The sequence below is a fragment of the Tursiops truncatus genome, chromosome 4, assembly GCF_011762595.2.
Source record: "Tursiops truncatus isolate mTurTru1 chromosome 4, mTurTru1.mat.Y, whole genome shotgun sequence".
NCBI lineage: Eukaryota > Metazoa > Chordata > Mammalia > Artiodactyla > Delphinidae > Tursiops > Tursiops truncatus.
Window position 1 is genome coordinate 140000909 of NC_047037.1, and position 143783 is coordinate 140144691.

At 50.5% G+C, this 143783-nt stretch overlaps 1 protein-coding gene, 1 long non-coding RNA gene and 1 pseudogene across 2 annotated transcripts; 1 reads left to right on the forward strand and 2 right to left on the reverse strand.

Moving 5' to 3' along the window:
• Nucleotides 1-3432: 3432 nt before the first annotated feature.
• Nucleotides 3433-66937, reverse strand: TMPRSS2 (transmembrane serine protease 2). Its single transcript, XM_033856384.2, has 14 exons — nucleotides 66920-66937; nucleotides 54876-54950; nucleotides 24125-24347; nucleotides 20546-20632; nucleotides 19754-19867; nucleotides 15948-16074; nucleotides 14670-14780; nucleotides 10953-10996; nucleotides 9765-9936; nucleotides 8062-8237; nucleotides 7284-7379; nucleotides 5150-5292; nucleotides 4577-4729; nucleotides 3433-3459 (listed from the first exon to the last, which is right to left on the reverse strand). Exons 1-14 carry the CDS (start codon nucleotides 66935-66937, stop codon nucleotides 3433-3435), a joined length of 1566 nt encoding a protein of 521 aa, XP_033712275.2.
• A 26460-nt stretch (nucleotides 66938-93397) lies between these two features.
• On the forward strand, nucleotides 93398-102803 carry LOC117312111 (uncharacterized; annotated as a pseudogene).
• Nucleotides 102804-105781: 2978 nt separating this feature from the next.
• Nucleotides 105782-107129, reverse strand: LOC141278504 (uncharacterized). Its single transcript, XR_012331267.1, has 3 exons — nucleotides 106781-107129; nucleotides 106365-106538; nucleotides 105782-105915 (listed from the first exon to the last, which is right to left on the reverse strand). It is a non-coding gene; the product is annotated as an uncharacterized lncRNA (long non-coding RNA).
• Between the last annotated feature and the right edge of the window lie 36654 nt (nucleotides 107130-143783).

The window sequence follows — 143783 nt, forward strand, 5'->3', positions numbered from 1 at the left end:
TTTAATTAGTATTTTGGGTTCATTTATATTGAGCAAATCGAACCTATGTCTTTTATAAGTACAAACATATCAATGTTTTCAGTGTTCTGGCTGGACTTTTTAGGTGAAATCAGCCTCATCCCGAAGTAAAACCATTCACGTGGGGACTCCAAAATGAAAAGTGTGACTGGAAAGCATGTCAGCTGCTTTGCCCACATGGACGTTTTCAGGTATACAATCTTTATTATTTGCAGATCCCTTATGGGTGGATTCACCAACTTGCTTTTAAAATGTATTGGTTCCCCGCAAAATCAACACTTGCGGACAGGGGCAGGGGGGCAAGACATTTGAGTTGCTGAATGCGTTTCAGCTCAGACTGTAAAGAAGTATCATTTTCAGTCTATTTAATGCGGTGTTTTTTTAGCATTTTTGTACTTTTGGCTGGTGATTTCACTGTTGAAATGGCCCCAAGCAGAGTGGGAAAGAGCTGTCTAGTGTGCTAAGTGCAGGCAGGCTGGGCTGTGCCCTACGGAGAAGCGGCCTTCAGGAGTGAGTGTTTTAGGGTTGTGGGCCGTAAGTTCAATGTTAACGAACGAACAATATTTACCCATAAGGTGTCTTTAAATAAACACATACCGAACAAGGTTATGCAGTGATGGGTTGACAAAGACAGGTGGCTGGCAGGCATCTGCCCCTATTTGTCCCTTAGGAGCCATGATTCAATATTCACTAATTCAAGGTTCGCGATGACTTTGTACAACATAATTGCCACGAGTAACAAGAATCAACTGTATTTTTTTTTTTTTTTTTTTTTTTGCGGTACGCAGGCCTCTCACTGCTGTGGCCTCTCCCGTTGCGGAGTACAGGCTCCGGACGCGCAGGTTTAGCGGCCATGGCTCACGGGCCCACCCGCTCCGCGGCATGTGGGATCTTCCCGGACCGGGGCACGAACCCATGTCCCCTGCATCGGCAGGCGGACTCTCAACCACTGCGCCACCAGGGAAGCCCTCAACTGTATTTTTGAACGTTATCTATCAAAAACATGTGCTTTCTTTTCTTTTTCAATTACAAGTTTTTCCATAATTTTAACGCAAATTGACATGATGAAGACAACGGCCAGTTGTTTTCTCCAATCACCTGTTACCTGTTGGGACCTGCTGGATTTGGGGAATTTGAAGAATGAGAATGGATTTTTGTTCCAGGCAGGAAAACATTTACCCAAGCTCCGTCTCCCACCTGTGGCCACAACTCCAGGGACGGAGATGCTTGTTAGTTAAGGAAGCAGTTCTGCCACCGTGAGCTCGTGGGGATTTTAGGAAGACAGCTTTAGGGGAAGAGACGCTAGCCTCATGTTTGAGGAGGCAGGTTCTGAAAACTCTTGGGACACTGGGCAGAGAGTTCTAGAAGAGAGTTGGGTCTCGGGGTCTGAATCTGGGAGAAGTGGGAGGTACAAGTGATTCCCCCCCCCCCCCACACCGCCTCAGACCCACCCCACCACGCAGCAGCTGCTCCAACATCCCGGCCCTACAAAGTAACGCCAGATTGGCTCGCGGTGGCCACACAGATCTCCAGAGCCTCAACACGTTTGGAAAAAGAATGTATAATTTATTTGTACAATTTTTCACACTTGAATTTTACAATTTAAAAAAGATACAAAACAGAAGACAAACAGTGATCACATAAATTAAGAGAAGCACTAAAGAAGGAACGCCTTCTCACCATGACAATGCTTTTTAAAATCCGCCTGGGGGAGCAGGCGCGTCCGGATGGTCCCTGCGGTTGCTGCCGGCCAAGCATCCTGCGAGCGGATGGTACAGCCTTCCGTCCCAAGGTTAAGTCCTAGCACAGAATCACTCAATTTGTTCTTGGAAACACCAGCGTGTCTGAGAGGGTGCAGAACCTCACGGCCCTGCGTTTACGCTTCACACTTGGCAACTGAAACGTGACCTTCCCTCCAGGGACACGTTAGGGGCTGGAAGGGGTCACAGGGAGTCCAACACACACCTCTCTCTTCTTTGTCACAAGCACAGGTGCTGTGCGTGTCACTTACAGAGCATTCAATTCGGAGCCAGCAACTCAAGTCCGCTGCCGTTCACACAGGCAAAGGCAACAGTAGTTTCAGAGTCAGGTGTAGGACTACTTAGAGGATCACGGCCCAGATTCCACGAGCACTGAGGTAGTAACATGTAGAAAGTTTACAGGAAACAGTGTATCTTTAATCAGCATCCCTGATTGCCCTGGGTCACCTCAATTTCCACGTGATTAGCAGACCTTAAGAGGGTCAGCAGACACCCCACTCGGGGTGGGACCACGGTAGGGGGTGGGGCGTAGCACAGTCTCCAAGGAGAGGGACAGGGAGAAGACGTGGAGTAAGGCTGGTCTCCCTGGACAGCGCCCCACCCAACAGGCAGGGGCCCCCTGCCCCGGCAGTGCTCAGCACTGAACACATCTGCTCCGTCTACACCCTCACTACCGCCCAAGAAGGAAAAAAGGTTTCAGTGCCCTGACAAGTGGCTATCAAGTCATCACCCAGGAAGGGCTGGTCCCTTTATTTCCAGCCACCTTCCAGGGCTGCTAAAAAGGCACTAAAAAATGATCAGCAAAAATCCCTCGTGGGGAGACAGGCCCCGGGGCTGCCCCAAGTGGCCCGCACTGGTGATGGCCCCAGAGGGTGGCCCCTGCAGTTTCTACCTGGCTCCCTCCCTTCCCATCTCAAGCCGTCCAGCAGCTGAGAAGTCACCAGCCCCATGTGCATACAAGAGGGGCCCCTGGAACGGGGCTTGGAAGGGAGGTCCCCGTGGGACAGACCCCAGCCCTCTGCCTGCACTAGCCCTGCATGCCCACACCCAGCTGGGCCTCCCCTGTCGGACGAGGGGCGCGGCAGTGTACACCCGGGGTGGGGGAGGCCGTGTGGCCTGCAGAGAACTGTGGAGCGTGCCAAAGACAGACAGGTTCACTATTTAATAAAAACGAAAGGACCTGGGAATCATTTCTAAAAATACATCATGCACAGGGATTAAAAATCAGCCCCTTCGGGCTTCCCTGGTGGCGCAGTGGTTGAGAGTCCGCCTGCCGATGCAGGGGACACGGGTTCGTGCCCCGGTCCGGGAAGATCCCACATGCCGCAGAGCGGATGGGCCCGTGAGCCATGGCCGCTGAGCCTGCGCGTCCGGAGCCTGTGCTCCGCAACGGGAGAGGCCACAGCAGTGAGAGGCCCGCGTACCGCAAAAAAAAAAAAAAAAAAAAAAAAAAATCAGCCCCTTCATTTTCTTGTGAAATGGTGTCAAGGACCCAGGCTGTATGGATTAGCTGTTTGCCTGTTCAAAAAGGAAAAAGAAACGATGTTATTTTCTTGAGACAAACAAAGGTAGAAAATTATTTTTTCCCCTAAATGAACGTGAGGCCCTTATACACCAATGAGTAAGCTTAATAAGACAAAGGGATATTGTTTTTCTACAGCATGAAGGTCAAGGGGTTAGGCTGACAGTGGAGGACAGCATGTGCAAAGGCCCTGAGGCATAAGGGGGAACGGGGTGTGTAGGGATCCAATCATTCAGCACAGCTGGGACACAGGCCTCTGTGGGCAAACCGAGTGTGACCTTAGCCACTGAAAGACGTCAAGTGTCTAATTGTCCTGCTTTCTACCACTTTCTCTGCTGCCACCCAGCCCTCTCACTCCCCGCTCTGGCCGTGCTGAGCCACCGGCGGTACCTTAACACACCTTGCCCGTTTGCTCTCTCATCCTGGACGGACAGTCTCCCCCTGGCCTGGCTCACCTCCCTCAACGTGTCCGGGCTGCCTTCTCCTCCCAGCCCCACCGCAGCCCCCCCAGCTTCCCTCTACCACATAGCCCCCGGCGGGCCAGAGGGAGTCATCTATTTCCAGCACTCGGCCCTTTCTGGGGCGGGGACTAGATGGGCCCCGTGGCCACTTGAAGGTGTTAGGTCCTACGGTTTCAATCTGGGGAGATGCAGGCCGGACCTCATTGGGCAATGCCCTCTGGTTCTGCACCTGGGTACCTTTGGAGACTTGAGAGGGGACAGAATAGAACTTTTTCTTCCACCAGGAGCCAACCCCTAGAAGAAGCCGAAATCTGTGGGCTCTGCCAGTCCCGAGGCCCGTGAGGTGGACCCAGGATCCAGGCAGAGCACAAGGACTGGGCTCCGTTATGCACCACAGGCCAGGTCGGGAGCCCCTGGGATCTTTCCCCACCTTATCACCTCTCCTTGTACCAGAGAACCCCAGCTGCTCCCCGGCCCCAGGGCATACTCGATAGCCCGGAAAAGGACAGGGCAGAGGCACGGCTGGCTGACCTGCCTCTCCCTGCTCTCTGCCCATCCACCAGAAGTTTGACTCAACGACGTCTGGGTGGGTAAACAGAACCACCTGAGCCAGAACCGAGCGTGGTCAGAGCACAAGGAAGCCCATCACAGTCAGCTCTGGACCCTACAAAGCTGAGCCCCAGACGTTTTCACCCAAACACCAGTGGTGGGCCCTGGACAGTGGGGGAGGGGATGCCACCTGGCACGGGGACCACACCTCCTAGGCTTTGACACAGCGAAGCCAGAGAACCCAACGAGGAGGACGGGAAAGTTACCCTCATTTGTCGATAAATCCAGTCTGTAAACACGGTCACGTTTCCGTACACTCCCGGTCGGTAAGCCTTAGCGCAGCCAGACCCCCAGCTCGTGTCCCCAATCAGCCACCAGACGCTGCTCTTCAGAGTGACCAGAGGGCCTCCGCTGTCACCCTGGGGGACACAGCAGGTTACAGAGCAGAAGTGAAACCCCAGGCCGTACATCACAGAGGGCAAGGAGGTGGGGGTAATGGGAGGGGCTGCAGGTCTCCTCCAACGAGGTGACAGTAATATAGTGCCCCAAAGAGACTGCACCAGCGACGAATTGGCGTCTGCATCAGTTAATAGTTGCCAAATCAATGGCTGTCCATATTTTTAAATAGTCAAAAGACTTATTTCTGTGACACTTCGACCACATAGCGCCTTCCGGAGGAAGCAGCGGCGTGCATCGTTGGGGGTACCAGGGCTTTCGCACTGTCCATGGCCGTCACTTCCCACGGCCGCCCCCGGGCCCCAGGTGGGGGAGGAGGCGCTCCTCACGGGCCCCCTGGGAGCCGGCCAAGGCCCAGAGGCCGAACGCAAGCTGGTCATCACCTGGCAGGAGTCGACGGTTCCCTGCAGGTACCCCGCGCAGATCATGGCCGGCGTGATGAGGTCACTGTACACCTGCTTGCTGTCGCACCGCCAGGGCTCGATGAGCTGCACCATCGCCGCGTTCAGCCTATCCGAGGTTTTCCCTGCAACAGAGGATGGCCTGGCTTTCCCAGGAAGCCTGGACTCCCTCCCGGGGGGTGTGGAGAGACAGCCACGCCCTTCCTCCCATACTGGCTCCTGGAACACCGGGGTATCTTCCAGCTGCTGGGGTCTGTGTGTAAAGCGGCTCCAGATTGGGTTTGGTAGCAGACTGCCTGCCTCTGGGGCTGGGGAGCTCCGCCTGTGTCCTAGACTCATCCTCTCCCATCACCTGTGTCCTAGAATCATCCTCTCCCATCACCTGTGTCCTAGAATCATCCTCTCCCATCACCCAGCCACTTGGTTCCCTGGGGTCAGCTTTCCTCCTTCCTTGCTCCCTCTTCTCTGGACCGTTCCCAGGGCCACCGGAGGAGCCCTGTGTTTCCACCTCAAACACCCGACTGTCCTCAACCCCACACGACCCTTCACTCTCTGACCATCTGCCCTCGGCTGCCAGCAGGTGGAAACTTCCTAGACGCTCGCTGGGACTTGCACTCTATGTCTCCCAGTTGCTACCTGGATGTCTTCTGGGCCCTCTCCTAGAGGGCTCCTCCACCCAAAGCCATACCGCACCCCGCCCCCCGTCCTCCGGACTCGGGAAATGGTCCCACCACCCACCGGGGGGCTCGCGTCACAGCTGGAAGCCGCCTTCCTGTGACTCTCTGCTCTTTCTCTGCTGACACTCCATCCATCAGCAGCTCTGAAGGCTCTGTCCCAAACGTGCTCCCACCCCCACCCCACCCCCACCCCCCGTCTGAGCCGCCTTCTTGTCTCGGAGGACACAGCACTGGTCCCCTCACCGTGCTGTTCCGTCTGCCCTCACCCCCAACCCTGCCGTGACTCCCTACACAGCTCTCAGATCAAGTCACTCCAATATCCTCATTATAGCCTACAAGGCCCTATGCGACCTGGCCCCAGGCTGCCCCCTCACCCCGGCTCATCGTGCCCTGGCCACACTGGCCCTTCTGTTCGTAAGACACTCTAGTCATGCAGATCTTAGCTCAAATGTCGCCTTCCCTGACCACCGCTCGCTGTCGCAAACCTCCGCTGTTTGAAAGCACCTAGTTCAGTTATTCCTTTCCTGTCTGAGCACATCCTGCCCCGAGACATCCATAGGAGAATGTGAAGCTCCTGTGGGTAGAGATTTCTGTCCCATTTTGTTCACTGCTGCATTCCCAGCTCTTGGCCGGTGCTCCACAAACTGTGGCTGACTTTCCCTTTTGTCTTGGATGCTGGGAAACCTTGCTCACACCTGGAAGGCTCAATCCAGGAGCTTTCTTTAGACCAGATGCCAGGACACCCAGGGCCACCGACATCTCCCCTACCCCTCCCAACCACCCCGCCCTTGAGCTATTCACCCACCGTGCTTTAAAAGATCCTTGGAGGTGTGCCCTAAACACTTTTGGAAGGATGTAAACAATATATAAATGCACGACTAAGCCCATCCAGTGCTCCCTAAGAATGCAACAGCAAGGATCCCTTCATTTGAAAAACGTTATCTGAGATGAAAGCAAATTATAACTGAAGGCAGCTGGGCCAGCCTGCGTCAGGAGGGTCTAGTGCCTCTTCCCACTCTGTGGTGTCAGGGCAGGAGGACAAAGCCTCTGGCGCCTGCAGCTGGCATTGCCGGTCACACAAGCCCATCCTCACCGAGTCCGTTATCACTCAGCCATCAAAGGCAGGCAGACTTCCGGGCGGCCTGTTAGCGACCATGGGGTACAAACATGGGGGCCGTGTGCCCCTCACACGGTGGCCTTCACCCTTCAAAAACCAGTTTCCACACATTGTTCCATTTGGTCTTAATAAGGGCATGGGGTAGGTAGGGCAGCTAGGATTTTCCCATCTAGCACGTGGGGAAACAGGCAAAAAGACTGGGCGAACTGCCCAAAGTCGTCAAATCACTTAGTGGTAGAACCAGGATCAAAACCTAGACCTCCCGCTTCAGAACCCAGTGATCTGCTCCTGAGACCCGCAGATCCCCTGCTGGGAGCCTCACCTTTCTCGTAGGTGGACCCCCACCCGGAAATCCAGCAGGCCTGTGTCGGTTCCAGCATCATGCCCGGGTTGGGCAGACACACTGGTTTCACTCTGTCTGTTCCAAGAAGGGAAAACAGCGTGAGCGGGTCTGGTCTAACTGAAGGCCTCCGGCGACGGTGTCCACCTGGATCTTCCCTGGGCCTGGGACCACCAGCCTCCTGCCCAGGGAGACTTCTGGGTTCCAGTGTGTCCTGGCATGCCCTTTCCTGCCCCTGCCAGGACCCTCCTTCTAACAGGCAAGACGCCCCCCTCTGAAAGTTAGGGTTTCGGAGGATTGAAGATCGACAGTCCTGTGACGCAAAGAGTTGACACTGGACGTGGTAGGGCTGCATCGGACTCAATTGATAAGGATGGAGGTAAGTGATTAGCAATTTATAATTAAACTCACAACAGGTGCAATTGCAAACCAGCACCAAGTGAAGTCTGACCCACCAGATGCTGACTAGGAAACAACTTTTCTAGACGTTCACGTGTGCTGATTAAGTCGCCACCGTGCCGAGGAGGAAAAGTGCCGCAGTGAACGCATCCCTCAGTGGCCAAAGGCACATTTTGGGGTGACTCGGCCTCTACTGAGCCCTCTTCTAGCAGCCAACCCCTCCCCTGGCTCCACACGCTACAACTCAGTGCAACTTCCTTCCTTCTGGACATCACAGCACATTTTATTTCCAGTCAACCTCTCCTTAAGATGCGGTCAAAACCGTTCACGTACCCCGGGCTGCAGGAACGCCGCTACGCACCGTTAAAAGTCAGAGGCGTCTGCAGCTTCATAAGAGCGATGTCGTTGTTCTTGGTCTTGGAATCGTAATTCGGGTGGGAAATCACTTTTGCTACTCGGTATCCGTTTCCATAGAACATGAAAGATTGTCTCAAAATTCCTGCAAAGGCCGTCCAAATCTTGGGATTGTTAAGAGGTCTGGAAGACAGACGTGAACACCGCTCAGCGTGTCAGAACCACAAACACGAAACGCTCATTCGACGGCCTTCAAAAGCCATCCGCCCGAGCCAAGGTCTCCAAGGTGACGTGATTTGTCAAAAGCCGCGGGACAAGGCTGGCCAGGTGGTCTCAGGCCCCTCCCCCTCCGCACCCCACACAGCCCCCACTCCCCTCCTTTACCTCGTCAGTGAATCCGATTCCTTCCGTGCTTCCCCGCCAGCCTGCAAACCCTCGCGATTCCAAGAACGCTTATTCTTGAGCCTAAGTGCCTTCCTGAGGTTTGAAACCCCATTTCCAGCATGGCTGGGTCTAACTGACTTTTCTATGTTAGAGCATTTCCTGGCACACAGTAGGTGCTTAATAAGTGTGTACTGATGAACAGACTCTGAGTCTAATAGCCGTCCCGGCATTACCTTGATCTGGGTATTTCCCTTCTAAGAAAATCCTACAGCCCATGGAATACGGTGGATGGAAGGAAAGGAATGCTCTTGGGTAATAAACACTGCTTTCTTCAACCATACAACAGCCCGTGGAGCAGCACACCTGTCTTACAGGTGCAGATGCTACAGGCAGCCACCTCGAGGGGGCTGTCTGAAGCCACTGAGCCAGAGAACGGGCAAGCCAGGCCCGGCCTCACTCTAAAGAAAAATAACTCTGATGAGTGAGGCTTTTTCAAAATAGCCATGTGACCAAAACACACACAAAAACACAAAAAAACCCTCCACGTTTAAGAAAAAAGGAGGGGGAATAGTATCTTCTACAAAAGCTAACACCGTAAATGATGGCTACCCTTGCCCCTCTCCACCCCCCTGTATGGGCAATGCTGTGGCCCAGGGTGTTTAATGGACCACAGAGGACCTTCCTGCATGGCAGTGTGAGGTCTGAGTGTCTTTGAGTGCATCCTCTCTGGGGATGAGCACCCAGGGGACACCAGGCCTCCCAAGAGGGCGGGGGCCTCAGGAAAAGTGGGACAGAGCTGAGAAGACTGTGGGCTAGAAGGAGTTCTTTTTTTTTTTTTTTATAAATTTATTTATTTTTGGCTGAGTTGGGTCTTTGTTGCTGTGCACGGGCTTTCTCTAGTTGTGGCGCACGGGCTCTAGAGCGCAGGCTCAGTAGTTGTGGCGCACGGGCTTAGCTGCTCCGCGGCATGTGGGATCTTCCCAGACCAGGGCTCGAACCTGTGCCCCCTGCATTGGCAGCCGGATTCTTAGCCACTGCGCCACCAGGGAAGCCCCTAGAAGGAGTTCTGATCACAGCATCACCCCAGCCCCACACTGCATCCCTGCGCCAGACCCCACGAGTAATGGACGCACGCTTAAGGGATGGGCTTGGCCACGCGCTGCACGAGTCATTTGACCCTCCCAGCGAGGCAACGACCTGGGCGCCCTTAGAATCCCCGCGTGTCCACAAGGAAACCGGAACTCGAAGGACTCCGAGACTTCACTCCAGGCCGCAGGGCCCAGAGCCTCCGCCTCCCAACCCGGGACCCGCCCCCGCGGGACTTACTCCTCCACGCAGTGGGCGGCGGTCACGATCCACTCGGGGGTGATGATGGAGCCTCCGCAGACGTGGGTGCCCTGCACGTGCAGGCTGACCTGCCAGGGCCAGTCCCCCGGGGCAGCGCTCGATCCGCCCACGATCCGGCTCTGGCGTCTCGTCTTCCCGGAGACCCCGCACTCTGAGGGCGACAAGCACAGCGCGGCCGGCCGGTGAGCGAAGCAGGGCCGCCCGCTCCCAGCCACCTGACGCCTGTCACACCCGGTGCCCAGACGGCCCCCAGCCCGAGGGTCCTGTCTGGCCGGAGGGTGACTGTTGTCTGTTCTTGTTCCTGTTTGTTTGGGGTCCGACTTTCCGAGAATGTGTCCTGGTCTCTTTGCGTTGGGGGGTGGGGTGAGAGGAGGTGCTTCCTCCCCCTCCCCCCAGGAAGCACCACTTCTGCTGGCACTGGGTGCCCCTGTTCCTTGGCACTTGTGCGATTCCATCGGCGTCTCCCGTACACCAGGTGGGGGGCCTGGATAACAAAGGCCCTGGCACCCCCTCGAATGCTCAGAGGCCCCAAGATTCCCGAACAGAGCTAAAGAGGCTTTTCTCACGTGTGCTGCCCTCAAGCTGCCAGGAGGTGGATGGCGGCGCGTGCGCGGGAAGGCAGGGCAGGCACCTGCTTTCTCTGGACCTAAAGAAGCTTGAGCCAGCCTGGGTGGGAAGGTACCAGCGGGACCACTGGGGCATGCGTCCACCTAGGGGCATCTGCTAGCTTCAGCTGTTCAGACTGAAAAGCCAAGCTTCAGGCCTGAGACCCAAATGGGAACAGGATGGGGCTGTCCCAGAGAAGGGGGCGCAGGGACAGTGTCCTCCATACCAGTAGAAGGTTTGGAAACTATAATCCAAACACAGGGGCGGGGACACGCACAGGCGTCCAGCTCCAGCGCGCGGATGCCCTAGAGTGTGGCCCCGGCAGTTTCTTGAGCTCTCCCGTCCCCATGGGACAGCTGCTTCTTGGACTTGAGGCTGAAGGCGTCTCAAGTGCATCAGAATTCAAGAAAGGAGCCCCTTGGGCAGAGTGCTGGGCACGTCCTGACCTGTTACCCCACCTTATCTCTCCACATCCCCCAGAGACACAGGGAGATACATTTCTGTAAGTACCAAATGTTTCTTATTTTAGAAACACAAAAAGGAAAACCAAGAATCACTTACCTATACAGCGTAAAGAAACCACTGTTTTTGAAGAACAGACATCACTACAAAAGAAGAGGGGAAAATTCTGGTCACTCTAACAAACGAGACACTTGATTCTCAAAATGCTTAGAAATAAATATTTTCTTCTACTGTTCTCACTCTCTGCCTCCCCAGACATAGAAGAGTCCACAGTTGAAGACTTGAATAAGGAAAGTAAATCTATATACATAGGGGACGGTAGTAAAGAGCAGACACTGAATCAAAGTGCAGGGGTCAAATCCAAGCTGTGTGACCTTGGACAAGCTTCCTAACCTCTCTGTGCCTCAATTTCCCCATCTGCAGAATGGGCTAATATAGTACCAACTCATAGGGTGGTTGTGAAGATAAGCACACATCATATCAGCTGTTATTAGTTTTCCTTGGGATTTAAAACGATCCTGTAATTTTGTCAGGAAGACGTTCGTAAACTTCCAGATTCCTATAACTGCTTTACGTTTACTGCACAGGAAACTATACAGTCAATCATTTGCCTGGAACAGAAGAAAAGTTACTCCTTTGGGGGGCAGACATTCAGGTTACCTGTGAAAAAGAAACAACCAATGCGTTCCACCGTGTACGGAATTTTCCCCCAAGAGGCTGAGGAGAAGAGAAACAGCCCTGACACCCTCATGTTCGAACCTAGCCACATTCTGTTGAACGTAAACAGCTCCCAGGGCATCCACATGGGGCCAGACCACTGTTACATGATGGATCAGGACGCGGGCGCGCCCACTGCACGATCCCATGAGCCTGGTCCAAGCCACACGGTGACCAACAGGCCCCTATGCTGGCTGACACGAGTAGCCGCACTTCCCAGCCAATCCCAGCCATAGCCTGGCTTCATGCCTGCCACCCACCTTCTAAAAAAAAACAACCATTAAGGTACCAACTACAGAATCACCCTCACTTCCGGACAGCATCCAATGCAGGGCAAAGCCCTGCTTCCTGGAACCTTCCCCAAAAGGACTCAACACAAGCCCACACCCTGTAATAAGTCCCTTCTCACCCGCTTCCGTGGAGACACCCACAGTTCCAGGACAAGGCATGTCCCGGCGGTCTCTGGCTGGGGGGCATTGGATGCCGAGAGAAGACATGTTCCCATTAAGAGAAGATGCTGTCTAAGGATCATAAGGGCATTCTCCTCTGCACACTGTGTAGCCACCGGCATCAGGGCGCAAAGGAGGCACTCAGACAAACCCTGCGAGGACTCAGGTACCAAAGAGCAACTTCTGAAAGCAAAGAGGAAAGCAGTTCTCCCACCTCACACCATGCATGCCGGGGACACCACATCCCAGGCAATGACCTTCTCTTCTTTCCTCCAAACCCAGCAGCCACCTTGTGAGTTACCAAGAGGTGGCAGCCTTTCCTCCCCTGCTCAGCCCTGATTCCATGTAACCAAAGACGATGACGAGACAGTCGGGGGCATTTACAAAGAGCCCAGGCAGCTGTGTTTAGTTCCTCGGGAGGGCAAACCACGGCCTGCTGTTTTGATGGGCACACCTGGCCGTGTGCACCCCTTCTCCTGGGCTCACCCTCTCACATTCCTGGGGACAGCCAGACCAGGTGCCCCAGGCAGAAGTCAGCCCCCCGGGCCACCAGGAATGCAAACCTGCTCCCAGCCTCCCACTCACACGGAAGGAGGGGAAGTGTGACCCGTCCATCCTCCCGTCAAGGCAGCATCTGGCACCTGGCCAGCAGGGAGGTGACGGCCTGCCTGGCCACCTGGGGATGGGAGATAGGGACCTGGGAGCTGAGGAGGACTTAAGCAAGAAGGACACCGTGTATCTTTCACGTTAAGGAACATTCGGATAGTAATGATCCTAGGAGGACCGCAACCATTTTCAACGTATGCAACACAAAGTGAGTAGCTCAAGTCCAGCCGTCTCCCCCACCCTCCGAAACAGCTAAACCATCAACCAGGGGACCAGCTCAGGTTCATTTCCACCCACCAGACGCACTGCGACCTGCCCAGCGCTGCGAGTATCCCTCCAGGTACAGGAAACATTGGTGCCCCAGACCAGCCGCTCGCTCCCAGGCCCACCCCTTGCACAGCATCCTCTGACACGATTGCTTGGGCTGGGGGACCAACCACCCCCGCTGCCTGGGGCTGAGGGGCTTCTTGGGAAGCAGGATTTCCAGTGTGAAACCGGCAGAGTCCTGGGCAAACCAGGATGAGTTGATCACCCCAGTGGGGACCCTGAGACATTCTTTTGGACTCCTAGACACACACCCTGACACACAGTAAGGTACATGTCTAATGTCCGGAGAGAGAAAAAAATCAGGAAAAAGGAATTTCAATTGTGCGATGTTACCCAATACCATGGAGGGCAGAGGGCAGAGGGCAGAGGGCAGAGGGCAGAGGGCACAAACAAGATGACAAATAGACCTTAGCCGCTTCCCTGGAATAAACCCAGAGCTGCTCAGAGGGACGGGTTCTACGTAAAGTCCAATCTCCTCCCCATGAGAAACTCAGACAAACCCGCAGGTGCAGCAGAGAAATCAAACTCTGGACAGTGATTCTCCCTGACGCCTCCTACTCATTCCCATTACACAATTCTTGAAAGGAAAGAGGAAATCACCGTGGCCAACAGGCACATGGAAAGATGCTCAACATCGCTAATTATTAGAGAAATGCAAATCAAAACTACAATGAGGTATCACCTCACACCAGTCAGAATGGCCATCATCAAAAAGTCTACAAATAAGGGCTTCCCTGGTGGCGCAGTGGTTGAGAGTCCGCCTGTCGATGCAGGGGACGCGGGTGCGTGCCCCGGTCCGGGAAGATACCACATTCCGCAGAGCGGCTGGGCCCGTGAGCCATGGCCGCTGAGCCTGCGCGTCCAGAGCCTGTGCTCCACAATGGGAGAGGCCACAGCAGGGAGAGGCCCGCATACCGCAAAAAAACAAAGTCTATAAATAACAAATGCTGGAGAGGTTGTGGAGATAAGGAAACCCTCCTACACTGTTGGTGGGAATGTAAGTTGGTGCAGCCACTATGGAGAACGGTATGGAGGTTCCTTAAGAAACTAAAAATAGAGCTACCATACGATCCAGCAATCTCACTCCTGGACATATTTCTGGACAAAACTACAATTCAATAACATACATGCACCCCAATGTGCATTGCAGCACTATTTACAGTAGTCAAGACATGGAAGCAACCTAAATGTCCATTGACAGAGGAATGGATGAAGAAGATGTGGTCCATACATACAAGGGAATATTACTCAGCCCTAATAAAGAATGAAATAATGCCACTTACAGTAACATGGATGGACCTAGAGATTATCGTACTAAGCAAAGTAAATCAGAAAGAGAAAGACAAATACCATATATCACTTATATGTGGAATCTAAAATATGACACAAATGACCTTATCTAAGAAACAAACTCACAGACATAGAGAATAGACCTGTGGTTGCCAAGCGGCAAGGGAGGTGGGGGAAGGATGGATTGGGAGTTTGGGATTAGCAGATGCAAACTAGTGTATATAGGATGGATAGGCAATAAGGACCTCCTGTATAGCACAGGGAACTATATTCAATATCCTGTAATAAACCATAATGGGAAAAGAATATGAAAAAGAATGTATATATAACTGAATCACTTTGCTATACAGTAGAAATTAACATAACATTGTAAATCAACTATATTCAATGAAATACATTTTTAAAAAGAAATCACCAAATTAAATACCTGTGGTAGAGTTTTTTATAGAGATCGATATTGTTGGCACTGACATTCAGCTTCATGAAGCTTGTGGCCCCGCTGTCATCCACTATTCCTTGGCTAGAAAAAAAACTATTCCTGAAAAAGACAGAAAATCTTATGTAAAATAATGGGTTTTGTTGTGAGCATTCGTAAATCCTATGTTATAGCTACATCAGAATATGACATTCTGGTTACGAGGAACAGCATAGCATTTGGGAAAACAAAAACACAACTTCCAGTCAAGTGACGCTGCGTTATAACTATCTTTCCACCCGATAAGCCTGAAGTGTCAGGGAAATGTCCTCCATCAGTCGTGTTTCTAATCTAATCTGGATTAGGATAAAGAAGCAGTAAGAATAAGGGTGTGTGAGTACCTATAATGTAACAAAATTACACCTGTTCAAATGCTCCCAGTGATAAAATACAGACCCTGAACCGTGATGGGGCCTCACCTACGTCATTCCCAGTGACGTACGCTGCAATTGGGGGCTGGCATTTTGAAGTATTTCACTAGCTAAGATGCCAGCTTTCTTATCAAGTGGTAATTCACTTTGAAAACTGGCATAAAGGCAACACACTAGAATTGCACAGAATTTACACGGTGACACCCCCAAGGAAGAGACGGTGGCAATGAAATCGCACAGCCTTTCCCTGAGAGGCCAGACGGCTGCCACGCATTGACAAGGATGGTCTGGCGTGTCCCTGGCTGGAATCCTGAGGAGGGGGCACTCCCACCCCCCTCTCCCACCTCCTCTGGTGGCTGCATGAGGAATGAATTCTCTAACGGATAAATCTGTTGATCAGCTCTCTTCTCTTCAAAGGCCTCCAGCGCCTTCCGCACTCACGCAGTGAAGGTTATGCAGATCTGTTCTCTCCAGACCTTCCCTGCAGCCCTCCCCTCTCGCTACCACCCAGGAGGTGAGTGGAGTCAAGGCTTCGACCCTGCCTGGGGGCTCCTTAGGAAATGAGTCACCCAAGGCCCTTGGCCAGCACCCTGGACCCTGGTGACCGCAGAACTGGACAGCCTCGAGGAACCAGGAGCTGATGGAGGCCCCAGAGGCAGGGCTGGGGATGCCGTGGAGGGGGATGGGGCAGTGTGTTGCCCACGGTCCCCTGCCGGCTTCCTGGAGCGGCTTTAGAAAGGAGACAAAGGCTCGCGGTGCCCCTGTGTTGGCGCTTCCAGGGAGGGACAGAGAGAAGCACTGATCTTATGTCTCTGCGCCTGTCACCATCATCACGGAGGCCACGGGGCTCGGAACTCACGGGTAGCCCATGTCCTGGCACGCTGCTCTCCCGTAGTTGTCACTCCAGTCATCCTGGCACACGGGGTGCCAGGACTTCCTCTGAGCTGAGTACACCTGAAGGATGAAGTTGGGTCCGTAGAGGCGAACTGCAGGAAGGGAGATTCTGGTGAGTCTCAAACCATCGTCCTGTCCGCCACATAAGCCCCACCTTCCCTGGGACACAGAGGCCCTGGGACCCAGAGGCAGGGCTGGGCTCCCTCTTCCCAAGGCACCAGCTACACATGAGAGGTGCCGAGAATCCAGCCTTTCCCCGCAAAATATGCCCTTCACCCACAAGAACTGAAAACAGGTATTCAGACAAAAGGGAACACTGTACACAAATGTTCGTGAAAGCATTATCCACAAGAGCCGAAAGGTGGAAACAACCCAAATGTCCATCTACCGATGAATGCTCAAAATGTGGTCCATTCGCATAATGCAGTATTATTTGTTCATGAAAGGGGATGAAACACTGACACAATACAGCACCCACGACATTCTGCTGAGTGAAAGAGGCCAGACACAAAGGCTCACACACTGTATGATCCCATTTCTGTGAAACGTCTAGAGAAGGACATCTATAGAGACTGAAAGTAGATTAGTGGTTGCTCAGGGCCTGGCATCTGGGGCTCATTCTGCTGTGGAATGACCCGCCTTGGTCTGATCACTTCCTACTGCTTCTGTGATGAGTGATTCCACACACCATGTGAGTGGATAAGCCAACTGGAGGACATCTAGACAATGCATTACGATTCAACACTAGAAAGAACTGAGCTCTCAGGCCACGAAGAGACGTGGAGGAAGCTTAAAGGCACATCATTCAGTGAAAGAAGCATCTGAAAGGGTTCCAATTCTAAGATACTTGGGGAAAGGCGAAACCATGGAGACGGTAGGCAGATCAGTGGTTACTCGGGGCTGGGGAGTAAGGGATGAACAAGTAGGGCACAGAGGATTTTTAGGGCAGTGAAACTACTCTGTATGACACTGTCATGGTGGACACATGTTAGACATCTGTCCAAACCTACTGTCCAGATGTATACATTGTACATTTATCTGCAATACCGAGTAAACCTTAATGTAAACTAAGGACTTTAGTCAATAACAATGTATCAATATCGACTTATCACTTACAGTGCAGGTACCACCCCAATGCAAGATGTTACAAGCAGGGGCGACTGTATGTGAGGGCGGGGGGGGGGGGATGGGAACTCTGTTCGTTCTGTACACGTGAAACTGCTCAGGATTCCATGCAAAGGAACGCTGCGAGTGCAGCGGAGCGAAAGGGGAGGCTCACGTCCCAGCAGAAAAGTGACTTCCAGGATGTGTCATCAAGCCCTGTGGAGTCAGCTGGATGGCAGCCATAGGGAAACGGGCACATTAACGATGCAAACACACATGTACATTTTCGTGCAAAAACTCTGTGCAAGGAGAAACAAGATACTCTTATTCGTTGCCCCTAAGGAAAAAACATGATTGGCTGATGAACAGGCTTGTGTGTGTCTGTGTGTGAGTGTGTGTGTGTCTGTGTGTGTGTGTCTGTGTGTGAGCGTGTCTATGTGTGTGTGTGTCTGTGTGTGTGTGTTAGAAAAACTACCCTGTTCTTTCCTCTTCCTCACATCCTTGTTTCACGTGTGTCTTCTTTACTGCTCACACAGAACATATCACTCCTGACACTTCTGATCACCAAATGCATGTGGGTTTTACCCCATAACAAGCAGTTCTCTGGGACACCAGCTGGATGTCCAACAGTTTAACTCAGTTCTGATACTCTTTTACCTGGAGATGGCATCAGATCCCACAGGTTGAGGGCTCAGTCCCACAAGACTGCCCTCCTCCCCCTTCCCCTGCCCCCCCACTTCAGATGCCAGCCCCAAGTCCAGGTTGTCACCTGTGCTTCTGAACGACCAGCTAGAACTCAGAGGTTCCCACGACCCCCTCCTCAGCTTCGATTAATTTGCTAGAGCAGCTCACAGAACTCAGGAAAACCATTTACTTGCTGTTTACCAGTTCATGATAAAGGATGGGATAAAGGACACAGAGGCACATCCAGAGGAAGAGAAGCACAGGGCAAGGTGTGTGGGGAGGGGCGGGAGATTCCGTGCCCTCTGGGCACACCGGTCTCCCCAGATCTTCATGGGGTCACCAACCCGGAAGCTCCCCAACCCTGTACTTTTGGGATTTTATGGAGGCTGCATCACGTAGGCATGTTCGATCATTAACTCCATTTTCAGCCTCTCCCCCTCTCTAGACAGTGGGGTGCGGAGCTACCGTCTAAGCTTCTAACCAAGACCAGCCCCATCCAGGAGCCATTCAGGAGCCCGCCAAGAGTCGCGTTCTTAGGACAAAAGACACTCCTATCACCCAGGAAATGACAAGGGTTTTAGGAGCTCCGTGTCAGGAACTGGGGTCAAGGATGAAATACTAGAACCAAAGATGCACCTGGTGGTCTTTTCACTTCGGAATCACTAGAGTTTCAGGAGCCCTGTGCCGGGAACGGGGGGCAGAGACCAATACATACACTCTGTTATCTCACAGTGTGTGAGTATATACTCTGTGTGAGTATGTGAGTGTGTGTGTGTGTGTGTGTGTGAGTGTGCATGAGCGTAAGTGAAATGGGGGAGATGAGATTTTTCACTGCATACCCTTAGGGACTTCCCGAATTATGATCTATTTGAGTACACTAACTCTTAAAGTATTTAAGTAAATACAACTTCAGTATTAAGAAGAGAGAGAGAAAGTCTCTCCAGGTAACATGAGTTTGTCTTGCTAGAGTTTATCAACACATGCACATGCACAGGTAGGGAAACATCAAATGTCATCCCGCCTGAGAGCTTAACCACATCTTCTCAACCTCAAAAACTCCCTGCTTTACTTAAGAAAATGGTGACAAATATATTATCACCAAAATAAAGGCAAGTCACTACGTCAACAGTTTACAGAGTGAGTCACTGCCCAGTGCAAACCCCCTCCGGGAAGGAACTGCAGGAGGTCGGAACTTAGAGGCCAAGGCACCAGCGTGGACGCAGGTCCATGCAGATGGTGCAGAGACTGAGCTCTGGCCTAACCCCCAACCCTGAGGATTCCACGGCCAAGTCCGCACTGCATCTCACACAGGTGCCCTGACCTGGAAATGGGATGTACGGGAAATCCATCCTCCCCCAGGATGGCTGCAGAAGGAAGATAGCGGTGGCGTAGAGCCCGGCCTTTGACTGGCATCACCTGCGTTCAGAGTTAACACAGCTCCCAGAGGACGCAGCAGGCTTTAGGCTCTGGGTATGGCCCTCAGTGGGTATTAGCACAAGCCTCGTCCTCAACGCCAGGGTCATCATTTTCCCTGGCATGACCACTTTACCACCCATGAAATAATTCATTGAAAATAATAAAAGCAGAAAAGGTGCCCACCCCGTGACAACATAGATCACTTGAAAGGCAGCTTGTTTAGAAAACGCAGAGCCCACTCCCAACTTTATGTCTTAAACAGTTTGCCTGTTTTAGTGACGTCGTGGCAGCTGGGGCAGGCACGTTGGCCTGGCCCTGGGCTGTGGTCTCCCTTCCCCCATGCTGCGCGATGCTGGTGGAGGGCTGGCGCTCGCCCACTCTGAGCCTGTCCCGTCATCTGAAAACCGGGCTTAGACGCGAGGCTCAGCCTTCAGGAAGGGATTCAGTTGTGGAACGCTCGGCGTTCGGGACACGGGCCTGACACCGTCACGCTTGCCCTGCTGTGGCCTCTGTGGTGGGGCAGAGCGGTCCCCCCTCCGAGGCAGCCGGCACGGCCCCGCCACTCACCGCACCGGCTCTCGTCCTCGCCGCTGGGGCAGTGCAGGATGCCGTCGCACCAGTGAGAGGGGCTGACGCAGGTCCCCGAGGAGCTGCATTCCATCCCCAAGCACTCGTCCTCCACTGGCAGAGAAATGGAAGGGAGATGTCCATCGGGCTGAGAAACCGAGAAAACCTCCCAGCACCCAGGTGACAAGAGGGAGTGAGCTTTTCCTCCTTTACTGTTAAAGGAGGGGATGAGTCCTTGCCGACAACGTACGTCACAGGGAGCGGCCGCAGGGATCCTGACCCCCTCGGGTCTGTCCCTTTGCTCAGGGGAGGACCCCTAGCCTCGGATCTGGACAGCACCCGCCCTCTCTGCCACACAGGTGAGTCCTGTGATCCACAAACCCTGCCCCGGGCTGATGGAGGAGACGTGGCTGTGGGTACAGGAGGGGCCTGTGGCAGCCACCGCTGTACACTGAGACACAGGGACCAGGTGTGGCCCCGAGGTGCTGCACCCACTGTGCTCACGAGTGCCAGGTGCCACCTAGTGCCTGAAGCACGGGGTAAACTCAACGTGCTTCTCCCATGTGTATGAATATCACACACAAAGGGCACGGGACCTTGACAGCCCACGGATTAGGAGGAAGCATGCAAACGAGATTGGCCGCTTCCGAGAAAGGGTATTCGTGCATCACGTAACCAAACAGGAGGAAAGAGATGAGAAATTTCCCGAGGGGCTGTGGGTGAGCCCCCAGCCCAGAGAGTAGGGCCACTAAAGGGCCGGCGCACCACGACTTGGCCCCGTCCTGCACTTACTGAGCTTCCACAGCAGCATGGCGGCCAGGACTGCTCCAGCCAGAAGGGCCCCCAGGGAGAAGGTGACACACAGGACTTTCTTAGTCCCTGGAAGAAAAGAGTCAAGTGAACAACTAGTCGCCAAGTTTCTTAGAAGTTAGACTCTCAAATATATATGGTGTATCCTATCAAGGAATAATAGTTTCTTATACATTTAAAAATGTGAGTTTTCTCTTTACGAACGTATCCTGGGAGGTCTTACTTCTTCCATAGCACTGAACTTTAGGCTTTTTTTGAGAACCGAAGCAGGAAGCCGTGATATGAAGCAACATACATTAAAATTAAGCTCTTTCACAAGTATGGCCTGAAGGTAGTCAAATAAATGATGAATAAAAAAATGGCTGAAAAAAGGAAACATACCTTGTTCCGGTGATTATAAGGCATAAGCAAAATAATAATAATGCTCCTCAGACTATCATCTCCGTGTCAGTGGTACCCAAGGCAGTGGGAAAAAAGCCTCTTCCTCAAGGTGGTTTAGGGAGGGATGGGACAGAGCCACACTGACTCATTTAAACAGTCACTGGCCACATGTGGCTATCTGCGCTTCAGTTAATTACCGTTAAATGATATTAAATCATTCGGTAAATTCAACTACTCAGTAATCCCATGTGACCAGTGGCTACTGCGCTGGACTGTGAAGAGGCAGGACATTCCGTCACTGCAGGAAGTTCTACTGGGCAGCGCTGGCATCGCTCCCGGGTCTGGGGGCAGGAACTCTGGGCTTACGTTTCAGCTAAGAATACAAGTCTTTGGAGAAGGTCACCAGCGCTCTCTAGTCAAAACAAACCAACACGCCATTGTCGGTCAGACTGTAAGCCGAACGTCATGCCAACGTTCAGAGGAAGGCCCCCCCCCACCGCCGCCCTCAGCAGGTCCTGTGCAGAGAGCAGCTCCTGGCCCAGTGATCCCTTGGGATAGGCGGAGAGGCAGAGGGCAGTGTCCGGGCGAAGGCGCTCACACAGACACTCCAACCGCTTAGTTCATACAGGAGGACACCCAGGCTGCAGAGGTGCAGTGTGGGGGGGCCTTGCACCCCACCTGTGCACATTCTTGCTTCGAGAAGTCCACCAGACCAAGACGTTCAGCTTCTGGGGTTGAGAGACCAGGGCTGACCCATCTGATCGGGGCTCAAAGCCTCGCCTCTCATTTCGTTACCATGTCCTGCCAATCCCACAGTCTGTGCTCAAACCGGCTTAGAAATCACTGGGGAGCCTGTTACCCAGAGATTCTGACTCAGCTCGGGGAGAGGAGGCGCGAGTCTGCAGTGCCACAGGCTCACGGGTGAGGTCACAGCCGCCGGCCTGAGGAGCTCCATGTACCGCCAGCCACATTATCAGGACTTGGCACTGTGCCTGCATCTTGCCGCTAGCAGGGCAGGGTCCCCAAGGAAGCTCAGGGGAAATTCCAAGTGGCCAATTTGACCCATTCGTCAATGATGATGTCTTCCTTTAGGAGAATTCCCTATGTGTTATCTTATCCAAGATAAAATAGCGTGCCTGGTGAGTTGAGGGCTATTAAACTAGGCATCTTGAACCTCTCGTTGAGAAGGTGGCAACCTGCCCAGCCCTCACTAGGAACTCGGGCAGCGGGAGTCCCGGATCTCACCTCTGGGGGACAGGCATTTCGGAATCATTGTCTGGTCGATCAGACATGACTGGGTGCTGGTTTGCAACTGTACAGATTGTGAGTGTAATTATAACTGACTATTATTTACCTTCATTGTTGTCAATTGTTGGTGCAAAAGCCCTATCGTGTCCAGTGTCAACTATTAGTAGCACAGGATTGTTGACCTTCAGTCCTCCAAAACCCAAACATTCACATGTGTATGCCTTGTGGTTCAATGTGAAACACCTACAACTCTTGATAAAACAAATAGAGCCATTAAGATAAAAATGTCCCTTGTATTCCTGCTGGGGTTCTCTTGAGTTTGTGCTGTTTAAGTAACTTGCAAAATACTGTCAAGACTCTGCCAGGCTACATGCTGCATGGTTCCAACTCTACATTCTGAAAAGGCAAAACTGTGGAGACAGTTAGATCAGTGTTTGCCAAGTGTCGGGGAAGAGAGGGAAGGATGAGCTAAGAGCATGACAGGCTAAGACTAGGGGTCCTCAGCCTGGGTACCACGGACATCTGGGCTGGGTCATTCTTGGTGGGGGAGTGGTCACCCTACGCCCTGGAGGATGTTTAGCAGCGTCACTGGCACCTACCCAGGAGATGCCAGTGGCACCCCCAGCCCAGTTATAACAACCAAAACTGTCTCCAGACATTGCCAGATGTCCCTGGGGGTCGAAATCACCCCGAGTAGCAGCCACTGGCCTCATTCTACCAACCACCACCAGAAAGACATCAGTGCAGAGGCAAGTGTTTCCTTGATCCAAGACAAATGAATGGAGGGAAAGAGAACCACACAGGAAAGGGGCAGGGGCAGAAAACACAGGAATGGAAGAGAGTAGCGGTGCGGAGAAGGAAGGATGGACGAGCCACCTATGAAGCGCGAAGGAGGCAGAGGCAAGGACCGAGGCAGAAATCCAAGGGTGACGGCACCTGTGAAGAGCTGGAGTGGTCTGCGGAGGGGCGTCTTCAAAGGGTACGGGTCTTATTCACTATTCCTTACTGTCATTATTTATGGCATGGTGGCGGCACGTGGAAATTCACTCTGTCACTAATCTTTAACTGTGCAAGTGGTGTACGTAGGTAGGCATATCTCACGAATTAAAATTAAAACATTATCAGTGAAAATGTTCCTTGGTCCAGCCACTGTACTGGCTCTGTGCTCATACTAGCAATGGCAGTACTTGTCCTGCCTGGGCAGTTCTCACCACATCAACTAGCCTGCATCAAAAGCCTGGGGAGGGGTGTGACGGGAAGGGGTCTGGAGGGAGAAGAGACAAAATGCAATGCAAAGAAAGGAGATGAATGAGAGGATAAGAAAGGTATGGGATTAAGGGGATGGGCAGAGGACACACCACCTTCAGCCCCTCAACCCTCCTCCGTGGCCCAGTCAGGTCTGGCTACAAGACCCTTCAAGGCAAGAGAAATGTTGCAGATGCTTCTGTACAACAGTTCCACCGGCCACTTCATTCACCAAACACAAAATACACAAGCTACTCTTCGAGCACCTTGAACGTGACTTGCAGTGCCCAGGGAATGGTACACAGAGAAAGGTTAAATCGTTTCTCCCTGCATTGGGGGTTTACCATCGGCTCAAGATGATTCAGCAACAAAACACGCAGACAAGAAGCAGTTCAGAGAAGCCCAGCTAGAAAGACCACCCTGGGTGGTACAGGCCAAGCCATTACCAGAGCATTAGTGGGAGATGAAGGTCTTAGCAGCCGGGAGGCCCCCAGAGGCCCACAGGAGGCGAGACCCAGGCCCACAGCTTTGACACAGAGTGGGGGAGGAGAGAGGTATGCAGAGCCAGACCAGCCCGGCAGACAGAGGAGAGCTGGCACCAGAGCCGGTGGGGCAGACGGGCCACCGGAGAAGGCAGACCAAAAACTCAGGCTCCATTAGAGGAAATAAATGCAAAAAGGGTCCTACTTGAGGTGCATGCTGGCCCCGACGGGGGTTTGGGCTGCATGAGGATGACGGGTGTCGAGGTGTGCGTCTGAACCCTCGGGGCGTACTGGGGCACCGCGGGCGGGTAGTACTGAGCCGGGTACCCCGCGTAGGCACGGTGCGCCATGGGCGGCTGCGGCGGGTAGAGGCTTTCGGGTTGGAATCCATGGTTCTCATAGTAAGGCCCGACATCTGGTGGTGACCCCTGAATGATTAAAAAGAAGATGAATGACACAGTATTGTAAAGCAGCTATACCCCACTAAACATTTTTTTTAAAAATTAAAAAAGAAGATGAATGATACAAAACCCTAATTATCCTAAAGGTTAAACATACACCCCATCACACTCAGACAAGACACTGGGACAGCGCTGCAGATTCTTCTTTTTTTAACATCTTTATTGGAGTATAATTGCTTTACATTGTTGTGTTAGTTTCTGCTTTATAACAAAGTGAATCAGCTATACGTATATATATGTCCCCATATCCCCTCCCTCTTGCATCTCCCTCCCACCCTCCCTATCCCACCCCTCTAGGTGGTCACAAAGCACCGAGATGGTCTCCCCGTGCCATGCGGCTGCTTCCCACTATCTATCTTACGCTTGGTAGTGTAGATATGTCCATGCCACTCTCACTTCATCCCAGCTTACCCTTCCCCCTCCCCATGGCCTCAAGTCCACTCTCTATGTCTGCGTCTTTATTCCTGTCCTGCCCCTAGGTTCTTCAGAACCTTTTTTTTCTTAGATTCCATATATATGTGTTAGCATACGGTATTTATTTTTCTCTTTCTAACTTACTTCACTCTGTATGACAGACTCTAGGTCCATCCACCTGACTACAGATAACTCAATTTCGTTTCCTTTTATGGCTGAGTAATATTCCACTGTATATATGTGCCACATCTTCTTTGTCCATTCATCTGTCGATGGACACTTAGGTGGCTTCCATGACCTGCTTATTGTAAATAGAGCTGCAATGAACATTGTGGTACATGACTCTTGGAATTATGGTTTTCTCAGGGTATATGCCCAGTAGTGGGATTGCTGGGTCAGTGCTGCAGATTCCTTTAGGGCATCTTTAATTATGCCAATAACTGAACTCACACAGAATGAAAGCTCACCAGCGTTTCCAATTAATTGGCAATAGTTTTTGGGTTTGTTTGTCTGTTTACTATTCATCTTTTGAAATAAAGAAAAAAAACCAAATGGCTGACATTGAGTAAAAAAACGTGTAGAAGTCTGGGAACGAGACAATACCCCATCCCCTGAGAGTGGGCTACAAAGTTATGGACTAGCAATGCCAGAATTAGAATGAGAATAATAAGAGCTGACATTCGAGAACTCGCCTGCTTCGGGCATCTGTATTCGTGCCCTCCTTGAAGCGTGACCGTAACCCCCTAAGATGGTACAGCTGAGATGGATAGACCCATTTTGCAGACAGGAACGTGAGTGACAGAGGTTAAGAAATCTACCTAAAAGGTTTACAACTGGGGGGGTGGCCAGCAGATCTGCTCCCACAAGCATCTTTCTAGGACGCATGCGTTTATGTTGAGAGTGTGCGGAGTTCCGCGGCTCCGTCCCTGTCAGTGGAATTTCTGGGACACAGTGTGTACACACACAAACGTGGAAGGGGGGGCCCAGCTACTCCATTTCCCTCTCAGTTCCATCCTTTGGCTGGTTTCCATCTTCTTAGAATGCCCTCCCCTCCCCCTCTGCCTACTTAAAAATGGCCCTCTCCAGGCGCTGCCCCCCCACTGGACACTCCGGACCCCAGCAGCCTGCCGCCTTGTCCTGCGTCAGCCCCCCTGAACCACCCACTGGCTGGGCCACTCTGGGAGCCACACTTGCCCTCTTATCTGAGTGTCCACATGCAACACTCCTGCCCACTCAGTAATTTGTCCCCTTGCTCCTTGTTGACCGAGAGTTCAGAGAGGACCAGTATTCTGAGCAGAGGCGACTAGATGCTGAGAATTTTAAACAGGGCCTCCAGGGCAGCGTGATTAGAAAGCAATGGGCCGAATGCGAGTTTAATGACTCACCAACGGGCTCCTTCCAAAGTCCAAAGATTACACTCGAAAACAGAGCAGTAACAGAAAGGGATACGAAGTGTAATCTCTCATCTAAATGGGGGAACCAGAGGCCAAAAAGCGGCACAGGCGTTTGGCCTCTATCTGAAGCATGTAAGAACGTGCCGTCCTTCCCAGGAAAGGTGGGAGCGGTTCGGCCCAGTGAATTCCTGTGCTGTGGATTTAAAATTTAAAAAGGCTCTAGTATAAATAAATACATAATACTAAATAAAGGGGCAGGGGAAGCAAACGTCTGTTTTCCAGATAGAAGAGAGAGAAGAATTTTGTCATTAACCAGTAGAATAACTACTAAATGCACTTATTCCCAGGTATAAGACCATGAGTGAGATGCGATGGGGAATAAAGATAGTGCATTTGTCTCCAAAGTGTGTGTGTTGTGGGGGGAGAGGGTCTCAGGGAGAGGGGCAGCCAGCCCAGTGTCCCACACAGCCATAGCCTGTCCCAGGCTACCAGGAAGCAAGGCGACTCTGTGCTCTGCTGGCTGGCGGTATCCCAAGCGCGCTTTTCTCCCCAGGACTCACTCCCTCTCACCACTGTCCTGCCTCTATCTGTCCCCACACCCTCACCCCTGTCCCCTTGCCCCACCCCAACCTGAGCAGGAAGAGAAGAGGCCCAGGGGAGAATCACACATCCACACCCCCTCCGAGAGCTCTGAGACTTCCCGCTGCGCAGCTGTCACGTGGCTCCCCCCGCCCAGCCCCTGCTCACCCCTCACCCCAAGAACGCCTTCACAGCATTCGGGGAGCAAAGGCAGTGCTGCAAGCAGCTTTTAAAATGCCGACTCACACACATAGCTGGAAATAACAGAAGGAACCGGGAACAGAGGAAAGGCCAGGAAGGTAATGATTAACCACTTACTGAGTTTAAAGCCATCCTGATTTTATCAGCTGCATCAGGTAAAGGGAGGTATTTGGAACGTCCAAGCTGACCTAGAAGAAACAACGACAAGACTGTGCTGTTTCCGTACCGGTGAGTTTGCACACGATGAATCGAGAATGCAGTAGAAGGGTCACCTCTCGCCAGAGCCATGGCGGTTCTGCCCGCTCACCTTTGCCTTCAGCTCACCACCTCCTCCTGCAGCTGCTCATCCTGAAGAAGACGGGGACCCACTTGCTTGTTAAGTTCAGGGCCTGCGGCACTCACCCAGCTCCCACCCGGAAGCCCAGACTTCCCCGACGTCACCTCCACCAAAAGGAGAATCCAGGAAGAGAGAAACGTGCACAGGGACTTATAGACCGTTGAGTCGGGTGGTGGTGAAGGAAGGCAAAAATCTGGGTCAACTCCTGGCAGTGCCACACCGTGAGGTGTCCTTGGGCGACTGACCTCTCTGAGTCTCGGACAGAAGCGGACGCAGCCATCGTGCTGGATTGCTCACGTGAGGATTTAACGCGAGGGCACAGGCAGACACCTCACGTGCCCAGGCCACGGCAGGGGTGATAAGACTCTGCAGAGCACCCACTGGGACAGTGGAGCAACCACCGACCCCAGCGTGGAGCAGGCGGTCTAGAGCTTAGACCCACATGGAGGCCACACCGGACTTTTCAAATAATCCATACGGAACCGCCCCAACCTTAATAAACAAATACATTTAGAAATTCCATAAAGCACATCCCTCCTGGGCTTCCCTGGTGGCGCAGTGGTTGAGAGTCCGCCTGCCGATGCAGGGGACGCGGGTTCGTGCCCCGGTCCGGGAAGATCCCACATGTCACAGAGCGGCTGGGCCCGTGAGCCATGGCCGCTGAGCCTGCGCGTCCGGAGCCTGTGCTCCGCAACGGGAGAGGCAACAGTGAGAGGCCCGCGTACCACAAAGAAAAACAAAAAAACAAACAAACAAAAAACACATCCATCCCTGCCTGCTACTCCACTCACTATCCCAAATCCAGAAAAGAAAGAAGTTTAGAATTAACCATTTGGGTGGTTTCTAAGGACATCGGTCATGAAAAGAAAGCCCTGGGTCGCCTTGTTTTCTGACATTTGTGAACAGTAGTTATCTAGAAAGACCATCAACATAAAAAATTTTATAGTAAAGGCTTATCTGACGTCACTCTTCCCATCATAAGCAAATAATGGCCTTTGTCCACCACCCCTGGCTGCCCTGAATTGACCAAACAATACTCCAAGAAACGGCCTTCACAGTCACGCCTCCACAGGACCCCATCCACAGTGAGAAAGCTCTGGGTTTCAGAGCTGGCCAGATCAGGTCTGATCATTTCTCATCTGTAAAGTGCCCGGCACACAGCAGATGCAGACAGCACGATGACTAGACTCTGGATCCAAACCCCAGCTCAGTCACTCACTACCTGTGACCTGGGGCCACTCAGTTAAGGTTTCTGGGCCTTGGTTTCCTTGTCTGCAAAAGGGGTTAATAGTAGCACCCACTACAGGGTTGTTAGGGGAGTAAAGTGAGTTGATAAAGAAGCTCTTAGTGCCTGGAACACAGGAAGTGCTACACACGCTTCCCTGGGGGCGCAGGGGTTAAGAATCCGCCTGCCAATGCAGGAGACACGGGTTCAAGCCTTGGTCCAGGAAGATCCCACATGCCACAGAGCAACTAAGCGCGCGAGCCACAACTCCTGAGCCCGTACTCTAGAGCCCGTGAGCCACAACTACTGAGCCCGTGCTCCGCAACAAGAAAAGCCACCGCAGTGAGCAGCCCACGCACCGCAATGAAGTAGCCCCCGTTCGCTGCAACTAGAGAAAGCTGCTGATAAACGTTGAACAGGCCACAGAGGCAGGATGGGCCTGATCGGTCGCAGTTGCAGATTTACATCTGGAAAGGGTGCTCAAGATACCAACTCCACCGGCTCTGAAAATCCAATGGAGCCAAAGGCAACAGAGCCAGCTCCTGCCCGGCACTGCGTGACTCCAGAGCGAAATTATTCTCTGACTCATTACATTAGAAAAAGAAAACCCTGGGGACACATGTAAATGTATAGCTGATTCACTATGTTATGAAGCAGAAGCTAACACACCATTGTAAAGCAATTACGCTCCAATAAAGATGTTAAAAAAACCCAACATTAACTTGCTATAAATAAAAATATAAGTATGGCTGCTTAATCTCAGGAAAGCTCGTTGAACAAGTCACAAGAAAGATGCCGCAGCTCATTTATTTACTCTTCATGCAAAGATAAAATAAAAGAACCAGTTTGTACTGATAGCTTTAAGATTTTTTTGAGATTTAAAAAAAGAGTCAACACTTTTCCGAGCATGAGGAAATGAATCTGAGCGATATACAGGAGGCAGAGATCACCATTCAGAATATATATGACGTTTAAGACTTTAAGTGGGTGTGATTATCACATATTAATAACCTTTCCTACATCGTCTGCTCTGTAAAGAGAGAGGGTTCTGAGACTTGACAGCAACACAATATCCTCTAGTCTAAGCGGGAAAAGCTCGCACCTTCCTCGGATTAGTTTCAGGTGAGTCCTGCCCCAGAGAACATTCGCACCCCTGGTTTCTCTGCCCTCGGTGGCTGTCACTCCCTGTGCCTCTGAGCTATCTCGCCAGTTATAGGGTTGGTTGAAGTTTCAGGAAATGAAAATTCGATCCCACTGGCGGCTTTCCCAGTTTAAGAGCCCTCTGAAAGGAGTGATGAATCAATGCCCGAAATCCACGCTCCCTATTCATTCAATATCCCTAACGGCGAGAGACTAGGAAGCCAGGAGCTCCAGGGGCACCGGGAGCCGCGGCCGGGAATTGTCCCATAAAAGCCCAGGACCCAGAAGTAACCGCAGTACAATCCTATCTCACCCAGCGATCCCACGGCCCACAAACCCTTAGGACCCAGAACACCAAGTGTGCCCAGATCGGCTGCATGGACTTTGGAAGGAAAGACGAGAGTCGCGCCACCTCTAACTCTCTGTGGCCAAAAACAAAGGAAGGGGGAAATGTCTCCCTCGGGAACTGGACCTGACAGGAGACGCACTGCTGTCTAAAAGGACCGGGAGATCACGTTCCGCGTGGTTCGTCTTCGAAACAGGCAATTCCACGCCCACACGAGATAGTAAATCTCTTTAACTGGTTTCTGAAAGGAGCAAGACAGCCCAGACGGTGAGAGGCAACACCGCTGCTCCAGTGTTCTTTCCTGTCAGCTAAAGGACACAGCTGATTGCCCTGGATTCCAGAAAGCCAGCCTCAATGAAGCACTTTTCCTTGAAGCGCCAAAGGGCACGTGTGTCAAAGCTTGGTCCCCTTCTTTGTTCCCGGTGAGGTCCCGCTCCAACTTCCCCCACTTGAGTCACACAACAGCGCACGGCTGTCCCGGGCCACCCCGGGCTCTCCTTTCAGAGGGCTGACTCATGCCTCGAGTCACCTGCCCGGCCACCACTCAACAGGATGGTGCCGTGGAATTCCACCAGCTTCCCATGAAGTAATGAAGCTTATACTGTAGTGTCTTTCCTCTGGACCTCAGAACGCACTTGCTGGAGGTTTATTCTGAAAACTACCAAACCAACGCAAATGAGGTCAGCCTCATAGATACTGACCCCCATCTGGGGGTCAGGGGTTTTCCCTATAATGAAGGCTCCACTGACTTTCCCCCGACACACCGTTCACATAGGGGCTCCTGCATGGGCCCCGCCAGGTACCTTCGAGATGCTGGTGGTGTGATGAGGTGTGATGGGTGAAAGACGCTCCACCTCCCTTGACCTCAGATTCAGTATCCCTTCTGCAAACTCCAAAGCAAGCAACACCAACAGACACTCCCTATCTGCTGATCCATGACCAGTGGAACCCCTTATGCCTCAACCACTGCACAAAATCACCTTACGTGTAAAGATGTTTGCGTGTCCTGTTGGAGACAAGATGCACTGTTAGAGGGAAGGTAACAGACTGTGGTGGATTTAACGAACAGTTCAGCATACACAAGTATAAGACCATCAGTAGAATGGCAGAAAGAGGGAGAGGGAGAGAGACAGCAGTTCGGAAGTACTGCCTGCATCACCAAGTTTCTTTTTCTATGAATGCCTCATGGTCCAAACGAGGTTACAAACTTTTCAGGGCAGGAATTGGGTCTGGTCCTTTTTTTTTTTTTTTTTTTTTATCAAATCTAGCTTTGTACCATACAAAGAAAACATTCCAAAGGCCAAATGAGTAAGATGAAATTTAAGAGAGGGAGTGCCGGAAAGCCGGCACCTGGACAGAAACAGCCTCCAAATTGAGGATGTGGGTGACCTCACACGTCCAGGTGTACAGAGCTGACTGCATGCCGAGTACGACAGACAGGCCAGAGAGGTGTCCCAATCCCTCTAGGAGGGAGGAGGCCTCGACAAAGTGCAAAAGCCACTGTCTAAGGTTTGAAGAACTTGCCCGAGTCAATCTGTGAAATGGGCATAACACGTCAATGGGGGTTTTGCCAGGATTAAGTGTGCACGTGTCCTAGCACCGTGCCCTTCACATGATGAGCCCTCAGGAATAACACAATGATAGCAGCTAAGGGACTGCTGTGCGGAAAGGGGACTCAATATTTTTCTGTGAAAATCCAAAGGGAGAATCCGGAATCAAAATGGTCAGAAACATCAGGAAGGCAGATCTAACGCAATCCAGGGAAACCAAGTTTCCCACAGCGAGAAAGTTTCAATATCGACTGGATTGCCTTGGAAGAAAAGAGTTCCTCAAACCAAAAAATAAAGTTTGATCCAACACTGGAAGGTCGTTTCCCCAGCACGTTCTAGAACCAAATCAGGCTTCAGTTGCGAGGCCAGACATGACGATCTTTTATTCTTTTTGATGGGAAATGCAAAGGATAAACTCCAAACGCATCCCTAGAAAACACAGGCTCATGTGCCCCATGTACAGATCAAGTCTCCAGGGAGCCCTGCCAGGAGGGCCCCTCGGGAATCATGGACCTTAAAGGGATTCTGACATGGGGTCACATACAAACAAGTCATCACAAAGCCTGGGCTTAGTCTCGTCTTCCAGATCAGAGCTCACTAGAAAATATTTGTCTAACCAACGTCCACTGGAAGGCCACGGTTTCTCTTCCCAGGCCTACTTGGTTGAGCTCCCAATGATTCTGTCCACTCTGCCCTTGCATGAATTTCTAGACTTCAGCTGGTGCCTTTCAAACATTTCCTTCTTTCATATCACACTTCTGTACGCTCACCCCTCCCGCACCCTACCCCGCCCCACTGATGCCATATCGCACTTCTGTACCCTCGCCCCTCCCGCACCCTACCCCGCCCCGCTGATGCCTGATGGTTCACACGAACTAAAGGCCAGCAGTTTCCCCCCACGGCAAGTCCTTCCCTCCTTCTCCTTGACTTGCCTCTAACAGGAGCAAAAAGCCTGTCCTTGGGTCACCTTCCCTCTTCAAAATCCAGTTTACAGTCCAAGGAACTGCCCGCACCCTCACCAGAATTTCAGCACCTGCCGTTCTCCCTGGATGACTCTAAGGCTGCCCGTGACATTTTGCACGCTCCCAGTTCCTCTTCTCCCAACGGCTGTCCAGTGGCCAGGGCAAACCAAGTCCTAGGTCACCTGCCCTTCCTCCTGACCTCAAGCTCTGTCTCTGGCTTGTTCCCTGGAACTGCCTGTGCGATTGGCCGAGCCCTTTGCTACTCCGTGTGCTGTTGGGACCAGGATGGTCAATGGCACAGGGGGCGCCCGGAGTCCCCTCCCACACACCCAGGCCTACAGCCCCTGGGGGCTTGCAAGCCAGGGTTCCCCAAGATGGCCTACATATAGGGCTCGCCATCCCCGAGCTAGGAAGGGACTCACCAAGCCTGGCCCAATTCACATCTCAGCACTCAGGTGTGTGACAGCCTTGCTCCCTATACCCAGAGGCCACTTAGCTTGTCCTGGGGCTGGCCCAGTGGCAGGGGTCCCCTGGCAGGTGCCCTGGAAACTAAAGAGGGACCAGGAAGGGCAGCAGAGGCTCAGCAATCTTGGGAAAAGCAGTGGCACCCCAGGAGACCCAGAGCTGTGAGAGCGGCAGAGGGCAGATGAGTACGTGGGACTTGAGTGCCCCTTCTCCGTCCCCCACTCAAGCAGGGCCAGCTTCCCCTCCTTAGGTAAGCGAGGCTGACCAGACACTATGTTGAGCCAGTCGCCTTTCCTTTCTACTTCCCTGCCTGAGGCTCAGGCATGACCCCTGGTTCCCAAGCCTGGAACTTTCTGGGGGGCTTAGAGAAAATAGATTTCCTGCTCCTTCCGAGTCTGATGCAGCAGTTGAAACCAAGGCGATGACCCCAAATGGTTACAAAGCCCCCAGGACTCCTGCCCCAGGCTTAGGTGGAAAAGAGTGACAGACACCAGCCCGGAGCCCTGGCTTGCACATCCTGATAGACCCCCGTGCCCCCAGGCCAGGCCCAGAGTCGCAGTCAGTATGCTTACAGGAGGATGACGATGACAATCGTGTGTCTAGGCTTCATTGCCTGCAAGACATTTTCACCCTTGGCCCCATCACTCGGGGAAGTCAACCCGCTGCACTGCCCCAGGCTCTCCTGCCCAGGTCACCCCGGAAGCGGGCAGCACGGAGCCCAGGTGGGGCTCTGCTCCTGGATTATGGTGAAGCCAGTCTGGCTGGCGAGCAAGCCCCTCTCCCACGAGGGGTCCGGGCATCGCTCAGCTCCCCTGGAGCCAGGTGGCCTGCCTGCATCCCCAGTTCTCCCTACAGGACCTGGGGCCTGGAGCAAGTTATGCCACCCCTCTGCCTCAGTTTCCTCTCACCTGAGTTAAATACATCATAAGGAGCTTGGAATGATGCCTGGCTGGAAGAAAACGCCACATCCACATTTGCTGTTATCATGACAACACCAGTGCGGCCCAACTTTCTCCTACAATTAAGGCAACTGAGCCCAGGGTGCGAGGGGGCCAAGCTCCACGCCATCTCCTGGGCTCTGTAGGCTCCCGGCAGCTACACAAACTTGCTAGAAGACCGACCTTGGAGGCGTCAATAAGAAAGATGTTGCTGGGGACCAAACAGACTGGGAGTCATGAGAAAGCCCCCTGCTGCTCACCAGGTCATATTTTTCAAAGCAGAGAGGGAGGTGTGTCCGCGGCCAATCTCCAGGCAGAGGCCGCCACCGCAACTCCCGGACTCCTGTGTTGAGTGCTTGCTGGTGCCCCCTGGCCTTTCAACCTTGACCCAGGGGTCCAGTAAGCTTGGCCGGGGTGGGGAGACGCAGGCCTGCCCCGCCTCTGGTGAAGCTGAGAAAGGGGAGCATCCCTTCAGTGATCCCCCGGGCCCACCCCAACCCCTCCACCTCACCCAGCAGCAGCAGCGCCTGGCCCCCAGGTCCCCTGGTTGTGCAAGCCCTGTGCACACTCCCAGCCCCCATTCTCCTCCGGGTGCGGTGGGATGTTAGCTCCATCCTCACTTCCTGGAGAGCCTTCTCCGACCTCCCAGGCTAAGTCAACAGCCCTCCCCTCACGGCAGGTTTTCTAAACACCTTGAAACTCTCCTTAGCAGCTTTTGTAATTTTCCGTCATTTGTTTGGCTCTCTGCAGCCGTGAGCGCCAGCAGTGCCTGGACGCACTGGCGCCCTGGGTGGGCCCCCTACCGTACTTGGCCCGGGGACTACCGCGCGGGCTTCAATCCGGGTGGGCTTCGCAGGCTGGAGGCAGAGCCCTGGGACACCCCAGCCCTATAGGCAGACCTCGGGTCGCAATCTTTTCCCTCCCAAACGATCCACTGGGATTCCACCTGACAGGCCCTCCTCCTCCTGGGCGTCCGAAACGGAATTGAAACGGATTCGGGATTCGGGATCACGGCGCTGTGCCCTTCAGCGGGGCGGGCCCTTCGCAAAAGCCCGGGCTCAAGCCACTGGCGGCGGCCACCTACAACCAGGCCCTCTGGGGCCTGGAAGCACGCAATTTGGGGCCATAAGGCAATTCTTCCGCAGGGCCCACGAAGCCTCGATAAGGGCGCCCACTATCTGGCTGGCGCTCTCGGCCTCCTGGCCCCGGTCCGGGGTCCTGCCGTGGACCGAAGCGCCCGGGTGCCTGGCCTTGTTCCTGGCAGGGAGCGTGCGCCTAGAGACCAGGACCACTCCTCGCGGGGCAGGGGTGCCCGGTGTCCGGGCGGCCCAGCCCTGATCGTCGCCTCCGGGTCGCCGCCGTGGGGCTCGGGCTGTGGACAGTGCCTTCCCGGGGCTACCGAGCCGTTAGCACCTCGCCCGGGGGCCCTGCGGGCCTGTCCCCGCCGCGCCGGCCGTATCGCTCCCGGCATCTCAGAGAGTTTCCAGTTTCTCCCTACTCCGGGAGGCAACCAAGAAGCAGGAGTTCAGGTAACACTACGGGGCTGCAGAGATTTTCCCAAAACAAAGAAGAGGAGGGACAAGTCTCCCTCTTCCTCGTCCCCAAAGGGAAAAGGCGCACCGCTCGTCCCCAGCTCGGGGCCCAGAGAACAGGGCAGCGGGAGCCGACTTCAGCCGATGGGACGCACCCCGAGGGACTCCGCGGTACGCCTGTCTCCTACCAATTGGCTAAGGACCCGCAGGGCGACCTGTCCCGGGCGACTGATGCCAACGGGGCAGCCGGGGGCCTCTGACCCGCACGCCAAGGCGTCCCAGGCGCGCGCAGCCCTCCTGACCTCACGCAGGTCACTTTGCTCGGCTCAGCCCCGTGCGTCCCGCGGGCGGGAGGACGCACCTGCCGGGCAGGAGCTGCTCACACCTGGCTTCACCTCCCGCTGCTCCCACCCAGCGCGGGGGGCGCCCAGGGCCTCCCTCGCGCCCTGGACCCCCAGCCCCCGCCCCCGCCCCCGCCCAGAGAGCCCACCGCGCGCGCCGCTCACCTGCGGTGCTCGGGGCCCGGCGCTCCCCGCCCCTCTGCCTTCCTCCCCTCTTCCGCCTCCTCCGGAGTCCCCGATCCTCCCCGGCTCTCGCTTTAATCCGGGAGGCGGTGTCCGAGTGGCCAGGGTGACACCCCCAAGCGCCGGTCCCGGGTCACCTCGGGCAGGGGGAGGGGACGGACCGGAACGGCAGTCCCGGGCGAGGCTGGTCCGGGCGGGGCGGCAGGAGGAGGGGTTTCTTCCTGGGAAAGCCCGGGACGCGCTCTCGGCGGGACCCAGAGGGAGCCCGGGGACGCTTCCGTCCCCAGCCGGCCTTTTAGGGTTGGGGAGGAGCGCATCTCCCTCCCCACTTCCCCTGGACCGAGCCGGTGGCCGGCGCTTCGCGCCCGAACACTCAAGTCGGGATTCAGGAGGGAGATTCTGGGCAGTGCTGACCGAGTCTCGCACGACCCGGCCAAGCCCTGGCGCTGGGGACCCGCTTGACCTCTGTGCCCTCGGAGAGGACCCAGGAGTCTGCTCCCAAGGGCCGCTGGCCCGGACACTAGAGCCCAAGACGCAGCCCTCTGCGCCGAGCACCCTCCCCAGTCTTCTTGGGCGGCTCTTCTCTGCCTTCAGGTCCCAAGTCCCTCCCCCTCCCTCAGTACGTCCCCAAGAGTGGCTTGAGGTCTTCCCGCCCACCTAACGCAAGAGACAGGGGGTGAGGAAAGAGGGTAAGATAAATCTTGCCTCTCTTTAAGAGGCTCTTTTCAATGCTGTTTGCAATACACAGATTAACGTGGATTGCTTTAGAATCAGGTAGAAGCAGAAGAAAGCCCAATTCATTCCAAGTCACATGCTGCGTTGGCTCAGCACTCCTTCCTGAGCAGGTGACCTGGGACTGGACTTTCCTAGTAAGTTCTTTCCACCCTCTCCTTTGGCTCCCATCCTTATATCCACAACAGGAGACCATCCTGCATATGCCCCAGCCCTTCCCATCTCTCTCCCATCACTGGTGTCCGGGTTGTCCAAGTAGAAGACCCTTGCGTACCGTCTCCAGCAGATAGGTCAGGTCAGGTGGTCTTCTGGTGGCGACGCACATATTTCTGTTTTAAATAGCATAATTGGAGCCCTCTGGGAATGGCACCATTGTTCCTGCAAAACCCAATGTCCACCTACACACCAGGCGGTATGTGTGTCTGTACCTTCATCCCTCTTGTGATTGTTTTCTCACTATTCATTTTCCCTTCTTTGGGCAACTTTCCCGAACTTTTGTTGGAGTTTACACATCTCCCAGGAGCAGATCACCGGCTTGGGGAGCCAACTCCACCCCACTGCTAGAGGGGAGCACGTGACCAGTGTCTGGCTCAGCAGCTGAATCCCATCCCTGCCCGAATTCGTGCTTCAGGGAGAACACACAACCCACTTTTGGCCAGTGAGACTTGGAAGAGAGGGTTTCGGAGGTTTGGGGTCAGGGTGGGGAAGCTGGTATTTTTTTACTCTTCTGCTGGAGCTTCCAGAGACCCTCTTCCTTGTGCTTGGAGGAAGAAGAAGAAGTAGTCACAGGAAATGTTGATAGCCATCTTTCCATCACCAGGGAGCTAGTACCAGGATGAAGATAGCTTCTCCCCCAAAAAGCACAGCATACACCTCACACCAGTCAGAATGGCCATCATTAAAAAGTCTACAAATAACAAACGCTGGAGAGGGTGTAGAGAAAAAGGGAACCCTCCTACACTGTTGGTGGGAATGTAAATTGATACAGCCACTATGGAGAAAAGTACGGAGGTTCCTTAAAAAACTAAAAATAGAGTTACTATATGATCCTGCAATCCTACTCCTGGGCATATCTCTGGAGAAAACTCTAATTTGAAAAGATATATGCTCCCCAATGTTCATTGCAGCACTATTTACAGTAGCCAAGACATGGAAACAACCAAAATGTCCATTGACAGATGACTAGCTAAAGAAGATGTGGTACATATGTACAATGGAATATTACTCAGCCATAAAAAAGAATGAAATAATGCCATTTGCAGCAACATGGATGGACCTACAGATTATCATATTAAGTGAAGTAAGTCAGAGAGAGAAAGACAGATATCACATGATATCACTTATATGCAGAATCTAAAAAAATGGCACAAATGAACTTATTTTACAAAACAGAAATAGATTCACAGACATAGAAAACAAACTAAAGGGGGTAGTGGGGTGAGGGAGATATAAATTAAGAGTTTGGGATTAACATATATAGACTACTATATATAAAATAGATAAACAGCAAGGACCTACTGTATAGCACAATACTCAATATCCTATAATGGAAAACTATATATATATATATTTGCTGTACACTTGGAACTAACAGAACTTTGTAAATTAGCTATACTTCAATTTTAAAAAAACCCACAGGGCTTCCCTGGTGGCGCAGTGGTTGAGAATCTGCCTGCCAATGCAGGGGACACAGGTTCAAGCCCTGGTCTGGGAAGATCCCACATGCCGCGGATCAACTAGGCCCGTGAGCCACAACTACTGAGCCTGCGCGTCTGGAGCCTGTGCTCCGCAACGCAAGGCCGCGATAGTGAGAGGCCCGCGCACCGTGATGAAGTGTGGCCCCCGCTTGCCACAACTAGAGAGAGTCCTCGCACAGAAACGAAGACCCAGCACAGCCAGAAGTAAATGAATAAATTTTAAAAAAAAAGAAAGAAAAGAACAACCCACAGCGTAGAGATGAAAAGAAACCCAATTCTTGATGACAGCATTGAACAACTGAATCCAACCAGCTCTGAAGCTAAGCACCCTTTACCACATCTTCCATGAACACAAGTGGAAATCAGAATTCTCAACCAAGGGGAGTAGCCATAATACAATGAAAGCAAAACAATATTATTATAGGTTAAAAATAAGTAGCAGAATTCTGCTCATGGCAATGTGCGAGCTAGATATTCTGAAATAATGCTCATACTACAAAATAACCAAAAGGGCTTGATAGAATATATATTGTTACTACTCTTTAAAATTACAGCTGATTTTGCAAGAAAACTTGGAAAATACTCAGACACAAAAGTGAAATGGGAGCAGATATGCAGGGAAGTCAGGGTCGTGGCAGGCATCCTGAAATCACCTAAATACCTCTAGTCCTGCAGAGTTTTGTGGGCAGGGGGTGGGGTGAATGACAAACAAAGTCGCAGGCCTCAGCAAGGTGGGAGGTTGCTAGGATACCACAACGTCAGCACCCCAAAGCCCCATACCCTCAGAAAAAGTATGATTAAAAAATAATTGTATCTACCCCACCGATGGGTGATGACTAATAAACTTGTCTATACCTTAGTCCTGGCTCTCAGTGGAGGGGGACTAATGCCCTCCTGAGAATTGATAACTACCAGCAAGCCCTCTTAACGAGAATTTAAGTTTTGAACCCTAATTCCCACTATCTTTGTAGTCAGAAAAACATCAAGTCAAGAATTTAATCAAAAGTGGTCCCAGATTGGCCATGTCCCAGGCACATGGCAGAAGCAAACCCATAGCCTCTCTAGTGGAATGCCACTCGTGATGGATAATTTTATGTGTTGACTTGACTAGGCTAAAGGATGCCCAGGTAGTTGGTAAAATATTATTTCTGGGTGTGTTAGTGAGGGTGTTTCTGGAAGAAATTAGCATTTGAATCCATAGACTGAGTAAAGATCTATCCTCAACAATGAGGGTGGACCTCATCCATTTCTTTGAGGGCTTAAATAAAACTAAAACGCAGAGGAAGGGCCAGTTTGCTCTCTCTCTCCAACGTGGGACATCCATCTTCTGCTTTCCAACATCAGTGCTCCCGGTTCTTAGACCTTTGGACCCAAACTAAATTATGCCACTGGCTTTCCTGTTTCTCCAGCCTGCAAACAGCATGTTCTGAGACTTGTCTTCCATAATCAGGTGAGCTAATTTCTATAATAATAAACTCACACACATATACACACACACAGACATAACATATATCTCTTACTGGTTCTTTTTCCTCTGGAGAACCCTGACTAATACACTCCTCAACCCGGGAGAAATTCCCACACAGTCAATTAAAATGAGCTTAATTGAATTAAAAACAATTAAAATAAGACACCATGAAAAAAATCAAGAAGCATAACAAAATGTGGAATCAGACCAGAGATATTGGCATTATTAGATACAAATGACAAAATAAATATGTTTGCTAGGTGAAAAAATAAAGCAGAGACTCTAAAAATGAATGAGAAGCAAGGATTGTTTAAAATTAACAGAATTAGGGGTAAAATACTAAATAGAACTTCTAGAAACAAACAAACAACAATGTAAATTTTCAATAGCTGAAGAGGGAATTGGTGACTTGGAATATAGACCTGAAGAAATTATCCAAAATTCACATAGAAGGACAAAATTATTTTTAAAAACATAAGACAAAGAAGCTAAGTGGTATGGAGAACAGAGTAAGAAGATCTAAAATATGTCTGGTTCGACCTCAAAAATGTGAAAATGGAGAGAACAAATGTAAAAGCAATAATGATTAAATTTTTTTTCCAAAATTGATAAGTCATGAATCCTTCAATTATTGAAGCACAGCAAATTCTGAGAAGAAAAGAGAGGAATCCAGAGTTAAATGTAATATAGTGAAACTGCAGAACTCTTAAAATAAAGAAAAGATCTAAAAACACATCCTGAAGTGAAAGACCTAGCCCCCAGATGGAAGACGGAATATGGTGGAAAAAAATATTCAAAGTGTTAGGAAAAAAATGACTGTCAACCTAAAATGTTATATCCTGTAAAAATGTCCTTCAGGAAAGAGGGAAAAGACATTTACAGACAAACCAAGACAGTGTTGACCACAACAAGGAAACTTGAAAAGGATGAAGTCCAGGAAGAAGAAAAATAATTCCAGAAGGCAAGTCTCACATGCAAAAGGAAATGGTGAGGCAAGAATAAGGTAACAATGTAAATAAATCTAAACAAATATTGACACCATAAAAAAGCACCACTGATGGGCTTCCCTGGTGGCACAGTGGTTGAGAGTCCGCCTGCCGATGCAGGGGACACGGGTTCGTGCCCCGGTCCGGGAATATCCCACATGCCACGGAGCGGATAGGCCCGTGAGCCATGGCCGCTGAGTCTGTGCGTCCGGAGCCTGTGCTCCGCAACGGGAGAGGCCACAACAGTGAGAGGCCCGCATACTGAAAAAAAAAAAAAAAAAAAAAGCATCACTGATAATGATTAATCTATAAAGGTAAAGCAGTGACAGCAACAACAAAAAGTAGAACTAAAATATTGGAAAATGCTTTAATTCTGTTCCTCTAAGTGGGGGGATCAGAATTACAGCATTGTAATGATGGTAATCTTCTGGAGGAGAATAAACACATAGATTAACCTGAGGCTTCTTTGAGTATGCTTGTTAAAAGGAAAATTGTAAAAGAATAGAAATAGAATGTATGTTGACCTAGTCCAAACCCAAAGAAGAAAAAAATGAGATTAAGGAAGAAAACACTCAGTAAAATTTAACAAAATAAAGCAAAGAAAGATGAGGGGAGGAAGAGAAGTAAAATCAAACCCAGAAAAAATAAGACAAATGGAAAGCATAAAATATAAACCTAAAAATATATACAAATACATCAGTAAACACAATACATGTAAGTACTCCCAACTGTCCAGTTAATACGAATAGATTTTTTGAAAGATATAGATTATCAGATTGTCTAATTTTTAAAGACAGAAACATGCCATGTATGAGACCTATGTAGAATGAACATATGTAAAAGAAAACTGGCTTGACAAATTTAATAATGGACAAAACAGACCTTTGAATAAAAGGCTTTATTGAGAATAAGGAGAGTCACTTAGTAATGGTAAAAGACACAAATCACTGGAGAAATATAACAGTTGGGAACTTGCCTATACCTAACAACATAGTCTCCAAAAAATGTACAAAGAAAAATTGATAGAACTGAAAAATCTTTTCGAATCCACCATCATCTCTCTTAGTCATGATAGGTCAACCAACCAAACAAACAAATAAAAATTCAGTAAAGATATAGAAGATTTGAACAATGCAATGAGCAAACTTTACTAATGGACATATATAGATGCCTACACCAAATAATTGGCCAGAGGATTTTCCAGGTTAATTCTTAGAAACAGTTAAGAAACACAATATTCCAGGCTTTCAAATATCTTTTCCAAGGAATAGGAATTTAGAAAATACGCTCCAGCTCATCAGGGCCTAAGTCAGCAAAGAAAGTTCAAGAAAAATTATGAGCCAATCTAATTCATGAATATAGAAGTGAAAATCCTTTAAAAAATTGGGAAAATGAATCCAACAATGTATAAAAAAAGATTACGACTAAATTGGGTTTGTCCTAGGAATGTAATACTGATTTCACGTTAGAAAAGCTATTAGTATAATTCAACACAATAACACATTAAAACAGAAAAATCATAAAACTATCTTAATATATATAGAAAGAGCATTTGATAAAATTTAAAATGCATTCATGACAAAAGTCCTTTGCAAAGATAAAATAAAAGGAAGCTTTCTTACCTGATAAAGGAGATTTGGGGAGAAATGAAGCAGGAATGAAAGGTTTTGCTCCCACACTTGTTGTCGGCCAGCTGGCTCACTTCCTGCATGAGGCAATGACCAGGCCCCCGACCTTCCCACTTCTGGGACTCCTGGCCATGTGTGTTTACCTTTGTGACGATGAGCCCTACCTCAGCTTCTGCAGGACACCCCTGTCAAGGTCAGGGGCAACAGTCTAACCTTGTGGGCTACAGCTTGTCCTTGCCCTCCCCCATTTTACACCTGTTGTGGACAGAATCATGAACCCCAAATTCATATGCTGAAGCCCCAACCCAATATGACTGTATTTGGAGATAGAACTTTCAGGTAATCAAGGTTTAATGAGGTCATAGGTAGATTGGTGATTTTGAGAGGATTGATGGCCTTATAGAAAGAAGATCTCTTTCTTTCTCTCTCACTCTGTACACACCGAGGAAAGGCCATGTGAAGACACAGCTAGAAGGCGGCTGTCTGCAAGCCAGCAAGAGGGGCCTCACCAGGAACCAAACAGGCCAGCACCCTGACCTTGGACTTCCAGCCTCCAGAACTGTGAGATACAAATGTCTGCTGTTTAAGCCACCCAATCTGTGATATTTTTTTATGGTGGCCTGAGCAGAGTGATACGAAATCGCTCAATGCCCTGTGGTCTGCGAGATGAGATGAGAACCCAAGAACCAGACAGAGACTGGTTAGACGACTTCCTCAAGCACAAGGTCAAATTCTCTAACCAACCCCTTTTGGGGGCTGTTATCATTGTAGAACAGACATATCTTTGCAGATATATCATTGTAGAATGTGGAACACAAATTAAAACTTAGTGAGGGCTCCAACGTGGAGGAAGCTTGAGACCTTATGCTGAGTGAAATAAACCAGACACAAAAACACAAATACTGTGGGATTCTGCTTATATGAGGTCCCTAGAGGAGTCAAATGCATAGAAACAGAAAGTAGATGGTGGGTGGCAGGAGCTGGGGGCGGGGAATGGGGAGTTAGTGTTTAATGGGGACTGAGTTTCAGTTGAGGACGATGGAAAATTCTGGAGATGGATGGTGGTGGTGGTTGCCCAGCACTGTGAATGGGCTTAATGCCATTGAACTGCGCCCCTGAAATGGTTAAAATGGTAAATTTCATGTAATGCATATTTTACCACAAAAGCAAACACGTACCAGATTGGCAAAAATTAAAATTACTCACTACCATGTATGGCCCAAACTGAGTCAGCTGGAGGGGAGGGGAGGATCAAGGAGGAGGGTGTAACCGGTGGAAAGACTTTGAAAAACTTCAGAGTTCTGCAGTAACGTTGAAGTTGTTTAAAACTTTCACCCGGCAATTTCACCCCCAAGTTTGTGCCCTGAAGAATTCTTGCGAAGTGCCCAGAACCTTCTACAGGAATGTTTACAGAAGCACTATTTCTATTGCAAACGCCTGGAAACAACCTAAATACTGACAGGAAACTCCTGTCAGTCCCTTCTAATGGGAAAAGAAATAAGTATGTATTGATCTATTCAGACGATGCAATTAGAATGGGCAAACTACAACTGTACCCATTACCATGGATAATTCTCCCAACATGTGGAGCAAAACAGCAAGTTGCAGGAGGACAACATACAGAGGATTCCATTTATATAAAGTTCTAAACATTCAATATTAAATAACATTTTTAGAGGTATATACATATATGACAAAACTGTGGAAAAGAGAAAGAAATGGATAAACACCCAATTCAGTATTGGGGTTTTCCCCCAGTGGAAATGGATAGGGTTCAGTGGGTGGGGAGATGAAAACTGGGGGGACTGGACATAATGCCTAATGTATCAGTGATAATATGTTTCTTAACCTGGATGGTGACTACCTAGTAGGTGTTCCCTTTATGTTTTCTTTATAGTTTTTCGCGTTATGCTGTTGTATGCGTGGAATATTTCATAATTTTACAAATGATGTGATATCATTAAACAAATTGGTTTTAAAATGTGTGTAACTGAACATGACTCCCCTGATGGAAATGATGGAGCTAGTCATGATCTGTCAGTGATGACACCATCTCTGGGCCCACACTGTTTAAGATGGAGATGATAATTCTGTGCTGTGGTGTTTGTTTGTTTGTTTGTTTTTAGCTGTGCCGCATGGCACGTGGGATCTTAGTTCCCCCACCAGGGATTGAACCCGTTTCCCCTGCAGTAGAAGTGCAGAGTCTTAACCACTGGACCACCAGGGAAGTCCTGTGCTGTGGTTTTTTTTGTTTTTGGGGGGTTTTTTTGCTGTACGCGGGCCTCTCACTGTTGTGGCCTCTCCCGTTGCGGAGCACAGGCTCCGGACGCGCAGGCTCAGCGGCCATGGCTCACGGGCCCAGCCACTCCACGGCATGTGGGATCTTCCCCGACCGGGGCACGAACCCGTGTCCCCTGAATTGGCAGGCGGACTCTCAACCACTGCACCACCAGGGAAGCCCCTGTGCTGTGGTTTTGATGCCCACATGCTCCAAGAGTCCCATGGGTACCCAGACTCAGAAGGAGCAAAAAAGAATCGAGTCTATTGAAATACAGGGATGCAGGACACAGAGAATTTATTCCAAGCCAAAATGATGGGGAAGACTGTTCAGAAGACACATGAAGCCACACCCCTGGGTGAGCTCAGGACCTTTGGCCCGTCCTTCTGAAGTGGATGAGGCCCCTTCCCCAAACGCCACTGCTGGAAAAGCATCTCCCGTGGTTGCTTGGTACCGTCTCCGTGCTTTCAGCGAGTTCTTTGGGTGAATTCAGGTCTCACTTGTTCAAACAAGGAAAAAGTTTTCAATGTTTGTTGTTTTTTGTGGCTGGAGCCAGTTGTAAGGCATTGCTCCAAGGCTCAGCGTGTCCTGGGTCTCTGGCCCTGTAAAAATAGCAATTATCTTTCGTTAAACATTTACTGTGCCAGTCACCACCATGGAGTTTACACTCCCTCATTGAGAGACAGGTACATTGATTTCCCCATTTTACAGCTGAGGACCCTGGGGCTCAGGGCAGGGCGGCGGGGGGTGAGATCTGACCTGCCTTCGACACACAGATGGGGCTGAGGCTAGAACTGGGCCTACCGGCTCAGCCATCGCTTGGGTGGCTGCATCAGACAGGGGCCAGGGCTCCTGGTATGAGGATGTGGGAGGGGCCAGTGTTCCCAGTCTGTCCCAAGTCCTACTGGCCCCCTTTGCCCCAGAACCCACGGAGAGACAACTGCAAGGGCATAGGGTGTGCCAGGGGCCTGGGGAACACCCACAGCAGCTGGCAGTGAACGAGGAACAGCCCACCCTGCCTCCTGCTTCCCTCTGTCGGCCTCCTCCAGTGCCCTGGGTCCCATGCATCCGAACTTGGCCCTCCGCACCCAGCTGCTCTCACCTCCACGGGGAGACACCCCGCACCCAGGGACCTAGGACCGGGCAGCAGTGGATGTGCACTCACTCAGGTCAGCAGGCCTCCTTGAGCCTGGCTCTGCGGGCTAAGTTCCAACTTTGTCCCCAACACACAAGATTCATCATGATGGACAGAAAACAGGACAATGGCAATAAAAAATGCCACTTGGAAAAGGGGAGGAGGAGAGAAGCATTTGGTGGCCACCTGGCCATCCCTTACCCCCGTCCAGTAGGGAGGACCTGGACTCCCTGCCCTGCTGGCATCCCGAGAGGCGCTGGTGGCCCCCAGCTCGGCCCTGGAGCGACTTCCTTTTGCAGTTCCGGGCGGAGGCTTTATGGCTTTTCCACGCTGCATGGGGAATCTCTGGAGATGCTTGTTCCAGGTCTGCGGCCAGCTTGCTGGCCACAACCAACCAGTTCTGGTTCCACCAACCAGTTCTGGTCAGACGGGATCCTCACAGCTAGACCCAGGCCCGGTCCTTGGCCCTGACCGGCCGGTGGCCTGGTGCAGACGACGAAGGGTGCTGGGGAGGGACCCTACTCCCTCCCGGGGCCTCCCCTGTGCCGGCCAGGCCAGGGGCATGCGCCACGCTCTGGCTTTTCCCATGATTCTGTGACTTTTTTTCTTGCTTAATATTCTCTCTCTTCTCAAGAATATGAACTCTTGAGCTGATAGGTTTTTCAGCCGTGACTGTCCCCTCTCACAGCGATGAAGGGACAGCCCTGTAACCCTCTAACTGCAGTGCTTCTCAGGGCACCGGCTCTTCCATGACATCCTGGGGGGCTCCCGCTGCATTCCACCCAAACGCCCACCTCTGGCCCTGACGCACCAGATTCCCAGACCCAGGACCCCCCTCTCCCAGGAGGTCGTCTGCACAATGACCGCTGAGTAGGAGGTCTCTGCTCCCCAAGGGGTGGCCCAGGCCTCTGTGGTGACGGTACCACAGCTCAGCCCATCCCCTGTCCAGCTCTGCTTCCTTCACTCCCAAAACATTGACTCCAGTAACACTCCTCAAGAAACTTCCCGCCTCAGGGAACCTGGCACAGGACAGAAGTCATTTAACCTCTCAGTGCCTCAGTGGAAAAGCCACAGAGAGGAAGTTTGGTTAAGCTGAGTAACGGCGTGTAAAAGGTTTAGCAAAAGTATGACTCTCACCCAGTTGTTACTACTGGTAATACTACTAGTACTTCTCAGGACACCGCCTCCCCCTAAAACATGACCTGCTACCCCTCCAGCAAAACCTCTCCCCTGACTCGGACCCACATCTTCATGGCGACGTGTTCCTGACTCTCAAGATGGTACCCATGCGCCTAAGAACCATAAGTTAAGGGTATTCACTTCCTGCGTATGCGAATTCATCCATTTCTAATTAATCCACCTGGAATTAACCCTGTGATGGAGGAACCATCGACCTCAGCCTGGTGAGTTTCAAGCTCTGTCTCTCGTCAAACCACATTTCTACCTCGGAGCACCAAAGACTGTTACCGTCAGACCCCCCAATACCTAACCTCTGTCAAGAGCCCAGCGGATCGCATGTCTATGCCTTAGTGAGTGAAAGACTTTTTTTATTAGGTCCAGACTCATGTTTTCATCCTAGTGTCGAATGCCAACATTTTCAGACAAGAAATGGCAGCAGAACTGCAGGTAAAGTGCAAATGCAAAGCTTATATGCAGGGGCCTGCCATGCCCTTTAAAGCACTTTAGTAGATGCCCCACTACTCTCACAACAACAATTTATTGTTAAATAAACTTCCCTAAAGGTCAGGCAGCAGAATTACTTTTCCAGCCCACATCCTGAGCTTTTTGAAAACCGCAGAGTTGAATGAAAGGTTATATACGGCCAGGTGTTGAGGCATGAAGGGTCACTTTTCAGGGGAGGTCGTGGTCACAGATCCTTTCAAGCTTCGTGCTTCCCAGAAGACCGAGGCCAGCACGTCTGCTGGCCAGCTCGTCCCTCGGGGACTGTCCAGAGGCCGGGAGTTCCCAACCAGGACCAGAACTAAGGCCAGGCTGGCAGTCTTGGCAAGATGGGGGAGGAGCGGGCCAGTGAGTGGGGAACAGAGACAGCACAGAGGAGCTGCTTCTCCCCAGCCCTGGCAGGGGGGCCTGTCACCACTGCACGTGCTTGGAGAGGACCAAGTCCTGTGGGCGCATGGAGGCCAAGGTGGGACAATCCCGGCAGGTCTGAACTCTCTCCTTTGTCCACGTCTGCTTGGGTCCATTTTGCAGCGTGGACAATATTTCATTTGAAATGTGCTGCTTTGAAAACATTGGGCTGGGTCAGACCTCGGAGACCTCACAGACCCATTCGAAGAGCTTGGTTGGACCTCAGTGCGGGGGCATCCTTGAAGGGCTTAAGAGGGGAGATGAGGTGGATTTGTGGCCCTGGTTTCTTCTCCCCTCCCTTCCCCCACCAGGTACACAGCAGGAAGGGGGAGGTGCTTGTGGGGGAGGGGTGCTCAGTGAGGTCAGACACCCAGGGGACTCTCGTGATAAGCTTCATTTACATAGCAAATAATATTCCACCCCTCCTACGTTTCTTAGCATTTTGTTAAAATTGTTTTCTAAATGAGCGATACAGTTTTCGTTATTCTTTGCAGAACGCACATTACAGTCAAGAGAAATTAAAATGTGCTCATTACCAAATGCAATATATTTGCAGAAAGGTTGCTCTGATGAAATGGGCCCCACTGAACCCCTGTGTGAGCCCTGAATCTTCACCCTGCTGACAAAGAGTGGTGTCGATGGTCCGGATAATTTTTTTCCTTGCAAAAGAGAAAACTTAGAAATGTTATTCCATTCATAGTAAGTTCTTAAGGATCTAAAACTCAGAGGTTTTGTTTTTCACAAATATTTCTCATTATAAAACATGCTTGATTTTTTCATGCTTATATGTGATTTCTCTTTTCTGGCTCATATGCATTCAAATAACCTTTTGGAAAAAGATGAAGTCTGGCTGGGATGCTATAGATGCTCTTTTTGGTACTCTTGCTTAAATGCCCCTTCAGATGTTGAGGACACATTCAGGATCCCCGAGCTTCAATGGCCAGACCTTGGCACTAGCTGAATTTACCACCCGTAGTGCATTCTCTCCTCTAAAACCCCCTACTGCTCTGCGTCAGGAAGGCAATTTCAGGGGCTGCATCTGTTTTCTGGGTTTTTTCTCCCTGTTAATGGCGGCCCAAAGTTTCAGAATGGGAGAATATATTTGCAAATGAAGCAACTGACAAAGGATTAATCTCCAAGATTTACAAGCAGCTCATGCAGCTCAATAACAAAAAAACAAACAACCCAATCCAAAAATGGGCAGAAGACCTAAATAGACATTTCTCCAAAGAAGATATACAGATTGCCAACAAACACATGAAAGAATGCTCAACATCATTAATCATTAGAGAAATGCAAGTCAAAACTACAATGAGGTATCACCTCACACCGGTCAGAATGGCCATCATCAAAAAATCTAGAAACAATAAATGCTGGAGAGGGTGTGGAGAAAGTATGGAGGTTCCTTAAAAATACTAAAAATAGAACTACCATACGACCCAGCAATCCCACAACTGGGCATATACCCTGAGAAAACCATAATTCAAAAAGAGTCATGTACCAAAATGTTCATTGCAGCTCTATTTACAATAGCCAGGACATGGAAGCAACCTAAGTGTCCATCATCGGATGAATGGAGAAAGAAGATGTGGCACATATATACAATGCAATATTACTCAGCCATAAAAAGAAATGAAATTGAGGTATTTGTAGTGAGGTGGATGGACCTAGAGTCTGTCATACAGAGTGAAGTAAGTCAGAAAGAGAAAAACAAATACCGTATGCTAACACATATATATGGAATCTAAGAAGAAAAAAAAAAGGTCATGAAGAGCCTAGGGAATAAAGACACAGACCTACTAGAGAATGGACTTGAGGACACGGGGAGGGGGGAGGGTAAGCTGGGACGAAGTGAGAGAGTGGCACGGACATATATACACTACCAAACGTAAAATAGATAGCTAGTGGGAAGCAGCTGCATAGCACAGGGAGATCAGCTCGGTGCTTTGTGACCACCTAGAGGGGTGGGATAGGGAGGGTGGGAGGGAGACGCAAGAGGGAGGAGATATGGGGACATATGTATATGTATAGCTGATTCACTTTGTTATACAGCAGAAACTAACACACTATTGTAAAGCAATTATATTCCAATAAAGATGTTAAAAAAACAAACAAAAAACCTTCAATCTCTTTCTCCCCAGAGAGACACAGTGTCCAGCCGTGTGAGAGTGGCAGCTGCTCTGTTGGGATGGGGGCCACGTGCTGCAAAGTGAAACAGGAGCATCCCAGGGGTGGCCTGCAGCCTGCAGCGACTGCCTGGTCCTCCTTCCACTTCTCCAGGCAGGAGGATGCTCTCCGTGTGGCCACCCCCACTCAGGAAACCGACTGTAGCTGATCAGTACACCGCCTAGTTCATCGGGACTCACATGCCTGTAGTTCAATTCATTTGAGATGTGTGACCCACTGAGCACAATTTCAATATCTATGCACATATGTGTACACATATGTATGTATGCATAAACCCGTACATGTCCATACACATATAAATACACAGTATGTATATGTAATGTGTGTATATATATTTTTAAAGATCCAAATACACAGATATTCCTTTTCTCACTGGTTTTTAGAAATTGTAGCTGCTTCAGTGACTGTGTCCTTTAAAATACAAAAACCGAAAACACCCAGACCTCCCTGTCTCTGCATCAACAAGATTTTACTTCCACTGGCTTCACAGCATGACTGTTTTCCAGGAGGCCCAGGCACATGGCTTGCTCATTCATTCCAGAAACCTCCAAAAGACCCACCGACTCTTGGTTTTGTTTTCTGTTTATTTTATTTTATTTATTTATTTTTTAATTTTTTAATTTTATTTTTTTATACAACAGGTTCTTATTAGTCATCAATTTTATACACATCAGTGTATACATGTCAATCCCAATCTCCCAATTCATCCCACCACCACTCCCCCCCACCCCCGCTTTCCCCCCTTGGTGTCTATACGTCTGTTCTCTACATCTGTGTCCCTATTCCTGCCCTGCAAACCAGTTCATCTGTACCATTTTTCTAGGTTCCACATATATGCGTTAATATACGATATATGTTTTTCTCCTTCTGACTTACTTCACTCTGTATGACAGTCTCTAGATCCATCCACGTCTCTACAAATGACCCAATTTCATTCCTTTTATGGCTGAGTAATATTCCATCATATGTATGTACCACATCTTCTTTATCCATTCATCTGTCGATGGGCATTTAGGTTGTTTCCATGACCTGGCTATTGTAAATAGTGGCGCAATGAACATTGGGGTGCATGTGTCTTTTTGAATTATGGTTTTCTCAGGGTATATGCCCAGTAGTGGGATTGCTGGGTCATATGGTAATTCTATTTTTAGTTTTTTAAGGAACTTCCATACTGTTCTCCATAGTGGTTGTATCAATTTACATTCCCACCAGCAGTGCAAGAGGGTTCCCTTTTCTCCACACCCTCTCTAGCATTTACTGTTTGTAGATTTTTTGATGATGGCCATTCTGACCGGTGTGAGATGATACCTCATTGTAGTTTTGATTTGCATTTCTCTAATGATTAGTGATGTTGAGCATCCTTTCATGTGTTTGTTGGCAATCTGTATATCTTCTTTGGAGAAATGTCTATTTAGCTCTTCTGCCCATTGTTGGATTGGGTTGTTTGTTTTTTTGATATTGAGCTGCATGAGCTGCTTGTATATTTTGGAGATTAATCCTTTGTCAGTTGCTCCGTTTGCAAATATTTTCTCCCATTCAGAGGGTTGTCTTTTCGTCTTGTTTATGGTTTCCTTTGCTGTGCAAAAGCTTTTAAGTTTCATTAGGTCCCATTTGTTTATTATTTTTTTTAATTTCCATTTCTCTAGGAGATGGTTCAAAAAGAATCTTGCTGTGATTTATGACATAGAGTGTTCTGCCTATGTTTTTCCCTAAGCGTTTTATAGTGTCTGGCCTTACATTTAGGTCTTTAATCCATTTTGAGTTTATTTTTGTGTATGGTGTTAGGGAGTGTTCTAATTTCATTCTTTTACATGTAGCTGTCCTGTTTTCCCAGCACCACTTATTGAAGAGACTGTCTTTTCTCCATTGTATATTTTGCCTCTTTTATCAAAGATAATGTGACCATATATGCATGGGTTTATCTCTGGGCTTTCTATCCTGTTCCATTGATCTATATTTCTGTTTTTGTGCCAGTACCATACTGTCTTGATTACTGTAGCTTTGTAGTATAGTCTGAAGCCAGGGAGTCTGATTCCTCCAGCTCCGTTTCTTTCCCTCAAGACTGCTTTGGCTATTTGGGGTCTTTGTTTACGTGGGCATCTGCTTGGCTGGCCTTGACACAGAACACACTTGGAACCATTGTCTGATCTGTTCCAGAAACTCTGGAGTCCAGTCAGTGCTGGATGCCCAGCAATGTGTTCTGGGTCCCTGTCTCCCTGGAAGGTTGAGACCAGAAGCTGCGTACAAGCAACCCAAACATCTCCGCCTTCCTCTGTGCTCCTTCTCTACTCCTCACATCCTTACGTAGAGGCCATGGGGAAACCAGCGGAGGGTCCCCCCACCCACGCCTGCTTCTGCTCTTGGGGGCCCCCAGGTTTATTGAACCCCTGCCGTGAGCCAGGCCTGTGCTGGGGGCTCTGGGAGAGTGAGTCCTTATGCAGCTTCTGTTCCACCAGAAAAGGCAGAACCTCATAAACAATAAATACGGAGTGTCAGATGGGGCTAAGAGCGAAAAAGAAAAATTCAACCAGGACAAGTGGGCAGAGAGGGGGATGCTTCTCATTCGGGAGGCCCCGAAATGAGGCTGGAGGGAAACAGGTGCCCCTGTGTAGGGTAAGAGCTTTCCAGGCAGAAGCCCAGGGGTGCAGCCCTAGGCTGTGTGGGAGAAGAAAGAGGAACAGTAAAAAACATGTAAGAGAGGAGAGCTGGGGGCACTGGGAACGGGGCAGGTTATGGGAGCCCTCGGGACCTCGCGAAGGATGTGAGGTTGTATTCTGAGTTGGATGGGAGCTGAGAAATCCCAGGGCCTGGTTGACCTTTGGAAGGAGCAGTCTGCTCTCTGCTGTGTTCAGAACGAATTACCAGGGAGCCACGCGGATAAGGGAGGTCCACGGAGAAGGCGCGTTCAGCGAGGCCAAGAGTGTCCTGGCAGCTGGGATGGTGATGGAGCTGCTGAGAGCGGCCTTAGCGACTGCGTGTGGGCTGAGAGGCAAGCGGGGGCTCAGAGAGCACCCCCGAGGGCTTTCATCTGAACAGCTGGGGGACTGGAGGGGCCATTTACTGAGATGGAGAAGCAGATTTGGGGATGATTAAGAACGTGGTCTTGGGCAGATTGAGTTTGAGATGCCGTTATGGGCTGAATTGTGTCAGACCCCAATTCATATGGTGAAGCCCTAACCCCTGGCACCTCAGAACACCCTGCATTTGGAGGTAGAGCCTTTAAGAGGTGATTCAGTTAAGATGAGTCATGTAGTGTGGGCCCTAATCCTATCTGACTGGTGTCCTCACAAGAAGGAAAATTTGGACACACAGGTAACAGGGATGTGTAACAGGTAACAGGAGGACACAGCCACCCACAAGCCAAGGAGGGAGACTCAGGAGAAACCAAACCTGCCGACACCTTGACCTTGGGCTTCTGGCCTCCAGAACCGTGAGGATAAAACTGTGTTGTTTCAGCCCCCCGGGGTGTGGTGTTTAGTTACAGTGACCCTAGGAAACTAGCACGGTTGCCAGATGAGCCTCTAAGTAGAGATGTTGACTTTGCGTTGGACTTGAGGGAAAGGAGACCCCAAAGTTAGAGTCATCTGCAGAGGATGCTACTGAGAGCCGGGGGTCTAGACAGGCCCCCAGGAAGGGAGTGTCCCCCACAGATGGAGCTGGTCGGGGAGAACCCAGGGAAGGAAGATGAGAGGACACAGCCCATGATCGGGGTCGGGAGGGACCAAGCGGGGAGAGGGCCTGGGAGGCTGAAAGAAGAAGGGGCTCCGAGCAGAAGGGAAAAGCTGGCCTGTGATGTAAGCAGGGACCGGACTGGACCCTGGCTTGATCCCAGGACCACCGTGAGGGTGATTCCAGCGGTAATACATCTGGTTGCTGGGAGTCGAGAGAGAGTGGAAGGGGAGGAGAAGACACTTCATGCCCTTTGGAGGCACAGTCTTAAGGTCCTTCCAAGAATGGAGGATTTTCTTCTATATTATTTATAGAAGGAAAACCCAGCCTAGGAGTGGGCATTGCTATCAGCTCTCCCTGTGGGCGTGGACCCCACATCACACACGGTCCTGTCTGTGCCTGGTGAAAAGATGTCAGTGTCAGATCTGGTCCTACTGGAAAGGACTGTCTGCTCCCAAGGAGAACTGCCGTGCTGCCCCCCATCCCCCCATGCCCTCGGATTTCAGGCAGCTCGGAAACACATTTGCTGTGTTTACCTCTGTCGTCGGTACGCTTTGCTTCCTGTTTGTCCTTTTATCCTGCTTGTTGACTTTAGTCACCTTATTGTTTTGGTCTTCTTATTCTCTTTTGCAATCTTGCATCAAACTTTTGTGACAGGTGGCATATAAATCAATCCTAGTAAATAAAACACCTGCCCAGTCCTTTCAGACCCCCTTGTAGGGATTCCCAGTCCTGGATCTTTTTTTCAAGATATATTTCATGATCACAACGGCTACATGAAATTCTCAAATTTGCAAACCACGTGAATCCACTCATTTCAATATAAAAATTTAAAAGTAGATACCATGCAGCCCCGTAAAAAAAAAAGCACAAATGTAAAAAATAACAACTGCTGGTAGCTGCCTCCTTGCGCCCTGCGGTGCCCAGAAAAGGCCCCAGGTGGGGAAAAGGCAAAACTGGCAAAACCACAGCACTTGCTGACACTCAGGAGTGTCAGATGGGGCTGTGTCACCGTCTTACCTGGAAACCCACATCCCCTGGGGAGAAGGTGACCAGCCGTCTATACAAGAGGAAGCTGAAACAATTGATCTCCACCTAGAAGAGAGCACGGCATAGAGACCAAACACAAAACCCCAGCCCTCTCCTCTCCTTCTTAGCAAAGTCTCTCCTCCCTTCATTTTACAGCCTTTTAAAAGGAGGCTCTCTAAATAATTCTCCTAAGGATTTAGGCTTTGGGACTAAAAAGAACCAGAAAGACCCACTTCTCTCCATCTGTCACCTCCATCTCCAGGAAATAATGTCCACAGCCAGATCTAGCCGAATGAGGGGGAAAAGGGGAGGTGTAAGAAAAATATATGAGTTAGAATCTCAACATATGTAATCTTGAAAAGCTACTGAACTCCTCTAAGCCTCAGTTATCTTATCAATGATATGGGACCAGTAGCGCCTGCCTCCATGGGGTTATTGGAAAGATTAAAGGACACAAGCTGTGCAGCAGCCTTGGCACTATGTTTGCAGGATTCTGCACAAGTGCAGCCTGTTATTACTGTACGTGGACAGCATCTGACAATTCTTTCACTGTGTTCTCCAGGGTCCAGTTCACCCAAGAAAATGCAGAGGCAAGGAAAGGGTCTTACTGTCTTTAGGGAATAACGGTTTGATGGAGACCCGAAGGACTGCTGCAGTGGCTGATAGCGTGTTGGCCACAACGTTCTTTTTTCACTGACATGGCAGGTGACATTCTTCATCCGCAGATCCTAACCCCCAATGTGATGGTATTAGGAGGTGGGGCCTTTGGGGTGATTAGGTCCTAAGGATGGAGCCCTCATGAATGGGATCAGTGTCTTTATGAAAGAGATCCCAGGGAGCTGCCTCGCCCCTTTGGCCATGTGAGGATGCAGTGAGAAGCCGGCCACCTGTGGACCAGGAAGGAGGCCCTGACCACACACTGAACATGCATGCAACTTGGTGTCCTCAGCTCCAGCCTCCAGAACTGTGAGAGATGTTTGCTGTTTGAGCCACCTGGTCTACGGTATCTACGTTATAGGAGCCTGAATAGACTAATAGGTTTAATTTTTTTTAAGTTTGGAGGGTCCACCATGTGCTCTATACATCAGTGGTGCTTCCTGAGTGTGAAGAGGCGGTAGGTGTCTCTAGCCCTGCTTGAGAGATGAGGCCCAGAGTTGAGACATCTCGTTCACAGCCGCAAGGTGGCCGAGGCTGGGGAAGGGGCTGTGTGTCCTTAAACGTAGCTGTGTCATCAGGCTTAACACACACGTGCCGGGGGGCTGTGGTCAAGGTGGCTGCCAGGCCTGCGCCATACCTGCAGATGGCGGCAGCAAAGTCAGGCCCAGGCCTGAGCCCTAGAGGCCGTACACCCAGCCCCAGGAGGCCTAGCACGCGGGCAGGCAGGTTCTGACATTTCCAAGTTTACTTCTAGGCCACAGAGCAAGTGCTAGCCAGGTTGTTAGATGAAGTGCGGTCCCCTGTCCTATCAGGGACCTGGGTTGACAGCTGGGAGATGAGATGGGGAGCTGGGGGGCTGGTAGAAATGGGGACTCGGCAAGAGACTGAAGTGAGTCCTGACCCTTCCTCTGCCGGGCCTGCGTGGCCTGGTCCATAGCTGGGGTGCTTGCATGGGGGGCCTAGACCTCCCCCAGGACTGGTTCTGTCCCTCCCCCAGCAGATCTGGTGGTTGTGCTCTTTGCTGAGTGGTTCACCTTCTCTGCTTCTCCCCTTTCTCACTAGGTGCACCAGAGGGGAAACATTTCCCCTCTTCCCACTGGCCCATCACCCAGAGCCCAGCCTACCTGGTTTTTCCAGTTGGACCAGAAACACCCGCAGAGGCAATTAAGCCCTGGGGCCGTGGGCTTCTTTCTCTGGGCCCCGAGGAGAGAACAGTTCCTTGAGCACATCTCTGCTGTTGCTGGAAATTTCAGACGACTTCCCTCACTGGACATACATGTATCCAGGCCAGGGCTGGAGTTTCCAGGAAATCTGGGTTCGGGTTCCAGGCCCCCAGGGTCCAGTGGGAAGGCTGCCAGCCAGCGACCGTGTCCAACTCTGTAATGCAGGGACGTGGGGGTGTGCCTGTCCTTACTGTGTCAACGGTCCAGGAAATGATGATCTGAAGGTGGTTTGAAAAGAGAAGAAAGAGCAAAACTATTGCAGAGAACCAAACAAAACCTCAATTCAAACCGACCGGGACGGGCAACTGGGCAGGTGCGAAGCCCGGTTTTCTGTGGCACCGGTTTGTTCCAGCTCTCCTTCTTTGTCAACAAATGGCCTGTTTGCACAGACCTGGGAACCCAGCACTGCTGGAGGATGGGGGAGGCATATTTGCAAGCGGCCCTGCTAGGACCAGACCCTCAGCTGGAGCTTATCTGATTTGGAAAGACCTGCTTGAAGGAGTAAAATACAAAATTATAAATCCAAAAGCAGGTTAAGATCAGATATCTATTTAAAATGAGAATCCACATTGCAGAGATATCTATTAAAGGAACTGAAATCAGTGATACAACAATCCAAATACAGGGGTAGAAGGGGGAGTAACTGAGGTGTTTGAATAGACAAAATTCTTGTCGATTGGAACAGGAAAATATGAACATCAGTAAGTTGTGATATTTTTGTAATTTGAAGATAATCACAAAATACTGCTAACAAAAATATTTAAAAGCAATTGCATTTCCTGTAAGAATCTGTTCTGTAATTAAGGGACTGGGAGACGTAGTTACTCTTTTCTCATTCCTTTTGTGCTGCTCCATTTTTATACTACACGTCATGAATTCATTTTTTTTAAGTGTAATAAAACATGACTAGAGCAGAAGTGTTTATGGATAGGATTAAAATGTTCAATTTCAAAAAATAAAATAAAATGAGAAACCACCATAAATTGCAAATGCTAACAAGCTAACAGTACCACGATAATACAAATTCAGAAAAATAACCTAAGGGTTTTATTAATTCTAGAATGACGTTTAAACTACATTTTGGCGGGGAGCATACTCTTTGCTTACTTCTTATGACAACAATTTAAAAATAGCATTTCTGGGGCTTCCCTGGTGGCGCAGTGGTTGAGAGTCCATCTGCCGATGCAGGGGACACGGGTTCGTGCCCCGGTCCGGGAAGATCCCACATGCCGCGGAGCGACTGGGCCCGTGAGCCATGGCCGCTGAGCCTGCGCGTCCAGAGCCTGTGCTCCACAGCGGGAGAGGCCGCAACTGGAGAAGTCACAACAGTGAGAGGCCCGCGTACCGCAAAAAAAAAAAAAAAAAAAAAAAATAGCATTTCTGTGCAGAGGATGGAAGAACCCCATGCCTTTCCTTAGCAGGGCAGCTTCTGGCTCCACAGGTCTAGAACCTTTGCTCTACTCCACTTCCCACAAAGGTAGGGTGCTGGGCACCACAGGACATACTGTGCTCATATGATGGGGAGGCACCTGTCCAGCATCCTTACGCCCCAGCTCGCCCTGCGGGCGGTAGGAGCATTCCTGGAAGCCATTCCCACACCTCGCAGTTAACAGCGAATTACCTACACACGACGGCAGACAACTTAAAAATTACTCATCTCAACTGCAGTGTGTCCCCAACTCAGCTTCCATCCCAATATGTCCATGGCAGCTGCAGCATCACCAAGAGAACTGGCTTGGAGGCAAGTGTGAGCAGAGACAGCGGTCCTCACGACGGCAGTTATGACATCTTACTTGTGCGATGTTTGCAAAAATGCTATGCTCACGTGAGCACCACCCTCCCAGGGCCCCAAGGCTTTCGCCTCCTTAGCCTACAGGTAAACCCCACTGTGTGCTCCAAGGTGAAGCTCTGGTACCAAGCCCTGCCTCTCTGCAGAGCTGTGAAGTGCCCAGCTTTTGCTGCCCCGCCAGCACAGGTCTGCTGGGAAGGCCTTCTTCACCTGGACGCTCCAAGCCCTTCCAGCCTCTGTTTCTGCAGGTGATGGGGATCCAGCACGAAGCCCAGACCCGCCATCAGCCGGCAGCAAGTCTCTGGGCCTCGATTTGCCTGAAGCCTCATGTGGTTAGAAAGGCACTCAAGCACATTGCTCTCCTCATTAGCGGGAAGGACCAGTCTTATGCCTCCAGGGTTCTTGGCCTGACCTGTGGGAAGGTCAGCTACTGCGCTGAGAAGGGGCAAGTCTGTGGGGAGGTGATGGTTCAGGTCTGGACAAGTTAAATCTGCGATGCTCACTTGACACCTAAATGGAGATATCACAGAGGGAACTGAGAACTCGAGGCTGGAGCTGGGGTGAGAGAGCGGGGCGGAAGGAGAGATGTGGGAATCGTTTGTACAGAAGTGGAGACAGCAGTGTCTAAAGCCTGTGGCTGTGTACGGTCACCAAGGGGAGGGAGCCGGAGAAAGGAGCTCTGGATGGAGGCCTGGGGGCAGCGAGATCCTGGAAAGGGGCGGGAGAAGGACCAGTCAAGGTGGGGCTATGGGCTGGGCTGTGGCCTCCCCCAGATTCCCATGTCGAAGCCCTACCCCCTCATTGCCGCCCTCACTCCACCATGCCACTGAGTGTGACTATATTTGGAGATAGGGTCTTTAAAGAAATGACTCAGGTAAAATGAGGCCCTCAGGGTGGGCCCTAATCCAGTCTGACTGGTGTCCTTCCAAGAAGATGAGAAGAAGACCCAGAAAGACCTCCGGGGTGCGTGTGCGCAAGGCAAAGGCCACGTGGTGGAAAATTTCCCCTTCTTCCCTTCTAAATTCTTTGGTCTGATAATTAAATTGATGTAAGACAGATGAACAGGAGAAAAACACATTTAACTTGTACGTACGGGATCCGCATAAAAATACGAGACCCAGAGGCCTTCCTGCAGCTGAGGCTGATACACCACCCTGAGTTAAGGAACGGGACGGGGGCCTAGGCTCCGAAGGGGAGGAGGGTCTCTCACAGGACGCTAAGAAGAGCAGAGGTTTGGTCATTAGATGCTTGCCCTGCCGTGCAGGTAAGTCTGTCAGATAAACAGTTATCTCTGATAAGAGCCCTCTTTCTGGGCCTCTATCGAAATTCTTTCAGGCGGTTAAGGGAGAGGTGAAAGTTTTTCCTAAGTCAGCTGGGTCTGGATTGCCTTCAGCTCAAAATAATCCACAGGCTAAAGAGGCACATTTTGGGGTGGCACGTTCCGCTCCCCTTCAACCATGTGAAAACACAGTGAGAAGACGGCCCTCTACAAGCCAAGGAGAGAGGCTGCAGGAGAAACCAACCCTGCCCACACCTTGATCACTGACTTCCAGCCCCCAGAACAATGAGAAAGTAAATTTCTGTTGTTTAAGCTGCACAGTTTGCAGTACTATGATACACTACTCCGGGTGGGGTCACGGAAACCCAGGAGAAATTGTGCACCAGAGGGCGTGATCCGTCATGATCACTGGATCCAGTGCCACTGACGATCAAGTCCGATGAGGGCCCACAGCGTCCCTCCTTCCCAATTTGTGTTTTGAAATTTCTTTCTGATAGTAAATGAGCAGATAAATGTTTGCAAAGAGTTTAAATGTTGCAGAAATATATATAAAGAGGAAAATAGAACCTCCCCCAGAGTCTGGTACCTTGAGACTTTTTTGTTGCCTCAAAACGTATAGCAGGGCTTCCCTGGTGGCGCAGTGGTTGAGAGTCCGCCTGCCGATGCAGGGGACACGGGTTCGTGCCCCGGTCCGGGAAGATCCCACATGCCGTGGAGCGGCTGGGCCCGTGAGCCGTGGCCGCTGAGCCTGTGCGTCCGGAGCCTGTGCTCCACAACGGGAGAGGCCACAACAGTGAGAGGCCCGCGTACCGCAAAAAAAAAAACAAAAAACAAACAAACAGGAAAAAAAAGTATAGCAATAAAGGATGACATAAGTAAAGAGGAAACAAAAAGGAATACACAGAGAAACCCCTTTTGCGGGGGCGGGCAAGGGAAATACAAAATACCCAGTGGCCAGTGGGTGTTTTGCCCACAGGTTGAATGACAAGAATGCTTGCCCTGAGGCCACCAGGGGCCTGGGAGATGGCTGGGGGGTGGGGGGCATCCGGAGGGATGAAGATCCAGACTCGGACTCAGGGCTTGAAGCACAGGCTGGAATAACTCTGCACCCCTCCGCGCTGGGGGGCTGTCAGGAAACTGATCCCGGGAGGCCTGGGCCCCCGGTGAGGACAGGACAGGGCCCTTGAGTGCCAGGGTTGGACCTGGCTCTGGATGGAGAGCAGGGGGCCAGGAGGAGGGAGCCGCAGGAATCCACGGCACCGGGACAGGTGAGCTCGCCTCAAAGGGGCTGGACACCCAAACTCCTTTATAAATGCCAATGCTGGGAGACATGCAAGAAATTGATCTTTGGAACATGAATTCTCTCCTGGCAAATTAATTTTACAGAAGACTCAGAGCTGTACCTGGAGGAGGAACTTGTGTGTTTCTGTTTGGATTTCATGGTGTCCTGGAGGACCTCTTTTGTGCATGGGAAAAACTACCCACAGCTGCCTTTTAAAAAAATGTAATATTTGATTTATCAATAGTGACAAGTTTTAAAACTTGTTTTTTTTCCTCTTAGGCTTTGAAGTTCACTTTATCTTATTCTACTTACAGATCTGGAGAATTCTGATAAGACTTAGTGGGGGAGGCGTGCTTCAAACACTGTTTATTCAATGTCCTTAAACATTTTGAACTGCATTTCTTATTTTTAAATATTTATATTTTTGTTTCAAATACTTTAGTTATCTCACAAACAAAACTTGTAGAAGCACCTAAGTGATTTTAACAATCTAAGGTTATAAACATAGCGACTTGCCAGCCATCTTCCAATATTTAATAATGTTTTTAAAAACTTAGTAAGATTCTATCTTTCAAGTTAATATCAAAATCTGCATCAATTACTCAAAAACACATTAGATTGGAACCACCACAAGTCCAGTGTGTTATATTCTCAAAGAGTCCAAATTCTCTTAACTGTTACAAATATTTTAAACCCCAGGATTGTCCTGGCTATCCCTTCACTTGATACACATAGGCTGGACTTTCACTGTCTCTAGTGCCCAGGGCCTCGGTCAGGCCTCTTGCACTTGAAAAGCCTGAAGCTTAAGCTGGATTCATTTGTTTTTTTTGTTTGTTTGTTTTTTTGCGGTACGCGGGCCTCTCACTGTTGTGGCCTCTCCCGTTGCGGAGCACAGGCTCCGGACGCACAGGCTCAGCGGCCATGACTCACGGGCCCAGCCGCTCCGCGGCACATGGGATCCTCCCGGACCGGGGCACGAACCCGTGTCCCCTGCATCGGCAGGCAGACTCTCAACCACTGCGCCACCAGGGAAGCCCATAAGCTGGATTCATTTCATAGTAAATTCAGCTCTGACCTCTGCTTCTCTTTCATGCCTTCCTCAGGGTTAAAAAGACCTACCTAGAATCTTATTCTGCCACAAAAGGGAAGAATGCAGCAGTGACACCTGCTACAATGTGGGTGAACCCGACAACGTTATGTCAGGTGAAAGAAACCACTTACAAAAGTCACATATCGTATGATTCCATTTGTACAAAATGTTCAGAACAGGCAAGACAGAGACAGCAGGCTTATTAGGAGCTGCGCAGGGTCACAGTGGGGGATGGGATGAGGATATATGACAGGGGACAGGGTTCTTTCGGAGGTGATGAAAATGCTCAAAACTTGATTGGCATGACGGCTGCTCAACCCTGTGAATATACCGAATATCTATTGAATATATACTCTTCATTATACACCATTGAATCGTACATTTTAAATGGATGACTTGTATGGTATGTGAATTCTATTTCAAAAAAGCTACTAAAAAAGTCAATTACCTACCAATTAAAAAATTTGATATGCAAAGCAAGTTGGGATGACCCACCCAGGCACCGAGGTCCCTGACTGACCAGAGCCCGCTGGTGGGGACTCTCACCCCGGCTGTGACACCCGAGTGGCCTCCAAGCCCTGAGCCCTCGAATGAAGGTAAAGGCTGGTGCAGGATGTGGCAGGGACGCTTCAGAATTTTAAGGATAATGGGAAATCCTGAAGGCTGCCAGAGAGAACAAGCCGATTACCAATAAAAGGACAAAAATTAGCGGACAGCAAAATCTTCATCACCAGTAATAGACACCAGAGGAAGGACCATCTTCAAAGCACTGAGCAAGGATCACTGTCATGCTAGCATCTTGTATTCAGCAATGGTATAATCAAGAGTGAGAGTGAAAATACAGATATTTTTAGACAAGGAAAGGTTAATGGAGTTTCCCACTCACCATTTCTCATTAAAAAAAAAAACACATTAGCATAAGAACTTGAGTGAGAAGTAAATCGAAACTCAGGGAAGACAGGTGATTCAAGAAATAATGAAGAAGGCAGAAATTGACAAAAGAGCAGGAAATTAAATATTCTATTGACAGGAAGTGCAGTAGGCGGAAGGATGGCGCTCCCGAAGACGTCCATGCCTCAATCTGCAGAACCTGGGACTCTTCAACGTTGTGTGGCAGAAGGGGCATTGCAGATGTGATTAAAATAAGGACCTTGAGGTGGGGAGTTATCCAGGTGGACCCAACCTAATCGTGAACGAACCTTTCCAGTCCAGGTAAGAGATAGCTGTGACTACTGAAGGAGGATCAGAGAGATAGAAGGTAGCTGGCATTGAGGATGGAGAACAGGGCCACACATGCCTCAAAGCTGGAAAAGGCAAGAAAACAGATTCCCACCTAGAAACTCCAGAGCGGAGCACAGCCCTACCGACACCTTGGTTTTAGCTCAGATCCACGTCTGACTTCTGATCTCCAGAACTCTAAGGTAATAAATCTGTATTATTTAACCAACCAAGTCTGTGGTCATTTGTTAGAGCCGCAATAGAGAAGAAAACTAATACAGAGAGAAGTATGCGTGGGCACACACACACACACACACACACACACACACACACACCCCTTTGTTGTGTGTTTAAAATAGGTTAACCTGTAGGTGACAATAGTGATCATTAGAGGTTGGGTGTCAGAGTGGCCACGTCTCCTGGAAATAGAAATGTTGGTTTTCTTTATGTTTTAAAGAAAATGGGTAGTCAATTGTGCATGTTAAAAAAAAAGACCATCACTAAAGGACTAGTGGTTACATCAGTTTGGACCCACTCAGGGAACCACAGACAGATCAACGCAACAGAACAGAACTCGAAGGAAGGAACCGTCCCACACGTTGGTGGGGAACCAATACAGGCTGGAGGCATCCTGACGACAGCGCGGGTGGAGGGACTGTTCCTTTGTCAGCCCCGGGAATGGCCTGGGGAGGCAGTGGGTTTTGAGAGTTGGACCTCCTGACCCGAGGCAGAGGAAAGCTGATGTGCCGACTGCCTGCCCACCCTCAAGACTCCCCACCCTTAAGAACGAGTTCATTCTGGAGTGACAGGTATGGCTCTGTCAACTGAAAACAATGCACAACCTGAAAGTTGAGAATTATGTTTTATTTCGTGGACATTCTGAGGACTTAAGCCTGGGACACAGCATCTCAGACGCTCTGAGGGATGGCTCCAAAGAGGTCAGAGAGAAGCCAGGATATTCGGGGTTTTTGCAACAAAGACCAGGCAGTCGGAACATCAAAAGATTGCTGTTAATAAAAGAAAACCAGACATCTCAAGTTAAGGAATTTACTTGTATGGGAAGACACAAGAGTCCGGGCTCAGGGGCCAGTACCCTGTGCTTTCTCATCCTGCGTCTCCTCAGGGGGCACCGTCAGGGGTGACTGCTGGATGGGGGGCATCCCGTTTCCATCCTGAGTCCCCTCAGGGCTCACCGTCAGGGCGACTGTGTGTGATGGCTTGAGGTCTGCAACATCCTTTGTTTACTGACATGACAGGCAATATTTTTACACTCACAGCTCTACAGGAATAGCTGCAGTTGGAACTGGGTCCGCTGCTGACACCTGGCCTGAAAGGTTGTTGGTTGGAGGCCATCAGGGGCCCAGGGCTGGCAGAGTGTGGCGGCGTGGTGGGGGACACCTGTCTCCATATCTGGGGTGCCTGAAGGCCCGGGCAGCAGTGAGCAGGGGTGGTGCTCATCTGGACACCTTTACTGAGCGGCCTCCCCTTCCAGCGGCCAGGTCCCAATCTGAGACCTAGTTAAGTGTCTGCTCCAGCCTAGGTCCTGCCTTTAGGAGGTTGATGGAATCTCAGTTTTACCAAGGAAAGATGCTCGAAGATGTTAAGTAGCTTGAGTTGCCTCACACTTTATAAGTGACTGGGCTGGGATTTGAACCGAGGGCTCTGTAGGTCAGAAAACACATCCCCCAATGCACCCCCCTTTAAGTTGCTGCTGACTCTTGTGTTGGAAACAGAAGTTGTAGCCAGCAGAGAGAGGATCCTTCAGATGCATCTCCCAGGTCACTGCCAAGAAGACAAAGCAGCTAAGAGGCCGTCTCAGAAGTGAGGAGGATTTAAGGGAGGGGAGGGCTCTGGGGAAAGGAACTGTATTTGAATGCAGACATCCTTTGTTGCTTTCAAAGAAGAAAGGCAGCTAGCTCAGAGCAGGCTGTCCCTGTGCGGCTGGAAGAAGTCCAGGAAAAGGCTCAGGAGATGAGCTCCCGAGTCAGGGGCAATGGAGAGTCCCTGACGGCTGCTAGGCAAGGATGGTGTCAAGGTTATGGCTGTCTAGATCCTCACCCTCCAAGCTTGCCTCCGTACTCAAATTGCTCTGCTGAGAGGCAGGTGAAAACAAGCCCCCTCCCACCTCCTGACCTGGCCGTTCCCCTAAGTCGGAGGAAGTGAGGGGTGCAGTTTCCAGGTTGGCTTTAAACCCGGGCAGATGAGGGCCTTGGGTGGGTCGTCACTGAGAGATCATTAAAAGCGCGCTGAAAATTATTTCACACCCGGAGGGGGTCCCTCGCGTGTGCCGGGCACTGTTGGAGGCCCCACTGACATAGCCCACGAACACCCCCAGGGCTGCACAGCCCTGGGCCCACCTGGCAGGTGGGGAGACCGGGAGAGAGGTGTTAGGTCTAATGAGCCTGGCTGCCTCGCTTACATCATGTGATTCTGACCAGGCGCTCGGAAGGACTTCAAAGATGGGCAGTGTGGCTGGACCAGGGCTTTGTTCCCAGCTTCTTACTGAGATCAGGAAGCTTCTCAGTGTAAGGCCAACTGGCCCGGGGCCGGGGAACACAATCAGATTCACAGTTTGCATCACACAGAAGCTCTCCAGACCACCCAGTTCCAGGAACTGACCTGGGGACTTTGCACCCGGCCCAACCTTCCCGCCTTTCGAGGGGCGGGACTAACGTTCCCCCAGGATACCCGAAAAGACCACCAAATAAGGAATACCCTGCGCCCTCCCAGATTCACCACACCCCTCTCCCTTCTTCCCCTATAAAATCTTGCCCAACCCTCGCCCGGGCGCGACTTCTCTGGCCTCTTTCTCTCGGACCGTGAACCCCGCCCGGGAGCGCTCCCTAATAAAGCTCGCTTGAAACTTTCCTCTGTTCCGCGGTGCCGTTTGTTAAGATCCGACCTTACACTCAGCCCTGACATTTATACATCAAAGAGCGGAAATCCAGCTGCTGCCCGGCTTCTCACGCATCTGGAAACATAACCAAGGTGGGAAAACTGGGGCAGCCTGTTGCCTGTACTCCCATGACGAGCCGGGTTCGTTGGTCACCAGGCTGGGCAGCGTCCAGCTCCACGGAGCTGGGGATTGTCTCGTAGGGGAAGTAAGGTCGGGATTTTTTTGTGAGTTGGCAGTCTGGCTGGCTGGCGGGAGAGAGGTTTGGTTAGAATTGGGCCAGATGGTAGGATAGGTGGAAACAGACAGGAGAGGATTTTGAGGTGAGGGGTTTGAAAGAACCTTGTGCTGTCTCTGGATACCTGCCATCGAAGTGTTGATGGGCCTCTGGGGAATTTCCTGTAACGAAAGATGGAACCATCTGCCTGGGAGCAGCCACCAGGAGCGGTACAATCATGCTAGGAAGACAGTGGGCTGGTAACGTTTCCTTAGAAGGAGCTGTGTGTTTCCATTCTCAGATCACACCGTCTCATTAATAGTTCCAACAAACGGTTTATTAAACATAGAAGTTACAGTCGCATCAAAAGTTATACTATATACTCACCTTGCCGTCATCAGCCATGCATTAAGCATCATGACAAAAGCTCACAATTCCAGAGCTTTCTTGACACTCAGTGCCCTATGCCTCAGGTAACTTAAAAATTACATTTTCTTCCAAGGAAGCCGACCGGTTAATCCAAAAAGCCATAAACACATATTGTCAAATCAAAAACAAATTGAATCCAGGCTTAGTAAGGAGAGGCAGTATCTGAAAGGCTATTGCAAGAGAGGAAAAGGGCCTCTTGCAAAACGAGAACCACTCTGAGGAGAGCCTTGCAAGCGTCTCATGATGCGAAAGGGGGTTTCTTCCCTAGAGTAAAGCGACAGAACTAGAAAAGAACGGGGCCCAAGGAAGTGAGATGAAAGGAAGACAGGGGTTTGGCGGACGAGAGGCTGCCTGGGGCACAGGCCAAAATTCAGGAGGCTGGAAGGAGAGAAGCTTCGCTCTGGGTAACCAGCGTTTGGTTCCGTGATCGGTGGGAACGATCACTTGAGCTAATCATTTATGAGGCAAAGAGTGTGAACACGGAGGGTCTGCACACAGCCTCGTCACAGGTAAACAAGGGGGCCTCTGGGAGCCTTCTTAAGTCTTATGAAGAAGGGGGGGTGGCCCTTGCTGTGAGCCATTTACCAGAACACAGAAGGGTCAGGGGATGTCTAAACCTTCAGGTAAAATTCAACATTATCAATATTGAACCGATTATTTTGGGATTAAATCAGGAGGGCGTGAGGGTGGAAATGCAAGTTCAGGGAGGGAAAAATCCACGTGAAATTCCTGATTGTAAAAGAAGGACTGGTTCTTGTACTCTCTAAGTGGCCAGTGGTGGGGGTCAGATTTGTAAGTTATTTAGATTCTATTGGATACCTTTTAAAGATGATAAAACATTGTATTTAAAAAGTCAATATTCTGGATTCCATACTTCACTAATTAGATGTGTGATAGAAGTGGTTAGATAGCAGCTTAGGAAGTGCAAGGAGGCACCTGGTCTTTCAAAAATATTCTAGAAGTCAGAGAAGTAAAAATTTGAAGACCACCCCCAAGAATGGGTGGGAGTTGGGTCTTAAAGGTGACTCTCAAAGGCCGCCTGTTGGCGGGGGCGGGGTTGGCTCCCCACCGTCAAGGGGGGCCCCTCAGTCTAGGACAGGAGCTGGAGGAGGACCGGAGGGGTCTGTCGGTCAGCCCTCTGGCCTGCAGGCTGCTGGTGACTCTTCTGAAAATACTGGCCTAGCATCCACCTTCCTTCCCCATCTCTGAAGGGAAGCACGTCCCTAACTCTTTGGAGGTGGTACTCAGCTCTGGCCGCCCCTTGCACTCACCTGTGAGGCTCCAGGAAAACCAGGGGTGCTCAGGCCACATTCAGGCCACTCAGATCCGAATCGATGGGGGCAAGACCTGGGGCTCTGGAGGATTTTCTGCTGCCAGGAGATTCCCAGGTGAGCCCAGGTAGAATGCCTCTGCTTAAAGGGATCCGCTGTACCAAGAGCAAAGTGTTTGAGAAAAAAGCAATGTGAGTTTTTGTTATTAAAGGGACCCCAGGCCTGAAGCCCTGGGTCTCCTCTCTCCTTTCAGATGCAGCCCCTTTGCTCGTCCTACGGGGATTCCTATACCTCGCTCTGCCCTCTCTCTGCTTCCTACCTGTTGGCCCATCTGTCCTCCACATTCTCAAAGTTTGTCCTTCCTTGGGGACTGAAGTGGGCAGAAAGAAATAGCCTTTTTTTGGTTCTTACTTGGAAAAGAGGTCTAATTGTGTTGACTTTGTTTTTGTGTAAAATAACGGGCTATTTACTTGCAGCCTATGAAATGAATTATTAAAGATGACTGTCTTAAAGCCCCTGGATAAAATTAGCATTTGTGAGACTTCCCTGGTGATCCAGTGGTTAGGACTCCACTCTTTCACTGCCGAGGTCATGGGTTCAATCCCTGGTCGGGGAACTAAGATCCCGCAAACCGCGCGGCCAAAAAATTTTTTAAAAAAATGAACATGTTGCTAATTAACTAAAATTGCAAAACCAGTATTGATGCTATAGCCCTGAGTGTCTCCTGCTTCAGCCTAAACTCAGGAAGCTCCTTCATGTCCTCAAAGATAGGAGACCCTGACCATTAAAGACATTTTCTTATGAGAAAATCCATAAAAGATATAATGACCCAGATTAAACAGTCAAATCTTTCCCTAAAATATAAAATGTATTCATTTCATTACATACATCAAAATATCAGGTATTATCTATATCAATTCCAAACGACCGTCTCGCTGATTTTCCACGCTCCCATTCGATGAAGCCATACTTACTTGCCCCTTTGTCATCCAGTTCCTTTGCCACTTTTGAGCTAATAGTTTTCCGGGGTACATTATATGGTTTTCAGTTTTGTCTCATTTCTTTGAGCTAGAGCGAGCTGACTCAAGCAGGGTGCTGTCACTAGAAACTGTATCCCAAGCTGTAACTTTTTACATAACATGAGAACATTGTTGCTTCTGTTTCATCCTTTGTAGGCGAATTTACATAACATATTGCTTTTAATGCGGTCCTCAAAAGGCTTACTTTATACCCTAGGTGCCTGAGCGTGAGGTCATCCCTTCTGGAATAATTCAATCCCTGTTAAATGTCTTTTTTTCTTTATCTTTTGTGAGTGATTCAGCAAGGTGGCTGCTCTAAACATCCCAACCAAACCCTGATCGAGGTCATTTCAGGCTATTGTGCTTTCAGGGAAAAGAAGCTTCCTTTTCGTATTAAAAAAAAAAAAGCTGGTGTTCTATTTCACAATAAAAACATTAATTTAAAAAACAAGTATGAGTGCCTTATAATAGGATAAACTTCATTAGAACTTAAATAGAAGGCAACCTAAGTCTTACTGGGGGATGAGTTTTTTAGGGAAAACGCTTTATTTAGGGATCTGTGCAGTGATTGTGATTTCTGAAGACTTTTCTTTCTCGGCATCGTTAGTGTTGTTTTGAGTTGGCTGTGGTTTTCAGTTGCTGCTATCATGCTGCCTGCTTATAAATGACTGTTTTGTTAGTTTGTTTTATTATCAATTTAACTTGATTTGGGTTGTTTGGTTATTTAAAGAGAAATGAATCGATAGGATTTTTGGTCTAGAATTTTCTAATAACTAAACCCTGTGCCTTGGAGTTCACACGTGTTACCCAAATCCTTCCTGATGAGCAGGTGTGGGTTGAGACCTTGTGCCCAAGGAGCTTGTTGGAGCCGTAACGATGCGCTGTCTGTGAGTCTGCACAGAAGAAAGTGTCTGTAAAATTCTCCCTAGTCCAGTGTACTAGCACTATTGGATTAGCGGAAACTTCACAGAGCATTGGTTATAGTATCAAGCAACGTATAGAAATTGACATTCTTTTCTAATTGAGGTGTAAATAGGGGGTTCCTATACAGTTCTAGGGCAAGTTGAATATTTATCTCTCTCCATTTTTGTTGTCGTTTCCAACAAGTTTTTTCTACTGCGGAATGAAAATGGGCAGATGTTGGTAGACCTCTGGGTCTTTTGCTCTAATTAAGTTCAGATTGGGATCAAAAGAGATTGTGAGTTAGTTGATCTTTAAATTCTATTCTACTTTTGATTTCTAGGAGCCCAGGAGATCCATGCATGGTAGAGAGTACAGTTGTGTGTACATACACCCATGCACATGTGTTCACACACATACACACATGCCCACGTGCACATGCACGTACATGCTCATGACCTCACGTGGTCACACCCACATGTATATACCTATGCATGGACTTGGCTTCACACATGTACATATGCTCAAACATGATCTCACACACACACAACACACACACACACACACACACACACACACACACACACCTGTCATCCTTTGTTTTCTTTTCAACAGTTTTATTCTCTAGGTCAGGTTTTCCCAAGGGAGAGTGGGTAAGCTTCAATTGTTTAAATTAAGCTTAGACTTTATTAAGCTTCACATGCCCCATATATAAGCCCCCTTTTATCCTTGTATGGAATGATCTGAAATGATTCACGTCATTTCTCATCTCTCTTCTCATGAAGAAAAGTCCTTCGCTGATCCATCTTGAAATAAAAACGGTCTCAAGATCAAGTTCCACAGAAAGGGACAGAGGGTGTGGTACCTGACACTTGGCACTCAGTCTGCCTTTGGCCTATCAAGCAATCCCTCAAGCCTCTGGCAATGGTCCTCGGATTGTTGCCATGTTCACGCTGAGTTGTGGACATTGCAGGTTCAGAGGAGCCAGGCCCAGAGCAGTGCCTACTCCAGGCCACCACCTCCCCACCCAGCATGGATGTCCTCACGGGACACCAGATCTCATTCAAGCTTCAAGGCAACACTGTGATATTCATTCTGCTTCAGGTAAGGAGACTGAGGGCATTTTGCATCTTGGCTGTAATCTTGGATTTGGGGACTTATGAAGGGTTTAGGAACCACTGTTTTCAAATAGCAAGTATCTTCTGAACTGCGAAATTCTATAGACTGCCAGGCAACGTGGCATAGCGAGTTGTCATGGAAACACACCCTGAGATTCACCATGTCTCTGTCCTCTCCCAACTTAGCAGAGGTGATGGTTGTCTCCTTGTCACTCATTCCATCCCTGTCCCAACATATAGCAGCAGCCCTACGACTGGAGGATGGATCTCAGAGCTAGAAAATCTAAGCCAGTCACAGAAATTCCAACTTCCTCAGGAGCCATTGGTCAGAACACCCCTGTCTAAGCCAATCAACACATGGCATTTCCCCAGTGGAAAGGAATTGGCTCAAGAATGGACATGTGACTGATTATGGCCAATGAAATATCAAGGGAAGTTGGCTGGTGGCTTCTCGGAAAAAGTCTTTGTTTTCTAAAGGGATGGCCTCTTTCTCTCTCCCTGGATGCTAACACGTATCAACAATTACTGCCCGTAACCATCTAATAACAAACCACCGTTAGGAGGAATCTCATACTCTGGATGGCAGATTGGAGACACAAAAATACACTGATCTCTGGTGACTTTTTTTTTTTTTTAATTTTTATTTATGTATTTTTGGGTGTGTTGGGTCTTCGTTTCTGTGCCAGGGCTTTCTCTAGTTGTGGCAAGCGGGGACCACTCTTCATCGCGGTGCGCGGGCCTCTCACCATCGCGGCCTCTCTTGTTGCGGAGCACAGGCTCCAGACGCGCAGGCTCAGCAGTTGTGGCTCACGGGCCCAGTTGCTCCGCGGCATGTGGGATCCTCCCAGACCAGGGCTCGAACCCGTGTCCCCTGCATCGGCAGGCAGATTCTCAACCACTGCGCCACCAGGGAAGCCCTCTCTGGTGACTTTTTATCAAGCAAATTCCCAGTAGATGGCACATTCAAATAGGAATAATTTGAAGAGTTTTTTTTTTTTTGGCCACGCAGTGCAGCTTTGTGGGATCTTAGTTCCCTGACCAGGGATTGAACCCAGGCCCTCGGCAGTGAAAGCATGGAGTCCTTACCATTGGACCACCAGGGAATTCCCTTGAAGAGATTTCAATAAAGTAACTGCTTTAAAAAGTGCAGAAGAAATAAGTGCAGGGCCCCCCCTTGGAGTTAGTAATGGGGGGGAACTGTTCCATCCTGCCCTCCGCCCCCAAGTCCTGAAAGAAGAGAGGAGACTTCTGAAACCTGGAGACAGAGTTGCTGTGTGGAGATGCCCTTCTGAGAGGAGTTGGGCTGGTGCATGGAGGATGCAGCTGGCCTGAGGGTCCCTGCAGGGAGAGAGCAGGGAGAATAAATACCCCCTCACTCCCCTTTCCCTCTAGGATCTCCTGTCGATGCTGCGAGTAGCCACATTTGACTGGACATCTATTCAGACAGGCAGCTGAGTAGACAGCACAGGGAGGGCTGGGACAGTCTAGAAAGACAAGTGGAAGTTTCCAGCACATTTTAGAACAACTGGACAAGAATTGCCAGATGTGCAGCTGCACGACATGGGAACTTTCCTTGTTTTAAAGTCACTTTGAGTTGGGTTTTCTGTTTCTTGTACCCTAAAGCATCCTAATACGTATACAGAAAATATTTTATGTACATCGTTATTTTTTAAAACTATTATGGGCTTGAAACCGAATGAGGAAACTCAGAGAAGAAGAAAAAGCTACCAGCCTATAGGTGTCCAGGCCCAGACACGGGCAGTGCCACCAGGATTTCGCATCCTAAATGGGAAAGGACACCAGAGGCACCCAGTGTGTGGGAGAAGCCCAGAGCCAGCTCACTCTAGGAAAGAAAGAGGAGGGACATGGCTTCCCACCCATGAACAAAAAGCTGGACTGCTTTTGACAAGGGTTGTTTGTCTGACCTTGGAGTGGGGTAGAGTTGCAGGTGAGTTAACCAGGAGTCTGTCAACCATAATAGGATGAGAGAAGGAAGAGGAGAGCTAACAAACAAAGAAACAGGAGCTGCAAAGTGACATTTCAAAGCATAGGGAAAACAAATGCCTTGAAAACATTTCCAAAAAGTGCAACAAATGGAAGAATGCTCCCAAGGAAATCTAAATAATAGAGCAATCATCAGAGGACTTTAACTTGCTGTGTGTGTTCTTCAAAGCGACGGAGGAAAGGATAACAACAGAAATGAACAAAAAATAGGATTCCATGAAACAAGCAGCTGTGAATCAAGAAGAAGTAGATTTAAAAACTGGCTGATTGGAGATCCTGGAAATTAAGAAAATATATATTGAGATAAACCACTTAATAAACAAGATGAGTTAAACACAGTCAAAGAGACAACTAGTGAAATAGAAGATTGTACCAAGGAATTAATGCTAACAGGCAGAGAGATAAAGAAATGAAAAACATAAAAGAGACTTAAATGATATGGAAAATGAAACGAGATCCTACAACATGCATTTAATAGGTGTTCCAGGAGTAGAGAATATAGGAAATAATGGAGGAAAGATCCAACGTATAGCAGAAGGTGACTTTCCAAAATTGAAGAAAGACATGAGTTTTCAAATAGAAAGATAACACAGAGGAGCAAGCAGGATAAAAATAAACCCACTGTCAGATGCATTGCAGTAAAAATGCAGAACAACAAGGACAAAGAGAAAAGCTAAAGGGTAGCAGAGAGAAAAATGGTAGGTGAGCTACACAAAGGAATGACAATTAGACTAAAAGCTGACATCTCAACATTAAGGATAGAAGGTGGTGAGTGGAAACTTTCAAAAGGCAGAGGAAAATGACTTTCGACCTAGAATTCTATGAACAACAAAATGATTATCAAGACCAAATGCAGAAGAAAGACTTCAGACCTAAAAAGACTGAAGCATTGTTTTTTTTAAAATAAACTTATTTATTTATTTATTTATTTATTTCTGGCTGCGTTGGGTCTTCGTTGCTGTGCGTGGGCTTTCTCTAGTTTCGGCAAGTGGGGGCTACTCTTCGTTGCGGTGCGCGGGCTTCTCATTGCGGTGGCTTCTCTTGTTACATAGCACGGGCTCTAGGCACACAGGCTTCAGTAGTTGTGGCATGTGGGCTTCAGTAGTTGTGGCGGATGGGTTTAGTTGCTCTGCGGCATGTGGGATCTTCCCAGACCAGGGCTCGAACCCGTGTCCCCTGCACTGGCAGGCGGATTCTTAACCACCGCACCACCAGCGAAGCCCTTGCACCACCAGGGAATCCCTGAAGCATTTAACACAGACTTTTTGATGAAAGAACTACAAAATCAGTGGCTCTCAGCCTTGCATACCCATTGAAGTATCTGGGGAAAATTTTTAAATTCCAGTGCCCAGGCCACACCTCAGAACAAGGCATCAGTTATTTTTGGTCTCTCTAGGTCCTTCCAATGTTCAGCCAGGATTGACATCCCTGTGCTACCTAATAACTTCAGGAAGAAGAAAAGCAAATACAGGAGAGGTTAGCAAGAGAACAGAAATCAGTAAATTACATCAGCTAATATAACTATTGTTGGGGGAGAAATAAAATCCCCGGCAACAATCTCATTGGTTGTGGTGAGGCAGTTATTGGACAATCTGAATATCACTTGGTTTGTTCTATTCCAAGTGAATTTTTCTCATTCATTTGTCAAGTGATTAAGATTCGTTTTGAGGAGAGAGTCCAGTTTGGTTCTGTGAAGGGAGTGGATCACAATCTTTCTGCCCCTCGGAAACACCTGGGGAATGTTTTAAACCTGTTAATGCTTGGGGTCCACTCCCTGGGGCTCTGTTTTAATTGATAAGGAGTGAGGCCTCTCTGACAGGAGCTTTCAGATCTCCACAGGGACAGTCAAGTCTGAGAACCACCGAATTATGGATTCTCTGGGCCAAGGACACCAAAGGAAACAAAGAGAAGGCAGAAAGCAGCATTGCGTCCAATGAACCATTCTGAAGCCTCTTAGAAATAATGGGTAATGGGACTGCTGAATCCCTTAGAAGGTACAAACATGGCTTACTTTCACAGTTATCTTAGACAGAGATTGTGCATTAACCACATGAATGTCTTCTGAACTTTGGAACTGTCTAGAGAATTCATGGGTCATTTAAAGAATTGCTTACTCAGTTTTTTCTGAGCCTACTTCAGCTTCTCACCACTGGAACCACTGTGGGCTCATTGGAAGATGACAGTGGTTCAGAACTCTTACCTCAACTGTGTTTTTACTTGGGAGACTTTACACAAATCAGTTCATTGTTCATTGTTCATCGAGGTTACTTCCGGGAGAAGCCTGACCAATCCCACGTATTTGCGGTTATAAAATAATTTGATAGCGAGCGCTCAGAAAGGCACTAGGAGCCTATGGAAGATAAAGCAGATTATGTGGGCCTTCCAGGAAAGCCTCGTGACCTTTGTCCAGGCATTTCATGTTAATTCATTTCCACAAGCATTTACATGGAGTATCCATTGCATCCAGCCTCTTGCCCTGACATACATGAGCCCAGGAAGGGTAAGACAGCATCCCTGCCCTGAAACTTGAAATCTGTCTCAAATAACCACTCTTGCAACAGGAGTTGCAAACATAAATGCCCAAGGAACCAGACGATAAGACTGTGGGAATCCAGAAGGTGAGCTGGTAGGAGGGTGTTGTTTACCTGGGGACTTACAACCAAGACGTTCATGGACACAGCTGTCTACACCAAGGGCCTTTCTGGGCTGAATTAGGTGAGACTTTTTCAGTAACATAAAATAAAAGCTGGCCAACTTTTTAAAAATAAATTTTACTTTATTTATTTTTTTAATTTTGATTGAAGTATAGTTGATTTACCATGTTGTGTTCATTTCTGCTGTACTGCAAAAGGACTCAGTTATACACATATATACATTCTTCTTCATATCCTTTTCCACGATGGTTTATCCCAGGATATTGAATCTAGTTCTCTGTGCTGTACAGTAGGACCTTGTTGGTCCATTCTATATATACCAGTTTGCACCTGCTAATGCCAAACTCCCAATCCTTCCCTCTCCCCTCCCCCTCCCCCTTGGCAACCACAAGTCTGTTCCCTTTGTCTGTGAGTCTATTCCTCCTTCGTAGATATGTTCATTTGTAAAAGCTGGCCAACTTTTGAAGGATTCACGTTTTATAAACCAAACTTTGCTACCCGGCTTCTCAAGGTTTCCGAACTTTAATATGCATGGAAACCCCTTGAGCACATGACCCAGAGTCCCTGGGCCTACCCTTCAAGGCTCTGAGTCAGGGGGTTTGGGACAGGACCCAGGCATCTGCATTTTATAGCAGCCTCCCAGGAACGCTGAGGGACCTCCAGCACCAGGTGTGTCTGCTGTGCCCCGCCTGGTGCGGCCATCCTCGGAGCAGGGGTCACTTCTGCAGTGTCCTGAAATCCGCCGCATGGCTATGAGAGTAGAGAACTAGAATTTACTGTTTCTTTCCTGGAGCACTTTCCAAGTATCGATGCTGCATTGCTGGAGACTCAGTTGCCATGGGTGACCGTTGTCATCATGAAAGGCCATCCAGTGCCAGGGCGGGGTCAGGGGGCCCACGGCTGTAGGCATTGTTCAGGGACCCAGCTAACGGCCTGCTGCTGTGAGAGCTGGGTTATTAGCGTGTCTCCGAGATTACTGAACTGGTTTTGATTCCCTCATTTTACATATGGGGAAACTGAAGCTTTCAAAGGCAAGGGACTCCCCAGGTCCCAGCACCGAGGCAAAGCCCGGCCTTGCGCTCAGGCTAACTGCCCCATCTCCTCTGCTCCATCCCGCTCCACTTCTTTTTTTTCTGGCTTCATCAGATTCTTCCAGGAGTCTTCATGGTCCGAATTCTCCCATGTTTGGGTGCCCCGGAAGGGCCGGCTTCCCACATTCTGGGTGTTTCTCCATCAGCACAGAGCGTCTGCAGTACGCAGGCTCTGGACCAGCAAGCCCACACCCTAGGAGAGATTGTCCAAAGCCCAGGTCTGTGGCCACAGCGAAGTGGGGAAAGGCCCCCAATCCCCCGCTGCTTGTAGAATGGCTCTCTCTCCCTGGGGCAGAATAAGCCACCTTCCCCCGGGGGGCGTGTTTCTTAAATAGAATTTGACAGGGCTGCAAAGACCTCTCTTATCTAAAGCTAAATGGGCTTACAGCATTCTCTGGCTCTCTCTTTCACACAGACACAGACACACACACACTCACACACACACACACACACTCACACACATAGGGGTTTTTGTGGTCAACCCTGGCCAAACTCACAGTAGTTCCGGAGAGAAAGGACTGTGACCCAGGGCGACGCCCGCCTCACCCCATTGTACCCTCACTGCCTCCCAAACCACGTGGACAGGAAGAGCGGGGGACTCGAACTGGGTGTGGCGGCCGGAAGGAGCCTTGTCCCCTGGGTGCCCAGGGCCCCGGGCCAAAGGGTACAGGCACACAAACACCCGGTAGGACCGATGATCGCCGTGGACAGGTGACTGGATGCCTGGCTCCCAGCCTTTTGCATTTTAGCCCAGATCGGATGTTGGCCGACTGTGGTCTTACCGATAAGAAAGGAAACTTTAAAAAAACAACAATCACTCGATAGAGCAAGAGAGCTATCAACAGTTGTCTTCCCTGGAGCCCCTCCCCGACCCAAAACACCTAAAGGGTTGCGCTTTATCCAAAGAAATACTGCCTCTGTGGGTCACCGACACTGGGCCGCGGCACCTGCGGGTGGGAGACGCTGCCCACTGAGTCTGCTGTGTCCACCTGACCCTGCTATGATCTGTGTCCCCCAGATTCCCATGTTAAATCCTGCCCCCAAGGTGATGGTGGGAGGAGGTAGGTCCTTTGGGAGGTGCTTAGACCATGAGAGTGGAACCCTCATGAATGGAATCAGGGTCTTTATAAAAAAGACCCCGGAGAGCTCCCTGACACCTTCCTCCAGACGAGGACAGAGCGAGAAGACGCTGTCCCTGAACCAGGGAGGTGGACCACACCAGACGCTGACTCTGCTAGCACCTCGATCTTGGACTCCCAGCGTCTAGACCCGTGAGAGATAACTGTCAGCTGTTTATAAGCATCCCCGTCCCTGGTGTTTTGTCATAGCAGCTGAGCTAAGGCAGACCCTGTCTCACACCATCCCTTTCCTACCTTCCTGGGCAGACTTCTCAGAATAGCACCCACCACCCGCAGAGCCTCACCAGTCTCCTGCTGTCACGTCTTGCAGCCCGGCGCCCACCCAGAACTCTGGAAGTTGCTCTAAGTTGGCCCTGGGACCCCCGTTCCAGTCTGCCAGCAGTTACGCTGTCCTCACCCTCCCAGACCTGTAGCTCCTCAATTCTGTCTTCACACTTGACCCTTGAAACGCTTGCCTTCCTTCCACTGAGTCTCTTGTTCCCCCTCCAGGCCCCCAGGAGACGCACCCAGGAAGTTTCTGGTTCTGTGCCCCTCATTTCTCCCCCCTGGATTCTCTGCCCGTTGGCATCTGGCCTGTTCTGGCTCTGCACCACCAACCGTCCACCCACCCTCTGCCTAAGCTCTGTCTCTCAGGCAGCCTTGGGACCAGGAAGCTTATCTGCTCCATCCCCTGGGGGAGCCACTCAGGCACATCAGAGAGGGACAAGACAGCCGAGGGGGAGCATCTAGGGGTCTCAGCACCTTCCAGGGGTCTCAGGAGAGATGGTAGAGAAGACAGTTCTTTGGGCCCCTCAGCACAGCTTTAGGCCTGATGATGCCACCAGAAGCCACGGTCTGCCTTCCGCCTGTCTATTCTCTCTTCTCTGTTCTCCCTTTGCCCCCATGGGCTCCAGGGTTAGGCCTCCTTGCTCCCCCAACAGGGGGTCCTGGGAACCCAAGCTGGTAGATATTCAGCCCCCAGGTTCCAAGGACCCTGGGTAGGTTGCGGGGATTCCAACCAGTGGAGAGCAAGTGGCTCTGGAAAGAAGGTGTCTTCTTAGCTTTTCACTCTCCAACAAGTTCCAGGCAGACGCCAGGTGGCAAGACATAGGGAGCAGGGGGAGCTGAGAAGCTACAGTTTGGGAAGTTTGATGGGAAGGTAGGAAAGAGGTCCTCTGAGACCTGGAGGGAACCAGGTCAGAGAAGAGCCTCAAAGATGGAGAATCCTGTAGGTAACGGCGGGTTCCACCAAGGTAGAAAGAGGAAGGAAGGGAACAGAGAAGCACCACTGAGAAAGTCAAAAGAAAACTGGCTGGCAACAGAGGAAAGGAGGTGCGTGGGGGGGTGGGGGCTTTACACGCGGGAATATTTACAGCACGCACCTCTCCTTCTCTCCCTCCCTCCCTCCCTCTCTCTGTCCTGAAATGAAAGATTAGGAAAACGTGACAATGCCAAATATTCTTTTTCCACTATGCTTCATTTTAGGTACTTTCCAGAAAGAAGTAGGTACTAATATTCTGTTTGATTGCAGACTTGATATATATTTTCAGCTCTAGGATCCTGCGTTTCTGTTCAGCGAACGTTTACGAATCCAGGTTGAGGTGCATCCTGGCATGGGCTCATGACCTGCTTTCCGAGAGCGGCCCGCCAGGTGCATGGGGTTTGCAGTCAGACCTGAACTCGCTGTGAACTCTACGTTTGGCTTTTCCAGCAGGTGACCCTGGTCACCTTCACCTCTCCCTGGTCTCAGTTTCTTGCTGAACCACACTAGAATAATTATTGTCCCATCACCAGAGATGCCTAGAATGCACTTGCCCCATCCCTGATACTTTTTTGTATTGTTCCATTGAGTGTAGCAAAATGCTTAGTTTCCAGGGATGACTGGTGTAGTTTATGAGTCACTAGGCCCTGGAAACCAGAGCAAAGTGTAGCTCTCCAAACTCCTGGCGGTTTCCTTGTTGCTAAATCTATTGCTTTTTTTTTTTTTTTTTTTTTTACAGCTTTCTCTTCAAATGGCTTTCGCCGGGTATTTAGTGTCGCATGAACTTCTCTGGCGTGTCCCCTTTTCTTCCCCAAGCTTTCCTCCTCTCTCATGATGTATCATCCCCAGCAGCTCGAAGCTGCCAACTTGCCTACATTTCCTGGTGCCGCAAAATCGCCCTTAACGCACAGCAGCTTTCCTTCTAGAACTGTCCCCTACTGTTCATTTCCCCATTGTCCCTTTCCTTTCCCCAAAATTCTGCCCTAGGGTGGATCCCCTGAGAAGATTATTCACATGTGTTGTGATCTGTGGTGTATCAGTCTGAAAAAAATAGGCAAACAGATTTTTGCAGTAGAATATCTCGTGTCATCTTTCAAACCATCGTCACTGCTTCTTTTAAACCACGTCTCCCGAAGGCTGTGTCTAAAAGGAGCTGGAGAATTCAATGCTTGTCATTGGGAGTCCTCTCAAAGGCCACAGAATCCAGTGTGGGACGCACTTGCCCTAAGGGAACTTTAGATAAGATGTTATTTATTCATGGCTCTGTGTAATAAAAGTGATCACCGTCATCCAATTAAGAAGAATCAAGAAAACACCAATTTTAGATTGACTTTTCGATTTAATGCAATGGAGACATACGGGGAGAAGAGAGAAAATGATTAAACTCTGATGTCTGAGCACATCCCCTTCCTGATAAAACCCATCAGTGTTTAGAATAAGGACAAAAGCCCTAATGAAGCTTCTCCCTCCAGCCTGAAACCTAAACTCCCTGGCTCCCCCCCACCCCCCACTCCCTGTGCACTCCCTCCAGCCTAGGGAATCCTGCACGCGCCACCCGGACACTCTTCCCTACTCTTTGCCTCGTTGACACCCACTGAACCAACCTCAGCTCTGGCCTCAAAGCCCTCGTTCCTTGGTGAAGCTCTCCCTGATTTCCCGATGGGCTCGGATCCCCAGAGTTCACGCTTTCATAGCACCCACCACCCCCCGGCCCACAGGTGGTCTGTGGGGAGAGGTGATGTGTGTCTGCGGTGTTCTCTCTACACCTGCTCCTGCCCAGGTGAGCAGCACGGGTCATGCAGAGGCCGAGCCTCCTGAACAAAGGGCTCACCGTCCTAAGTACTGTGTTAAGTTTATCACAGCGAATTTGCCCAATAAACTGATGGGGGTGGGATGGGCCCCGCCACCATCCCATTTTATGGATGAGAAGGTTGAGGCTTAGAGACAGTAAATATGCTGCCCAAAGGCCAATGGCTGGTGAGTGATAGAGTCCAAATCCTGGTGACTTTTTATCATTGAGCTAAAGATTCCCCAATTTCTTCTTAAATTAGTTCTGGCTTTGGCTGAGTTATCCACACAATTGTCTTATAATCGACTTCCCTCAGACTCCTTGGACCTTGATTTGTAATCCAAAGGGCAGATTGCAGACCTCCAGGAGAAGATGCAGGAGGTGATCAATAAGACTCTTTCCCAAGGATGTTGGTTAACGACCTGCCCTTTGCTTGGCTTCTGGAATCCATGGCATGGTGAGCTGTGAGGAAAGGCTTAGAAAAACGCCAGAGCTGCTCGCATTGGGAGCAGGGCTGCGGCTGGGCGAGGGTGAGGGGAGTCAGGCAAGAGCCTTTGCCCAGCTACCGAGAGAGGAGAGGGGATTTTCAGCAGTTTTCCCTATGAGCTATATAATTCAGCCTGCGTACAGAGAACTCATAAAGGATTAAGCAGCTTTTTCCTTTTTTCTTTTTACTTTTCATCAGTCATCCGGCTGGTGTTTTCTGAACACCACATCTTACGAAGATGAGCTTTGCAAAAGGAGCAGAAAGGTTCCAATCTGGAATCTTCACATTATCCCAAAGCACCTGGATGCCGCGCAAGGATTAAGCTGCTGTGTGTTTTATGAGACCTCGGTCACTGCAGCCGAGAAACTGGATGGGAAGAGTCAGGGTCGGGTTAGGGAAGAGACAGATAGTTTATCGGAGAGAGAACAGACTTGGGGTTGCCAAGGGGGTGATTGGGGAGGGGAGGGAAGGAATGGAAGTTTGGGATTAGCAGAGGCAACCTACTGTGTATAGGATGGATAAACAACAAGGTCCTACCGTAGAGCAGTGGAAACGATATTCAGTATTCTGTGGCAAACCTTAATGGAAAGAATGTGATAAAGAATATATATGTGTGTATACCTGAGTCACCTTGCCGTACAGAAGAAATTCACACAACGTTGTAAATCAACTTACTTCAATACATTTTTTTTTTTAATTCATCAAGAAGAAGAGCTGGGGACTTGGATCAGGGCTGGGGCGGGAGGAAGGGAGAAGAGAAGAAGGATTTGGGGGTCTGGAAGGAGAAGCAGGAGGGTTTGAAGGTTGATTCGTCACAGGCGTGAGAGACAGAGGAGTCGAGGATGGCACTGAGGTTTCGCCTGGAGCAGGTGGTGCTCCATTCACTACAATGACAGGAAAGGGGACGTGGAACCCCAATCTGGATACGGGGTATCCGCCGTGATACCTGGGAACAGACTGGGGCCTCAGGAGAGATGCTGGCCCGGGCAGCAGATTCGAACTTTTCAGCAGACACAGAAACCCCCAATCACCAGGCAGAACTCCACTGCCCTGGTGGGTTTCCTGGTGACCACCTAGGATGGGGGTGGCGGGGCATCTCCTCTGCATTCAACTCACACAAAGCGAACCAAGGTTGCCTGTAAAAGAGGGAGAGAAAATGAGACCAGAACCGTCTAAGCAGCACAGGTGCGTGTGCCACCCTAGTTCCCCTTGCAGGAGACGAGCATGCAGCCTAGAACCCTGCCATCCCCCCAAGTCGTCTAACTTTATGATGAAAATGACAAAAGTACTCTTTGCAATTTCCTTTCCTTTAGAGAAAATGTCTACCGTATATACATTTTAATAGCTTATGTTCCTGTAGTACTCAAAACTTTAAAAATCTGTTCACGCCTTACTGTAAAGAGTCACTAATTCTTTTTTCTAAAAAACGTGTTGAGACACGTCTGCTGTCCTGAGGTCCCCTGGAGTGGTGGCTGGAGCCGGCAGGGACTCCGTGCCCCAAATTCACTGCTGCTGTCTCGTCCAGGAACAAGGCCTGGCACATGGTTTGCAGAATCAATGGACAGAGGCCAACGTCACGTCCATTGCATCTGTTCACAGACGGTCCCTCCAGGGACAGCTGCAGCGGAAGTGAAAGCAATCAGGGTTGGGGGTTACAGGGATGGGTCTGGAGTGACAGCCAGCCCACTCTGCTTTTTCCTGAGGAAACGATTGCAGATACAATGCTGGGTCACGACTTCCCCCGTCAGGACGATTCACCCTCACAAAACCCAACAAACTCGGTGTTGAATTCCGGGGGGGCCAGGTCAATGGCTTTTGACTTTCCTTCCTTGTGCCAGAGGTGGCGCTGTCCTGTCTCTGACCACCTGGGAAATCCATTCCAACAACTCAGGACCCCATGGGTTTGCCTCCAAAGGTGCTGGGGTCTCTGGATTCCCCTTCAGTAGACCTGCAAGCTGTCTGGGCTTTGGGAACAGATGCCAGCCTTCGAGGAGGGTAATCGATTGAGGCCAGGAGCCCAGCCACCTGAGAGGGGTGTGGAAGGGGATAAGTAGTCAGGGGCATCCTCCTTCGGGGCCAGGCGGAGGGCAGCAGCCGTGAGAAGGATGGAGTGGAGGGGCCCCTGGACAGGTCGGAGAAAAGGCAGGAGAGGAGGCTGGCCTCGGTTTCTTTACCTGTGCAGTGGGCTCCCAACAGCTCTGTCTCCCTGCTGCGCTGACGACGACCCAGTTCCCTCCCTTCCCGAATGGCTTCTTGCCCAGTGAGTCACCCAGGTGCAACCAGACACAACACACCTGGGAAGGACAGAACGATGGAGCCGGTGGTGCAAGCGCGCTCTGCCTCTTGGATGAATCAGGGGAGCTGCGGGCCGAACGGCACCACTGAGACGGCTTCCTCCACAGCCTGTGAGCAGGGTTTACCCCAGGCCCTTCTGAGAAGGTGGTCATCGAGTTATTCTGCACACGTGTTTTAGATCAAAGCCAGACCTCACGTGTCACTCTAAGAGGAGTCACCCAGGCCTCCTGACGTCGAAGGGCAGAGCTTTTCCCACTCCCAGCACAGCTGTGCACCTGCTCAGGAGTCAAGGAGCATCCTATGTCCCACCCGCGGAGTCACTGTCCTTGGGAAGCTAGAATCCCACGTCTGGAATCATCAAGGAACAATGCCGCCCAGCCTACAGTGGGTTCTGGGCAGGATGGACAGGATGAGGGGGTGGCCCCAAAAGAGGGTGACCAACGAGGCTGGAGCAGTGCCTGGTCCACAGGAAGAATACTCTCCCTTTCTCTCTTTCTTTCTTTCTCTCTGTATGTCTCTCCCTGTCTCTCTCTCTCTCTCTCCTGTCTCTCTCCCATCTCTCTGTCTCTGTCTCTCCTTCTGCATTTATGATGGTGAACAGAGGACGCTCCATTGGAGAACCAGCACACGTCACCAAACCGCCCAAACAAAGAGCTGCGCTGGGCAGGTTACTGGAGGGCCAGCGGCCTGTGTGTACTTTCTGGGCAAGGGAGAGGCTGCCGTGACCTACTCGGCCTGGCACTGTGGTCGCGTGCCTGGCTTCGCCTCGGCAGGCCACACAGCTCTGCCTCTATTACTGACCCATCTTGTTCCAGGGGTTACAGACATCCATAGCATTCGAACATAAAATCAGAGCCATAGAAGGGAGTGAAGACAGCAGGACAGGGAGGAAAGCAGGGCTGCGGTCGGACCCCAGGGCGCACACCCCGAGAGGGTCACCCATCTGCCTGTGAGAGACTCAGACACCCAGTGTCCACCCTGTGACAACCGATTCTGCAGCCGAAAGCAGCATTTCCACGTGACCTCAAGTGCCTCTGTATCAGAGGCCCCAGCACCCGCCACAGCCTCATACCTTGGGGGAAGGGGGTCCCTTATTTCCAGGGAATGGGCCAGGCTTGGATTTTGAACACAGGCCCTCAGAGAGGGTGGAGGACCCAGAAGCTAGAGCCTGGGGAGATAGAGGCAGGGCTGTGAGGCTCTGGGCCGGCACCTTAGAAGCAGGGCAGGCGGGTTGAGGTCCCAGAGGCAGGAGGGGACTGGCGCCTGGGCCCAGGGGTGCTCACCGCAGGCGGACCTGGGCCGGAGATGGCGGGGTCCTGGACCACCGCCGGGAGACACTGCCCAGTCACCAGCAGCCTTTCCGAGCCCCCGCCCCGCAGGGGACCAAAAGCTGAGCCCGGGCTGATCGGATTCAGACACAGAAGAATGGTGCCGTCCTTCTCTCCAGAGTGCTTTTCACGTTCTGGGTTCTGTTTGCTCGACTTAGCGACATCCTGGGTCCCCTGCTGCCCCCAGAGCCTGAGTTCAGGGCCTAGCCTCCCTCCCTCCGGTCAATAACCCTGGGACAAAGACCCTGTGTCCCAGGCCTGTCCGAGCGGCGATCTCCTTACAGGCGTGCCAGGCAGATAATCCCCATCTCCGGGTCCCGCGGGGCTGAAACGTGGAAGCTGGTGGGCTGTGTCCTGCGTGTGCCGTGCGCTGGGTGACTGAGGGGCCACACTCCCCACAGGAGCAGGAATTAAAGGGGTGTCCAGCAGGAGAACCCACAAAAGTACACAGGGGCAGCTGCCGGACACCGGCAGACGTAGACCACCGTCCTGGGCGGGAGCCTGGCTGCGCACAGGGCCTGTCTGGGGGCACGTGTGCGGGTGTGGCCCGGGGAGTCGGGTGGCTGCCAGGATGAGCGAGAGCCCCAGTTTCCTCCAGGGTGCAGGGAGGTTGTGACCCAGCCCCCTGTGGCCGGTGTGAGCTCCCAGCACGGTGCCGGCACATCCTCAGGGCTGTGTCAATATTTGCCATTATGGGTTGCACGTTTTCAACAACCTGGGATTCAGGTTTACGCTTCAGGGGTAAAAGTGAGTCAGGGAAGTTGGATCCAGAATGATGTCACTGTGAGAGGTGTGGTTTCCCCCGTGACCGTGGTCAAAGCCAGAGTGCCTGGCCTGAAAACAGTGCAGAGCAGGGTTAAGCAGTGTGGGACCTGGGACTGTGGGATGGGGATCCTGGGGGGCCGCGACCAGCCCTGGGACCCTCTTCCTCATCCGGGCAAGCTCCCACGCTGAAGACGCCCCATCTCTTCCTTTGGCCTCAAGGAGCTCCATGCTCTCCTGTATCTCTTGGTTCCCTGGAATTCTCCAGTTGGCCCAGACAGAATCTCATTTTGCCAAAATACATCAGCATCTGACATCGTCAGTTCTTTAAGGCTAAAATTCTCTGAACACTCCCTGAAGAGTGCGGGAGTTTAGCAGTAAGATCCTATAATTTTTGCAAAACCCAAAGAAAACAGAGTCCAGTGGTGCATGCCAGCCCTTCCCCACACAGAATTTACTTCTTCTTAAAGCACAGACCTCACCACCGGGCAGAGATTCCAGTTTCCTCACTTACCCACTGGGGCAGGCACCATTCGCTGCCAACCCAATATCCATTTCCCCACATCCTAACCAACAGGGCCCCCATTATGCCCAGGCAGGTAACATGCCCAGCTAAGAATACTCGCCTTTTCAGGCTCACTTGAAGCTAAGGATGGCCACATGACAGTTCTGGTGAATAGACATAGACAGAAATCTGCTGGGGCCTCTGAGGAAGTTTTCCTTCTCTGAAACAGGGACCACCCTTCCTTCTCCCATTCCTTCCTCCTCCTTGAACCATAGATGCAATGCCTGGAGCTGCAGCAGCCATCTTGCAATCGTGAGGCAATGATCTGGGAATGAAAGCCAACATAAAGGGTGGTAGAGCAGAGACAGAAAGAGCCAGTGTCCCTGATGGCATTGTTGGGCCACTGCAGAAATGCAGGGCCTAGCATGTGACTTCTTCTAATGTGAGACAAAAGCATTATTAAACCTGGGTTATTTGTGGGGAGCGTGTTATTTCCAGGTGAATGCTCTTAGAATGTACCTGAGTTTATATGGGAGGCTAATGTGATCAGCATTGACCTGCGTTGAAGTCAGGAGGGCATTCTGGCCAGTCACAGGTGTATTGCTGCCGATAAAGACACAGCAGGCAACCACGGACAGGCTTCCTGGATAAAGGTCCACTACTGAGGCCACGTGGCCACATTCTGCCTGTCCCCAGAGCCCTACACGGTGACTGTGTGCCCTGGGGTGGTCTTGGAGTCCTGTGGGATCTGCTATTGAGTCGAGCAACACAGAGGCAGAAACTCTGCTTCTCTGGGCCTCAGTTTTCGTTGGTTGATTGATTTTCTCTTGTTTTTACTATACATTAGGGCTCCTTCCTGATCCATCCTTCTCTGTGCCTGGCTGAGGCTGGCAAGATGCCCAGTAGATGGAGGCGGAAAGGGCAGAGAGAGATTTCATTGGAAAACCTTCTCTGACTCTGGTAAGATAACCACGTACTGTCAGAGGTGTGGGTGGGGAGGTGTTTCCACATAAAACAGAACTGTTTTTATCAGAGAAGTGTTTTGGTTTTCTTCCTGTTTGACAAGAATGCACAGCAAGTATCATGGGTGTTGGTACGAACTCAGCACCCTGACCCCAAATATTTACATTCCAGGTGAATTACTCTCGCTCCCGTGTCTGCTGGGTCTGTTCGGGTACCAGCCTGCACACAGGAAAGAATGCCCTGCCTGGGATCCCAGAAGGCTCGGGGCCCCTGAGGGAGGTCGCGTGAAGCCTCTGACCCTACTTGCTCAGCGAGAGTCCTGAGAAATCAGAGCGATCCCGTGGCCCTTGCTCTGCAAATACGCAGCTGCAGCCACGGACAGACCCACCCAGCTGCATTCTGAGAACTGACCGCACAGCAGGACGCAGGTCTCAGGTCACATGGTGAAGCCCCAACCCCCCCCACCCCACCCCCGCCCACTGCATCCTTCAGGAAGGGCTGCTCCCAGCGTCCTAGAGGGCCAGATGCCCAGAGAAATCCAAGCCGCGTCAGTTCTGTAAGGCAGGGCTCTGGGGCTTCAGGGGGAACAGCAGACACCTTTGCTGGATCCCCTGCTCTGTCCTTCCCGCCCCCCCACACTGGCATCTCAAATTCAGCAATGAGAGCCCTGCCCATCCACCCCTCATATGTGTCACCAATAGGATTCGTGTTTCTATTACTCCTGCAGAAAAACCTGACGGCTCTCAGGACACCTGGGGGCCAGAGATGGAGGAGAGAGGAGAGAGGGACTTACACCTCTCCAACAACAGAAATGACACTGACTCTCCCACCCTGATCCAGGTGAGCCCAGGGAAGCCAGGGCCAGGCTGTTAGTTTTGTATCTCTGGCTCCAGACATGGGGATTGCATACAGCAGGTGCTCAACGCTTGTTCCATTGAGCTATTCCTTTTTTATTTGAAATAAGGGCATGCATTTGGCTTTGAAGAAAAGGCTCTTTTTTTTTGCTTTTGAAACTCAAAAAGAGATCTATAAGGCTATAATAATTTAGGCATGTTCATTTAGCTTGGGGCTTTCAGATAATTTCATAGCACAAGGTGTTTGATGTTCACAGTGGGCCCATTTGAGGCAAAGTACTAAAGAACACACACACACACACACACACACACACACACACACACACACATCCTAGACAGGCCATATTTTCTCAAGATGTCATCCACGTAAGATGCTCCATTATTTTATGTACATCTAAGCAAAAATAACGGCTACCAAATAAACTATGATATGCCATCATTTGGAAGATGTCTCCCCATTTCAGAGATGTTAAAATGTGGCCTTGAGTCAAGGAAGTATAGTTATTTATCTTGACTTAATGTGTACCATCATATATATACCTGAAATAAATTTAAAAACTGACACAGTAAGTACGAACTATGCAGTCTGGTATAGGTGACACACACCATGGGAGTTCAGAGGGGAGAAGTTCCAGCGGGTGCTGAGTCAGATCGAGGAAGGATTTGAAAAGAAGGTGACGTTATTTGGGCCCTGAAGAGTGACGCTCTAGCTGCAAGGAGAGGCCAGGAAGTGACATCATGGAAAATCCTCGGAGCAAAGGCATAGGGAGAAGGCCAGGGTGGGGTCAGGGTGGGGCGGGCATAGGCAGGGGCAGCGGGTGCCGGGGAGCCAGTCAGACTGACTGCAGCTCAGGTGTGATGGTGAGGATGACCACTCACCTGTGCCTGGGGTCTTCACACACTATCACATCTCGCCCATCACGCCCCACAGGTGACGCAGTTTCCCCAGGAGCACACATCGTGTACTCCGGAAGTACTCCCAGGAGAGCCTGGTAAAGGGCTGGGACAACCAGCTCAGGGGCCAGAAGAAGGTCAAGCCCCAGCCTGATCTCACAGGGGCACTGAGCGTACGACACATCTCAGAGAAAGAAGCTGGGTGCGCCCCTGTCAGCCTGACCTGGGAGCCTGGGTGGGTACAAATCCCCAGGCACTGCGGACTCACTAAGATGTGTGGCAAAGTGGCTCCTTAGGCAATCCTCCAAGGAGACCTGCGGATGACGACTGTTCCAAGCAAACCCACAAGGAAGCCAGGAGGTTCGCAGGTGTGGGGAATGGGGCTGGAGAGCACCTGGGCACGGCTCCAGTGGGGTCGGCCCAAAGGCATCATTCCCCTTGTACAGGTGAAGATGACGGAGGTCTCTAAGGCGACACTACTGGGGGCTAGAAACAGGCTCTCTGACTCTGAATAAATCACTTATCCTTTCAATGAGCAATTTTTTTCACTTTTTTTTGCTACAGCCAACTGCTGAGCAAAGGATTTGATTACACAGTAAAGAAACTTGAATTAAAATGGGAAAAACAGGACCATCAGTGAGCTGTGGAATTTTCCAACTATCTTTTTTTCCCTTTGTTCTACATTAAAATAGAAAGATATAGATAGATGATAGATAGATACATAGAAGATAAATAGATAGATGGTAGAGTGATAAAATAATACCATAAGGAAAGTATAAGACAAAAAACAAGTCAGAAAAAATATTTACAACTTGTACCACAGAACACGTGCTATATCACTAATATCAGAGCTGCCAAAAATCAGGGAAGAAAAACACCAAGACATCAATATTTTAAACGGGCTGGAGATATGAACAGCAGCTCACAGAAAATGAAATGCAAATGACCTTGAAAAAGATGCTCAAACTCATATTAAGAGAAAGGTAATATTTTCAAAACCACAAAAGATACTATTTCCTAGCTATCGGAATGACAAAAAGTCGAAAGCTTGATGACACATGCGGTTGGCAAAATTGTACAAAATAGGCATTCTCACACACTACTCGTGGGAGTGCACAACGGAACTACCCAATACAGAGGGCAGTTTGACAGGGTCTAGCGAAATTTCATGTTGATCCAGTGATAAACAATAAAATGCTAGAAAGGTATCCCAAAGATACACTGGCAAAATTAGTAATGATATCTATTCATTGCGGTGTTACTCAGAATAGCAAAATACAGGAGGAAAAGCAATTCTCCAGCAATAAACGGTGTTACTTTCATATATGGAGTGCTATGCAGCTGTAAAGGGGAGTAAGGAAGGTCTTGAAACCTGCTACAGTGTGCTCTCCAGGATGTATCAGTAAGGGAAAAATCAAAGTGCAGACCAGGGTGTATAACATGCTACCTTTTTGTAAGAAAGGAGAATAAACAAACAGATTTTTAGCTACATTTTTTTTAAATGGAAAAATAAATCAAAACTCAATAAACCATTACCCATAGGGGGAATTAAAAAAACAGGTGGAAGGGACTGGAATGAAAGCCAGACCTCTGTGAAGGCACCTTGCGGGGAGTTATTGAAGGTGGTTCTTAGAACACAGATTCCCATGGGGAATGTGATGGGCAGCCAATTAGCTTAGTGGCGGCAATCACGCTGGAGCCGCCTGGAGCTGACTTGTACCACATTGCAAGAGGCAAGTAGTAAATATTCAGGAATGTCGCAAGCTGGTTGTTAAACTACTGGTAACTTTGTACCGGACATGATCAAGGTGTGCCTGTCTGAGGACTGGCTCAGATCCAGGAGCTGGGAGAGGGACCAAACTTGCTACTGGGGTCGTTGTCCTCCCCTTCCTGACCAACCAGCTTAGATTTCTGTTATTTGGGGGGCGGGGGGTATTTTGGTTTGTTTTTACAGGTTTTTGAAGAGTAGGCGAGTGATATGTTGGGAAACTAGCCTTCCAAAAAAAGGTCGTGATTTGCAGTGTTTCCCAATTTCCTTGATGTCAATGCTCCCACCCCAGAAAGAAGAATCTTTCGATCAAGACAAGTGCACGTAGTAATAATTATCCCAGTCCTTCCCCCGCACCAGCATTTGCTCATGCAGCAATACTGGGGAAGGGGAAGGGTGGTTGAGCGCAGAGTTCACTCCTGAAACATCATTATGGGCCGTCGACATGAGAGAGAGGGAAGGGAGGTCCTTAGTGGAGTCCTGGCAACATCCAGCTCAGAGCGGGTCCACTGGGCCCACAAACCAACCCATTGGCCACTCCTGTGTCCCTGGAGGTATAATTGGAATGGATGTCCTCGGTGTTTAAAACAACTCCAACATTCATTTCCAGGCTTTGGAAGGAATTATCATATTAAGAAAGGTGAGCTTCTGAAACTGCTTTCCTCCCCCACCCCAAGTCAGGATAGGGATTCAAAATCAGCATTGCAACCTGGGAGCAGTGGCAGAAATTAGTGCTGCTTTAAAGACTAAAGGATGTGGGGGCGGTTCTTGGAATATCTCCATTCGCCGGTCGAGAGCCTGCAAAAACCAGTTGGGTCCTGGGAAATGACAGTGGACAGCTGCAGGCTCAACCAGGGAGTAGCCCCAGTTGCAGCTGCTGTGACAGATGTGCTGTGTTTGCTGGGGCAGCTTAACCGAGCATTCAACTTATGGATTTCATAAAACTTAAAAAGTCTATGAGACTTCCCTGGTGGTCCAGTGGTTAGGACTCCATGCTTCCAATGCAGGGGGTGTGGGTTCGAGCCCTGTTCAGGGAACTAACACCTCACCTGCCGCGGGGCACAGCCAAAAAATATCGGGCTGGCCAAAAAGTTCATACGGGCTGTGCTATACCATCTTACAGAAAAACCTGAACAAACTTTTTGGTCAACCCCATAAATAAATAAATTTTCAAAATACTAATAATAAAAAGTCTATGTATCAAACGACACTACCAAGAGAGTGAAAAGACGGCCCATAGACTGAGGGGAAATATTTGCAAATCATAATTCTGATAAGGGCCTAGTAACCAGAATACATTAAAAACTCCTATAACTCAACAACAGAAAGACAAACAATCCAATTTAAAATGGGCAAAGCACTTTCACGGACATTTGTCGAAAGAGGATATACCAACAGGCACAAGAAAGGAAGCCCAGTGTCCCTGGTCATTAGGGAGATGCCACTTCATGCCCACTAGGGTGGCTATAATTTAAAACAAACGAATAACAAACAAACAAACAGAAAAGAAATATCAAGGAGCATGTGAAGAAATTGGAATCCTTGTACATTACCAGTAGAAAATGTAAACTGGTACAGCTGCTACGGAAAATAGCAGTTCCTCAAAAGTTTCACACAGCATTATCATATAACCATCAAATCTACTTCTGTTTTATTTGTAAAGACTTTAAAATTTTATATTGCAAGTGTTTTCTGGTGGTTCAATATCTTCACTTTGTACCAAAAAGGTTCCTTTTGGGTTCTGATTGAAATCACATCAGCGACGGATCCATCCAGGGAGAGTGGGGATTCCACAGTCTCCAGTTTCCTGCCCACAACTCTCTCGGGTCCCAGGGGACACAGGATGTGTGTGTTCTTCGGTAAAGTTTACTATTTCGTTCACAACTTAATTTCCTAACATTCCTCTTAGGTGCTTTACAGTTTGGGCTGCAGTAGTGCTGGGCATCTTTCCCTGTTGTGTTCTCACACTGGCACAGCTGGTGTGAGGGAGGGGCTGCCAGTGGCTGGGAGTTTATCTCACGCCCAGCCCATACCTGGATGTGACTGAAGAACGGAGACAGCCACTCAGCAGAAACTTGCGTCGTATACTCCCTACAAGCTTTCTGGAGCCAAAGAACAGATGAGAAAACAGATTCTTGCAACATACTCACAAGTTTACTGAGTAGAAGCTGATTGTAGAAAACACAGCAGCCCTGATGAGGGGCTCGTGCAACAGCTCCAAACATCAACAAGGAAGGGCAGGCGTGGGAGCCTTCTGCTGGGGCCACGCGCACACCCTGGGGTGGGGGGGTTAAAAGCAGATATCCCCAGCACCTCACACACACTCACACCCTCCTTCAGCCCCCCTGCCCCACCATGGCCGCGTCCACCCTGTCCGTGTGCTCCAGCGCCCAGAGCTACGGCAGCGGCTCTGCCTGCCTGGTCCCTGTGACTCCTGCACCGGCTCCTGCTGGCAGGTGGACGACTGCCCAGAGAGCTGCTGCAATCCCCCCTGCCGCACCCCCAGCGGCTGCGCCCCGGCCCCCTGCCTGACCCTCGTCTGCGCCCCAGTGAGCTGTGTGTCCAGACCCTGCTGCCAACCAGCCTGCACCGGCCCCTGCACGGCCTCATGCCGCCAGCAGTCTAGCTGCCAGCCCCCCGCTGCACCTGCTCCCCCTGCCAGCAGGCCTGCCGTGTGCTCGTCTGCTGCACACCTGTCTGCTGCACACCTGCGTGCTGCGAGCCCGTGTGCTGTGAGACCGCCCCCTGCTCAGCCCCCTCCTGCTGCCAGCCCACCCCCTGCCCCTCGTCCTGCCGCAGACCCTCCTCCTCCGTGTCCCTGCTCTGCCGCCCCACCTGCTGCCCTGCCTGCTGCGTCCCCGCCTCGGGCACGTCCTTCTGCTGACCGGCTGGATCGTCTGTGCCCCACAAGCTGCTGTCTCTCAGGAGCCCCTGCCCCTCTGCTGGCACCAGGACCTCCCCTCTCCCCATCGCTTGACACTCAGTGGTTGCCCAGAGGGATTTGAACCTGCCGTCCATCCCACAGACCCCTCGACCAGGGTGGACTGCGGGCCCTGGGCGCCTCCTCTGCGGGTTGGCAGCTTGAATCCCATGTGACAAAGGTTAGCTGCTATCATCAATAAAACACTGTGTCCTCCTCAAAGACAGAGTCTCAAATCCGAGTTCAAGCAGCTGAAAGACCACAGGATCTGAAAGCGGGTGTCATCTGCACGCTCTGTGTCCCTTCCTACCCCAGGGCCCACCCTCCCCAAAGCCGGCAAGGGAGACGGGCATGGGGGCAGAAGGTTCGGACCCTGAGCGGGCCCTGGGCTCCTCCCATGCCCACCCCCCTGCCTGTGCAGGTTAAATGTACGTGGGGAGCTGCAGAAACCCTGTTGGGTCGGGATCTGAGAGTCCAGGACTAGCACCGTTGGAGGGAGGTGCCCACCCAGAGGAGGCCTGCCTGCATGCTGGTCTGCGTACGAGTTCCTGTGGGCCCCGAGGGCGGTGCAGGGTCGGTTCAGACATCACTCATTCTACTCAAGATTTCAAGGCCTGAGTGAGAAGGCACAGAGCAAAAAAGACACCTTGTGAACAAACCCTCAAGACAGCGGGGAGGATGAGCCTGCAGTCTCAGTGAACCACTAGCTCTAGAGTCAAACGGGCAGCAGTCAGACTGATAATGTCAGCATCCAGCACCCTACTTATCCCCCAGTCACGAGCAGGCTGATGGGGTCCGTAGGAGCAGAACAGTGGAGGCCAGGCAGGAGGGACCAGGAATTGAAGGCACCTCCCAGGGGGCTCCACCCCCACCCCAGCTCAGCTCCATCCAGGGAAGAGGGGACAGAGCAAAACCCGAAGAGGATCTTTAAACAGGAAATGGCCAGATTGCAAACCTGCCTCAGCTCTTAAATCTCTTGCCCCAGTTTATTCAAGACCTGTACCCTTTACCTGTTCATTCAAGTTTTAAGAAAATATAACCATCTCCTTATGGACAATGGACAAAGGCCCTGATGGACTCTGCATAGCACAAAGAGTTAAAAGACATAGAGAAGGTTCCACTTCACCCCAACCCAAGAAAAGTGAAGTACAGGGATGTCGACACACGTGGAAACCAGAACCCACAACCCACAGGGACACTAAATCGTCCATCAGAAGGATGAGCAGGGCGTCTTCGGGGTTCCTGACAGTACAGCAGTGTCGCCATGGACAACACGAGCAGGACACGCGGCCGCACGTGCACCAAGTGACACCAAGCAGAAAACAGGCTGACTGCTGGCGCTGCGGGTGTCCACGCCGGTCAGGCCACACCGCAGGCCCGCAAGGAGAGAATCGGTTAGAGACATCCAGGTCTCTTCTTTGGAGAGCTTGTTTAGAACATGTTTGTAACAAAACGACAATTCTAAATCCTCTGAGAGCGTCCAGATCTCAGGAGAGCTCCTCCGTCACCGTGACACATCTATCACCCACGTGACTAAGACACGGACAGTCACCACCCTCAAAGGCATCCCATGAAACAGGAGCAACCCGCGAAGCCTTTCTCCCCTGCCTGGTGGACAGCCTGGGGGTGTCCGGGAGGGTGTCGGAAAGGCCAGGAGGTGACATAAAATGGCCTGGCTTGGATACAGGTGAAAATAAACAGGCCTGGCAGGGAGGTTTGGTTTGAAAGCAAGCCTGGTGAGAAAGTGCTGGAGAAGTGGGTGCTCTAAGAATTCCTTCTGCACTTCACACCGTCATGATCATGTGACATCACAGTGATGGAAGTTTCTAGATATGGGCCTTCCAACAGGAAGGATGCCCTGAAGGCACTCCTTGGACTATTTCTTCGTTCCCAAAGAGCTCCCCGCCGGCACCCTACTGTGGCAAAAGCTTCTTGGGGATGGTGCCTTCTCTGGGCATCCCCTCAACGCCCTCCCCAGGATGGCCCCAGTGTCCTTGCTCCTGAGGGGCCCGCGTTCACACCACGGAGGCTGAGCCGGCACTTTCTGGGCCATCCCACATGCAGGCCTGCACCTTCCTCCCATAATCGCCGTGATTCCGGACACGAGTGGGGCCTCTGTGCACAGTGAGCTCGTCAAGTGTCAAGTGAGGCGGGATTCTCAAATTGGACTCTCCTGGTTCCTCAGGAACAAGAGGTCAGATGTCACAGGACAAGGGGAACGGCGGCGCGGCCACGCGGGTTCACGAAGGAGGGGCTGGACTCGTCTTGCAGCTTTGAGCTGCCCCTCTGGTGGGTTGAATTGTGTCCCCCCACAAAGATATGTTGAAGTCCTCACTCCCAATACCTCTGAATGTGACCTTAGTTGGAAATGATGTCCTTACAGATGTGATCATGTTAAAATGAGGCCAGTGGGGTGCGCCCTAATCCAAAGACATATGGCGGTGTCTTTATCAAAAAAAAAAAGGAAACTCTGGACACAGAGGCGAGAGCAGAGGGAAGATGTTGTGAGGGTGAAGGCAGAGATCGGGGTGATGCCTGTACGAGCTGAGGAACCCCAGAGACGCCAGCAAACAAACGCCAGGAGCCGGAAGAGGGGATGGATTCTCCCTCGCTGCCCTGGGAAGGGACCAGCCCTGCCCACACCCTGATCTCCAATTCTGGCCTCCACACCGGGAGACCATACATGGGTGCTGTTCAAGACAGTACCCTGGCAGCGGCCAGGCAGCCCAGCTTTGCAGAGGCTCCCCCTGCACCACAGCCCGCAGGCACCCGGCACGCGCTGGCCCTGCAGCCATGATGCCCACGAGGAAGGTCAGCTCCCCTGAGGCAGTGGTGAAGCAGGAGCCCGAGAGGAGATCGGCGGGGCTGTCAGCTAAAACGCCTCCTGCAAAAGTGGAAACGAAGTCAAAAAAGTGGCTGGAAAGAACATATCTTCAGCCAAAAAAAGTGCAAACAAAAGGGAAAAGGGGAGCAAAGGGAAAACAGGCTGAAGTGGCTAACCAAGAGACTAAAGGAGACTTACCTGCAGAAAACGGAGAAACTAAAAACGAGGACAGCCTGCCCTCTGATGAAGGAGGAGAGAAAGAAGCCGAGTCTGGTTAATATCACACACACCCCATCCTATCAGTGGTCCCTGTCTCCCTTCTTGTACAATCCAGAGGAATATTTTTATCAACTATTTTGTAAGTGCAAGTTTTTTAGTAGCTCTAGAAACATTTCTTAAAAAGGAGGGAATCCTACCTCATCCCACTTTTTTTAAGAGTAAATGCTTTTTTTTTTTTAGTTTCCCAAGGAGAATTGTATGGATGGCACTAGTTTATTTCCCTTCCAAAATAACCAACTGAGGGCTTCCCTGGTGGCGCAGTGGTTGAGAGTCCGCCTGCCGATGCAGGGGACGCGGGTGCGTGTCCCGGTCCGGGAAGATCCCACATGCCGCGGAGCGGCTGGGCCCGTGAGCCATGGCCGCTGAGCCTGCGCGTCCGGAGCCTGTGCTCCGCAACGGGAGAGGCCACAACAGTGAGAGGCCCGCGCACCGCAAAAAAAAAAAAAAAAAAAAAAAAAAAAAAAAAAAAAAAACCAACTGAAGCTAAATGAAGTAAACAGTCTCAAGTTTTTATTGTTTTCATAATAAAACAAAATATGAAGCTGAGAACTGGATCCCTTGGCCCTTTCTCTTCTTATCTCTTCCCAGTTCAAAATGCCTGCACCTCTGAAGAGCCAGCGTTCTCTTATCTGCAGTTGGGCTCAACGCATTCAAGCCTCAGCACAATCTTCTTTGTAGTTTCAGCCTTTTTCCGGAAAATCGGCTCAGTCTGCCCACCATAGCCACTCTGCTTCTGTCAGGACGCCGCTGTCCCTGGGCACACAGAGAATCCTTGCCCTTGTACTGTGTCTCTTTGTGGGGCCGGTGGGTTTTAGGAATGCTCACCACGTCTGAGAGAGCACTGTCGGCGCGGAAGGAAGGTGAATGTCTTTTTTTAAGGGGTGAAACCACTTGCTGTTTATTGTTTGGTACAATGAGAAAATAGTGGGATATTGAATATGGGAGGCTTTGACTGTCTTGGGTGTCAGCTTAACATTCCACAGATGGGGGGTAGCTTTTATATCCTATAATACAAAGCATGCTACGTGGCAGTTTGGAGTCAGTTGCGCATTTAATGTCTTGAACACTTTAAATTACCTCTCTTCTCACGTTGTTTCTGGTAGAATTGTTTCCTAAAGCAAACCACTCACCCCTTGATCTTGGCTCTCCTGGGCAGAGTTTTGTGCACTCTGTAACAACTTTGGTCGTGGCAGTCCAGTTCTTCTAGTAACTTTGTTAATGTGCTGTGAACGATTGACAATTTGAGTATGTAGTGTATGTGATATTAAACTGTGAATTAGTGGACCAAACGTAAGGTAGATAGCTAGTGGGAAACAGCTGCATAGCACAGGGAGATCAGCTCGGTGCTTTGTGACCCCGTGGAGGGGTGGGATAGGGAGGGTGGGAGGGAGATGCAAGAGGGAAGAGATATGGGAACATGTGTATATGTATAACTGATTCACTTTGTTATAAAGCAGAAACTAACAAAAATAAAAAAATAAAAAATAAATTGTGAAATAGTGGGACTTGCGATGTCACAGCATATCAATATTTGAAGCTATTGGTACTTGATATCCCGTCAAGGAACATTGCCTCCCGATTTCGAGCTGGAAAGTCACTGGAATAACTGTTCAGAAAAGAATCACAACGACATGATGTTTTAGATTTTTGGTACATACGTTAAGAATTGTCTACAAATTGAAATGTCTGTGTGCTGAGCCTCAAAACAACCAGCAAAATTTAAATTATGAAAGAAAAAACAATAAAAAAAGACAGTACCCAGTCTGTGTACTTTGCATCCCTGGACATTACCCCAGCCCCTCCCCAACTCCAGCCCCCTAGACAGGGTGGAGAAGCCAGGAGGGGGTCTATGTGTCACGGGTCCAGGCCTGCGCCTGCCGGGGTCAAGAGCCATCCCTGGAGAAAGATGTGCCGTGTCCCCTCACCCTCCTGAGGAGGAGGGACTGTCCTCTGCAGGCAAAGGAGGGGCTCCCAGGGGGTCACCAGGAGCGTGGCAGAGTCCCCTGCAGGGAGGCCCACCACTGCCCGCTGCCAAGGTGCCCAGAATCTGCGCTGGACGCTCAGGGGCAGGGTGGCCTGAGAGTCCCCACACGTGGGAGAGAGGACAGGGCCAGCTCTGGCCGGGGGAGAGAGCCTGGAGCGGGACAGACCTGGGCAGAGACATCATCAGCTACAGCGAGCGCCAGAGAAGGGCAAGGACCCGCTGGCGGGGCTTCCTCCCCCGCTGGGGGCTGAGGGTCCTATCGCCCAGCAGGAAGGGCCCCCGAGGAAGAATGGCTCCAAGACCACACAGCAGGGCGAGGGGAGCTGGCTCCCCTCCTTCCCTTCATCCCCCCACCTCTGCCCACGGCCCTGATGGTGCAGCTGGCAGGACCGCGGAGGGAGGGTGGAAGTCCGAGGCTGTGTCGTCAAGAGCTGGACTGTCCTGCGGCTGCCCTAACAAGCGCCAGGGACACGTGGCTGAGACAACGCACAGTGTCACCCCACAGCTCTGGACGCCAAATCCGGAGCGAGTCTCACGGGCCACAGTCACGATGTGGGCTGCCAGCTTCTCGCCGCAGGCTCCGGGCAGAGTCTGATCCTCGTGTCTTTCAGCCGGAGGCACCGCGTCCTCAGCTCGTGGCCTAGCGTCTGGCTTCCCTCTTCCCGCGGCCTCCCCTTCTGTGGCCGAGTCTCCCCAGCCCCTCTCCCAAGTCCCCCCCGATGACTCAGGACCATCCCCCATCACAAGACCCTTACTTTACTCCCGTCGGCAAAATCTCTTTGCCGTGTGAGGGGACGCATCACAGTCTTGGGGTCGGGCCGTGGGCATCTCTGGGGGACCACGGAAGGTCCCCTCGAGGCTCTTTCCCACCCATCAGGAGGCAGAGGAGCCCTGCTTGCCAGTGGAACATCTCGTTTCCATTTAGACTCGGGGTGGGGGGACGCGGGGCACCACGTATCAGCTGCTGAGCAGAAGAGCTTTTCACCTAAAAGGGGTCAGTTCGGGAAGTAAGTGACTTGCCCTCAATCCACGCAGAGCAGGGTGAGGACTGATCTCGTAAGTTCGGGGGACGGAGTGGGGTCCCTCGGGCTGAGCGCTGGGAGCTTGCCCCTCGGCCGAGAGGCCGCCTTCCCACGCTCGGGCACCCAGGGCAGGGCAGGAGGGGGCCACACACACAACGGGCTTGCAGCTCACAGGCACACACACAGCAGGCTCGTGGCTCACAGGCACATGGCAAGAAGGATGGCAGACGCTGGGCACACAGGAGGCCAGCTGGCAGGCCTCAGAGCAGCTGGCGTGGCACACGGTGGCGTGGGGCTGGGTGCGGTCAGGGCAGAGGATAGGGCTGGTCCGGAGGCTCCTTCCCTGGGGCAGCCTTCATACCCGGGCTGTGGCATCCTGGCCACGAGGCACCCGGGTGTCTTCTTCGTGGCGGCCTGTTGTCTTTCCTCCTCGTCCCCCACTCGGGTCTCTTCCTGGGGTTTCCAGTGGCAGTGACTCAGTTCAGGAAGCTCCTTCTCAGCTGGAGGTTGACGGTGACCCAGTGGCCCTGTGATTTCTGGAATCGGAGCCTGGGTTGGATGGGGAAAGGCCGTCAGTTGGGGACAGGGGCCCCACTTCATGATTTTCAAGGCCCTCCCCAGGTTAAACACCCTGTCCTTTGTCCACAGAAGCAGAGTCACACTCACCGCACCAGCGTCCCCCCTTGCGATTTGGAAACTCAGTGATCCAGAAGGTTCTCCCTCAGGGTCGGGCGCCTCACCGGGGGCTGTGGCCACGTTATGGCCATAATCGTAACGGCGGGGTTCCAGCTTTGTGCCCGAGCTGAGCTAAGCATTTTACGTGGACTCTCTCGTAACTGATCAATTATCAATCCTGCCACCATTCAAGGGCAGGCTCTGCACAGATGTTCAATCAGGAAGATCTGGAAGGATCCCAGGACGTGTGCACGTTCTCACCGCTGCAAACGGAGAAGCAGGCATTGAGGCTGCCCAGCCTCACTCTGGAATCCATGGTCTTTCCATTGTGCCTAACGGTTCTGGGACCTTAGGGGTGGTCTGAGATTCTTGGATCTGTAAACTGGAATATTTTAAAATCAGATTTGGGGATTTTGTCCAGTATTTCCTCAAAATATTCTTAGGTTTCAATGTCATTCTCTTCTCCTTCTTGGGTTGAAATTCCTTGTGTGTTAGCCCTTCTGATATGGTCTCATAGGCCCTCTTCATTTTTCTTAACTCTTTGTGCCTCTTCTTCAGATTGGATTCTTTCTACTGATGTGTCTTCAACTCACCGAATCTTTCGTCTTCCATCCATGATCTGAGCCAGTCCCTCTGCACCCGTTCCCTAGCACCTCTTGCTGCTCCTGGAACACGCCGGTTTCTGCAGCAGGGTCCTCACAGCCCCTTGACTGCCACAGCCTGGAGCACCGTCCCTGACCCTTCACTGCACCCAGTGCCAGTTCAGCATCACCGCCTCCCCGAGGCCCCCAGACCACCCACCAGCACCCACTTCTCTCTGTCTGCTGAACCTGCTTTCCTGTCCAGGCCTCAGCGCCCCCTGGAATGATTCCATGCATTCATTTTCCATTTATTCACCGCCCTGGAAAGCTCGTGAGGCCGGACGTCTCTGTTGCCTGCCCAGAGCATAATCTGTTGCATGAACAAATCAGTTCTTGTACGATGACGTAAGGCAGAGCTGGCAAACTTTCTGTAAAGGGCAGAGGCTTTGCAGCCACACCGTCTCACTCACAACGACTCAGCGCTGTCGGGGAAAAGCAGCCTTAGAGACAGTAAACGCACGGACGTGTCTGTGCCCCAGAGAACTTCATTCACACGCAAGCAGCAGGACAGACTTGTCTCGCAGACAGCAGTTTGCAGACTCCTGCTTCAAAGTTTTCCTGTGTGAAATAAAAACTCAAAATACATGACGGCCTCAAAGTCTTCATTGATGGCATGAGATAAAAGGGTGCTGCACTCTGAGTGGATCCTGGGGTGCTCTGTGCACAGAGATGGCCTGGAGAAACACCACGAACCCCACGGGAAGGCAAACCAGAACATCCTGTTTGCAGAAGGAGGAACTGGCCTCAAAGCCAAACTAATTTATGGTGGAGAACAGCACAGGGAAGCGCGTCCCAGGATAATAAGATGCTGGGGAAGCACGATGACAGCAGCCACGAGGAAGTCAACAGCTGTGCTTCTGTGTCGCTAGGACGCCCACAGCCCGGGTATAAAGGCCCCCGGGGCGGCAGCCTGCAGACATCACCACCCTCCTCCCGACACCAGCCCAGCCCCACGCCACCGTGTGCCACACCAGCTGCCCCTCGGGCTGCCAGGCTGCCTGCCGTGTGCCCAGCTCCTGCCAGCCGTCCTGCTGCACGTCCAGCCCCTGCCAGGCGACCGGCATGCCCGTGAGCTGCAAGCCAGTTGTATACGCGCCCGTGAGCCGCAAGCCTGCCGTGTGTGTACCCGTGAGCTACAAGCCTGTGAGCGTGGCCTCCTCCTGCCATTCCTCTGTGCGCCGCCAGCCCTCCCGCCCCACCCTGCTCTGCAGACCCGCCCCCGTAGCATCCCTTCCGGCCTCTGATCACGAGGCTTCTCCCAGCTGCTCCCAGCGCAGACGGGGCCACACCTGTACCCCTCCCGGCACGAGTGCTCAGTGGGCCTCCAGGTTCTGCACGTGGCAGACGACAGGCACGCTCGGCCAACCCTCTGAACTCGGGCGAGGAGGAGGCAGGATGATCTGGGCCCTTCTGTGAGCTGGCGCATGCCCCCTGGGAAGCCCTGGTCCCCAGGGTCCTCCTCTGTCTCCAGCAGGAAACCACGACCCACGTGAGCCAAATAAACCATGCCTTCTCAATGCAGCCTGTCCCCCTGTTTTAGCTTCACATATTTTTGAAGCTTCCTTCCTGAAAGTATATCCAAATCGCAAGCACGGAAGACCCTCCTCAAAGAGCCCTCTTCCCGATGGCTCAGCTGAAGGTCCTTGGTGGGTGGAGGGTGGGGGAAGGTGTGTCCTCACGTCCACCACTCGAGACTCACATTGTGGATGGGGAAGGATTTCCCCCACCCCGAGTGGGGCACGGGAAACAGGCCTGGGTCCAGGGTCCCACCTGGTGCCTAAAGGATGTCTATACAGGGAGGGCTGGAAACATTCACACAAACCCACCACACACACAAAAGGGGGTCCAGCCATCCCAGGGAGAAGAGGCAGAAGTCCGAGAAAGCCTCATCCCCAAGCCCCAGGCACACAGGGCCTGCCAAGGCTGACCCTGGGCCGGGACCAGAGACCCTTCCCTGCCCCCTGGCTCCAGCCTGGCCAGCACAGATGCCTGAGCAACATCGTTCTCCACCAGGGAAAGGCAGATGCGTGCAGAGGGCCCTTCTGTGTGCCAGGCATGTAGGACAGCTGAAAATATAGGACAGAGTGAAATCACTCTGCTCCCCAACGCTTATCCTAAGCAGGAGGCACAGGTCCCCACAAGGAATCTGAAGTTGCTGATACCCTGAAGGTCCTCAAATAATAATAAAACCCAATCCAAGGTCAAAGCAAGTAGATTCAACCCTCCCCTCACACTGACGACCTGACAGAAGAGACAAAACATACCCATTCCCAGAAGGAAACATTGTTTATGTCCATTTAAATTAACACATATCCGTTATTCAACAAAATTAACAGATATACAAAAAAGCAGGGAAAAATCAATCCATTGTCAACAGACAAAGCAATCAACACAACTAGACTGAAAATGACCCAGATGTTGGAGTTGTCAGAATGAAAGTTTAGAATAACTATGAGTAGTGAACTAAGTGAGACAAAGAAAGACAAATACTGTATGATCTCACTTCTATGTGGAATCTAAGGCAAAAACAAAACTCATAGATACAGAGAAGAGATTGGTGATTGTCAGAGGTGGGGAGACGGGTGGGCAAAATGGGTAAAGGGGATCAAAAGGTAAGAACGTCCAGTTATAAAACATATAAGTCCTGGGGATGCAATGTACAGCATGGTGACCATAAGAGGAAACACATTTTGTTTTAATTATTTACTTTTATTTAAAGAAATAAAAGAGAGAATTATGAAAGCAGAGTGATAGTCTATTAAAATAGGAGAAAGAAACAGACTTCAGGAGAAACAAATAGAACTTCTAGAAATAAAAAGTCAAGTCATGGAAATTAAAAACTCAGTTAAACAAAATATTAGACACAGCTGAAGAGAGAATTAGGAAAATTAGAAGGCAGTTGCTCCATATCGCTTATCACTTTCTGGGAGTTGCTTCAGCTGAAGGCTATAGTCTTGACCATGGTCAGACTGCCTTTTCAGGGAAACTCACATCTAATAACTGGTCCAGGATAACAAAAACCTGGGCTGGCGCCCCAGCTCAGGACAGCTCCAAAAGACCCTCCCCTCCACAGATGTTGATCCTGAGAGAGCTCCCTAATAAACCTAACATCTGGGCACCTCTGTCTTCAGCAAAGGATCTGGAAGCAATGGCAGCCCTGTAGCAATGAGTGCCCCAGGATCTCACATGTGGTTGCTAAATCTCATTTCCCACTAAAAAGGACCAGGTGCTCCCTGAAAGAAAGGTAGGCTACTGGGGCAGGAAATGAGCTTAACGAGTCTGGGACAACTTGAGCCCCCAAGTAAGGAAGCTCTCCAAGACTACTGAGATTATACAACAGGACACAGGAGCCAACCTGAAGGGGCTTCCACTGATGTGCACTGAAGAAGGAGTAATTTCATCCTCCAAAAGAATAACTCCTGCTGTAGAGTGAAACACACCAATTATATAAAAATACTTAAGTGCATAAAATACACAAGATTTTATGCATATAAATATATACATAAAAATATATGAGTATATATATACGTTTATAAGCATGTATGTATATAATTAGAGACCTATAGAGGTTACTAGGACACCAAAAATTATTCTGAAAATTGATTAGAAGGACAGAATACATCATGTATCTGGACTTTCCTGGAAAAAGAGTATTTTAGGGTAACCAAATAGGTGTGGAAGGAAAGTTCTTTATAGAAGAATTCCAGGTTATAAATGTAGAAGGGGTGATAAACTTAGATAACCGCCACCTTGCAATGCCCAGTGACATGATAGATCAAAGCCCAGATTCTCAGTGGCTGCTGAAACCGAGCTGAAAGGCTGGCGGGGAACAGACTGACAGCAGCCATCCCGGGGATGACAGCAGCCCCCAAACCGAGGCACCCAGACATCATCTGCCTTTTGATGTCATACACTTGGAAGCACACAACTCCTGTGAAGTACCCTCGCCAAAGGAGTTGAACCTGCATTTCAGCCTACCCACAGGTCTCCCATTCTACAAGAAATACAGGAGATGGAGGATTCTTTTAAAGAACATCTAAAGACACAAACAACCTAATCCAGAATGTGGAAAACTCTTCAGGACAAATAACTGAATTTCTTTAACAAACACACGCTGTAGGAATTGCTGTCAATCAGAAGGGACTGAAGCAACACCCACATGTTCTATGTGAGCCCTGTTTGCATTCTGATCTGAAAAAAACAGCGCTTTAAATGTCTTTTTTTAAGACAATCAGAATAAATTGAATAGAATAGGTATCAGTTAACCACTGTTTACAGCTCAGGATTTCACACTTGTGTAAATGCTCATAGTATATACATTACATAAGTCTAACAGAGTTGACTGGAAAAAATGCACAACTTGAAAGTCGAGAATTATGTTTTATTTGGTGGACATGCCGCATACTTCAAGCCTGGGACGCCGCATCTCAGACCACGCTGAGCGACAGCTCCGAAGAGGCGAGGGGGGAGCCAGGATATGTAGGAGTTTTTGCAGCAAAGACCAGGTAGTTGGACCATCAAAAGATTACTGTTAATTAAAGAAAATCAGACATCTCAAGTTAAGGAATTTAGCGCTTTTCTATGTATGGGGAGATGCAAGAGTCTGGGCTCACTGAAATCATTCCTTTGATGTGCACTGCAGCTCTCTGGGACCAGTCTCCTGCTTTTCTCCATCCCAAACCCCCACAGGGTGCACAGCTGCGGGTGGCTTCCCTGGCCGAGAGGTGGGCAGTGGGCAACCCGTTGGTCTCCATCCCGAGCTCCCTCAGGGCTCACCATCCCAGCTGCTGTAATGTGATGGCTTGATGGCTACAGCATCTTTTGTTTACTGATATGGAAGGCAAAATTATTCATTCACAATAGACACATGTCTATCCAGACACACACAGCTTTTTGTAATGTACTTATACTTAATCAATTTGCTCCTCTTGGTAAAATATCAAGGGCTTCTGCCCACCTCCACACACATAGACCTACCTCGTTCTTCTTAATGCCTGAGTAGTATTTCATTACACAGATATGCAGAAATAACGGCATTCCTCTATTAATCACTTTCATCTAGTCTCCTTTTTTGGCCGTTGTTGCTATTACAATGTGGTCATAAACATCGTCACGCATATCTCTGCGCAAGGATTTCTGTTGGGCTGATTCCTAGGAGAAAATATCCACTTTTCAAAGGAAGTGGAAAGGACCTGGAAAGACCCCTGCCCCAGGCTGCAGTCAGTGTATACACAGCAGAGCTTGATGGAGTCCAAAACCTGGTCTGTGTCGGTCTGTCCAAAAGCTGATCACATCTTCCATCTCCTGCCCTGCCTCCTGCTCTGGGGACTCTTTTAGACGGTGCAATGAACTGACTGTAAAAACCTGGGAAAGGGGTTGCAGCAGCATCCCACCTGGTTGACAGCCACTGCAAATGTCTGCAACCTGCAGTCAGTGAATCGGGAGATCGCCAACCTCCCCATGTTTGAGCGACATTTCTCAGTTGGAATCCAGCAAACTGATGGAGCCCGTCGCCGCCCACTCGGGCCGTCCCGGCAGTAACCAGCTGATGGCGGAGGATGAGATGGCGGGCATGGAAGAATTCCCCTCGGGATTACACTTGGTAACACACACCAGCCGCACCCAGGGGCTTCAAGTTCTCTTCCATTGAATTGAGGACTCAGGGGAAGAGGGGACAACGATGCCTCTTGAGTGGGTGGCCCCGAGAGAGGCTCCCCTGTCTTGTCCCCTTCCAGGGGGCAGTGGGGCTGACCTGGAATAAGAAGGCTTCTTTTCTGGTATCTCCCCCAACCTGTTTTGTCCATCTCCGCGAAGGAGGCGTTGCCTAGCAACTGGAGAGGGGCAATGACGTCCTTGGACTATTCTGTTCCGCGCCTGTGACACTTAACTCTGGTTGATTATTAGCACACGCACTGGGGAGGCGACAACCAGCCTTAGAGAAAAACGAGTTCTATAAAGTCACCAAGGGGCAGAAAAGGGACTTCTGGCCTGGCTTTGGGATGGGGTCTGGCCCCTAGGAGATTTTTCAGTTCTCAGAAAGAATCTTTCTTCCTAAACCTACAAGATTCCTTGGGCAAGAGGACAATAAGTGCTGAGAAAAGTCTTTGAAATATGAGCCATTCCATTTACTTTCTAATCTGCAAAGCTGCACGGCAAACGCGATCTTTGCTGGCCTCCCTCCCTTGACAGTTATAACCTTTATGCTTTGTAAGTATATTAAGCAACTGGAAAATAATATCGTGTAGGTAACTATGATATACCATTAATGGGCCTTCTGTATCTTTTTGTATAAGAATGTGTTAATAATTTACATTTTAACTCAGTACTGTTGACACAGTGGTAGAAAGACTTTTCAAAGAGCCGTTTCTATCACCAGGTAAATAATCCTAGATAAGCTTTGCTTACCCTGAGACTCAGGTATCTTGGAAACTTTAAGGTATGCCCTTTGGCTGCTGTCCTCCCATAGTAAATTGGCACAAGAAAAAAAAAAAAAAGCCACCCACTTGTTCATACAGAGGAGATGTCAGGCGCATTCACATAACTCATGGTTCTGGACTTGTGGACCAGGAATGTCGCCTGCCATTTCAGTAAACAAAGGATGTTGTGGCCACCAAGTCAGCAGCCATTGCAGCCACCAGAGACTGTGCTTCCTGAGGGGATTCAGGATGGAGAAAAGCAGGATACTGGCCCTAGATCGTTAAGGTGCCCATCAAAGGAATGATTTCCATGAGCCCCGACTCTTGCATCTTCCCATACAGAGAGATCATTAACTTGAGGTGTCTGTTTTTCTTTAATTAACAGTAATCTTTTGATATTCCAACTACCTAGTTTTTGTTGCAAAAACTCCTATACATCCTGGCACCTCCTTGATCTCTTCAGATCAGTCCCTCAGAGCATCTGGGAGGCTGTGTCCCTGGCTTGAAGTTCTCAGTATGTCCGCCACATAAAACATAATTCTCAACTTTTAGGTTGTGCACTTTTTTTCAGTCGACAGCCTCAACGGAGGGCAAGAGTCGTGCTTGCCCAGGGCTCGGGACAAACCTCAAGGATTTCTTCAACCCTGCCAGTCAGAGTTCCTATAAAAAGGGAGGGAAAGAACTGACCCCACCTCCACACTCCCTACAGTGGGAACCACTGTTGAGATTTTGGTGTGTTTTTTAAAAATCCTTTTTCTGTATTGCGTGCGTATGTTGGTGGGGGTGGAGAAGAGTTTGCTTCTTCTTGTTATAAAGATGGGGCTGTATTGTTGGTATAGCTTTGTTTCCTGCTTTTTTCTCATACGTCTCGTTTGTGACATAGACCTATTAGCAGAATGAATTGCTATGGTGGCCATCAGCCTCCTGTTTGCAGTCCACGATGTTGTCTACATCATGCTTTGCTATTTAAAATAATCTGCTGTATTGGAGTAGGGAGGACCCTGAAAAATAACAAATCGGAATTTGGATTTAGATGATAGTGGAGGGACGCTGCAAAGCCCCGTCGAAAAAGGTTTGAACTTGGGAGCAGTTCACGTCTGCTCTCCTCAAATTTCAGGCTGGTGTTTCTGATCATTTCTGTGATATTCTAATATGTTTGCAGGGTGTCAACTTTGACCCTTTTGGTCAGATGACCAAAACCCCAAGTATACACTGGGATCCCTGCAGTAGCTTGTCTGCTCTCCTTGTTTTCTCCACTGGAGTCTTGATTCCCTTCTGGGTAAAATCCTGGCATTTCCATCATGCCGCCTGTCGACTGAAAAAAAAATACAGAACCTGAAAGTTAAGAATTATGTTTTATTTGGTGGACTTTCTGAGGACTCAAGCCCGGGAGGCAGCCTCTCAGATAGCCCTGAGAAACTGCTCCAAAGAGGTCAGGGAGGAGCCAGGGTACATAGGAGTGGTTTTTCTTTAACCTTTTTTTAAAACTTTTTTTAAAAATTTAAGTATAGTTAATTTACAATGTGGTGTTACTTTCAGGTGTACAGCAAAGTGATATCTATATACACACATATACGTTGTTATACAGGAGTTTTTGCAACAAAAACCAGGTAGTTGGAACGTCGAAAGATTACTGTTAATTAAAGAAAAACCAGACATCTCAAGTTAATGAATTTAGGGTTTTTCTGTGTAAGGGAAGATGCAGGAGTCTGGGCTCATGGAAATCATTCCTTTGATGTGCACCTTAATGATGTGGGGCCAGTATCCTGCTTTTCTCCGTCCTGAATCCCCCAGGACGCACAGTCTCTGGTGGCTGCAGTGGCTGACGGCCCGATGGCCACAACATCCTTTGTTTACTGAAATGGCAGATCTGTCCACACACCTCTTGGAGCTGATGACAGGCAGCTGTGGCCACAATAACCTACCCCCCAAACCAATGAAGAATGAACAGGAGACCCCCTCACATAGCGCCATCAGCCAGGTGGGGCGCTGCCTGTGACCCCACCCACGGGAGTGGTTATGGGGTGAAGCACGTCCCCCAAAAGAGATGCTGCAGTCCTAACTCCTGGTACTCGTGGGCGTGACCTTGTTTGGAAGTAGGGTCTTTGCAGATGTCACAGAGTTTAGATGAGGTCATGTTGGATTAGGGCAAGCCTATAACAAGTGTCCTTAAAGAAGCAAGAAACGTGGACAGACGCAGAGGGAGAAGGCCTTGGGAACATAAGGCAGAGACTGGAGTGAAGTGTCTACAAGCCGAGGACACCAGGGACTGCCAGCAGCCCCCAGACGCTGGAAGATGCCTGGGAGGACTCGCCCTGACTGGTTTCAGGGACACCTTGATCTTGGATTCTGGCCTCCAGAACCGTGAGGCAATAAACGCCCATCGTTTAAAGTCACCCAGTTTGTGGCCCTTGGTCACAGCAGCCCCAGAACACTGGTAAAGGGGTGGTAAAGCAGGGAGTTTGGGGGACAGCATCCTGTGTCTGTAGGAACCTGGGATCCCGGGTCTCAGTGGGGACAGAGGGGAGAGAAGCTCACGGGCTGGGAGTGGACCCCTCAAAGCAGTGCCTCAAGGAACCCCACTGGGGGGTGGGGGTCTCTCAGCATCCTTCCTCCAAACCACCGCCTGGGGGTTCCTGAGCCCCATGTGCCGTCCAGCAGCAGCAGTGGGCCTGCGTCAGCAACCAGTGACGTCACTGCCCCCTTGATCCCGTCACCAGGGCAGCCTGTGGAGCAAGGGTGTTCAGCGTGGCTGGACCTCGGGTCCTGACCCCTGTGGGTCCCTGGGAGAGTCCCCTGGAGTCGACAGTGACAGAGCAGCTGTGCTGGGACGTTGAGCCATAGCGTGGAGGGAGTGACCTCGGCCAGGGTGGCCAACCTGATGGCCTGTGAGCCCTCAGAGCAGGCCCCGCCCCGCCCCCTCCTTCTCAGGCCCCTGCTGACCTGCACTCATGGGCTGCTGTGAGAACCACAGCCCCAGGGGACAGGATCCAGCCTCGAGATGCAAAGTCCCTGAAGTCCCACTCCCGGTAGGATTCAGACTCAAACCGACACTCGGGGTCAGGGCGACGACCTCCGGTCGCCATGTGCGGGCCACCAGAGCGTGGAGCACGCCTCGGGCTCTGTCCCCGGAGGGACCCTGGGCCCTCCAGAGTGTGACAGCAGGAGGGGAGGAGGTGGAGAGAGGACCCTCAGCCCGAGGTGCTCTCCAGTGTACCCAGGACCCTCAGCCCGAGGTGCTCTCCAGTGTACTGAGGTCCTCCGTGGCTTACTTCGCCAGTCTACACCTGCTCCCTTGCAGGTGTCCCTGGGTTCACCTGCAGCACGAGACAGAGGTCACAGGCACCCAGAGCCTGACGACACCACCAAGGGCACCTCTCCGCCTGGCAGCCACCATCCGTGAAAGGCTGAATGATTGTCCCCCAAAGACACCCACGTCCTTCCTAAGTCCTGGAACCTGTGACTCTGACCTTATACAGCAAAAAAGGACATTGCAGATATGATTCAGCTAAAGCTCTGAGATGAGGAGATGATCCTGGCTTATCCACACGGGCCCTAAATGTCCTCACAGGTGGCCTGACAAAAGGAAGGCAGAGGGAGATCTCACACACACACACGCAGAAGAGGAGAAGGCCATGCGACCACGTGGATGAGATTCATGTGCTGGGGCCGCAAACCAAGGATACCGGGCAGCCTACAGCAGCTGCAGGAGACCCGGAACAGCTTCTCCCCTAGAGCCTCCGGAGGGACCACAGCCCCGCTGGCACCTTGGCACGCCTTGCCAGCGCAGTGATGGTGATTTGGGACTTCCGGCTTCCAGACTGTGAGAGAACACATTTCTGTTGTTTTAAAACCCCTCAGTTTATTTTTTTTAAAAATATTGAAGCGGAACCTAATGTTTATTTCTTTTAATTAATTTTTATTGGAGTGTAGTTGATTTACAACGTTGTGTTAGTTTCTGCTGTAGAGCACAGTGAATTGGTTATACATATACACATATCCACTCTTTTTTTAGATTCTATTCCCATATAGCTCATTACAGAGTATTGAGTGAGGTGCTTTCCTAACAGCAGCCCCAGGAAGCTCTCACGTCTTACAGGCTCTGACTCAGGACATTTCAGCTCTACGTACAGGGAGACCCACAAGATGTACAGCCCAGGAGAAAATTCCCGTCGACGTGACCTCCCTCAACGGCACCCTCATGGCTTTCTGGCCCCAAGCACTCTCTCTTTTCTCCTGCTTATTAAACCAGAGTAAGAAAAACAGAAAGAAATCTGACTTCTAAGGGGCTCGTCTTTCGTCTGACCCCCAGCCAGAAAGACAGGCCCACGGACGAGGAAAGGACACCTTGATCTGGCCCGTGGGCGGGTCTGGCCTTCGCAGCAGCGTCAGTTCCTGGATGAGATGAGGCTACGGCAAGGAAGCTCTAGGCCCCGCTGAGGGCCAGGCCCCTGCAGGACAGGCCGTGCTGAGGCCGAGGCCTTTCTACCTGTCGCTATGCAACTGTTTGTCTTGCATTTGTGGCCCAGCGAGAGGTGGGCGTCTCGGCGACACCTCTGAAAGGCTCCACGTCGAGGGGACCACTGGAGTGTTGTCACGGCAGCTGGCTTATTCTTTGGTGTTCAGTCACCTGCAAACCCAGGCTGCGGGTCCCTTTGCCAAGAGTCAGCCCTGACAGGTTTCCAGAAGGTATGAATAGAGCCAGTAGCCCGAGGACATACCTCTGCCTCAGCTCCAAATACCCACAGGTCAAGGCAGCTTAACCTTGGGACTTGGCATTTCCCCAGTGAGAACGTTCTTCACCCAAGTCATCAGGCCCAGTCCTTCTCCTCCTTCACAGCTGTGCCCAGTGCCACCTCCTTAGAGTAAAACCCCTCAACTTCAAGAAAGGCCAAGATCACGGCCAGCGGGAAGATTGAGCCGGTGTAGCCAGATGATCTGGGTCAGCACTGGGCTTTGTCCCTCATTAATCCACGGGGGAAAGTCGCTCACCTTCTCCAAGTGTCTGTGTTATCAGGGTTCAGTGACACAGGACACAGGGCAGGACATCCCAAAGTTGGAGGTCATTGATGTAAAGTGCTGAGCATGGGCCGGCACAAAATTGATGAGTGTCGGTCAGCGCTGCTGCTTCCAGGCAGTCCATCCTGATGCACAGCGCTGGGGCTGGCCAGGCTCCAAGACAGCCCCCAGCCATGACTCTGCCTCTTGCCGTTCATGCCCTATGTGACCCCCCCAGTGACTACCTTCTAAAGAATAGAAAACAGCAGGAATGACAGGATGTCACTTCCATGTTGAGGTCTCAAGACCAACTTCCGTCCTGCAGGGCTTCTCTCTGCTGTGCTCCCAGCTTGCACACTCCAATGAAGCAGCAGTTGTGTTAGGCTCTGGTCCACGTGGCAAGGAACTAGGGCAGCCTCTGGCCAACAGCCAGCCTGCCTTCTGATGAGCACTGCATGCGGGCAGACCCCAGCGGAGCTTCAGATGCCTGGGGTCCCACACGGACACCTTGACTGCAAGCTTGGGAGAAGCCCCGAGGAAGAGTCAGCCCAGCCGTGCCTGAATCCCCGCCCCACGGAAACAGAGATGATAAATGTCGTTCTCAGCCACTACGCCCTGGGTTTATTTGTTAGGCAGTGATAGCTGACTCGTACAGAGCCGTGCCCTCTGCGAGCCTGCCGAGCGTATATGCCACTGTTGGAAATGCGTTTCTTCAACCCAGTCCAGGTTTATTAATAACTGTCACCTACAAAGCACAAGAGCTGGTCCCACTCTCCAGAGATGGTAAATCCCCCAGTGTCTGCGGAAGGGGTGATGGGGCCACAGAGGACTATGAGGCCCATGACCTGCTTGATGGGCAGAGACTATCTCACAGGCAGACGGAGCTGAGAACGGAGACAGTGGACAGCTGGACGGCTATCAGGGCTCAGCCTCTTGTCCCTGAAATACTCCAGTCCATAGACGGCTGCCGCACAAAGGCCCCCCAAGTGCTCCCTGTGGGGATCTCCCTAAAGAGGTAAGTCCTGGATCACGGGGGTCCCTGGGGCCCTGTTCCTGCTCCCCGGCCAGTGTCCATCTGTCTATCAGTGCCCAGTGCCAGGCAGTTGTAGGAAGTCAAACTCTATCTCTCCATCTTCAGCTGGCCTGAGAATTGAATGACATAAGACATATTAACAGGAGAAAAGCAGACACATTTATTCCATGTAAGTTTATTCCATGTCAGACACAGGAGCCTTCATAAGGCAATGGGGACCCCAAGAAGTGGCAAAACCTACATGCGTTTATACCGGGTTGAACAGAGAGACTATCGCGGAAAAGTGACTAAGTACGTGGCGAGGCAAGAGGAAGGGAAGCGCTATTCTAACGAGGTCTGTTTGTACAGAGCTTCCTGGCCTCCTGGTGCCGGGAGGGCAGCCCTCAAAGGGGACTTTTTGTTGTTGTTGTTGTTATTGTTGTTTGACCTCACAGCACGTGGGATCTCGGTTCCCCAACCAGGGATCAAACCCATGGCCCCTGCAGTGGAAGCATGGAGTCCTAACCACTGGACTGCCAGGGAAGTCCCCTCAAAGGGGACTTTTATCTCTCACTTTCAGGAGGAAAAGGGGTCCAGACCACCCTCCTTGCAAGTGCCTTCAGCTGAATTTGATCCCTATGTCAACAGGGCAGTTCTGGGGTGACCTATTCGGTCCGCCCCACAGGGGAGAGTTTTTATGAAACTCCCCCTCATCAAGTGAGACGCTTGGCTGTACAGAGGTCCCCCCTGTGAAAGGCCCCGGCTCCCTTCCCCCAGCTCCACTCAGAGTCCTGTGAATGCTTTTGTCAAATAGGAGAAGACGACCCTCCTTGGGACATGTGCAGACCGGGCAGCCAAGCAAGACGGGATGTGGTCTCCCCAGTGTCTATGCCCGGATTGGTCACGTGCTGGCCGCCCGGTCATTGGCCCGGCATCTCTCTGTTAGCCGGTCTGAAGTCGGCCAAGCCCTGAGAAGACTACACAAAATAGCTGAATGTAGAAGAAAAAAACATCCTGGTTTCTACCCCAGCTCAGCCACTAGTTATTCATGAAGATGTCTTGGGAAATTCCCTCGATTTCTGGGGCAAGTTCCTGCAGCTCTAAAATGAAGAGAGTTAACTCAAGTCAGTACTTCTCAAACTTCTCCACTGAACTGCGCGCGCCTAATGCAGGGAAAGCTTGGGGCACCTCTTGGGCATCTTTGGCCCTGAGTTGCCTCCTGGAAGTTCAGAATGTCTTCAGAGACTTATGTTCTATCTTTAAAGGCCATGAAATATTGTCATTCTGTTACATAGACTGTCCACGTTTGTTTTAAAATAAAAGTAAAGCCTCAGCCCCTTAAATTGCCCCTCTGAGATGTCTGGTTTGACCACGTGATGGTGGGGTTATCCGCCCTCACCAGCCCGACTCCACCCCAAGGCGGTCCCAGCCCCTCTGTCCCTCCCACAAGGGAGGGGAGGGTCAAGCACTCACCAAACCTCCCATCCCCACCCCCACGCCAAGCTGAGGGGTCGAGAGGATGACTCCCTGGGTTCGAGTCCCAGCTCCATCACTACTGGCTGTGTGACCTTGAGCAAGTCACTCAACCTCTCTGTGCCTCCTTTCCCAGCACACAAAATGGAGGTGACGATATCTACTGGCAGGACTGTGGTGAAGCCTCGAGGAGCTGTTCTGTGACACTCTTAAACGACGCCCAGCACATGGAAAGTGCTTCATGTGACGAGCGTCTCAGCCCCTTTCACCTCGAGAGCCTCTTCCGCCTGCCCCCTCACCTCTCATCACCTTCACTTCTGCCTTCAAGCCCAGATACATTTCTCTTCCATTTTAGTTTACCTTTCCCTGGCTTTCTTCTCCCCTTACCTCTCTCTCCCTCTTTTTTTGTTCTACTTGTGACCCTAAGATGACCTCAGGGGCTGGGGCTCAGCATCAAAAGGCTGAAGGTCACGTGCCCTTGACTGTTGCGCTGCCGGTGCAGGAACCCATCCTCCCGTGGCCACCAGCACACTGCGAACCCTGCGTCCAGCACGGGCACATGGCTGACACGAAGGGTGGCCTCCTTCACAGTGAGATGCACGGGAAGCCGCTTACGAAGCGCGCAGGGCCATGCGTACTGGCAAACAGAGGCGGTCCAGACGCGCCCGCGTAGAGGACCGCTAGGTAATGCACGACGCGTTCACGGCGTAGAGCGCCTCGGAGGCACACCTAAGGCAGGGGTCTCCGTATATCCTAGCACTGAGAAGCTTTATTGAAAATTTTTAAATATTGCACAGTGGCCTCCAGACCAAAAGCCTAAAGCTGTTCTGCTCGCAGCAGGGCAGGGGAGCCGGGACACCAGCCCTTCCCGCGCCCCCCATGGTGGCCCCTCAGCCCCGTTGGGCTGCGACTGCAAACATCACCGTAGAGACTATGGGATGGCGCAGGGGTGTTCATGCTGTGCTATCAAGTGAACGAAGAGGGACCCCCAATCCTACAGTTTATCTCTCTCTCTGGCACAGGGCACATTAACTGTCTCAGTTCATTCGGGCTGCTGTAACAAATGCTGCAGCCTGAGCTGATGAACAAGCAATTCATTTCTCCCGGTCCTGGAGGGTGCAGCGTGGTCGGTGTGGGTCCTCTTCCGGGCCTCACACTTCTCACTGCGTCCTCACATGGGGAAAGGGCAAGGTGCTCTCTGGGGTTTTTTTCATAAGGGCTCCACCCAGGGGTCGTAATCACCACCCAGAGACCCCACCTCCTAACATCACCTGGGACATTAGGGTCTCCAGATTTGAATTTTTTTTAATATTTGTTTATTTATTTATTTATTGGCTGCATCAGGTCTTAGTTGCAGCACGGGGGATCTTTCGTTCTGCCTCGCGGGCTCTTCGTTGCGGTGCGTGGGCTTCTCTCTAGTTGCAGCCCGCGAGATCCCGAGCGCGTGGGCTCTGTCGTTGCGGCAACGCGGGCTTAGTTGCCCCACGGCATGTGGGATCTTAGTTCCGCGACCAGGGATCGAACCAGCGTCCCCTGCATTGCAAGAATCTGTCGATTCTTAACCACTGGACCACCAGGGAAGTCCCAAGATTTGAATTTTGAGGGAACACAAACATTCGGACTCTAACACTTACCTACAGAAAACATTGAAAAGACACCAATTTGTTATAGGTGATTTCTGGATGGTGAGGTTACAGGTGGTTTAAAGCTTTTCTTTTTTCTTGAAATTTTCAAAAAACTTTAGCATAAACTTATATGACTTTTGTATTAAGAACAAGAGTCAGTAAAATCCTCTTTGAAGGCAATAGCAGCTGAAATCGACGCCCTTAGCTGAGGGCAGTGTAGGATGAGAACAGCAGGGACAGTGCTGCAGGGCCTCAGACCCGGCCCTGACGCTGGACACGGCGAACTCCATCGCAGGGGCCCTGGGAGCCAGTGGGAGTTATGCCGGGAGGGATGAATGGACCGTCCCTTTGGGTATATTGTGGGGGACACATGGGGGTGCTTAGAGGAACTGGATGGACAGGAGGGATGGAACGGTGGGTGGGACCAGCAGGGTGCGTGGCCTGCTTGCATTCCGTTGTGAGGGGCCTCACAAGGCCGTCCTGCAGGGATGGTCCCTGTGCACAGCCCACTCTGCATCTCCCTTTAAGGAACCAGCAAAGTGGATGTGTCATCGACAACCCAGTGTTAAAACACCACCATAGGCACCGTCCTTGGAATTAGCTGCAGCCGACTTGCCTTCCAGGCTCCCACAGGCAGGATGGAGAGACAGAAAGGGGGAGGGGGGAGGAAGCAGGCGGAATGGGCCAAGGTCCAGCCTGCGGAGGTGAAGCCAGCTGAGTGGTGTGGGACAAAGGTGTGACCCCCGGCTGAGTGGCAGGAGAGGGTGGGTGGTTAGGAAGAGCTGAGCTTGGGCTGCGGGCAAAGTCGCTGAGGACAGCCTGGGAGGAGGGGCGGACTGGAGGAGAGGAGGGGTCAGTGGTGGGGTGATGGGGGAGGGGAGGGTGGTGAACAGATGGGAGCATGTGCCGCGATTAAAAAGGAGCGGAGCCCTTCCCTCATAGGTCCCTGATGTGGGGTGAAGGGTGTCCCCCAAAAGATGCACTGAGATCCTATCCCCCAGCACCCTTGAAAGTGACCTGATTTGGAAATAGGGTCTTTGTAGATGACGTCAAGTTCCGATGAGGTCAGGCTGGATTAGGGTGGGCCCTGATGCAGCGACTGGTGTCCTTGTGAGAAAGTGGAGACACACAGATGCATGAGGAGAAGACCGTGTGAAAACGGAGGTGGAGACTGGAGTGATGGAACCACAAGCCAAGGGCTGCCGGCAGCTACCAGAATCTGGGAGACGCAAGACAGCATCCTCCCCTGAGGCTTCAGAGAGAGCACAGCCCTGCTGACACCTCGAGTTCAGGCTTCCGGCCGCCAGACTGAGAGAGAAGAGGCTTCTGCTGTTTAAGCCCCCAGCCTGCGGTACTTTGCTAAGGCAGCCCCAGGAAGCCAACGCTGGTCCTCGCCGACACTCCCCATCGCACGGTGCCTGCCTGGTCCCTGACGGACACGCAGTGAGCCTGTGAGCCAGGACCACCCCGGACCCTCAGACAGGCCTCACTGCAGGGGGCCTGCACCTGCACACACACACGCACACCCCCCCAGAGACATCGGGCAGAGGCATCTGAACAAAGCAAGATCAGCAGGGAAGGGTGCGGGAGGTGGGGACGAGATCAGGAGACGGAGCCCTTGCAAAGGGCCGTCTGCACCCCGAGAGCACATGCCGACTGGGTTGCGGGGGGCGTGAAGCCAGTCGCTCCGGCTGGGCGGCAGAGGCGCACAGGCTTGGGGCGGGCGTGTCCACGTAAGCCTCAAGCCACCCTGCCCTTTGGGCACCACCGGACACCCTCCTCTTGCCACCTCCCCACCCCCAGGACAAGCCCCGGGGGGCTGGGGGGACAGAGCACTCCTGGATGGAGATGTCACCGAGTCCTTCCTAGGACAGCGGCCGGGTGAAGAGGGTGGTGCGTGCAGAAGTCGCCCTGCTGGGCGGTGGGGGACAGGGGGCCTTGTGCAACTGCCCGGGTCACAGCCCGCGAGGGCAGCCTGGGCCAGGCGCTTGTCCCAGAGGGACCGGGTGGTCCTCACAGGGCGGAAGGGCCAGGGCCGCCTTGGGGACTGGAGTGTCCTGCATAGCAGGTGTTAAATGAATCCAACACGGAGGCTGTTCAACAGATACGGCTCGACGGCTGCGTAAGCAAACCAAGATCTAAGGCTGCAAACGCCTCCCGGTTCTGAAATCAAACCCGAAGGACAACCAGTCCTAACAGCCCCCTGGGCCTTCAGCTACACCCATCAGGAATGGCCCGCTTTCGATGTCCCCACCTCCGTCTGCGAGGGCTCCTCGCCACTGCTGGTTTGGGCGCTGCCCCATTCCAATCAACTTTTGCTCAGATAAACTCTGAAAATGTTCACGATGCCTCCGTTTACCTTCTCACAAGGAAAGAAGCCGCGCCTGTCGGCCAGAGCACACGTTCACCGCCGCCCTGGTGGGGAAGCAGGTAGGGACAGGCCCCTGGAAGGGATCTGAGGCTCTTGCATTCTATATGCAAGTGAGGAAAGCGAGGCCAAGAATAATGAAAGGTACAGCATCATGAGTTGAGAGCCAGACTCCGGGCTAGTACGCTGTGTCATTTAACCACCACAGCCCCATGGAGGGTGCTCCTAGTGACCCACTTTACAGATGAAGCAACTGAGCCAACACAGGACCTTCCCCAAATTCTCGGGGCTGCAGAGGCGCAGCGGGGCTGAAACCTGGGATGAGGCTGGTGGCGTGGCCTCCTGCTGCCTCGACTTACCAGCGCCCCTCCCCCGAGCCGGGACTCTAACCCACGAGGTCCCGACGCCCTTCCCCAGCGTGGAGCCAGGCAGTGGTCAGGCCAGGCTGTCCAGCCAGGACGGGAGGGCAGAGGCTTGCGGGCCAGGCCCTGAGCGCTGAAAAGGGGCCGCACAAAAGCTGCTGTGCAGTGGGCGAGGCCAGCCCCAGGCCAGGTCCCCGGGGCTGTGGAAGACCTGGGCCCAGAGCCTGGAACTGTGGCTTGGTGGCTTCAGGGAGGAGCCCAAGGACGCTGGAAGCCCCGGGCGCACACCGTGCTGGCGGCGGCTGAGATCCTAGACGTGTCCAAGCCTGACACGAGATACCAGGAGACGCCACTGGCTGGGACGCTGTTCTCTGGCTGCTTTTGATTCGGGATTCTTCCCGCTGTCTCAAGTTAAGGAAGTCTGGGGCTCTGCATTCTTGAGGTTTCACAACTCTTCACCCGGAGCGGTGGCTGGGGTTCTCATCCCTCCCCGTTCCCTGGGGAACCTCTCTTGTTTTTGCCCATGGCTCCAGAGGTTCTGAGAGGCCCTGAGTGGGTGAAGCTGATGCTATGCCTGCCTCGCTTTTGTGCGGGCTTCTTTCCAACCCCAAAAAGCAATATCCAAGTCCTACCCCCCAGTACCTGTGGATGTCACCTTATTTGGAAATAGGGTCTTTACAGATGTAACCAAGGAGAGATGAGGCCAGGCCAGAGTCGGATCCCTTAACTCCCTCCCAGCCAGGCCTTGCTTGTCTGACACTAGACTGTTGCCTTACTCCCCACTCCTCCCCACCCAGCCCCAACTATGGACTTGGCCGTGGTCCTAATCAGCCTGGCCCAGACCCCCTATCACCCCACCTCCTGCTACTCCTTCAGGCAAAGCCTTGTCCACCCAGATCAACGGACCTGCCAGTCCATTCCCACCCGCCCGCTTTAGCTTGCTCTCGCAGCCTGGAAACCTCCATTCATACGTCTCCTCCTCCAGGAAGGCTTCCAGGAAGCCCCCGTGTTGTGGAAGAAGCCCTCACACTGGCATTTCCCACACTGTTGGGTTAATCATCGTCCATGCATGGGTGTCCTCTGCTGGACGGCGGCTTCCCTGCTGGCAGGGACTGCGGTCACGCTCGTGGAGCCCCTGGTTAGCACGGGGGCTGGTTCCCACAGGGACACCATGAAGGTCAGGGGAGCAGGGAGATGATTCAACAAGGGTGAGGGGTTAATTCACTTCCATTGTCCATGCGTTTTCCCATTTTTTTGGCCCCGAGGCAGTGTCTTTTCCTTGGTCCCAGAGTTCCTGTGCGGTAGTTAATGATGGGGATTAGACCGTAACAATGAAACTCATCTATTCATCCAGGTTCTGGGACTGAGGCGGGAGGAAAGCGGGCTGGCACCAAAGACTGAATCAAAAGGGCAAGTAGGGGTGTGAGTGGGTCAGAGTCGCTGGCTGGGGACAGGCATGGGGGAGATACAGGAAGGGGAGGTCGGGGGGAGCCAGTGAGCCTTGGGTGGGTACCCCTCCACGCTGGTCCTCTGGGGCGCAGTCCAGGGATCCACGCCCTGCAGCCAGTTTTCGACTCTGTCACAACACGGCACCTCGAGAATCTCACGTCACCATCCAGCTGCTCTAAGCTACCTGCTCTGGCTTGTTCGCTGAGAAGAGCCTGATAAAATCTCTGTCCTAATTCTGACGTCAGCAGCGCAGGGATTGCAAACACCCGTGAGGAATCCAAAGTGCCACAAGCCGCTGAGACTCGAGGGGAATTGCGTGAGGACGGTGCCCCCTCACCTGCCTCAAGGGGACACTGGGAGATATGCCTGTGCTTCCAGCCCTCACGGGAGCTGCTGGCTTCCGCCTCTGGGTCCCCGATCACATGGCCTCCTCCCCGGCCAGCCACTCTCAGCTAGAGGTTCTCACCATGGTCACCACTCTGCTCTCAAAGCTTCATTTATTCTCTTTTAAGAACATTGTGTGTGTGCCTATGTGTGCGTATAAACATATAGAGGCGTATAATTATGACTGAATTGTGTCCCCTCAAAATTCATATATTCCAGCCCTACCCCCAGCACCTCACCATGTGGCCTTATTTGGAAATAGGGTCATTGCAGATGTCATTAGTTAAGATGAGTTCACACTGGAGTAGGTGGTCCCTTATCCAGTGTGCCCGGTGTCCTTATAGAAAGGGGACATTTGGACAGAGGGACAGGGAGTTGCTATGTGAAGATGAGGCTTCTACGAGCCTAGGAGTGACAACGATTGTTAACAAACCCCCAGAAACTGGGGGAGAGCCTGGATGGATCCCCCCTCAGAGCCTCACAAAGACCCACCCCTGCGGACAACCCCAGCTCAGAGCTCTGGCCTCCGGAAAGGACTGTGGGAGAACAAACTCCTGTTGCTTAAGCCACTCAGTTTGCGGTACTTCGTTACAGCAGACCCAGCAAACTAATACCTACAGACGTACACAAAATACATGCCTATTGAACAAATATGGAAAATACAAAAATAAAGACGAAAATAACGACCCTGGCTCTCAGAGTAGCACACTTTTTGGTGGATGTCCTTCCAGTTTTTTGCCCCATGTGTGTAGGTATCAAGTTGAGTTCACACTGTGTACTTTTCCTTTAAAATACACCTATTTTCCTGTACTATTATTTGCTCCTTGAAATGGTTATATAATACACCATCAACTAGCTAAGCCATTTCATTTCATTATTTCCAATTGTTTGCAATTGAAAAGAAATGCAAATGAACATCCTCCTGTGTAAATCATTTCCTGCATTTCTGAGCGTTTGGGTGAACCTACCCAAGCTGCAGGGAAGGCCTCCACTGTTTTAACCCAACTGGGTGAGTCCATCCTCTTAGCCCAGAGTGACCTTGGCCTATGGTCATCCGTGTGAGATGGGTTCAGAAATGAACCTGCAACCTGCCTGCTGCCATTGAGGCGTGGGAGACATCTGCCCTCACAGGGGTGGAGGGAACACAAGGCTCTTCTAAGAGGCATTTGGGAAACCAGCCTGCTTTTCTCCTGGAGGGTGCAGTATAAAGATGTGATGCGTGGAACCGCTGCAGCCTTTCTGTCACCGTGAGGGAAATCCCTTGGGGTAGAGCCGAGAGACAGAAGGCAAACAGGCCCTCGGTGACACCCATTCCCAGACTTTCCAGGAGTGAAAGCCAAGGGATCTGGAATGAAAGCAGGACTGAGCCAACGTTTGTATCATAGAAAGTCCTGATGGATGCAACCTCTGACAGCTGCCACAAGCGAGGAGAAAAGCTAAGAAAAACACCCTGGCCCTTCCGCTCATACTTGGCCCTTCACACCCTGCTTTGTCAATACTTGTCTCACCGTCCTGTGGAACTTGAACTTGGAGATATTAATAAAAATCCCTCTGCAGACCCATTCGGACATCGGTTCACCAGACCAGGTGGCAGACCCAGGTCATCGTGGGTGTCCACGGGGTTCCATCCATGTGGAGGGACCATGGGTCAGGCCGGGCTCGTGAGGCCTGGGCAAGCACTTTTGTCCTCCAGGGCTGGAGGAAACAGGCTAGAATAAGGCTGTGTGAACAGCAAACTGTGCGGATGTGGGGCAGTCCAGCCCCTCCTCTTTTGTTTCTCTCCAATGTAGGATTCACTGGTGTAGTGGGTTGAATGGTGTCCCCCCCAGAATTTGTGTCCATCCAGAACCCCAGAATGTGACCTCATTTGGAAACAGGGTCTTTGCAGATGTAAGTGGTTAAGAGCCTGGAGATGAGATCACGCCGGGTTATCCGGATGGGCCCTGGATCCAATGCCTGCTGTCCTTGTCAGGAGAGGAACAGACACAGAGACACACAGTGATGGGAAGACAGGGCAGAGGCCGGAGTGACGCGCGTATAATCCAAGGAACGCCAAGGGCTGCCAGACACCTGCAGGAAGCTGGAAGAGGGGCCTGGGTCAGATTCGTCTTCGGATCCTCCAGAAGGAACCAACCTACCCACGACCTGATTTCGGAATTATGGCCTCCAGACTGGTGACGAGAATAAACTCCTGCTGTGTTAGACCACAGAGTTTGTGGTCACTCGTTCTGACAGCCCTAGGAACCTGACACCTGGGAACTCTGGCTCTAAAACTAAAGGCCACCCCCAGGCCCCCTGCTCAGTAAAGAACCCCTGTGATCTTAAGGCGTTATCAGGCCGCATGTCTAGAGAACTGGTCCAGCCTCACTCATCCTGTGTCCAGTGGCACCTAATACCCCTTAAGACAGGAAGAGGTGCTCTGAGAGAAAAAGTGTCAGGTCTCATGGAGCTTGGTGGCCACCTCACGTTGCTCTAAAACTCCCTGTTATAGGGACCTTCATATTAGCGCGTCACCAGCTCTGAGATGGATGGCCTGGAGGAAATAGAAAACTTGGAGAATTTCTCCAGGCAGAGTTTCTGTTCATAGACTCTTTTCTCTCATCAAACACCTACAAATACATCAGAGAGCCAGAACACACTGTGGGCCTCGACGCTGTCCCGCACTGTGATATACTGTCTTCCTGGTGAGAGAAGGGGACACCAGAGTCCCAGGCAGATCTGCGTTAAATTTGCAGACCACAGAAAGTCATTTATTTCTTTTTTCAGCATAGAATTGAGCTGACGCAATGGCACGGGAGGTGGGATTTGGGGAGAGGGACATACATACGTGCTAGGGAACTTCACAGCTGTTTCTGCCCAGAAACCTGTGCTGTGCTCACCAGTTCCTCCTTGCCGCGTAGCTGTTCCCAGGTCAAGAAGAGAGAATGTGGCCCAGCCCCGAACTGTGGATCCAGGGCCGTCTGGGACGCGGCTGGTCTGATGGAGTTGGTGTAAAATGCACACAGCTTACTAGAGAGTGGACTTGAGGACACGGGGAGGGGGAAGGGTAAGCTGGGAGAAGTGAGAGAGTGGCATGGACACATATACACTACCAAATGTAAAATAGATAGCTAGTGGGAAGCAGCTGCATAGCACAGGGAGATCAGCTCGGTGCTTTGTGACCACCTAGAGGGGTGGGATAGGGAGGGTGGGAGGGAGACGCAAGAGGGAGGGGATATGGGGATATATGTGTAGGTATAGCTGATTCACTTTGTTATACAGCAGAAGCTAACACACCATTGTAAAGCAATTATACTCCAATAAAGACGTTAATAAGTAAGTAAATAAATAAATTAAATGCACACAGGCCTCCAAAGACGGTGCAGAGCCAGGAATGTGCAATGTCTCACCCATAACATTTCATATCGTTACATATTGAAATGTTATTATTTTGGATATGTGGAGTTAAATAAAATTTACTGATGAAATTAATTTAATAACATATTTTAATTTTTAACTGTTTTTGAAGTGGCTGGTGCTACGTTCCCACCAGGCAGAGCTGCGACTAGGGCTCGCGTGTCCTGACTGCCCAACTGCGGGAGGAGTGGGGCTCCCCTTGGACCCTCCCAGGCTTCCCCAGCTGAAGAAAGATGTCAGCTTGCCCGGCCTGGGAGATTAAGGTGTAAGTTCCCAGGGGCTTCTGGTGCTCATACTTAGGGTACAGGGTCTAGATTGGGGCCACTGGAGGAGAGGCAGGAGTGGGGAGCCTTCCCCCGGCCGAGAAACGGGATCCCCACTTTTCTTCTCTTTCCGCTCACCGTCCACTGACCCCACTTTATGGAGGGTGGCCTTCACGGTCCACAGAACCTTTGCTGGACGACCTTGGGAACAAGTGTGTGTTCTGCTCATTAATCCTCATCCAGTAGAAGCAGGTCTGCGGCTGCACTTGGCGGGTGGAAGGTCATGGAGTCCTCGGCAAGTTCTTGGAGGACGCGGGCTGGGTCCGGTCGCTCTGGGACCCCTTCTGGCCAAGCACAGTGCTGAGCGCGTGCTGGGTGGTCTCCAATGCCCGAGGATGTGAATGAAAACTATTGCCTGCCATTCCAGTAAGCAGAGAGGTTGCGGCCATCAGGCCATCACATAACAGCCACCCAGATGGTGAGCCCTGAGGGGACTCGGGATGGAAAACAGGAGGCTCGCCACCTAGCCCGCAGCCACTGCAGCCCTCCCCCGAGCCCTCCCCCCGCCCAGCCCCCAGAGGAGACTCAGGATGAGAAAGCACAGGGTTCTGGCCCCAGAGGGTTGAGGTGCACAACAAAGGAATGATTTCAGCGAGCCCGCACTCTTGCGTCTTCCCATAAGTAGAAAAGCACTAAATTCCTTGACTGGTGACGTCTTCTTTAATTAACAGTAATCTTTGATGTTCCGACTGCCTGGTCTTTGTTACAAAACTCCTCTATATCCTGGCTCCCCCCTCACCTCTCCAGGGCGGTCCCTCAGAGCTATCTGAGAGGCGGCCTCCTGGGCTTGAAGTCCTCACCGTCCTCCAAGTAAAACAGGATTCTCAACTTTTAGGTTGTGCATTTTTTTTCCGGCGACGATAGAAAGCAGGGGTTGCTGCTTTCCTGCCTCACAGTCTGTGCAGCTCACTCGCCCCCCACAAGGCCTGGGGGCGTGTGGAAGAGCCCCCTAGGATTACAACCTAACCTTCTCTTAAGAGTAAAAGACCTTTCCTCTAGCTGCGGGGGGTTGAGGCTGGCTTCGCTCTCCAGCTAACAAAAGGCAGAACAGCTACAGAGCAGCATGGGGGAGACCTGGTGCTCCCGGCCAGCAGGGGGCAGTGTGGCGCGTGTCTGCTCACCCAGGGCCCTGCCTCTAAAGAAGGGATTGCTTGGCGGGGTCCCCTATTAAATAGAAGATCCAGCTCTGTGGCCATAATCATTTACTAAGAAAGTTCAGGCGGTGCTTGGGGGCTTTTGCTGCTGCAGGCGTTTCCAACACTGACTCGATAACTTTAAATCACACAAGCAAATCTAAATAAAAGTAAAAAGATGGACCTCAGAGAAGTTTCTGGGAGGTCCCAGCAGCAACCTGTCCTGGCAGGGGAAACGGAAGCAGTCACGGGCCTTAGCACCTCTCCCCACAGGCCAGCTTCTGCCAACGGTGAATGACCTTTAGGACTTTCGTCCTTGAAGAGGTGCCCACGCACGACTTACTAATGTATAATCTATAATTTACTGCACATACGTTAATTCTCCCCCTAAAGCATGAACCCTGTTCTGGTCATTTCTCAGCGCTCCTGAGGCTGAGGGACGTCAGCCCCAGCCAGTAGAGGCATATCTGGACCCTGTGCAGAAGGGGTTTGGGGATCTCAGTGTGAGGCAGGAGGTGCCGCGGCCAGAGAGGGGGGCCCTTCAGCATGTCACCAGGTGTCGGCCCCTCGGGGGCAGGGATGCAGCGGGCAGCTGGGGCTGCACCGATGGCTCTTCGCCTCAAAGTGGGAGGAAGCATCTCTGCGATTCCTGTTTGCTGGAACCTGGCTGAACCTGACCAGGACAGACAACTGGGTTCAGAGCTGCAGCTTCCAGACGAGGGAGCTCTCTCCCTTGCCTTGACGGGTGAGCCCCTACACTTTCCACACCTTCTGGTCTAAGCCAGCAGTGACCTGGCCCTCCCCTGGCGGCCTCAGCTTCCACAAGCCCAGAAGCACAGGATGCTGGACGCAAAGCAGCCTCCCCACCCGGGGAACCGCGGGGCGGGCAGTAGAAATGTTGAAGCCCACGTCCCATCCTTTTGCAAACACATGCTCCGTATTTGGGAAGATGGGGTAGAGGGTCCCTGTCCTTGTCTGGAGCACTGCAACAACTGAAGAGGCAAGAACATTAAATTTTTTTCTTTTATTTATTTATTTTTTTTTTTTAGCAAAACTGGTCCCTGCTGAATGCCTTGAATTCTGTTGCTCAAGTCCCAGACTTCCTGGAGTTGCTGACTGTGGTCGAGGCTGAGCGAAGCGAGGGCTACCGGCTGAGCTCCCTGTGGACCGCGCACTGGGGGCAGGGAGGGTCTGTCTAACTGATCTGCACCCTCCACACACGCACACACATCTGGCCCACAGCACGCCCGGGCTGTCCAGCTGGGAAGGGTCTCAACCTCGTGGAGGGCATCCATGCAGTGGGTTCAGAACGCACCCTTCTCATAAGGAAGGCAGAGCCACCCAGATTCCTTTCCCGCCTCTCTCTGCCAAGACACACACATGTTAATTCTCCCCCGGTTTTAGGTTGAAAGGAATGTGTGTTCGCCTGCAGCGACTTTAGCCTCGGGACTTGAATGGGGCTTTGATCGGATCCTGGAGCGCAGTGTGGGAAGCTCGCAGCTCCCGGGCCTGGGAACAAGCCCAGGCATGCCCGCTCCCGGCCTCACGTCTGCCTTGTGCCCTCCCCGTTCCCCTCCCTGCGGTGCTCCACAGCGGAGCCACCCTGGAGAAGATTCCCAGGAGGAGGATCCAGATGTCTGTGTGCAAACGGCCTTCTGGCTTCCATGCTCTGAGAGACTGCACGCGTCTCCCTGAGCTCAGCAAGTGGAAGCGCCCTTCACGCCTCTCCGTGTCGCTTATTTAAATCAGCCCATGTCTACTAGTCATTTATTCATTCACTCCTCCTGCAAACCTGTCCTGCATCCCTCCCACACCGCGATGCCGGGCTTCATGCTGGGATGGAGAACGGATCACTCTGAGGCCCTTTCTCCATGGACACGCCAAGCCTAACTCAGAAAACATGCTAAAAATGGAGGCTGAAAGAGAGACTTTCTAGCCTCTGTAGTTGGTAGATGGGAGAGGAGAGACAGAGCATCCTAGACAATGGCAATTTTTCTTAAAGATCTTAGTTTATAGAGCAGTTTTAGGTTTACAATAAAATTGAGAGGTAGGTACAGAAATTCCCCCTTGACCCCACTTGCCTATCTTCCCCGCATGACCAACATCACTCCCAGAGTAGCACATTTTTAACCAAGGATCAGCCTACACTGGTACATTATAATCTCACCCGGAGTCCGTAGCTTACATTAGGGTTCACTCAGTGTTTTACATTCTATGGGTTTGGACAAATGTATAATGACATGTACGCGTCATCGTAATATCATATAGAGGATTTTCACGACCCCAAAATTCCTCTGTGCTCTGCCTGTTCATCTCTCCCCCGACCCACTCTCTGACAACCACTGATTTTTTTTTTTTACTGTCTCCATAGTTTTGCCTTTTCCAGCATGTTGTATAATTGGAATCATACAGTATGCAGTCTTTTCAGATTGGCTTCCTTCACTTAGTAATCAAATGCATTTAAGGATCCTCCACGTGTTCTCGTGACTCCATAGTTCATCTCCTTTTAGCACTGAATGATATTCCGTTATCTGGATGGGCTGCCCTTCACCGACTGAAGGACATCTTGGTTGCTTCCAAGTTTTGGCATTTATGAATACAACTGCTATAAACATCCATGTGTAGGTTTTCATGGGGACATAAGTTTTCATCTCCTTTGGGTAAATATCAAGGAGCACAATTGTTGGGTTGTACGATAAGAGTACGTTTAGTTTCGTAAGAAACCTCCAAACTATCTTCCAAAGTGGCTCTACCGTTCTGCATTCCCACCAGCAGTGGATGAGAGTTCCTGTTGCTCCACAGCCTCACTAGCATTTGGTGATGTCAGTGTTCAGGATTTTTTTTTTTTTTTAAGATAGGTACTTTATTTAATTAATTAATTTATTTATTATGGCTGTGTTGGGTCTTCGTTTCTGTGCAAGGGCTTTCTCTAGTTGCGGCAAGCGGGGGCCACTCTTCATCGCGGTGCGCGGGCCTCTCACTATCGCGGCCACTCTTGTTGTGGAGCGCAGGCTCAGTAGTTGTGGCTCACCGGCCTAGTTGCTCCGCGGCATGTGGGATCTTCCCGGACTAGGGCTCGAACCCGTGTCCCCTGCATTAGCAGGCAGATTCTCAACCACTGCACCACCAGGGAAGCCCAGTGTTCGGGATGTTGGCCATCTTAAGAGGTGTGTAGTGGTATCTCATTGTTGTTATTGCATTTCTCTGGTGACATACAACGTGGGGGGGGATGGAAATTTGATGAGCCAACCACTCAGGTCTGCCAAAGTCATCAAAAGAGTGATTCCTTCATCCAGGATATATTTACTGAAAGTCAAGTTTCCTCTAGGTTCTATTTAAATAGCATATGCACGTAGGTGAAATAAATAGGCTCCTAGACAAATACAAGATATATTTTTATAAACACAAAAATATAAAACCAATTAAGAAGGTTGTACCACTTCAAAAAAAAAACAAAACCAGAACTTTGCATTATCCATTTTTTAAAGTGTGCTTTCAAAAAACTGTACCTGGATATTCCAGCGTGATTGCTTCCTCTGGAGCCTGTGGTCTAGGAAGAGAGGCAGTAACCAAGGTAACAGCTCCAGGAGCTGCAATGGGAGAGCCCACCTTGGCAGGGCAGGTGGGAAGAGACCTCTGTGAGCCAAGACCTGGAGAAGCCGTCCTGCACAGAACAGAGACCCTGAGTGGGGAGGAGTCTGGCTTGTTCCAGTCCCAGAAGGACCCTGTGTGTAGGCAGAGGAATGACCCCACCCAAAGATGCCCATGTCCTAATCCACGGCACCTGTACTCCACGTTACAGCACACATCGAAGGGAACTCAGGTTGCAGGCAGAGCTGAGACTGCTAAACCATTGACCTTAACATAGGGAGGTTTTCCTGGCTTATCCGGATGAGCCCAAGGTAACCACAAGGGTTCCTAAAAGTGGGAGGTTCTGGGCTTCCCTGGTGGCACAGTGGTTGAGAGTCCGCCTGCCGATGCAGGGGACACGGGTTCGTGCCCCAGTCCGGGAAGATCCCACATGCTGCGGAGCGGCTGGGCCCGTGAGCCGTGGCCGCTGAGCCTGTGCATCCGGAGCCTGTGCTCCGCAACGGGAGAGGCCACAACAGTGAGAGGCCAGCGTATGGCAAAAAAAAAAAAAAAAAAAGTGGGAGGTTCTGATCCAGAGTATCTCCTGTGAAAATAGAGGAAGGGGCCCCAAGCCAAGGAATACAGGCAGCCCATAGAAACAGGAAAAGATAAGAAAACAGATTCTCCCCTGGAGCCAGCAGGAACTAGCCGTGCTGACACCTTGATTTCAGCTCAGCGAGACCCGTTGCACACTTGTGACCTCCAGATGCTTAAGATGAGAAATTTCTATGTGCTAATTTTTTGGTAGTTCGCTACAGGAACTGTAGTAGGAGGCTGGTAACACCTACCAAAACCACTTTCCCCTTCTGTAAGCTTTAGCACAGAACCATGAAATAAACGAGGATGCTATGACCAGGGACATTCTAGAAATGGTCAGGACCTGCCGTCTGTGGGCGAGGCTGCCACAGCAGGAATGCAGTGTGTGGTCGCCTCCTCTCAGTGCAGGGAGGGTGAGGAGGGGTGGGTGGGTCCATGAGCAGCTGTTCCTCCAGCCAGGCGAACCCCAGGTCTCTGCTGACCAGCTGTGCAATCCAAGGTGGCTACTTAGCCTGGCTGGGTCTCAGTGTCCCCTCTGCTGCCAAATGGGCATAAGAATCTCAGATTTAGGGTCGTTGGGATGATTATTGAGGGTGAATGCAAAGCATCTCACACCATCCGGCTTTTAATAGGATCTCAAGAAAAGGATGCTCTCGTTAGTTTTGCACATTTATTTTTTAAAAATAGAATGCCTGTCATCTGCCCTGAGAGGATATGAAACAGTATATAAGTCAAGACAATTGCATGAAAGTTATAAAGTGAGAACAGAAACAATTTAAAGAGCGTGTTCCAGGTGTCTGCGATGAGCTAATTCCTGCAGGTGAGAGCCGCACTTAGCTCATGCTTCCCGGGTACAGGGTGGAGAACAGGCCAGGTGTCAGGAGGCTCCTGTCGCCCACAGAACACCTGTAAGCTTTGCCTGGGGCTGCCTTCTTTCTGCTGAGAAACTCCAAAAGATGTTAAAGATATATCACATATGTTTACGTGTATGTGTTTTTGCAAGGAACACATTCATATGGTTTAAATATACTCATACGCATACATATATTATAAAATGCATGTATACATACACATATGAACTCACCACATATTACACATACAGTGAAAGGTCCCTTCAACTCTCTCCTCCGTCAGCCCCTTCCCATCCCCACCCCCTCCTTAGCCAACCACGTTACTAGTTTTCTTATGTATCCTTCACGAGTTTCTTTAAGGAAATAACAAGCAAATAAAAAATAGACATTCTGGGGCTTCCCTGGTGGCACCGTGGTTAAGAATCCGCCTGCCAATGCAGGGGACACGGGTTTGAGCCCTGGTCCGGGAAGATCCCACATGCCGCCGAGCAACTAAGCCCGTGCGCCACAACTACTGAGCCTGAGCTCTAGAGCCTGTGAGCCACAACTCCTGAGCCCGTGAGCCTAGAGCCCGTGCTCCGCAACAAGAGAAGCCACTGCAATGAGAAGCCTGCACACCACATCGAAGAGTAGCCCCCGCTCGCCGCAACTAGAGAAAGCCCGCGCGCAGCAACAAAGACCCAACGCAGCCAAAAATAAATAAATTTTAAAAAGTATATAGACATTCTTATTCCCCGCCTCCTCTCTTTTTATACAAAAGGTTTCACTATTACAATGCTGGCTAACATTTACACGGTGCTTATAGGCCAGGCACCGTTTTAAGTTAACCTTCACAATAGCCCTGGGTGATGAATAAATTATTGACTCTGGTTTATGGATGAGGAAGCCAGGCACAGGGAGGTTAAGTTACCTGCCCGACGCCATGTAGTCAGTAAATGATCCAGTGTCTGGGAGCTGCTCTTGCCCCGGATCCCATCTCTGAAGCGCTCACCTGGGCTTGCCCCCTTCTCTTCTCTTCCCTTCTCTCTCTTCCTCTTCCTTCTTCCTTCCCTCTTTGCTTTCTTTCATTCTTTTTTTTTTTAATTGAACAATACACCATTCTTTAGTATATAGAAATACCTCCTTTTACGGTGTTTCACTTTATTGTGCTTCATAGATATTGCATGTTTTAACGAATTGAAGGTTTTTACAAATTTTGGCACCCCTATGTCGAGCAATTCTATCAGTGCCGTATTTTTCAATATCATCTGATCACTTCATGTCTCTGTATCACATTTCTGTAATTATCACAATATTTCCAGCTTTTTCATTATTCTACTTGTTAGAAATATAAAAACTTTAACATATGAGGAGTTGCTTCTTATGGATGAGCAAAGACGGTAGTTCTTTGAGATGGAAACTACTGCCAGTGAAGATGCTGGGAAGACTGTTGAAATGACAACAAAGGATTTAGACTATAACAGAAATTATAGTTGATAAAGCAGAGGTAGGGTTTGAAAGGATCGACGTGCATTTTGAAAGAAGCTCTCCTGTGGGTAAAATGCTATCACACAACAGCGCATGCTACTAAGAAACTGTTCGTGAAAGGAAGAGTCAATCGATGCAGAAAACTTTGCTGTCGTCTTGTATTAAGAAATTAGCACGGCCACCCCAACATTCAGCAGCCACCACCCCGATCAGTCAGCAGCTGTCAACATGGAAACAAGGGCTTCCCTGGTGGCGCAGTGGTCGAGAGTCCGCCTGCCGATGCAGGGGACGCGGGTTCGTGCCCCGGTCCGGGAAGATCCCACATGCCGCGGAGCGGCTGGGCCCGTGAGCCATGGCCGCTGAGCCTGCACGTCCGGAGCCTGTGCTCCGCAGCAGGAGAGGCCGCAGCAGTGAGAGGCCCGCGTACAGCAAAAAAAACAAAAAAAAACATGGAAACAAGAGTCTCCACCAGCAGAAAGATTACGACTGGCTGAAGGCTCAGATGATGGTTAGCATGTTTTAGAAATAAGGTATTTTTAAATTAAAGTCTGTACGTTTTTCTAGGCATAATGCTATTGGACATTTAATAGAATACAGTATAATGTAAACATAACTTTTATAAGTACTGGAAAATGAAAGAATCGGGATGACTCACTTTATTGCAATATTCACTTTATTGCGGTGGCGTAGAACTAAACCCGCAGTATCTCCGAGGCCGCCTGTGTTCACTCCCTGCTGCTGCTGCAACAAATTACCAAAAACGTAATGACTTAAAACGACCCCAATTTATTATCTTATAGTTCTGGGGGTCAGGAGTTGACAATGAGCTTCACTGGGCTACAAATCTTATGTTGGCAGAGCTGCATCCCTTCTGGAAACTCCGTGGGAGAAACCATGCCCCAGCTTCCAGGGGCTGCTCACTTCCCTTGGCTCGGGGCCCTTTCTCCATCTTCAAAGCCAGCAATCACGTTATCCAGACCCCTGCTTTCCTCTTCACATCTCCTTCCTCCCCGACCCCCGCTTCTGCCTCTGCATCAGTTAATGCCCTGTGATTACATGGGACCCACCTGTACGATCTGGGTTCATCTCTCCATCGCAAGGTCCTTCATTTAATCACATCCTCAAAGTCCCTTTTGTCACGTAAAGTAGCATAGTCACGAGTTCTAGGACATGGACATTTGGGGGGCCATTAGTCTGCATATCGTACCTAGCGAGCCCCTTGTTTTTTTTTTACAGATAAGTAGTCTTCCACAGCAGGGAAGTTCTGTAAATGTATTCACTCACTCCTCTATGAACGGGTCTTTGGCGTCTTTCCAACCTCTCACCATTATTGAAAAGGCTGCAGTGAACAATCTTGTACATGACATCCTTCTGCACGTGTGAGAGTAGAGATGGAGGGTAGCTTCACAGAAGTAAGATTATTGGGTCAAAGGATGTGTACGCCTTTGTAATTTTGTTGGAAATTGCCAGCCATCCCTCCAGTCTGAATTCCCACCAGCACTGTGTTTCCCCACGTCCTTGCTTTTACATCATTGCCAACCCAGAAGGAACATGTCACATAAGGCCACGTACACCTGTATTTGAGACAGCATCATGTTTTCATCTGGCTTGGCAGGAGAGGGGGGAGTGTTCTTTTTTTGGCTCTGGAGAGAAGCCAAGGGCATTGTATTAGCTTATTACTCAGTGAAGTACTTTATTGGGGGGAAGGGCAAAGCTAAAATAGTCATTTTGTTACTTTTTGATGATTTTTTTAACTTCCAGCAGTATGGAACTTGGAAAATAAAAATGGATGATAGAGCTTTTAACAATGTCTGTGTGGTCATAGATGTCTCAAACGTATTTTTGGCAGGAACTAGAAATCTAGAATTTAGCCCAAGAGTGCTAATCCCATATATTGTGTTCCTTATTGAAGAGAGACCAAAACGCTCCAGTTACCAGATGAGAAAATAGCCATCGGCATTCGGACATTTTCACAGAAGAGCAGAGATGGCCTCATGCAAACACAGGTCACCCCTTCCCATGAGCACTGCGGGAAAGGCCAAAAGATTCCCTCCAAAGAGATTTCAATCAGCTTAAGTCCTAGGACAAGCATTTAATTAGGAGCCCAAAGTTCTGCTCCCCAACGCGTGGAGATTTTATGGCTCTTGGAAATTTTGAGATAGTTTGCTGTGTATTCATCGTTACAGCAAATGAAAAACACCCCACATGTCCAGTGAGGGCAGAATGGCCAACGACTGTCCCCTGCCGGCCCTGCCTCACAGGCTTCAGGGACAAGACCCCTGTGACCCCTGCAGCATCCCCAGGACTGAGCTCTCTGGACCAAGGCAGAGAGCTTTCAGGCAGGTGGCAGTTTTCCTGCTGGCAGACCAGGTCTCCAGTGGGCTCTTGGGTCAGCTCTGAGGGCTGGTGTGATGCCCGCATCACCAGTCTCCTCCCTCTGACAACATCTTCTTACCCCAGTACTGTGCTCTGGTCTCCTGCTTCAGTTTCCATTTTGTAGGCCTTCTGTGATCTGGTAGGATAATTCCAGGAACCTGTAAAATCCTGTCCAGCTCTTGTTAGCCCCTGGTCTCTTGGACTAGATGCCCCATCTCACTGCCAACTACACTTGGGCCCCATCCTATAAGTGAAAGAAGTCCTCCAGGGGCACAACTGAACTATGACCAAGAATCTCACACCGCCTGGAGCCTCCCGCCAGCTCAGACAAACTTCCCACCTCTCAATCCAAGACAGACCAAGCCTTAAGTACAACATTCAGCTGGGGTTTCCCTTAAACCGGTGTTTCTCGAGCTGTATTTATGGGTACCCTAAAAGAAAAATGGTATGAACTTCCAAGTTTTTGTTGAATCCTTCTAATGTTATTGTTACTTATATGTGTAGCAATACTAGAATATGGGTGAATATATTGCATTTATAGCTCATATGTAACTAAAACCCAAAGAGATGTATAAATGAAACGAAACAAAGCTACGATACCAACACCCGTCAAGTCAACAATAGAAACTTAATGTGATGGGTGACGCTGTTCTGTTAAAAATAAATCACCAATGTTGGATATAAATTTTTCTTTTAAAATTTTCTATTTCTGTTTTATATTTTAGTTGATTCCTTTGGTTTTGAGAATAATGATCCCTCTTGGAGTTATGTTTGTTGTAATTATTATTTCTCTTTTTAAACAAAAAACCATTTAACCTTCAATCCATCACTTTGATGATCCAAAAAATGTAAGAGTCCACCCCAAAATATAATAAAAAATAACTCGTAATAATAAAGTCTACACTAGGTGTTTTTATTTTTTCCAGAAATAAACCCACACACATATTACTTACTGCTAATGACATGCTGGGAGTTTCTACAAAGAGGGACAGGATCCCCACCATTTGTTCACCCCCAGCAGGAGGACCACCCTCAGTGCTACAGTGCAGGTCGGGGTCTTGGTGGTCACCACTCCTCCTCTGGTCTGTGTCAAGGTGATCACGGCTCACTCAACTTGGTCGGCGGCAAAGCTTCACTCATATATTTGACCAATTGACTACGATTATAAGTCCATTATAAGTAGATAATGAGGGCTCCTGGCTGCAGAAAATTTAAGGTGGTCATTCAGACGATCTAAATACGTGTGCAACACAGACACATGCACATGTGCACACTCATGCACACTTGTAAAAATAAGAATGAAAGCACAAAATTAAGACGGCACTGTGATGTTGACCTGTTTCTGAAACACTGCGTGAAAAGCCTAGTAAACAAAGATTTGAAAGTGCGATAGCGTTTGCTGGTGAGTATAAGAGCAGAGTCACACTCCCACACACCATTGCAGGGAACGCAAACTGGTGCAGCCTTAGGAAGAGCAATTAGCAAAATCTAACAAAATTTAAAACTTTCACACCCTCTTGACCCAGCTCCTGAAATGTGTCCATCACTTACCCCAAAGCACCAAATTATGCATGCTGGTTATTTATTACCACATTGCTTAGAAGAGCCAAGTTTGAAAACAGCCCACATTTCTAGCAGCAAAGGTTTTATTGGCATAGTATGGCATATCTACAGGCTGGAATAGTATACAACCGTGGAAAGAATGAGGGGAATTTGTACATTCTCACAGGAAAGATGTTCAAGACGCATTGCTAAGCAAGCTGCAGAAATTCTAAATATAAGAAGATCTCATCATTGCTTTAAAAAATTAACATATGTTTTAAATACAAAAGAATTTATAGCAAATTGTTAAAATGGTTAATCTGGTCTTTTTCCCAAGATTGCTTTGGCTATTCAGGGTCTTTTGTAGTTCCATACAAATTGTAGGATTATTTGTTCCAGTTCCGAGGAAAGGGTCATGAGCATTTTGATAGGGGTCACGTTAAATCTGTAGATTGCTTTGGGTAGTATGGACATTGTAACAATATTAATTCTTCCAATCCATGGATATGGGATATCTTCCCATTTATTTCTATTATTTTCAACTTCCTTCATCAGTGTCTTACGTTTTCAGAGTACAGGTCTTTCACCTCATTGGTTAAATTTATTCCTAGATATTTTATTCTTTTTGATTGGATTGTAAATAGTACTGTTTTCTTCATTTCTCTTTCTCACAGTTCATTATTAGTGTATAAAATGCCACAGATTTCTGTATACTAATCTTGCATCCTGCAACTTTACTGAATTGATTTATTAGTTCTAATAGTTTTTTGGTGAAGTTTTTAGGGTTTTCTACATATAACATCATGTCATCTGCAAACAGTGACAGTTTTACTTCTTTCCTTCCAATTTGGATGCTTTTTAATTCTTTTTCTTGTCTTATTGCTGTGGCTAGGACTTCCAATATCATGCTAAGTAGAAATGGTGAGAGTGGGCATCCTTATCATGTTTCTGATGTTCTTATCCTTATCCTTATCCTTACCATGTCTTAGAGGACAACAAAGCTGGAGGTATCATGCCCCTGACTTCAGACTAGACTACAAAACTACAGTAATCAAAACAGTATGGTACTGGCACAAAAGCAGACACATAGATCAATGGAACAGAACAGAAAGCCCAGAGATAAACCCACACACATATAGTCAATTAGTCTACCACAAAGGAGGCAAGAATATACAATGGAGAAAGTACCACTTCAATAAGTGGTCCTGGGAAAACTAGACAGCTACTTGTAAAAGAATGAAATTGGAACATTGTCTAACACCATATACAAAAATAAACTCAAAATGGATTAAAGACTTAAATGTAAGACCAGAAACCATAAAACTCCCAGAAGGAAACAAAGGTGGAACACCCTTTGACATAAATTGTAGCAATATTTCTTTAGATCTGTCTCCTAAAGCAAAGGAAATAAAAGCAAAAATAAACAAATTGGACCTAATCAAACTTAAAGGCTTTTGCGCAACAAACACAACCATCAACAAAATGCAAAGACAGCCTCCTGAATGGCAGAAAATATTTGCAAATGGTATGACTGACAAGAGGTTAATACCCAAAACATACAAATAGCTCATACAACTCAACATCAAAAAGCAACTTGATTTTAAAATGGGCAGAAGACCTGAATAGACGTTTTTCTGAAAAAGACATACAGTTGGCCAACAGGCACATGAAAAGACGTTCAACATCATGAATCAACAGGGAAATGCAAATCAAAACCACAATGAGGTATCACCTTACACCTGTCAGAATGCCTATCATCAAAAAGGCCACAAATAACAAATGTTGGCGAAGATGTGGAGAAAAGAGAACCCTAGTACACTGCTGATGGGAAGGTAAATTGGTGTGCCCACTGTGGTAAAGAGTATGGAGGTTCCTCAAAAAATTAAAAATAGCACTACCAGGCTTCCCTGGTGGTGCAGTGGTTGAAAGTCTGCCTGCCAATGCAGAGGACACGGGTTTGTGCCCCGGTCCAGGAAGATCCCACATGCCGTGGAGCGGCTAGGCCCGTGAGCCATGGCCGCTGAGCCTGCGCGTCCAGAGCCTGTGCTCTGCAATGGGAGAGGCCACAACAGTGAGAGGCCCACGTACCGCAAAAAAATAAATAAATAAATAAAAATAGCACTACCATACGACCCAGCAATTCCATTCTGGGTATTTATCTGAAGAAAACGAAAACACTAATTTGAAAAGATACATGCACCCAAATGTTCACAGCAGCATTATTTACAATAGCCAAGATATGGAAACAACCTAAGTGTCGAACAACAGATGAATGGATAAGGAAGATGTGAGATATATATATATATATATGTATATAAAGGAATACTACTCAACTTTAAAAAAAAAGAATGAGGGCTTCCCTGGTGGCGCAGTGGTTGAGAGTCCGCCTGCCGATGCGGGGGACACGGGTTTGTGCCCCGGTCCGGGAAGATCCCACATGCCACGGAGCAGCTGGGCCCGTGAGCCATGGCCGCTGAGCCTGCGCGTCCAGAGCCTGTGCTCGGCAACGGGAGAGGCCACAACAGTGAGAGGCCCGCGTACCGCAAAAAAAAAAAAAAAGAATGAAATCTTGTCATTTGTAACAACATGGATGGACCTAGAGGGTATTATGCTTGGTGAAATAAGTCAGACAGAGAAAGACAAATACTATATATGTTTTCACTTACACGTGGATGCTAAAAACTAAAACAAATATAACAAAACGGAAACAGACATACAGAGAACTAGTGGTTACCAGTGGGGAGAGGGAAGGGGGGAGGGGCAAGATAGGTGGTGTGGATAAAGAGGTACAAACTACTAGGTACAAAATAAATAAGTTGTTGCAAGGATATAATGTACAGCATACAAAATATAGTCAATATTTTATAATAACTTTGTATGGAGTATATTCTATAAAAAATATCAAATTACTATGTTGTACACCTGAAACCAGTACAATATGTCAACTATACCTCAATTGTTTAAAAATGGTTAATTTGCAGGGGGAAGTATGGAACTATGGGAGATTTAACTTTCTACTTCATATAGTAAGACAGCAGAGTAACTTTTTATTTTATAATAGTGCATGCAAGTGTGCCAGACATTATTCTAGGGGCTGGTGATACAGTGATGAACAAGCAGGATGGGTCCCTGCTCCCACGAGCAGTATTCTACTGGAGAGACGGACGATAAGCACGTGGATACACGATGAGGCAGGAAATGATCTGTGCTGTCATAGAAAACAACCAGGCACCATGCTAAGGAGGGCTTAGGGCGCTAGTGCAATGGCGTGAACGTTTTCAGTCAAAATCGGTCCTCCTCCGCCCTTGCCACTTGTTTTCCCCAGAGAAGATGGAGAGAGGGACATGCTCCCCTGGTGACAGGACAGGAGGCATCAGCATCGATTCCGGGCAGGAGGCAGATGAGACGGTTCCCTTATTCTCGGGGCCCGTCTGTCCACCCCTTCCTGGGAAGTGCGCTGTGGTTTCGGGTTACAGGCAAAGGGCAGGCGGGACCAGGCTCGTTATAACAGATTATAAAAAGGAGGATCTTAAAATGTATTGCCCAAATCAATAGACTCTGTTGCTTCATGAGGAATCTTTCGAAAACTATCTTTTATAAAGACTCTATTATGTGCCAGGTGTTTTGCTTAGATTCACTCTAAGCTTTAGCGCATCAGGTAAGGCAACTATTCTTATTATAGAGTCACAGGAGCCAACGACTGGTGGTACGGGGATTCAAACCCAGGTCTCATTTGGTAATTGGTCTATGCATATAACACCATCCTGCCTCTCCCCACTGGGCAGGTGACGATGAGCTGACCCTCTCTTGGTGCTCCCTTGCATCCCTTCCACCATCGCTCACCCACCCAGGCTCATTTCCAAGGGCCCTTCCCTCCGCATCGGCTCTGACTCAGGACCGTGGAAACTCCCCCTGTTCCTTGTGGCTCGGCAGGCATGGGCAGCCCCAGCACAAGCAGCCGTCTCTGGCAGGTGCTGAGTCAGCCCCGCCCCTGAAGTGGTGACACACACATGTATGTTGCAGCTAGTGTAACACACATGTGGACACAGTCACAGCCGAGGGCCTGGGGGTTTGAAGACAGCCTCAAAGGAGAGAGACAGATGTTCAGACTTTGCTCACATCACTTCAGGAGCTCTGACAAAGCCCCCAGCCCAGAATGTTACCTGGAAATGTTATTGACCAACGTTGCTTAGCCTGAGTCTGACCAAGTCCCAAACACACATTCCCGGATTAATGCGATGTGACGTAAGGCACCATCTCACACATCCGTCAGGTGGACCAGCTGTGGATTCGGATCAGCTCCAATCTTCAGCAATTTTAAAGGTATACTTTCTTGAAAAGAGTCCCTCAGTTTCTCTAAGCCTCGTGTTCCTGATCTGCAAGATGGGCGTGTTAATTCCTCACCCATAGGGTCGCTGGGAGGGTTACCCGAGGTACCGAGCAGGGCTCACCTAGCACAGCCTGGCCCATGACATGACAGAGGGGCAGTGACGGGACCCTCATCTCATTGGTCCCTTCCAACGAAGAGGACAAATCCACTGCACAGCTGACCTTTTTCCTTCACCAGTAAATTCTAGAGCAGAGGGGTAATGCTGAGGGTGGCAATGCCTAAGTTTCTCCTTCTGCCCCCATGACCTCCCTGTTTGCCAAAGTGGAAAATTTCTCTTTTGAATCTTCCTCGCAAAGTGGAAGCGATCGCTTTCCTAGCTGGCCTCTATGACGACACTTCCAAGATCCTCAGGGAAAGCAAGCTCGTGCCTGACTGGGGTTGTGCTGAGCCCTGGAGATCCTGGCGCTGCCTTTGCAGGAGGAGAAATGCTCGCCTCGGGGGACTGCCTTCCGCCCGTGGAAGCCGGGCAATTCGTTTTTGAGGAAACTTCTCCAGCTAAATGATCAGTGCCGCTCTCTGCATATCTCCAGCTATGGGCAACCCTCTGCTCTGTTGGGCTCAGACAGTGTGAAACTGAACTTGGGCGAAATCAATTTTTCAAATCCATTTTGATTCTGGTAGAAAGCCACGTGCAACAGCAAGGAGAAGCACCCAGTGTTCCCTGGGTTCACCAGCCTGTCCGAGGTGAGTAGGTGACTCATCCGCTTTCCCCTCCATCTGATGTGAAACACCAAAATCCGTTCATGCCTCTGCACCAGGGGCTGCCAAATGGCAGCCCTGGCCCCTCTGCCTATTTTTGTAAATAAAGTTTTATTGGAACACAGCTCTGCTCGCTCACTTACATGAGGCCCATGGCCACTTCTGCACAATGACAGCACATCTGAGTATTTGTGACAGAGACTGTATGGTCCTCAAAGCCAAAATTATTTTCCATCTGGCCCTTTACAGAAAAAAGTTGAAATCCCTGCTCTGCTGCAAATACCCATTAACTGTTTCATTCCTCTCTCTCTCTTTAGGGACTTCCCTGGCGGCCCAGTGGTTAGGATTCCACACTTCCACTGCAGGGGGCACAGGTTCAATCCCTGGTCGGGGAATTAAGATCCCGCATGCGGCGCAACAAGGCCAAAAAAAACCCCCCAAAAACAAACCAAAAAAAACACTATAATTTTAAGAACAGTTTTAGTTTTCAGAAAACAAAAAACGTGCAGACATACTGAGAGCCCACATCCCCTGCCCTCAATTTGTTTCCCCTGCTAGTAACATCCTCATTTATATGGTGCATTTGTTATAACTGATGAACCAATTTTTTTGACACGTTATTATTACCTGAAAAGTTCATCATTTACATTAAGGTTCACTCTTGGTTTTGTACAGGTTTTCCCATATTGTTTTATTTCTTCATTAATTTTTTTTTTAATTTACGAAAGTAATTACCTGTTTAACACAAGTTGGAACGATACAAATGACATAAAGAAAGCAGTGGAAGATTCCCCCACCTGCTTCTTCCCTTCCTGAGGGCAATACCCACACGGCCGACGTGCGTCCTCCCCGACCTGTTCCTGGGCGCACAGCAATTACACGCACAGAGGTCTGAGATTTTTCTAAACACGCCGTGCTAGACACGGTATTTCCCACGACGCCGTATTCCATGGATACTGTCCTCAGATTTTATAATGGCTGCTGAATGTTCTATTGAATGCATGTGTCAAGGTTTATTTATTATATTATTATTATATCTAGAATTATATAATCAGTCTTCTTGTCCACCCACCTTGGAGCAGTTTGGGGAGCATCTCTTCAGAATAGATTCCAGCCCAGCTCGAAGGTATGGGCATAGTTAACTTTGAGAGAAACAGAATAAAAAGCCATCCAGAAAGCTTGTGGCATTCACACGCCCATTCTCTCGCAGGCAGCCTGTGCTGAGAGGCGAGAGGTAGATCCCGGGGCAACGGGGGCGCTAGAAGGAGGGTTCCCACGGGTTAGAGCAACCCAGGGCGGCTTCCTGGAGAGGTGGGTTATGTACGGGAAGGCGAGCAGGACCCACAGCGTCTGGAGGAGTAGAAGGGGGTCAACCGGGCGAGAGCCCCCCGAGCAAAGAATGAGGAGCCCTTTATGGGGCTTGAGGTCACAGGCTGCTCCTTACAAACTGCATCAAACGTACACCTTCTGGGAGGAAAAGACTCGGTAGTCAGGGCCGGAAAGGGGGTATGAAGCGCGCCTTCACTGGGGCGGAGGGAAGAGGCGCTGGGAAAGGGCACCATTGCGCGCGCGTTCATGAGGCCAGGCACGGCCTCGCCTTCGGGCCCCCGCCCAGGTGCCCGGTGTCGGGGGTGGGGGGGGGGGTGGGAGGAGAGGGGAAGAAAGCAAGGGAGAGAGAAAAGTGGAGAGGAGGGTGGACGGGAGAGAGGGAAGAGGGAGGGGAGAGCGGAAAGCACTGGCTTCCAAGTAACCCCCGGAGCGGCCCCAAACTGCAAACAACCCCGAGGGGCATTTATGATAGGACGGACAGACCGCGGTGCGGGCGCGCACAGAGCACCACACAGGCGGGAAGGAGAGCCAGGAGCTGCTCCTCTTAACAGCACGGGGGATGAGGGCACGGCGGCGGCTCTGGGGGGCGCACATGGCCCTGGCTCCTGAGCTCTCCCCTCACCCGCCGCCTGCCTC

Excerpts from the sequence above, each read along its gene's own strand:
- TMPRSS2 (XM_033856384.2), bottom strand. Across the intron at positions 24,348-54,875 it reads CAGGGGATGTGGGTTTCCAG|GGGTCACCACCAGATGTCGG; the intron begins GTAAGACGGTGA and ends TTAATCATTCAG. Across the intron at positions 7,380-8,061 it reads GACGCCTCTGACTTTTAACG|ACAGAGTGAAACCAGTGTGT; the intron begins GTGCGTAGCGGC and ends TTCTTGGAACAG.